Source organism: Podarcis erhardii (assembly GCF_964252035.2).
Source record: "Podarcis erhardii genome assembly, chromosome: 5".
Lineage (NCBI taxonomy): Eukaryota > Metazoa > Chordata > Lepidosauria > Squamata > Lacertidae > Podarcis > Podarcis erhardii.
Window position 1 is genome coordinate 96,493,529 of NC_138509.1, and position 130,286 is coordinate 96,623,814.

At 49.2% G+C, this 130,286-nt stretch overlaps 1 protein-coding gene across 1 annotated transcript; it reads left to right on the plus strand.

The window, feature by feature from the left end:
* The first annotated feature begins 461 nt into the window (after positions 1-461).
* On the plus strand, positions 462-99,993 carry LOC309342108 (solute carrier family 12 member 9-like). The gene is made up of 13 exons (XM_081862307.1): positions 462-680; positions 17,931-18,065; positions 18,897-19,034; positions 19,158-19,460; positions 20,282-20,389; positions 22,335-22,446; positions 34,449-34,606; positions 39,040-39,122; positions 56,707-56,831; positions 84,400-84,592; positions 93,893-94,067; positions 97,399-97,545; positions 98,691-99,993. Exons 1-13 carry the CDS (start codon positions 482-484, stop codon positions 99,494-99,496), a joined length of 2,682 nt encoding a protein of 893 aa, XP_081718433.1. The 5' UTR covers positions 462-481; the 3' UTR covers positions 99,497-99,993.
* Positions 99,994-130,286: the final 30,293 nt, after the last annotated feature.

Consider the following 130,286-nt stretch of genomic DNA (forward strand, 5'->3'; position numbering starts at 1 on the left):
TTGCACGGAGCAAAAGTCCCCATCATGCGCTTTTGCACGCGAGTAAGTCGACCCATCCAAAACTGAGCGCGGGGGGTTGTTGAACTCGATCCGGAGCAGAAACCCTCCGGCTCTCGCGGAACCCCTTACTCCCGAGTAGACCTGTGTGCGTGCATGCGTGCGTGCGTGCACGTGGAGGTGGCTCGGGCGGCGGCTTCCCTCTGCCTCCTCCGCGCTAGGCAAGCAGCTCCGCTTCCGTGGGAGACCCTTTACTCCCGAGTAAGCCGCTCCCCGCTCCCCTCCTGTCTTCCCCAGCAGAAGCAGCCCAGCCCGAGCTCGCTCCGGCCCGTCAAGGCAGGAGGCGGGGATCGGGGCGGCGCCGGGGGCGGCGCGTCGGGGCGGGCCGGTTTGCGCCCTGGAGGTGCCGGCGGCGGGGCTGGCTGCCGTAGTCCCGTCCCGTCGGGTCCCGCGCGCCACAGCGCCGTCGGAGCGAGCCGCGACCATGCCCCGGCCCGCGAGAGGCTCCGGCGGGCCGTCGGAGCGGAGCCCGCTGTTGAATTACCGGCTGTGCAGCAGCGTCTCGGTGGAAGCGGAGCCGTCCGCGGCCAGGGCCGCCGGGGCGCGCAAGCTGCCCACCTTCCTGGGCGTCGTCGTGCCCACGCTGCTCTCCATGTTCAGCGTGGTGCTTTTCCTGCGCCTCGGTGAGTGGGGCTTTCCCTGCGCGGCTGGAGGAATCTGGCTTAGGATTGTTATTAGCATTGCTACTTTTCTTATTTAGTTCGAAAACCGAGTTCAGCGCGCGGGGCGGAGACCGTAGCGCGTCTTAAGAAGCCGCCTGACCCGAAAAGCTCAGTTTGGAGGCGGCGGGGAAGCGCACGCACTTTGCCTATGCTCAGGAAACCTGGCTCTCAGAGCTGGAGAACCAGGGGAGGGAGCAGCCCTTTGGTTCAAGCCTCATCGTTGCCGCTGTAGGCGTTAGGTGAGCCAGGGATCTCCAGTGATGGGAGTCCAGTAATATCCTAGGCCACAGGATTCCCTGCTGCTGGTGAGAAGATGCCTTTGAGATGAAGGCTCTGTTGGCACCTACATAAACGTGGCCAATATTGTTTCACATCTGTTTTAAAGCTCAGTCTGTGCGGAGGTTGCCGCCTCTTCCCCTGAACTTGTTGTCCTTCCTGTTTAAGCCAGGTGCTCCCTGAGGCAATAACCCTATGTCCAGGTGAGGGCTTCTATAGATGTCTCTCGTAGTGTGTTATCCAAACATATCAAAATATGCCCCCTGTTCATAAAAAGCTAGCATCTCAGGGAGCAATGCTGACTAGAACCCTTCTCCCTGCCATCCTAGGTTTCTATGGGCAGGGGTTATCGTTTATGGATGGAGCTGCTTTTGGTCATGTTGCTTGCCTGCCAACAGCTCTGCTGTCTGGAGTGGAACAGATCAGAGCTGACTCCTGCAGTGAGAATTAAATCCTAGTGACTGTCTGCTGACTTCCTCTTGGCTTCAGGGCACCCTGCCCAACAGCACCTTATAATTAACCAAGTCTTATAAGTCCTCGTAAGGTCCTAACTCCTACACTGACCCAACACATCAGTGCCCTGCTATGGGGCCTTTTAACTAGCCTGGCAACTTATCCTACCAAATGCCAGCAAACCCTAAGGAAGTGGTTCTCAAACTTTTTTCTCTGGACCACACTTTCTCGATAAAGACTTCCTTGTGCCACCCTGAATTTTTCATTGATAAGAAACACATTGGATAACAACAACAACAACAACAAGAACAACAACAACAACAACAACAATTTATTTATACCCTGCCCATCTGACTGGGTTTCCCCAGCTACTCTGGGCGGCTCCCAACAGAATTAATGATAATAATACAGTAATAAAAAAGTGATAAGACATAAGACATAAAAAACTTCCCTAAACAGGGCTGCCTTCAGACGGTCTTCTAAAAGTCAGATAGTTGTTTATTTCCTTGACATCTGATGGGAAGGTGTTCCACAGGGCAGGCGCCACCACCGAGAAGGCCCTCTGCCTGGTTCCCTGTAACCTCACTTCTCGCAGGGAGGGAACTGCCAGAAGGCCCTCGGCGCTGGACCTCAGTGTCCGGGCTGAAGGATGGGGGTGGAGACGCTCCTTCAGGTATACTGGGCCGAAGCAACAACTTGTGGCAGTGTAAACGTAGAACACAACTATTTATAATATGATCGCAGGTAAATTAAGGGACGCGGGTGGCACTGTGGTCTATACCACAGAGCCTTTTGGGCTTGCTGATTGGAAAGTCGGCGGTTCGAATCCCTGCTACGGAGTGGCTCCCGTTGCTCTCTTCTGCCAACTTAGCAGTTTGAAAGCATGCCAGTGCAAGTAGATAAATAGGTACCGCTGTGGCGGGGAAGGTAAACGGCATTCCCATGCGCTCTGGCTCTTGTCACGGTGCTCCCTTGCGCCAGAAGTGGTTTAGTTATGCTGGCCACATGACCTGGAAAGCTGTCTGTGGACAAACACCAGCTCTTTTGGCTTGAAAGTGAGATGAGCTCTGCACTCCGTAGTCGCCTTTGACTGGACTTAACTGTCCAGGGGTCCTTTAACTTATGATCACAGGACATCCAGAAGGTATAAAACAATGCAGCTACGTAAGAGCATAAATCATTTCCAAAATATAATTGTAAACTTATGTACCTTAAGGATGCATACAAACTCAGTGAGAGGCATGAGCTTGCTTTTGCTGGCAACTCTCACCATCCCATCAACACAAAGAAGCCTTTCTCTTGTCTGGTTTTCCTCCGAATCACTTGATGTTCTTGCTCTCCTTCTGGAAAGATATCTACCCATATTTGGCAAATAAAAAAGATATTGTCATACTATAGTATACAACGCCACACTGAAATGTTTAAATGTTTATTTGATGGCCCTTGAATCTTCCCACCAATCTTCCCACCCTCTCCTGCCACACCCTCTGAGAACCACTGTCCTACAAGACCAGGGGTAGACAACCTAAGGCCCGGGGGCCGGATCCGGCCCAGTCGCCTTCTTAATCTGGCCCGCAAATGGTCTGGCAATCAGCATGTTTTTACATGAATAGAATGTGTCCTTTTATTTAAAATGCATCTCTGGGTTATTTGTGGGGCATAGGAATTCGTTCATTTTTTTCTCCAAAATATAGTCCAGCCCACCACATGGTCTGAGGGACGGTGGACTGGCCCATGGCTGAAAAGGGTTGCTGACCCCTGTACAAGACCCATATCCACTCTTTAAAGCCTGACTTGCACCCTCTAGTTTTACTCCCTAGAGCATTTTTTCTGATCTGGCGCCTGGAATACAGTGTCACTCCAGGGTTCCTGATCACCACATTTGACCCTCATACTATCTGCACTAGTGGTCTATGCCCCACAAAGACCCCTCTTTTGTTAATACTCTCACACTTTTAGCAGTTAACTTCTACCTTCCTCTTCCAAAACCCTTACAAACAACTGCAGCACCTCTGCTTTGGTCTCTCCTTTGGTCGCCGTACAATCCAAGGCTGCTGCCTCTTAAGAACTTGCCCCACTCATGCTATTGCAGTAATGGCTACCTAACCCCTTTCCAAATGCCCACCTCTGTTCTGGGCTAGAAATACTACTCATTGGCCTACCCACCTGTGGCAAATTTGAAGTGCCTGCAGGGAACCAGGCTGGGAAGATGGAGATGTTGTAGTCCAAAACATCTGGAGGGCACCAGGTTGGGGAGGGATGGACTTTGGGCCTTTACCCAGCAGCTTGAATTGGACTTGGGAGAGAATAGGCAGCCTGTCATTGGCATCCGTCTGTCTTGAGAGACAATGGAGTGTGCCTTTGGGGGGCAAAGTCAAACTGCTGCATAAGCAGCATTGAAGTTACCTCTCCGTGGTGCAAACCTGAGCTATGTGTCTGGAGATCCTGAGCTGCCCAGATGACAAGACCCCCCTCTCGGCCTCCCTGATGGGGTCCAAAGGAAAGCAGAGCAAGACATTTGGCACAAGCTTGGCTGCAGGAGTTGCCGGAGGGAGGCGTACAAGGAGCCATTCAACCATCTTAGGGACTGCATTCCAGATTTGTGTATGGTTTACTCCAGAGTTTTCCAAACTTTTTATGTTGGTAACACACTTTTTAGACATGCATCATTTCATGACACAGTAATTCTTTTATATATAGATCTAGATATAGATACACACCCACACACATATATATAATTTTTATTAGTTTTTTAACATCATTTTCAACAGTAATTAAACATGCTTTTAGATCTTATACAATTTTTTTACTTCCCTCAATCTCATCTGAAAATTTTCCAATCTAATCTCTTAGGATACATTTCTTACTTTCCCTATGACATTTAAATCTCATAACAGTTATCTCTATTCTTTTTCTACTTTGTAACGTTTCATAGATTTCTCCTTACAAAACTTGCAGTCCTACTAGTGTCATTTGTTGTTTACAATTGCTCTTCAAATAGTTCATCTACGTCTTCCAATCTTCTGTGAATCTCTGGTCCCACAGGTTTCGAATCCTTCCTGTCATTTTGTCCAATTCTGCATAATCCATTAATTTTTCTGCCATTCTTCTTTCGCACGACATAGTAATTCAGTTTTACTAGCAAACCGGAGGTTAAACTAACTCCTTTCCAGCCCCGGGAGGAACTCGGGGAGTGTTCACACAGCACAACCACACACTGCTGCTGACACAGTAACGTGGCACGACGTGCAGTTTGGATAGCTCTGATATACTCCTTAGCCTTTTCTTCTTCCAAAGATATCCCACAAGGCAGCAGACCTTTAAAGACCTTCACGGCCTAGGACCCTCATACCTACGGGACCGCCTCTCCTGGTATGCCCCACGGAGAGCCTCAAGGTCCATAAATAGCAACACCCTAGTGGTCCCGGGCCCTAAGGAAGTCAGATTAGCCTCAACCAGAGCCAGGGCCTTTTCAACACTGGCTCTGGCCTGGTGGAACGCTCTGTCTCAAGAGACCAGGGCCCTGCAGGATCTGATTTCTTTCCGCAGGGGCTGTAAGACAGAGTTGTTCTGCCTGGCCTTTGGCTTGGAATCAACTTGATCCCCTCCCCCTCTTTTCTTTTTCCTTCTGTGATGGAACTCCTATTTGGGGACTTCCCTGGCTTTTTTCTGGCCATGTAGGACCAGTCTGGATAGTTGGCCTTGGTGAAGACTTGATGTTTTTATTCCCCCCAAAAGTTTTTGATTTGAGTTTCCACTGAAAGGAGGCTGCATTTTAATGTTTTAATGTTGTATTTTAATCTTGTTTTTTAAGTTGTATTTCGGTCAATTGTTTTATATCGGGTGTTAGCTGCCCTGAGCCCGGTCTTGATTGGGGAGGGCGGGTTAGAAATAAAATTTATTATTATTATTATTAGCTATTTTTCCAGCATTGCAGGGGGTTCGACTAGATGTTCTTCGGGATCCCTTCCAACTCAACAATTCTATGATCCCCTCTTGCTGGGACCTGCTTCTTAAGTCCGCCTGAGCGGAAGCAAATGTCCCTGCTCCCCCCCCACAACACACACCTGATGTTCGATCGCAAAGTGCTTTCTCTCAGAAATGGTTGTGGCAGCTGGGAAAATGAAGGAAGCAAGCCTGTAAGTGCTGGCAGTAATAAGCCTTCGCTCTTCTTGGGCTTTGGGCCAGCCGGGGTCACTCCAGTCATTATATCCCCTTGCGTCTTGATTAATACCTTTCTGCAGCTGTAATGGAGCACTCAGGCTGCAACTTGGTGTTAATTAAGTGTGCAGGGGGGCCGTGCGAGAGGTGATGTGGTTTGTAAGTTCTGGGCTGGAACCACAACTGGATTAAGGCACCATCTCGTAGGCACACAAAAATCTGTTCAGTCCAGCATCTTGTGTCTCCAGTGGCCAGCCAGATGTTTTGGGAAGACCACAGCAACAGCCCTTCCTTGCTGAGTTTCCCCATGCAGCAGCTATTGAGAGATAAAGGTAAAGGGACCCCTGACCATTAGGTCCAGTCGTGACTGACTCTGGGGTTGCGGCGCTCATCTCGCTTTATTGGCCGAGGGAGCCGGCGTACAGCTTCCGGGTCATGTGGCCAGCATGAGTAAGCCGCTTCTGGCGAACCAGAGCAGCGCACGGAAACGCCGTTTACCTTCCCGCCGGAGGGGTACCTATTTATCTACTTGCCCTTTGACGTGCTTTCAAACTGCTAGGTTGGCAGGAGCTGGGACCGAGCAACGGGAGCTCACCCCGTCGCGGGGATTCGAACCACCGACCTTCTGATCAGCAAGTCCTAGGCTCTGTGGTTTAGACCACAGCACCACCCGTGACCCTTATTGAGAGATACCGTACATTGCCTCTATATGTGGAGGTTCCATTTAGCCAGCACGGCTAATGCCCTTTGGTGGATCTGGCCTCCATAGATCTCTCTCAAGCACGTCCAGTGTTGGAGGTCAGCATGGCTAGGATCCTGTTGACAGCCCCAGAAGAGACCCTGCCCCCCCCCCCCGGGTCTGCATCTGTCATTACTGGTGCATTCCTACATTGCATGCGGTTGGACTGGATTACCCTTCCAACTCTATGGGTGCAGTAGCGCCCCAAAAGTAATCCAGCGTCAAGAGCCCAACTCTGGAAATCAAACAGGGGGTGGGGGGCACTTGTAGAGAGAGAGTGTGTCTGGCATAGAACTGACCAACATACATCCCGCCACCTGGAGAAAGTGGAAGATTTCTCCCTCCAAACCCGAGCACCGAATTGCAGAAACGATTTCCAGAGGGTAGCCGTGTTAATCTGTTGGCAGCTGAAGCACAAGTCTTGTGGCTTCTTCAAAAGACTTTCTGGTTCGATTTGGCTGAGGCTCTCCTGGCCTTGGGGAGTCCTCTAAATTGGGAGGCACAAAGTTGCCGAAATGGTGGCAGTGAGGATATGTGTGTGTTTCAAAATGTATTTTCGATTATATGTCGAGTTCTTTGCACGCTCAGAGCAACGGAAGCATTGCAGCGGGGCTAGATCGAAATGGCTCTTGTTAAAATGTGTGTGTGTCTTCAAGAGTTCAAAACATTTGCGCCAAAGCATGAAGTCTGCACATCTGTGTGTCTGACGGGACTCTAAATCTAGATGCAGCAACCGTCAACAACAGTTAGCGCTTAAATCGGTTTGATGTTGTTTGCATGTTTCAAAAGATTTCAGATTTATTTCTGTTAAGTGAGATACAAATGATTGAAGCGTTGCTGGCCTCCCTCTCTCTTTTGAGGGACAGGCAGTATTTCGGGAGTCTCTTGCCATGTGCCCATCCTAGACGGCTACAGATGGAGTATCTGCTTTACTCAGCTCACATTTATTTTTTACGACAAATGGCCGCCCATGAGAAAGCAATCAGGCAGGCCTGCAAGAAATGGAAGCATCTCTTAGGAGGGAGAAAGGAAGACAGTTGGGTCACGTTTTTCCCTCCTTCACTAAGCGATCTCCCGTGTTCAGTCTTCAGCCTTTCTCTCCCCAGTGTGAGAATCTGCCTTATACTGAATCAGACTTTGTCCACCTACCACAGTATTGTCCACTCTGACTGGCAGCATCTCTCTGGGGGTTCAGGCAGGAGTCTCTCCCAGCCCTACCTGAGATACTGTGGATTGGGACCTTCTGCATGCAGAGCAGATGCTCCAGCTAGCCTCTGAAGAAGTGCTAGTGTAGGATTCAAAACAAGGCACATGGTTTTGAATTCATTTGAAATATAAGTCTGTTCGTAAGCTGCTCCATTGTTTGAAATGCAGGTTCTTTGTCCTGGAGGCAGACTGCCCTCATTTGGCTTGCCTGAGTAATCTGAACAGACTTCTTTGCAAATACCCACTTAGGCTTAGTCAGTAGGGTATGAGACTCTTAATCGCAGGGTCATGGGTTCAAGGCGCAAAAGATTCCTGCATTGCAGCGAGTTGGACTAGATGACCCTTGGGGTACCTTCCAATTCATCAGTTCTATGTTTCTAAGATTTTGACTCGTGACCTGTCTGATTTGTGTGGGGCAGACTGGGGATTTGAAGTTGTGGGTAATTGGTGGGGCAAAACTTTGGACTCAAAGCCTTTCAGTTCCCACAGATTGGGCTTGGTAGTTTTGCTCTTCATTGCATTTGGTTTAGAAGTATTCTGGCATTGAGATCTGGCTTCCTCCTCTTCATCGCTCATTGAAACGCTTCAATTCTGCTTTTTCAACACGCGGTTACTGCAGCCTCCGATATGCTCTACAGTTCTGTCGTCCCACCATGTGCGCATGCAGTCTTCAGTTTGGGATTGGGCACAGAATCTGGAGCATCGGCTTTCCCAAGCAAATCAAGTTTCTAGTCCATATGAAAAAGTCAGCTGTGGCAACCAGTTGTGATTTCAGTGTCTTCCACAGTTCTCTCCCCCCCCCCGCGCCCCACCCCACCCTATTGAAGTAGAAAGATTCTCTCTTGCCAAATGGTTGTTCTCAGCTGAGTTTTAAACCTTACAGCAACATTATGTTAATTATTATTCTAATTAAGCTTATTGTTTATTTAAAAACAACAACAACTGCTGTTTGAGGGAGTCGGGTGCAGGATCAGAAAGCAAAACAAACAGAATGCAAGGGAAAGAGCCTGAAGATAACAATTTTTTTGTGTGTGTGTGTGTGTGTGTTAATTGTGGTGAAGGTAAAATGGATTCTGTTCCAAGAAAAGCTCAATTTCCTGCACCACTTCCTATATCCCTTATACAAGTCCGCAAAAAGTTGTTCGTTTTGAATAATGTATCCCCACCCCAGTTTCCTGCATGTTCTAACAGGCTCAGACTGTCCTTTTTATGTATATATAAAAGACTGCAGTTCCATTGAATTTGGTGGGAATATACTTTGGGCAAGTGTCTATGGGACCGCAGCCTTAATCAAGGAGAAACTAATAGTAATAGGATACTGTAGAAATTAATCCGGGATCTGTGCAGCCTGATAGTATATGCCAGCCTTAACAAAGGCCAGGAAAGCAGTGCAGTTACACCCTGCGTTCCCTTGCAAACATTCTCAAATATTTAGATCTGAACCCCGTGGGGGAAAACCGGACACAGGGTTCTTTGAGAACTGTCCTGATCTTCCTTATGACTCAGGATCCGCTCATTATCCTGGGATCCTCTCTGTTTGCAGCGAGAGCCAGCTCTGAGCAGAGGGCAGAGTCCGAGCTGTGAATTTCCTCTCCCTAGCGAGGAACAAATTGGGCAGCTCGCTTTGCCAGGTCCATGTGATTTGTGGGGGGTGTGGGGGGCACACCCTCCACAGATTTGCTCAGGGCAGCTGGGGACAGTTTAAAGCTGTGTCTACAGCCCACGAGCTCCGCAAGGCTCAAATCCATTTTCTCTGCTCATCTTTTCTCGATCACTTTTAGCTTCCCCTAGAAGCAGCCTGGGGTCAACCAGGGTCATCCCTCTTGCAAAATCTGCCTGCAGAAACCTTTTCCTCCCTTGAGTTGCAAATAGCACTATCTCCAGTCTCCGTTGTGGGACAGAATATACAGCTTGGGGGCGAGGAAAGCCTTTCCTTGGAAGGGAGGCTGCCTTGGCCAGGGCCTGTGACACCTGTGGTGCCCTTGATTCAGGATTAATTAGAGCAAAGGCAATTTTCATGTGCATGGCCTTCAAGCAATAAATATTACTTTAAATAAAAGATCTGGGAAACAATGGGAGGTGTTGATACCTAGGGAGGGATAGCTGAGCTCTGGCATTTGTCATGTTCAAAACTGGAGCAGGGAAATCCCTTTTCATCCAAAGGGCCACATTCACACTTGTGGGGGCCGCATGCCAGTCAGGGGTGTGGCTAGAGGCAAAAGGGGTGGAGCCACAGGAGTGACTCTTTGCACAGCATAGGCTACATTCTGGCCATGGAGAAGTCAAGAGTTTTCTGCTTGTCTCTCCATTTTATCATCATCCTATGATAATCTCAGCGATAGGCCTGGTCTGTGGGATGTGGCACTTCAGAGTACCTTAAGGAAAAGTGTTCTTGCCTAGCTTGTTCCCTGCCATGCTAGATTTCTACCTGCAGGCGTTTTCTTTCCCTTTCTTTTTTGGAAAATGGGAGCCTTTGCAAAAAAACCATCTCCCACCTGTGGGCTGAAAAGGGTCGAATCCTTGTAAATCAAGAAAACCTTTAATAAAAAAAACAGAACAAAAAGAAAACTACCTCACTTGATTCCATCACATTGTTTGCATCAGGAGACATGAAGAAAGAGATTTGTTCCGCTGATAAACTAATTACCGTTTGGAGACTTAAGGCGGACTGGTGGCTTTTATTTTGTGCTAGTGATTTTGTGGGACACGGCAGAGACTTTTACATGGTCTAGGATGGGGAAACGGTCCCAGGCGTTTCGGTGCTTGCAGTGGAAATTCCAGTTGGTCCCCCCACCCCCCCACCCGCTAATAATTGGGAAGTTCCCTTCCACAAGCTCCTTTGAAATGAGTGGGTCTTGGTCAGCAGAACTTCCCTGTCAGGTGAGACACATGGAGGGGTCTCGCTAAACAGTCCGCTTTGCTGCTGTTACAGAAGACCCAAATCTCTTTCCCTCCCTTCTGGCAGCTTCCTCATGTTGCCTTATGACAGGGCTGCCTCGGTTCTCAAATAACTCTGTGATCTTATGAAAGTCCTCTTTCTTCTTCTTCTTCTTTTTGTAAAAAAACTAACAAACCAAAGAGAAATCGAAAGCGTGAAAATCCCAGGGTGGAGGCACTTTGGAATTCCCCCCACATAGCTCTGGAAGAAATGGCTTGATTTCTTTACCCGGCACTGACTGGCTTCCTTTCACTCTGCTGCTGAGGTTTTCTGGAAATCTCGGTTTGTCAGGGCAGGGTGGCTGATTAACAACCCCCTCCACAAACACACACAACACCCAGCCTGCAGTTGCAAGGGGAAAGTCACCACTTCCTGGTCTGCTTGTTTGCCCAATGCCAGCTGAGCCGGCAACGTGTGGAGGTTCACAACGTGCTTCCCCTTTGCAGTATTTCTGCACAGAATTGCTCTGGAAGCTTGTCAAAGGTGATGTGTGGTGCCTGAACAGGTTGGCTCTCCTGGTCAGCCCCGTGACCCTATAAACTCAGATATATGTGTTAATCACTTTGTTGTTGTTTAGTCGTTTAGTCGTGCCCGACTCTTTGTGACCCCCTGGACCAGAGCACGCCAGGCACTCCTGTCTTCCACTGCCTCCTGCAGTTTGGTCAAACTCATGTTCGTAGCTTCTATGACACTGTCCCACCATCTCATCCTCTGTCTCCTTGTGCCCTCCATCTTTCCCAACATCAGGGTCTTTTCCAGGGAGTTTTCTCTTCTCACGAGGTGGCCAAAGTCTTGGAGCCTCAGTTTCAGGATCTGTCCTTCCAGTGAGCACTCAGGGCTGATTTCCTTAAGAATGGAGAGCAGGGGGGGGGGGCGGGGGGTGCAGGTGGGCCTGGTGTAGAGAGGAACCGGTTTGGCACCCTCCCCGTGCCCCAGTTGGTGGCTCCCAAGGCAGCAGCACCCATGGCCAACCCTGTAGAGTTGGAGGGGACCTGTGGTGTCATCTAGTCCAACCCCCTGCAAATGCAGGCATCACAGAAGGAGAATTCGCAAAAGATGGTCATCCCACCCGTTTCAAAGGAACTTCCAAGGGAAAAACCTCTTGAAAGAAATTCATGTTTTTGAAGGAATGTGCTTTTTGACAAGGACGTTCTGCAACAGCGTGATGAAATTCGCCGTATTCCTGTTCTTTGCTGCACTGATTCTTGCAAAGTAGGCAAGGGCTCAGACATGTGTTATCGAGAGACTGATTAATGAGAAGGTCCATTCCAAAGTGTCCTCAATCCTCGCGAAGGCCCACCTGGGTTTGCACAAGCACATCTGCACGTGGTGCTGATGTCTCCTGCCCTTCAGGGTACCTGGCCACTGGATGTGGCTGAATGTGGCTGAATGGCTTGTGGCTGAATGGCTTGTGGTTCCTGGGCTTGTGGCTGAATGGCTTGTGGTTCCTGGGACTGCCGGTCACTGCCAGTGTGCCAACACTGACCGGACTGCAAAGAGGCCATTGTTGGCAGATGTCTCCTCAGCTCCCTGTTGACTCCAGCTTCTATGCTCAATAAACATGCACCTTTAATTTTTTTTAAAAAATGAACTTCCATGGAAACTCCACCATCTTCTGAGGTAGGTGGGCGGCCATCTGTCAGGGATGATTTTGCTGAGATTCTTGTATTGCAGAGGGCTGGACTAGATGAGCTCTAGATGACAACTGTTGTTGTTTAGTCGTTTAGTCGTGTCCGACTCTTCGTGACCCCCTGGACCAGAGCACGCCAGGCACTCCTGTCTTCCACTGCCTCCCACAGTTTGGTCAGACTCATGTTTGTAGCTTCGAGAACACTGTCCAACCATCTCGTCCTCCATCGTCCCCTTCTCTTTGTGCCCTCCATCTTTCCCAACATCAGGGTCTTTTCCAGGGAGTCTTCTCTTGTCATGAGGTGGCCAAAGTATTGGAGCCTCAGCTTCAGGACCTGTCCTTCCAGTGAGCACTCAGGGCTGATTTCCTTAAGAATGGATACGTTTGATCTTCTTGCAGTCCATGGGACTCTCTAGAGTCTCCTCCAGCACCAGAATTCAAAAGCATCCATTCTTCTGCGATCAGCCTTCTGGATGGTCCAGCTCTCACTTCCATACATCACTACTGGGAAAACCAGAGCTTTAACTATACGGACCTTTGTTGGCAAGGTGATGTCTCTGCTTTTTAAGACGCTGTCTAGGTTTGCCTTCGCCTTTCTCCCAAGGAGCAAGCGTCTTTTAATTTCGTGACTGCTGTCACCATCTGCAGTGATCATGGAGCCCAAGAAAGTAAAATCTCTCACTGCCTCCATTTCTTCCCCTTCTATTTGCCAGGAGGTGATGGGCCCAGTGGCCATGATCTTCGTTTTTTTAATCACTTAATGGCACCTTAAACCTAGGTTACAGTTGCCACAACAGAATGTCTAGGTGCCATCTTTTTTACAAGGACATTTATTATTACAGTCGTACCTTGGTTCTTGAACTTAAATCCATTCCAGGAGTCCGTTCAACTCCCGAAACCGTTCAAAAACCAAGGCGCGGCTTCCGATTGGCTGCAGGAGCTTCCTGCACTCAATTGGAAGCCATGTCAGACTTCCAAAAAGCATTCAAAAACCGGAACACTTACTTACTAGTTTTTGGTGTTCGGGAGTCAAAACGTCCAAATACCAAGGTTTTCACCTTCTCACCCCTTGCTTTTTCCTGTTAGACCTATTGCAGTCGTTAAGAGTCGTCAACAGGCTCATCGCAGCTATCTGCCAATCACCCATTCCCACCACCCTTCTGAGTAATACCCCTCCCCACCTTCTCACTATATAGAAAGGTCCGGTGACTTCTGTTTCAGTGTATCTGAAGAAGTGTGCATGCACACGAAAGCTCATACCTAGAACTAACTCAGTTGGTCTTTAAGGTGCTACTGGAAGGAATTTTTTTATTTTGTTTTGACCATGGCAGACCAACACGGCTACCTATCTGTAACAAATACCAAGGTGTTTGAGAACCAATGTACAACTGTATTATTATACTGAACTATGGCAATTAGATAAACAAATTGTCGCTGTACAGCAGGTAATAACTTGTGAGTGACTCCTATGGGGAAACCACTGCTGATAACAGGGTTTAATCCAGGAGCAAAAGACGTTTCCGTTCTTTTGGGTTTTCCTTTGTTTCTTTTTATTATGGGGTTTCCAAAATTGGCAAATTAATTTGCAGAGTTGTAAAATCTGCGTTTAAAACCAAAACCAAAACCAACCAACCCTCCTGAGTCTGCTTATTAAACATAACTTGTGGTTTCACCTCGAGTCTCTTGACCAATTCCCCCCCCCAAAAAAAAAATAAATTACAGGGTTTCCACAAGGTTTCCTCACGGTGGTTCTTTTGTGGTGGCAGGCACATTCCCCAAGGCTGAAAAGCAGCAATATTTCGTCAATCTGGAAAACCGGATTGTTGCAGCGCCCAGCTAGAGAAGTCCATTGCAGCTGTGGATGGCGATTGTGATGGTGTCATTGTCGTGGGTGCCTGTTGCAGGTCTTTTACAGCACATTCACACACACACCACTTGCTGCCCGCCCCGCGGTTCCCTCGGTTGCCAGATATATATGTCCTCAATTTAAAAATCAATTGGCTTGTTTTCGAATCAATACCTTGTTTTTGCTTTACAGCTCTGAGGCCTTAAGGGAACTCGGTGGAGTTTATAAATCTAAATAAGTCAGGCCTCGACGCTTTAGAGCTTAAACGGTTCCGTGGAGAAGGGCGGGAGTGTTCCAGAAAGAGCCGTGTGAAACCCCAGAGGCCGGGAGGCTCTGATACGGCGTGAAACGGACAGCAGTTTGACGCTGCTAGGGCTTGTCAGCTGGGATCCGCAAAGATCTGGGCTGGGTTCTCGAGCCAAAGGACAGTTCTGGCCTGGTTCTGGCAGCAGCATGGGTGTGGGTGGGCCAGGAGGGTTGTGCCAGGATCAGTGGACCCTCAGGTGGGCAGCATCCAGCTTGCCTTGGAGACCTTGGGCCAGTCACATACTCTAAGACAAGCCTACCTTAAAGGGATGTTGTTGGGGTGATAGGGTAGGTTTACCTGTGTTCGGTCCTTGGGGCCAGGTGGTTCAAACCAGGATTAGAAACTCAGATAGATAAGCTAATTGCCAAATTGCACCTTAAACCTAGGTTATGTTCACCACAGTTGAACGTCTAGGTGGTTGGTGTTGGGGTTTTGTTTTTGCATTATTTACCGTATTTTTTGCTCCATAAGACACACCTTTTCCCTCTTAAAATCTAAGGGGAAATGTCTGTGCGTCTTATGGAGCGAATGTGTGGTCCCTGGGGCTGGGGGGGGGGGGACCCGGGCTTCCCTCGCCAGCCCCGAGGCTGGCAGTGAGGGAAGCTCAGTTTTCCCTGCCGCCAGCCCCACAAGCTTCCAGAGGCTTCCGGAGGCTTTGGGATGCCTTCTGCTGAAGCCTCAACAGTGCAGCGGGAGTGCCCGCTGCGCTCCGGAGGCTTCGGGTTCCTTTCGCTCAAGTGTGGGTGCCCCTTCAGCTAAGGCGCAGCGGCGCCCCTTCAGCTAAGCAGGAGGAGAAATGGAAGGGGCTCCGTTTCTCCTGCCACTTCGCAGAAGGGGTGCTGCGCAGAGAGGGGGAGATTATTTTTTTTTGTTCTCCCCCTCTAAAACAAGGTGCGTCCTATGGTCGGGTGCATCCTATAGAGCGAAAAATACGGTATTTATTTGTTTCATTTCTATACTGCTTTATACTGCTTTACTATTTCTATACTGCTTTATATTTTAAAGAAAACATCTCAAAGCAGTTTAAAACTTCAAACAAAACCATCCAGAATAAAACAAATTCAGGCTTCAAGGAAAACATATCAGATTCTTCTTAAAGTGACACTTGGCTTTCCCCATATTTATTTATTTATTTACCTACTTCATTTATAGAGCTGCCCCATAACAGAAGGAAGGCAGTGTGGTTTAGTGGTGAGAGTGTTGGACCCGGACCTGGGAGATCAGGGTTCAAATCAGGGTTCAAAACTCAGTCAGGAATCTCACGGTGTGACCTTGGAGTCAGTCACAGCCTCTTAACCTCCCTTGCAGGGGATTAACTGAGGAGGGGGGAGAACCATGTACCCCTTGGAGAAAAAGGTGGAAGATTAATGCAGTAAATAAGGTCTTTGGCTCACCTGCTTAAGAAAGCTGGAAGGATATGGAGATGTCAGCTGCCAATCTGGCATCCAGAGATCTCCATGCGATCACAATTTGACCCGCGCCAATTGCAAAATGCGCCTGGTGCCTGGCTAACTTCTAACACTGGTGCAAACATTGGGGCGCTGCCCCACTGTGGAGGGGATAGGTTAGCTGTCACTGTTGCAGGGAGAATTGGACGGAGGTCTCGAGTCTTCCTTCGTTGCCGAGCTTTTGCCCTCTGGCACATTGCCACCTTCCCAGTTGGCTCGCTCCCTCTGGGCAGGGAACGTTGCCTCCTGGGTGCCTGACGCTTAGACAGATCCCTTGATTCACAGAGCTGTAAGGCACTGCAAGGTGATAAAATTCTCCAGGGCTTGGTTTTCTACACATTCTTCTGTGTCTCATCCATACACAACACAGACATCCCTGCATGGAATTCAGCAGCCAGATTGCTGATTGAGGCAAGGCAATCTGAGCGCCTGAGGCCAATCCTGGTGCAACTGTGTTGGTTGGCTGCCTCCTCCTCCTCCTCCTCCTCCTCCTCCTCCTCCTCCTCCTCCTCCTCCTCCTCTTCTTCTTCTTCTTCTTCTTCTTCTTCTTCTTCTTCTTCTTCTTCTAGCTGCCCTTCACCCTAAGATCCCAGGTGTATTTTTAAAAAAAATGTTTTTATTAAAGGATTTTCATGGTTAACAAGGCTGCCTACAAAACAAAATAAAAAAATTCCTTCCAGTAGCACCTTACGTATCTGAAGAAGTGTGCATGCACACGAAAGCTCATACCAAGAACTAACTTAGTTGGTCTTTAAGGTGCTACTGGAAGGAATTTTTTTATTTTGTTTTGACTATGGCAGACCAACACGGCTACTTATCTGTAACTGAAGGCTACATACGTCTCTGTTTTTTTTACACCCACCTTATTTTCACACTTGCAAGTTGTTTTACATTGTTTTTCATATTGTAACCCACCCTGAGACCTTAGGGTGGAGGGTGGCTAATGAATGAATGAATGAATGAATGAATAACAATAATAAAAAATAAATAATATTTAGCCCAGCCCTCGGTTTCCTGTTGCTGAACCCATTCCCAGTCTGCAAGATAACCTGACACCCCCAGATTACTAAATTTATGCAGTTCATAAAGCTGCATTGGGTCACTTCAGTGCCCTTTTAAATCTCTCCCCCCTTTCCCATGTCTCCCCCACTGTCGCCCCATTGCCTGCTTTAGATTGTCAGCTCCTAGGGAGCAGGGACCTGTTTCTGGGTGTGGATCTCTGTGGGGCAGCACCCACGCTTGGTGTGTTGACAATGAGGAGAATGCGGAAGAGGAATGCGAGGTTTGAACCTGCGGCTTCCCTTCCCGGCTACTGTGAAGATGACTCACGTTACTGTGTTGCAACAACTCGTGCATAAATTGGTCTAGTTGGCTAATTGGGAGTCTGCAGGTTACAAAGGAGCCATGTATTTAGCAAGTCACCGGGTCACCCAAGGTGATCGGGAGTTTAGGTACAACTATTTACTTTTAAAGGACAACTGAAGGCGGCCCTGTTTAGGGAAGTTTTTAATGTCTGTCGCTGTATTGTTTTTAATATTCGATTGGGAGCCGCCCAGAGTGGCTGGAGAAACCCAGCCAGATGGGTGGGGTATAAATAATAAAATATTATTATTATTATTATTATTATTATTAAACTTAATATTTTATGTAATTCTGTCATACTCCATTTTACCAAAGTTGTCCATTATTTTTGTCATTTTGTCATTTCCCCCCTTCCTCTATGACCCACATGGAAAGCAAGCTGGCTGGCAGAGGAGAGGCAGATCATTCCTTTGTCAGCCCCCTTGATAGAACTTTAAAACCCCGTTTTGCTTAGGGACTAGAAACCTGCATTCTCATCATGGCAGACTCTGAGCCCCTAAGCAGGCCAGTAACTTATGTGGACTTACTTATGAGGCTCTGATGAAGTATTTGCTTGTCAGGAGCCTGTAGATATCCTCAAGGGGCCTGGGATTGCTGCCCAAAACCAGAAAGGGGCTTGTGCCCCTTCTTCGCTGAAAGGGTAAAAACTTGCTTGGAGGGTAAGGGAACACGGGAAGGTTTTCTTTTTGGCTGGGTGGGTTAATGCCCTAGCACTCAGGTCCTTTCTTGGGGGCTCTTGTTCCAGAGCAGGAGTGGCCTAAAGAAACTCTGGGGGAAGGCGAGGAAAGTTGGGGCAACGTCCACCCTCCATATTTCCTCCTCTGTTTCTCTCTCCGTGCTGACAGGCTTTGTGGTGGGCCAGGCCGGGCTGTTCCAGTCGCTGGCCATGTTCGTCGTGGCCTATTTCATCATCGGGCTGACGGTTCTGTCGGTGTGTGCCATCTCCACCAATGGGGCCTTGGATGCGGGTGGTGCCTACTGTATCCTTCGCACGCAGACCCAGCGAGTGTCCGGTTGGCTTAGAGCATCTCCTAGCACCTCTACAGCCATTGCACCAGGGGCTGGGAACTGGATCCAACCAGTGGGGCAGTTTCTTCTCCTGCCCGCACCCCACAGGCAAGTGCCACAAGCAGGCAGGGCTGCCCAGTGCTACAACAACATCAGGAATCAAAGCCTGTGGGCCTTAGGATTCCTGCTTCACAGCAGGTTGGGCTAGATGACCCTCAGGGGGCCCTTCCCACTCAGCGATTCTAGGATTCATTGAAGGCTGGTCCATTTGAGCAAAGGGGGCACTGCCCCACCAACCTCAGTCTGCCCTTAGCCAGCCCCCGCCTGTCTGTCTTCCTATTTCCAACCCTTCCCGGGATTGGTGACGTCACTGCCACCATTGGCCTTTTGCCCCACCAATTTCTGCTTTACACACCCCTTTGCAGCTGTCTATGTCAGTGTTTCTCGAACTGGGATCTCCAGTTCTTGTTGGACTGCAACTCCCATCATCCCTGACCACTAGCTATGGATGATGGGAGCTGTAGACCAACAACAGCTGCAGACCCACATTTAAGAAGCGCTGGTCTGTGTGACGGATGCAGCAAACCTTAGTTTGGCCTTCTTTAGCTTGATGCCCTCCTGGACTACAACTCCCATCATGCTGATTAGGAGCTGATGGGAGTTGTAGTCCAAAATGCCTGGAGGGCATCTCCCTCCAAATGGCGTGTAGATGCTAGTGCCAGTACAGACCCTCCTCTTAGCTGCCTCTCGACGTCGCTGGGTCCCCTTGACTTCTATGTTGCTCCTTGACGCACTGGGCGCAGACATGATCAGCCGGGCGCTGGGGCCCGAATTCGGCGGCAGCATTGGCATCATGTTCTTCTTGGCCAACGTTTGTGCCAGTGCGCTCTACATCCTGGGGCTGGTGGAGGCGGTCGTGGATGACTTTGGAGCCCCGGCAGGTGAGTGGCATACGAATCTTCCCGGGAGATGCTGACCCCTGTCCGCACTGCAGGGTTTTCCTCTCTCTGCCTGCAAGGCAGCGAAGGTGCCCGCCCTGACCTCCTCTTTGCCTGTCCCCGCAGAGGGCGGCGTTGGCAGCGCCACCCAGGTCCTTCCTCGCGGCTACTGGTTCGACCTCCTCTACGGCACGGTCCTTCTCTTCCTCTGCCTGCTGGTCTGCCTCGTGGGCGCTGGCATCTACGCCAAGGCCACCTTCCTCATCTTCCTGATCGTCATGCTGGTGCTGGGCACCGTCTGCCTCAGTTTCTTCGTGGTGGCCCCCCGCAAGGTGAAACTGCCCCCGGGCATAGACGGCAACGGCACAGAGCAGGGCAACGCCTCCTTCACAGGCTTCAAGCACAGCACCCTCCAGGCCAACTTGTTTGGTGAGTTTCACCTCTGCACTTGAAAAGTATTATTTTGTGGGGGGCGGGGGGCGCAGAAGCTGTGACTCCAGAGGAGTGGGAAGAGAAACAGGAAGAGAGGGCCTTCTTTGTAGTGGCCCCTAAGCTGTGGAACTCCCTCCCCACAGAGACGTGCCTGACACCTTCATGGCACAGCTTGCAGAGGATGCTGAAGATGCACCTCTTTCCCCTGTATTTTGACCCTTGAAGGGGTCTGTTTTTAGGCTCCAGTATGTTGTTGTCATGGGGACGCGGGTGGCGCTGTGGGTTAAACCACAGAGCCTAGGGCTTGCTGATCAGAAGGTTGGCGGTTCGAATCCGCGTGACAGGGTGAGCTCCCGTTGCTCGGTCCCTGCTCCTGCCAACCTAGCAGTTCGAAAGCACGTCAAAGTGTAAGTAGATAAATAGGTACCACTCCAGCGGGAAGGTAAACGGTGTTTCCGTGCGCTGCTGTGGTTCGCCAGAAGCGGCTTAGTCATGCCAGCCAGCTGTACATCGGCTACAAAGCGAGATGAGCGCAGCAACCCCAAAGTTGTCTGCGACTGGACCTAACTGTTAGGGGTCCCTTTACCTTTACCTTTATGTTGTTGTCATAGAGCTGGAAGGGCCCCCCAAGGGTGCTCTAGTCCAACCCCCTGCAATGCCGGAACCTCAATCATACATGACATCCAAACCTCCAAGGAAGGAGAGCCCACCACTTCCCGAGGGAGTCCGTCCCACCATTGCTTTTTTTGTGATTTTCCCAAGGGAAAAAGCAGCGCACAAACTGTTTCAATAAATGCATTCTTCACTACCTCCCGCAGCCGACTACAGTGTGGATTACACAACGGGTCGCCTGATGAGTTTCAGCACCGTCTTTGCCGTCATGTTCAACGGCTGCACAGGAATCATGGCAGGTTCCAACATGTCAGGTGGGTGCAGACTTTTCATGCCCGTTTGCGGCAGGGCCAGAGTGCATGCTTTGAGAACAAAGGGGTCCAGGTTCGACTCCATGGCATCATCTCTAGATACAGCTAGGGGAGACCCTGCCTGCAATCCTGGAGACGCTGCCAGTCTGTGAAGGGAGTGCTAGATCTAGATGAACCCTCTGCCTAAAAAAGGGCAGAGTTGCAAAAGGCTCAGAAGATGGCAACCAAAATCCAAGGGGATGGAGCGACTCCCGTCCAAGGAAAGGTTGCAGCAATTTGGGGCTCATTGCTTTAGAGCAGGAGTAGTCAACCTTTAGGGATGCAGGTGGCACTGCGGGTTAAACCACAGAGCCTAGGGCTTGCCGATCAGAAGGTCAGCAGTTGGAATCCCCGCAACGGGGTGAGCTCCTGTTGCTCGGTCCCTGCTCCTGCCAACCTAGCAGTTTGAAAGCACATCAAAGTGCAAGTAGATAAGTCGGTACTGCTCCGGCGGGAAGGTAAACGGCGTTTCTGTGCTCTGCTCTGGTTCGCCAGAAGCGGCTTAGTCATGCTGGCCACATGACCTGGAAGCTGTACGCTGGCTCCCTCGGCCTGTAAAGCGAGATGAGCGCCGCAACCCCAGAGTCGGCAACGACTGGACCTAATGGTCAGGGGTCCCTTTACCTAGTCAACCTTTTTATACCTACTGCCCACTATAATGCATCTTTCTTGATGGTAAAATTTCCTTACCGCCCACCAATGCTCGATGGAAGGAGGATTCAGCTTGTGCTGTAGAATCCCCTCCTGCCCACCTAGAATCCTGAAATGCCCACTACTGGCTGGTAGGGACCAGATTGACAACCCCTGGGTTAGAGAAAAGCAAGTCAAAGGTGACATGATAGCAGGTCATAAAACCATGCATGTCACAGAGAAAGTGGAGAGAGGAACATTTTTCTCCTTTTCTTCTAAAATTAGAACTTGTGAACGTTGGAAGAGTCACGAATTCGTTCTTCATGCAGACCTTAGTTAAACTATTATTATTATTATTACTACTACTACTACAGTGGTACCTCTGAATGCAAATGGGATCCGTTCCGGAGCCCCGTTCACATCCTGAAGCGAACGCGACCCGCGTCTGTGCGGGTCACGATTTGCTGCTTCTGCACATGTGCGTGACATCATTTTGAGCACCTGCGCATGCGCGAGTGGCGTAACACATTCCATTACTTCTGGGTCGCTGCAGAGCGCAACCCAAAAACGCTCAACCTGAAGCAACTTTAACCCGAGGTATGACTGTATTTATTAAATTTAATTTGTGTTCCGCTCTTCATCCGTAGATCTGAGTGGTTCAGAAAAATACAAGATGAAAGCACAAAATACATCATAAGTTCCAGAACAAAACAAACCAATAAACCCCCTCTCCCCTCCTGTGGAACTCCCTCCCACAGGAAGCAGCGATGGTCACTAACCTGAACGGCTTTAAGAGAGGATTGGTCAAATTCTCAGAGGAGGAGAGGGTTGTTGTCAACTACTAGCCAGGATGGCTGTGGTCTGTCCATGCAGCTGAGGCATCAATGCTTCTGAATACCTGTTGCTGGAAATGGCAGGAGGGCAGAGGGTTCTTGCATATGTCTCCTGCCTGTGGGTTTCCCATAATAGACATCTGGTTGGCCACTGTGAGAACAGGATGCTGGACCAGATGGATGTTTTTATAAAATAAAATAAAAATTCCTTCCAGTAGCACCTTAGAGACCAACTAAGTTTGTTATTGGTATGAGCTTTCATGTGCATGCACACTTCTTCAGATGCACTGTTTTTATGTTCGTGGTCTGACAAGGTATAAGGCAGCTTCCTGGCCCCTGAAAGGAAAATGAACACTTTGTGAGTGGGATGCTCTGGCCTGGGAGATATGGAGGTTTTCTCCCCCTGTCCAGGATGGCCCTGATCCTGCCCTCCTTCCATTCCTCAGGGGATCTGAAGCGGCCGAGCTACTCCATCCCAAGAGGCACCATCACAGCTGTGATCTTCACCTACATTGTGTACAACCTGTTGGCTTTTCTGCTGAGCTGCACCTGTGACAGGTAGGCATTGTGACTGGCCACCAGGGGGAGCTCCTACCCCATAGCTCTTTACTCCCCCCCCCCTTTAAAACAACAGCAATAATGAGCAGACAAAGACTTCTGAAACCTGCCCTGTACTGGGGTTCAGTACAGGTGGCATCATCTCCTCATTTTATCCTTGCAGCTCTCTCCCTTGTTAAAGCGATTTTGGAATTATGCCCATTTCAAAGACAGAGAAACTGAGCTGAATTATCCTGGGTTTGTCTAAGGGGTTCCTGAGCTGAGCAGACCTCATAGTTTCAGGTTAGCCTAGAGACTTAATTTCTCCCCCTCCCCTACTGGGCATTTAAGAGGCTTTCAGGTCTAAAGCTTGGGACCAGCTTGTTCACAAAGGGGCATCATATGATACAGTCCTTCTTTGGACTTCAGTTTGTGTACATGTACATGTTCGCAGGTGGGAAGGAATTACAGTGGTACCTCACAAGACGAATGCCTCGTAAGACGAAAAACTCGCAAAACGAAAGGGTTTTTCGTTTTTTGAGTTGCTTCGCAAGACGAATTTCCCTATGGGCTTGCCTCGCAAGACGAAAACGTCTTGCAAGTTTGTTTCCTTTGTCTTGCAAGTTTGTTTCCTTTTTCTTAAAACCGTGCATTCACTTCGAGGAGCAACTCATAGCACGCGGTGTGGTAGCCTTTTTTGAGGTTTTTGAAGACTTTGGTGATTTTTGAAGCTTTTCCAAAGTCCGTGCTTCGCAAGACGAAAAACTCGCAAGACGAAGAAACTCGTGGAACGAATTAATTTCATCTTGCGAGGCACCACTGTATTATTAATTAGATTGATATACACCCCCCCCCCATCATAAGATCTCAGGGTGGTTCATAGAATAGAATGCCTCCCTGCAGCTAGAAAGGAAGAGTGTCAGGGACGAGGATTGCAGCTTTGCTTTCTCCCTTGATGTACTGCTGTGTGGCTCTCTCTATATGGAGAATGACCTGCAGCTCAGTGGTGGAGCATCTGCATGTAGGACTAGGGAAGAGTCATACCTGAAACCTTGGAGCCCAGCTGCCATATATGCGGGGGGGCGGGGGGAGAGAGAGTGTGAGCACATGGAACTAGGTGGTATCACGGTCTGGCTCAATGCAAGGTTTCTCCATAACCCCACAAGACATAACCGGCTGTACTTTTAAATAAATGAGGTATATTTCATTGTATCAAATTGTAGATTTCAACGGAAGTCTCATAAAGTTCAACAAAAAAAAGCAGGACACCCAGTGGATCAGTTCATTCTCTAGTCAGTTCATGCATAAGGTCCACACATGTATAAGTGTCTATTCCACCTGTCTGTTCATGTTGTTGTTGTGTAGTCGTTTAGTCGTGGCTGCCTCTTCGTGACCCCCTGGACCAGAGCACGCCAGGCACTCCTGTCTTCCACTGCCTCCCGCAGTTTAGTCAAACTCATGCCGGTAGCTTCGAGAACACTGTCCCACCATCTCGTCCTCTGTCGTCCCCTTCTCCTTGTGCCCTCCATCTTTCCCAACATCAGGGTCTTTTCCAGGGAGTCTTCTCTTCTCATGAGATGGCCAAAGTATTGGAGCCTCAGCTTCAGGATCTGTCCTTCCAGTGAGCACCCAGGGCTGATTTCCTTCAGAATGGATAGGTTTGATCTTCTTGCGGTCCATGGGACTCTCAAGAGTCTCCTCCAGCACCACTGTCTGTTCATAGAGTCCAATAATCCACACGAAGGGTTGTTACAGTTCCACAGAATCCTTTCACAGAGTCTCAGACAAGGATTTCCAGAATATTAGCCTTGTTTCGCCATCCTAGGCTTCATCAGTAGCACAGGCTCATAGTGGTTGCAAGCACTACTATGCTATAAGATCCACTATCCTGTAATATTACATATGACCCTGTACTACTGACGAACCCTAGGATGGCGAAACAAGGCTAATATTCCAGAAATCCACTGGGTCTTCTGCTTTTTTCGTTGAACTTTATTGGACTTCCGTTGAAATCTACAATTTGAAACAATGAATTATATCTCATTTATTTAAAAGTACAGCCGGTTACGTCTTGTGTGTTTATTGAGCATGTTTCACATAACCATAGGTTTGTTGTTGTTTCTCCATAAGGACATAAGAAGAACTTAGGAAAACTCACAAGCAGGACCTGAGCAGAACAGAACTCTTTCCACCTGCGATTCCTAGCAACAGGCGTTCACTGCAGGGAGCTAGGCATTAGGTCTAGAGGCCACTGATAGTCATGCGCTCCATAAATTTGTCTTCCTGTGTTTGTTTGTGGCGGGAATTTCATTTATTTTCCTGTGCTCTGTGGTCTAGGTCTTGCTGACTGATCTTGGGTGACTGGCAATGGGCAGGCTATGTTTATTTACCGTATTTTTCGCTCTATAAGACGCACCAGACCACAAGACGCGCCTAGTTTTTGGAGGAGGAAAACAAGAAAAAAAATATTCTGAATCTCAGAAGCCAGAACAGCAAAAGGGATCGCTGCGCAGCGAAAGCAGCAATCCCTCTTGCTGTTCTGGCTTCTGGGATAGCTGTGCAGCCTGCATTCGCTCCATAAGACGCACACACATTCCCCCTTACTTTTTAGGAGGGAAAAAGTGAGTCTTATAGAGCAAAAAATACGGTATTTATTAAATTTGTATACTGCCCTATACCCGTAGATCTCATAGAATCACAGTATTAAGAAAAAGAAAATGCATAATAAAAACAAAGGCAACCCAATAGTCTAACCCCCTTCCACAACACGTTTTAAAAGGGCATTGGATGCAAATCAGCCAAAGGCCTGGTTAAAGAGGAACGTTTTCGCCTGTCACCTAAAGGTGGATAATGAGGGCTCCAGACTCCACAAACGGGGAGCTACTGTAGAAAAGGCCCCGTTCTCATGTTGCCACCCTCCGGACCTCTTGTGGAGGAGATACACGAAGAAGGAGCTCAGAGGATGATTTCAGGATCCAAGTGGGTTCATATGGAGAGAGGCGGTCTTATACGGCTCAGTTGGTTGCAACAGGGAAAACTTCCTTTCCCTACCAGCTCTTTGACTTTCTGCGCACTTGACGCTGCCCGTTTTGCTTCGTGCATGAAGGCTTATTATCTGCCGTCTTCCTAATGCACACTTGTTTTTCCTCTGCGCCTCTTTGTGTGCAAAGATTATACATCCAGCCCGTCAGGAACGGATGTCCCAGGCTTCCTTGTCTTGTCACCTGGATTAGGCCCCCCCCCCTCCTTCTGAGATTTGTGCAGCCCAGTTGTACACAGGCAAAGAAACCCCAAGTAGGCTGGCAGGCGGCTGATTGTGGTAATCTGCCCTCTCCCCCTCCAAGGGCGTGGGAAGGCACTCAAACACAATTTCCTACCTGCTGGCAATTGCACCCACCCGTTCTCTTGTGGCTAACAGAAGCATAACATTAAGTGTGGCTAAGATTGCTCTGGCCTGCCCCTGCCACCAATTCTGAGAGATTTCAAGGCGGGTGATGCAGGTCAGGTGCGCATGGAAGACTCCAAATCAGAACTGACGTGGCAGAATGCCAGGCGCAGGAGGGAGCGAGAGCCACTAGATCAATTCGGCCTCTCTTTGCCCACTTCCCCTTCTCCCACCCTCCCCCAAGTGGCTGTCTAAGCACCCGGGAAATTTTCTGGATTTGGCAACCCATTGCAAGATAAGGGCACCTTGGTCTCTTGTCATGCATACTCTGGTCACAGGTTTAAGGCGTGGTTTTGTTTGTTGCTACCATTCCGGCTACCGATAGGGCAGATAAAAGAAAGCACTTCTTCACACAGCATGTGGAACTCACTGCCACATGAGGCAGCGACAACCACCAGCTTGGATGGCTTGAAAGGAGGATTAGACAAATCCGTGGAGGGGGATCAGGCTATTGCTGGCTACTAGCCACAAGGCTGGAGCCAGTAGCATTTCTGAGTACTAGTTGCTGGAAAGTTTAGGAGGTGACAGGGCTCCTGTGCACGGGTCTTCTGGATTTTGCACATGCATCTGGGTGGCCACTGAGTCCAGGAGCCTGGGCTCTCACAGCCTTTGCAGCTTTACAGCACCAGCTTTTAAAAACATTGCCCGTATAGCATGTTGAGAGCAGAGCACTTGGGCAGAGAGGCTCAGTGGGCTTGGCTACGGTTGCCTGTCGAATCTGTGGCCGAGACGAGATTTGAACTCTGGACTCCTCTTCATTTGCTTATTTCATAAAATGTGTGCACTGCTTGATTTCTTTAAAGCAGCCGAAAAGAGGTTTGCAAAAAACGAACGACAAAAATTTAAGACTTTCGAAAAGCTAAAATAACAATAGAAGGAAAACAGATTGGAACTTGCATCGACTTTCTAAACATTTGGGTAGGCTTGTCTAAACAAGGATGTTTTTAGCCGGTGCCAAAAAGCATACAGTGAAGGTATAGGGCGTTCCAAAGTTTAGGTGCTGCCACACTAAAAGAGTGAGTCTACAAATGCAGAAGGGGTATCTTCCATCTACAAATGCGGAAATGGCACCGGTAGCAATGCCATTGCACTGACCAAAGCAGCTGAGTGTACGTATATGGGGCCAGGCAATCTCGCAGGTCAACTGTTCCAAAAGGCTTTGTATCCTAATAACTTGGCCCAGTAGCAAATGGGAAACCAATGCAGATCTCTGAGCTACAGGTGCCATAATATGCTGACAAGGCCTCACTCCTGTCAGCAATTGTGCTGCAGCATCCAATATTATCTGATGCTTCCAGATCAAGCACAAGAGAAGTCCCACTTTGAGCGTGTTGCAGTCACCAAGCCACAAACCTCAGCTCACAGCTTGGCCAATGGGCCACCTCCCACCTGCCTTGCCATTATTTTTTCTGGCTCGCTTTCATGCGGGTCTGCAGTGCCCCCTAACACAATGACACCAGTGCTTTCCCCCCTGAAACTCCTGCAAAACCCAGGGGTAGCAGGGATCTGAACCTGAGCTTTGGCTGGAGACATGCCCAGGGAGGTGGGGCATGCCCCTTGGTGCATTTGCAAACGGTGTCGGATTTTCAGGTGGGGTGCATGTGTGCATGTGTGCCTGCCTTGTTCTCGGAGAGAGAGAGAGAGAGCGGCTTGTTAATTTTCTGCTCTGGAAAGTGCTGCCATAAATCGCGGCTGTGCCGGGGCAGCCGGCAGGAATTGGCTAGAATTATAGCTGTCATGTTCTAATACCTTAATGCATGGCCATTGCTCATAATGACAGGGGACAGGGCAGCTTGCGAGGCCCCCACACATGACATGCACCTGCCCCCCTCCCTCCCCGCCACTCATCCCTCCTCCACTCTGAGAGGTTTAATAGGCCTTACCGTCCCCTGTTCCTTCCCCCCACCCCCAACCGGCTGATCCTGATATCAAATCAACATGAGATTATTGGAAAGGCACGAAAATGAAATCTGGGGCCCCGTTCATCTCCTGTTGCTTTGTTAGGCATGCCCTGCTCTACCCCTGGGTGGGATTTATTTTGGGGAGGGGGTGGTAAGGGGGGTTGGCTGCTATGTGTGATTAGAAAGATGGGAGGGGTGGAGGCACGCCCCAAGAAAGGCGACAGCTCTCAACCAGACCATCCCGGCTAAAGGACGATTGTCGTGGGGCAGCCCTGATAGAGAAGGAAAAGCCAGAGGTTATGGTTGATATGTAGCTGTGCCTTTAAGGGCAGGTTATTCGTTTCATAGAATTATAGAACTGTCAAGATAGAAGGGACCACAAGGATCATCTAATCCAACCCTCTCCAATGCAGGAATCTTTTGCCCAACGTGGGCCTTGCACCCGTGACCCTGAGATCAAAAATTTCAGGCTCTGCCAATTGAGCTGTTTATTTATTTGCCCACGCAAATACCCACTGGGGTGGCTTTTAAAAGGTTGGAGAAATTCATGGAGAGGGCTACTGATGGCTACTAGCAGTTCGAAAACACACCAGTGCAAGTACAGTGGTGCCTCGCAAGACAAAAAGAATCCGTTCCACGAGTCTCTTCGTCTTGCGGTTTTTTCGTCTTGTGAAGCAAGCCCATTAGTGGCTTAGCGCTATTAGCGGCTTAGCAGATCAGCTGATAAGCGGCTTAGCGGATCAGCTGATAAGCGGCTTAGCGGATCAGCTGATAAGTGGCTTAGCGGATCAGCTGATAAGCGGCTTAGCGGCTTAGAAAAAGGGGGGGAGGGGAAAAAACCTGCAGGAACTCGCAAGACATTTTTGTCTTGCGAAGCAAGCCCATAGGAAATTTGTTTTGCGAAGCACCTCCAAAACGGAAAACCCTTTCGTCTAGCAGGTTTTCCGTCTTGCGAGGCATTCGTCTTGCAGGGCACCACTGTAGATAAATAGGTACCGCTGTGATGAGAAGGTATATGGCGTTTCCGTGCGCTCTGGTTTCCGTCACGGTGTTCCGTTGCGCCAGAAGTGGTTTAGTCCTGCTGGCCACATGACCCAGAAAGCTGTCTGTGGATAAACGCCGGCTCCCTCGGCCTGAAAACGAGATGAGTGCCACAACCCCATAGTCACCTTTGACTGGACTTAACTGTCCAGGGGTCCTTTACCTTTTACCTTTTACCTTACAACTATGATGGGGACGCTCTGCCTCTATAGTTGAAGGCAGCAATGCTTCTGAATGCCGGTTGCTGGAAGCCACACGAGGGGAGAGTTGCTCTTGTGGCCGGATCCTGCTTGCTGGTTTCCCACAGGCATCTGCTTGGCCACTGTGAGAACAGGGTGCTGGACTTGATGGGCAATTGGCCAGATCCAGCAGCCTCTTCCTGAGTTCTTATGACTGGTAGCATCTCTCCTGGGTCTCAGTGTTAGAATTCCTGCTCCATGATTGCAGTCATGGGATTGTTGTCTATCACATTATGGTGTATGTTTTCCTTCTACAGAGTGGGAAGTGACGGAGACAGGATGTTTGTGTTACTGTGTTCCATGAAGTGGGACTATTGTCCTTTGTCCTTTTTCTTTCTTGCTGTCTGATGCTAGAGAGAGAGGGAGCCATGTTGCAGTGCTCCGTGTGTGTTTATATGTAAATAAAGTAGATTAGCCAAAATGCTGAGTTGCTGACGTCTGTCACGCAAGATGCGCAAACTCTGCGGATCCCTAAGTGTGCCGGTGTCGGTTGGCATCAGTCGCTGTGATGTTTGGGCAGAAGAAAGCTTATGAAGCTCCCAAACGATCGACCGGGAGGGAGGGAACATGCCAGTCGGGCATGTGTCTCTGCCAGGGTCCTACTCGAGTGTAGGCTGAACTCCTGACACTCAGATGGGCAGCATTCTTCATTCTACCTGAAGATGTCATTGGGGATTGGACTTGGGGCATGCCAAACAGGTGCTCGGCCACTGAGCTGTGCTCCTTCCCTTAAGACTCCAGAGCCTGCTCTGCCCAGTTAGCAGTGCTTCCATCCCCACAGGAGCAGTGAGAGCATGAAGCATGCCAAACGCACCTGCCAAGCGACAGGTGTGTGCTCTGAACGCCACATCTAGTCCTTAATTGTACGGCAGTAACAACTGATAGTGGAACAGGCCAGAATAATAGAATCTTAGAGTTGGAAGCTCAACATCATGGTCTGAAGCTCAACATCAAAAAAACGAAGATCATGGCCACTGGGCCCATCACCTCCTGGCAAATAGAAGGGGAAGAAATGGAGGCAGTGAGAGATTTTGCTTTCTTGGGCTCCATGATCACTGCAGATGGTGACAGCAGTCACGAAATTAAAAAACGCTTGCTCCTTGGGAGAAAGGCGAAGGCAAACCTAGACAGCGTCTTAAAAAGCAGAGACATCACCTTGCCAACAAAGGTCCGTATAGTTAAAGCTCTGGTTTTCCCAGTAGTGATGTATGGAAGCGAGAGCTGGACCATAAAGAAGGCTGATCGCCGAAGAATGGATGCTTTTGAATTCTGGTGCTGGAGGAGACTCTAGAGAGTCCCATGGACTGCAAGAAGATCAAACGTATCCATTCTTAAGGAAATCAGCCCTGAGTGCTCACTGGAAGGACAGGTCCTGAAGCTGAGGCTCCAATACTTTGGCCACCTCATGACAAGAGAAGACTCCCTGGAAAAGACCCTGATGTTGGGAAAGATGGAGGGCACAAAGAGAAGGGGACGATGGAGGACGAGATGGTTGGACAGTGTTCTCGAAGCTACAAACATGAGTCTGACCAAACTGTGGGAGGCAGTGGAAGACAGGAGTGCCTGGCATGCTCTGGTCCAGGGGGTCACGAAGAGTCGGACACGACTAAACGACTAAACAACAACAGTTGTCATCTAGAGCTCATCTAGTCCAGCCCTCTGCAATACAAGAATCTCAGCAAAATCATCCCTGACAGATGGCCGCCCACCTACCTCAGAAGATGGTGGAGTTTCCATGGAAGTTCATTTTTTAAAAAAAAATTAAAGGTGCATGTTTATTGAGCATAGAAGCTGGAGTCAACAGGGAGCTGAGGAGACATCTGCCAACAATGGCCTCTTTGCAGTCCGGTCAGTGTTGGCACACTGGCAGTGACCGGCAGTCCCAGGAACCACAAGCCATTCTACAGGCACATCCAGTGGCCAGGTACCCTGAAGGGCAGGAGACATCAGCACCACGTGCAGATGTGCTTGTGCAAACCCAGGTGGGCCTTCGCGAGGATTGAGGACACTTTGGAATGGACCTTCTCATTAATCAGTCTCTCGATAACACATGTCTGAGCCCTTGCCTACTTTGCAAGAATCAGTGCAGCAAAGAACAGGAATACGGCGAATTTCATCACGCTGTTGCAGAACGTCCTTGTCAAAAAGCACATTCCTTCAAAAACATGAATTTCTTTCAAGAGGTTTTTCCCTTGGAAGTTCCTTTGAAACGGGTGGGATGACCATCTTTTGCGAATTCTCCTTCTGTGATGCCTGCATTTGCAGGGGGTTGGAGTAGATGACACCACAGGTCCCCTCCAACTCTACAGGGTTGGCCATGGGTGCTGCTGCCTTGGGAGCCACCAACTGGGGCACGGGGAGGGTGCCAAACCGGTTCCTCTCTACACCAGGCCCACCTGCACCCCCCCGCCCCCCCTCTGCTGCGCTTATTAGCAAAGCGATCAATTTGGGGGTAATTAGGTATTAATTGCCCAAAGACACTGGCGTTGATAGCCCGTGCTAATTTATCTCCCACCTGCTCACTGCCTCTTGTTAAAATCCAATTAAGGCCCGGCCATTTGTATAGTTTAATGCGTGAAGGAAAGTTCTGCCTTCCCTCTCCTTTTATTTCCGTTACTGAATTTTGGGCAAGCGGCTCCTCAAGTGCCGTCAGCCACGAGACTGACCAAGCGCCTTCGATCGGATCAATGGCTCGTTCAGGATAGATCATCCTTTGCCAACCACTGTCTCTTTTGGACTACAACTCCCATCAGCAGTCCTGGCTTGGGCTGATGGGAGTTGTAGTCTAAAGCATCTGGGGGGGAGGGCACCAGGTTGGCAAGACTCCTCATAGATGATGAGCTACTTGTTCCTGCAAATGACAGCGCAGCTCCAGGGTTTGAGGCACTCCCTAGATAGAACTGGTGAGCATGCCGTGTGGGAAGATTGTTAATCTGCGGAACTCCCTCCCACAGGAGGCGAGGCAACTTTAAAAGAAGAGGGCTATTGATGACTACTTGCCATGATATCTATGCTCTGCCTCCACAATTGGAGGCAATGATGCTTCTGAATGTCAGTCGCTGGAGACCCCAGGAGGGGAGAGTTGTTCTTGTGGTCAAATCCTGCTTGCTGCTTTCCCATTGGGTTATCGGGTTGGCCATTGTGAGAACAGGATGCTGTACTGGCTAGGCCATGGGCCTGATCCAGCAGCTTCTTCTTATGCTCTTATGGGTCCAAACATGCTGCCAAGGAGCTCAAGGTGGTGTACGTGGTCCTATCCTTCCCCAGGACCCACAACAGCCCTGTGAGGTAGGCTAGGCTGAGAGGCAGTAACCGGCCAAAGGTCACCCAGCGGGTGGGGTTTTGAACCCTGGTCTCCCAGGTCATAGCCCAACACTCAAACCACTATGCTGTGCTGCCTCTGTGTTCTTATGGGGGTCTGCCCAGGCCTTGACCATACAGAGCATGCTGGCTTACCAAACTGGTCATGCAGATGCCAGGCCATTTGAGTGTGCTTCTCAAACCAGCTTGATTAGCAGGAATTGACCTTCCAAATGTCTTCCTGCAAGGAGGGGAACGTGATTACAGTGGATGCTTGGGTTGCAAACGTGATCTGTGCGGGAGGCTTGTTCACAACCCCCAGCGCCGTGTCTGTGCATGTGTGGGTTGCGATTCAGCGCTTCTGCGCATGTGCAAAGTGTGATTTAACGCTTCTGCACATGCGCTACCGCCAAAACCGGAAGTAACCCGTTCCGGTACTTCCGGGTTTTGGTGTATCCATAACCCCCCCCCCCCAAAAAAAATGCAAACTGAAGCGGTTGTAACCTGAGGTATGACTGTATCTGCTCATGTCTGCAGGACAAGCTGCTCTTTTAAGGGCACGGCAGCAAATAAAATGGGGTCAGGGGTGCAGAGCAGATTCCTTTGGGTCTGCTTTTGATTTGGGCTATGTTCAAAACAGCCCGGTCCTCTGGGGGCTTCCCTGACCTCCTGCCGACTCTGCTCCAGGAGGGAATTATGCACAAGGGCCTCGCCAAGGTGGGAATTAGCTTGTCTCCTTGGGATATAGAATCATAGAATTGTAGAGTTGTAAAATCATAGAGTCCTGAAGGAGCGTCTCCACCCCCATCGTTCTACCTGGACACTGAGGTCCAGCTCCGAGAGCCTTCTGGTGGTTCCCTCGCTGTGAGAAGCCAAGTTACAGGGAACCAGGCAGAGGGCCTTCTCGGTAGTGGCACCCGCCCTGTGGAATGCCGTCCCACCAGATGTCAAAGAGAAGAACAACTACCAGACTTTTAGAAGACATCTGAAGGCAGCCCTGTTTAGGGAAGATTTTAATGTTTAATAGACCCCTGTATTTTAATACTTTGTTGGAAGCCGCCCGGGGTAGCTGGGGAGACCCAGCCAGATGGGCGGGGTATAAATAATAATAATAAAAAATAATAAATTATTATTATTATTATTATTATTATTATTATTATTATTATTTTGGAAGGAGCTACGCAGGTCATTAGCCCAACTCAACCCAATCGTTTGCCCAACATGGAGCTCAAACCCACAACCCTGATATTCAGAGTCTCATGCTCTGCTGACTGAGCTCTCCCAGCGGGATTGGAGGCTCTGGAGCATCACTGTAATGGACTGAAAGCAGAAGGCACTTCCCCCCTGCAAGTGTTCCTTAGGGGCTCATTTTGGAGCCTAATGGAGTAGGGAGGGGGCCAGGGTTCCTCACCCCAGGCGAAAGCAGAGGGGGTCATTTCGGATGCTCAGATGGAGAGGGACTGGCTGGAGTCTGGTTCAGCCAAGCTGTCTCCCTGAGAAGCACACAGGAGCCTCTCCCGAGCTCATGCCCAGATTGAGGATGGGGTTATCACTCTACAGCAAAATGTCCCTATGGCATCCTATGCTTATTAAATTGCTTATAGACTGTTTTTTCATTAAAAAAGCATAATAAAATCATAGATTTGTCGAGTTGGAAAGGGACCACAAGGGTCATCTAGCCCAACCTCTTACAATGCAGGAATCTTTTGCCCAACCTGAGACTCGAACCCACAACCCTGAATTTAAGAGTCTCACGCTCTGCCGACTGAGTCCTGCTGTATTCTGCCTTGGGCAGTTTGCAACAAAGAGACATGAACAGACACCAATTGACCAGTTGCCAGGGATTCTTTAGCTGTGATTCCTGAATGGCAGGGGGTTGAGCTAGATGACCCCACAGGTCCCCTACAATTCTATGAATTAACTGTTGTCAAAGGATGTATCCTTAAATGCCTGCTTGTTCCTGAATCCTGCTTGCGGGTTCCCCACAGGAATCTGCTTGGCGGCTGTGTGAACAGGGCGCTGGGCCAGATGGGCTGTGGGCCTGATCCATCTGGCTGCCGCTACCTTCTCCTGAGTTTCCACCTTCTCACCCCTCAGGCTCCTCCTGCAGCGGGACTACAGCTTCCTGAGGGACATCAACATCTGGCCTCCGTTCGTCATCCTTGGCGTCTACTGCTCGACTCTGTCGGCCGCTATGAGCAACCTGATCGGGGCCTCCCGAATCCTCTACGCGTTGGCCAAGGACGACCTCTTTGGTGAGTTGACCTTCTGCCTGCCTGGGCCTACTTCTTGCGTCAGGGATTCCTTAGCAATGTCTCTCCTTGGCAGGCAGGCATGGACCAACATAAGAACGTAAGTAGAGCCGTAAGTGGGAGTGGCCGCCGAGACCATATAACACTGATTCTGAAAGATCTTCATTGGCTCCCAATGCACCGAATTGTGGCTCCGAGCACAAGTCAAAGTGTTGGTGCCGACCTTGAAAGCCCTAAATGGCCTCGGTACTGTACACCTGAAGGAGCGTCTCCACCCCAGGCAGAGGGCCTTCTCGGTAGTGGTGCCTGCCCTGTGGAACGCCCTCCCGTCAGATGTCAAGGAAATAAGCAACTATTCTACTTTTAAAAGACAAAAGTTTTTAATGTTTGATGCTGTATTGGTTTTAATATTCGGTTCGAAGCCACCCAGAGCGGCTGGGGAAACCCAGTCAGATGGGCGGGGTATAAATAAATGATGATGATGATGATGATGATGATGATGATGATGATGTATCAGGCCAGTGACCCACGTAGTCCAGCAACCAGGATTTGAGCGTGAGAGCCTTCCTGTGGTTCCCAGCAGCTGCTAAACGGAAGCATTGCTGCCCTGAATTGTCAGGGCACAGGGCCAGTATACCAAGGCCACAGTCTGGGGCAGCGTCTCCCAGCTTCCCTGAATTTCTTATGGACTACAGTTCCCATCATCCACAGCCAGATGCAGGGCACCACGTTGGGGGAGGTTTACCTAGGGTACCAGCTTCTGATTGACTAAGTTTACTAAGCTTTTCCACACTGAGCTGATTTGATTGATTGATTATATTTCTACGCCGCACTTCATTCGCATGAACCTCAAAAGCGGCTCACAAACAGTAAATAACAACAACCGAACAGAACATCACAAATGCAACATAAATCGTATAGATTAATCAACAGATAATTAGTGAAACAATTACAAATCACCAGGGGCTCACAGCAAACGTTCAAAACATCAAAAGACAAAAGCATTGAAAGCACAAATACACAAAATGAAGAGCATGTCAGTAGATTGAAAAAAAAACGACAAAAAACAGCAATTCAACAAACGTAGAATAAATTTGATGTTGCAAAAGAAAACAAATCATTGTTTCAGTACATAAATACAAAGCAGAACAGGAATTAACCCGCCACCTTTGGTCTTTTAGTTGCCCTACACACACGTAGACACACTCCATGCCTTAATACTCTTTGGGGGCTGTTGCTGAACGCAGCTGATTCTGCAGTCTGGAAGATCCTTAGCTCTGCCTGGCAGTCCTCTGCGCCCTCTCCTCTGTCTCCTGCTTGGCTCTGTCTGCCTCTCTGCCTGGCTCTCCCCAGCGGTTCCCTTGTTCCAGCACTTGGCCGTCCTTTCGGAGTCCTCTGCCTCCCTGGCGGGCTGCGTGGGCAACCACCAGTCGTGGGCAACCCCTGCCTTTGCCCTCACCTGGCAGGGCCTGTTGATGGGGCTCTGCTTCTGGGCAGAGACGTAGGCCACCCTCAAAGACTGCTGCGGCAGGGCAGGGGATGTGGGAAGCCTTATACAGTGGTGCCTCGCAAGACGAAAATAATTCGTTCCGCGAGTCTCTTCGTCTTGCGGTTTTTTCGTCTTGCGAAGCACCCCTATTAGCGGCTTAGTGGATTAGCACTATTAGCGGCTTAGTGGCTTAGAAAAAGGGGGGGGGGAGGGAAAAAACTCGCAAGACTCGCAAGACGTTTTCATCTTGCGAAGCAAGCCCATAGGGAAATTCGTCTTGCGAAGTGCCTCGAAAAACGGAAAACCCTTTCGTCTAGCGGGTGTTTCGTCTTGCGAGGCATTCGTCTTGCGGGGCACCACTGTATATTGAATGTGGCTGTCGGTACGTCTGACTCAGTATTGTCCACCCTGGCTGGCAGAGGCCCTCCAGGATTTCCAGAGAAAACATGCTATTGGGAGACTCTGACAGGGCTGGATTAACCATTAAGCAAAATAAGCATGTGCTTTAGGGCATCAAAGGAAGGGGGAACCACATACATTTTCCATTGCTGGGTTTTTTTAACCTTAATGGTCTCAAATGGCTCAGCTGAGCATTCGTTTTCTCCCTTGAAGTATATTAAAAATCCCAACAGAACAACTATGCAACAAGGCAGGCTGGGTGCCTTATCTCTATCAAGTATAGAAGCAGATTCATTACGTAAGATGAGTTTTGAGGATCGGATCAAAGAGTTTGCAGTTAGAAAAAGAAGGAGATTTTTCTTTTCAAATACAAAGTCTACAAAAATAAACATTATTTTCCATCTTACTATAGGTTTAGTTTCATTTTGAAACATAAGATTTTATTTTACTGTTTATTGTTGTTTATATTTTGCATTAGATATATATGGGGCACCAACATCGTTTAAATGCTTAGGGCCTCTGAAGGTCTCTTTTGGCCCAGCAACAGCCCAATAAGCTCACTGGAAGAAGGGGCTGCTGCTTCCATTCTGCTGGGCTCCTTTGCTGGTCTTGCATTTCAGCAACCTTTACCCCACAGTCCAGCTCATACGCCAGCCTCCCCCAACCTGGTGCCCTGCAGGTGTTTCAGCCCCAGCCAGAACAGGGCGCACAGCGGTTGTCTTCATAAACAGAAGTGGCTGGTCTTCATCTCTCCCTCCCAACTGTGCCCGTGTGCTATTGTACAGTGGTGCCTCGCAAGACGAAAAGAATCCGTTCCGCGAGTCTCTTCGTCTAGCGGTTTTTTCGTCTTGCGAAGCAAGCCCATTGACGGCTTAGCGGATTAGCGGCTTTTAGCAGCTTTTAGCAGCTTTTAGCGGCTTATTGGCTTAGCGGATAAGCAGATAAGCGGCTTAGAAAAAGGGGGGGAAGGGGAAAAAAAACCGCAGGAACTCGCAAGACATTTTCGTCTTGTGAAGCAAGCCCATAGGAAATTCGTTTTGCGAAGCACCTCCAAAACGGAAAACCCTTTCGTCTAGCGGGTTTTCCGTCTTGCGAGGCGTTCGTCTTGCGGGGCACCACTGTATTGTAAAAGAAACAATCATGTTTGATTTAAGGGGAGCCTTCTTCCATTTGCAGATTGCCAGCATGTCCCCCTACCAGCTAAATCATGGGAAGGCAAACTTAAGGCCCGGGGGCTGGATCCTGCCCAATCGCCTTCTAAATCTGGCCCACAGACGGTCTGGGAATCAGCGTGTTTTTACATGGGTGGAATGTGTGCTTTTATTTAAAATGCATCTCTGGGTTATTTGTGGGGCCTGCCTGGTATTTTTACATGAGTTGAATGTGACTTTTATTTAAAATGCATTTCTGGGTTATTTGTGGGGCATAGGAATTTCTTCATATACAGTGGTTGCGAATGGGATCTGTTCCGGAGCCCCGTTCACAACCTGAACAGAACGCAACCCGCGTCTGTGCATGCGTGGGTTGTGATTCGCTGCTTCTGTGCATGCGTGTGACTCCATTTTGCGCATTTCCGTGTCTACGCAAGCAGCAAAACCCGGAGGTAACCCTTTCCGGTACTTCCGGGTCACCGCGGGACACAACCTGAAAAGACGCGTTCGCAACATGAGATATGACTGTATTTTTTTCAAAATATAGTCCGGCCCACCACATGGTCTGAGGGACGGTGGACCAGCCCCCTGCTGAAAAAGTTTGCTGACCCTATTCTAGATCAAGACATAAAGGGTGGCAAAGAGTTAATTTTCCGCCTACCTACCTATCTCTCGAACTAGGGACCCAGTCTGCATCTAGCAGCCCCCCTCCAATTGGTTTCACTTCTTGCTCTGCACTTAAAAGCACATAGCTTGGCCCTGATTAATCCAGGTGGGGTGTGTTTTAGTTGATTTCCCCCCAATCCATTAAGCCAGCCAATTAACTGATGGAACATTTCAGCCTCAGCGTTTAATTAACATATAGTAAAACGGGCGTCAACACTCTGCTGAGGACCTCTCCATTAGGGGCGGGCAGACGCCAGCCTTGTGGGATCTACTTTACCTTCTGCTGGAACCCCCAGAGGGAGCCAGGTGCAAATAGAAGTGGCTCAGGCAGGCAGGTGTATGTTTGGAATTAAGGAACAGGGTTCCTCTGAGCACATGCTCATCCCAGAGATCAGATATCAGTGCCCGAATCAACTTCATAAGGATGCATGCATTTTTTTAAAAAAGCTTCTCTTGTTCCCTGCTCCCAGTTACTATTATTTATCTAATTGCGAGTGGTTTTGCTATCGTTGCTAGCATTAGACAATTGGGAGTCAGAAACTATAGTGCAAATTACTGGAGATCTAGCAGCAGATTCTGATCTGCTTTCTGCGCACTGCTGCTCTAGGTGGTCACTTTCCCTGCTCTCTCTTGCTCTCTGTCTCTCTTTAATAAACACCGATTTTATAGAAGCCCTTGTTCTAATGTATTGTGCCGCCTCTCTCTTATCCGTTCCCCTTCTGGTAACGAAGGCAAAGTGCTGGGGCCGGCGAAGCGGACTTCCCATGATGGAAACCCCTGGATGGCTGTAATCTTCTCCTGGATTCTGGTACAGGTGAGTTGGATCCCAGTGCCCTGGTTTTGCTGCTCCTCCTCCTCCTCCCAATGCTGCTGTTTTAACCATGATGATTTCTGTTTGGTTTGTGTTCGTTCCATCGATCAGCCACCCAATAACAATGGCTCCCTGGGCGATGCGCAGAATAAAAGAGATTAAAAACCACCATCCAAATAAAACGGGGATCGATAGAGCAGCGGAACAAAAGCCAGCAGGAAGCATCTGCCAGGGATGCTTTCGCTGAGGTTCCTTCCTTTCAGCAGGTTGGACTAGATGACCCTCGGGGTCCCTCCCAACTTTACAATTCTATGGTTCTATGAAACAACCCCCAGCACTAGAATCAATGTTGCAAACCTGAGGTCTGGAGAATTAAAAGCATCACAGCAACCGTCAATTAATATAGAACGCCAATGTTCTCAAACAGGGAGGGTGGGGTCTGCCTTGCTGGCCCTTGAAGGTGGGCAACTTCAAGCCCAGGGTGGCAGCTGCAGAAGAGAGCAGACTGGATCTCAAAGGGAAATGTAGATTTGTCAATGGGGACTACAAAGGACCAAGAAGCCAGGAATGCAGAGACCAGGATATGGGCTCAGTCTCCTTTTTCCAGGCTAAACATACCCAGCTCCCTCAAACGCTCCTTGTAAGGCTCGGTTTCCAGACCCTTGATCATCTTGGTCGCCCTCCTCTGCACATGTTCCGGCTTGTCAACACCCTTCTGAAATTGTGGCACCCAGAACTGGACACAGTATTCCAGGTGTGGTGTGACCAAGGCAGAATAGATCAATAAAGTGGTACCTCTGGTTACGTACTTAATTCCTTCCGGAGGTCCGTTCTTAACCTGAAACTGTTCTTAACCTGAAGACCACTTTAGCTAATGGGGCCTCCTGCTGCTGCTGTGCCACTGCCACGCGATTTCTGTACTCATCCTGAAGCAAAGTTCTTAACCCGAGGTACTATTTCTGGGTTAGTGGAGTCTGTAACCTGAAGCGTCTGTAACCTGAAGCGTCTGTAACCCGAGGTACCACTGTAGCTCCCTTGATCTGGACACTATACTTCTGTTGATGCAGCCAAGAATAGCATTAGCTTTTCTGGTTGCTGTATCACACTGTGGACTCACGTTGAGCTTGTGGTCCACTAAGACCCCGAGATCCTTTCCACATGTACTATTCCAAACAGGAACAATTTGTAGTCATCCTCTCCGATTGCATGGAGCCCGGACAGCCCCGTGGTTTTCCCCAGAGCTGAGGGTGATGAAACAATCGTTGAGACGGCTAGAGCGCCGGTGGTGGAAAACTCATTCTGAATCAGACCGGACACGGGTTAGAGCTCAATGTCGAGCCTACCAAGTGGCAATGGCGACGGCGAAGAGGGCCTTCTTCACCGCCTCCATTGCATCTGCAGAAAACAGCAGCAGGAGACTTTTTCAGGTGGTTCGCAATCTATCAGAACCACCTGTACCACCGGGGCCTGGTAGGGACCCCAAGATCTCCTGCAATGCTTTTGCAAAGTTTTTTGCAGATAAAATCGCTCAGATTCAGAAGGAGGTAGACTCCACCGTGGGAGCAGGGCCAGGGCGGGAGAGTGCTAGAGTTCTGTCTGGTCCTGTTACATGGGATCAATTCCAATCTGTTACCTCCGAGGATGTGGACAGGCTGCTTGGACGAGTGAAACCGACCACCTGTCTCTTTGATCCTTGCCCATCCTGGCTGATAAAAGCGAGCCGGGAAGGGCTGGGCGATGGGATCTGCGGGGTGGTGAATGCTTCCCTCTGTGAGGGAGCCTTCCCAGACCCGCTGAAAGAGGCGGTCATTAAACCGCTTCTTAAAAAAACATCTTTAGACCCGGCCAATTTGGCCAACTATCGCCCAGTCTCAAATCTGCCATTCTTGGGCAAGGTGATTGAGCGGGTGGTTGCTGAACAACTCCAAGCACGCCTGGAGGAAACGGACCATTTGGATCCCTTCCAATCGGGATTCAGGCCTCACCATGGGACTGAAACTGCCTTGGTCGCGCTGGTTGATGATCTCCGGCGGGCTAGGGACAAAGGTGAGAGCTGTTTCCTAGTTCTGCTGGATCTCTCAGCGGCCTTTGACACCATCGACCATAACATCCTTCTGGACCGTCTAGAGGGGCTGGGAGCTGGGGGCACTGTTATACAGTGGTTCCGCTCCTTCCTCCTGGGCCGTGTCCAGAAGGTGGTGGTGGGGGATGAGTGTTCAGACCCCTGGGCTCTCACTTGTGGGGTGCCTCAGGGTTCTGTCCTCTCCCCCATGCTTTTTAATATCTATATGAAGCTGCTGGGAGAGATCATCAGGGGGTTTGGACTGGGTGTTCATCAGTATGCAGATGACACCCAGCTCTACCTCTCCTTTAAATCAGAACCAGTGAAGGCGGTGAAGGTCCTGTGTGAGTGTCTGGAGGCGGTTGGAGGTTGGATGGCGGCTAACAGATTGAGGTTGAATCCTGACAAGACAGAAGTACTGTTTTTGGGGGACAGGAGGCGGGCAGGTGTGGAGGATTCCCTGGTCCTGAATGGGGTAACTGTGCCCCTGAAGGACCAGGTGCGCAGCCTGGGAGTCATTTTGGACTCACAGCTGTCCATGGAGGCGCAGATTAACTCTGTGTCCAGGGCAGCTGTCTACCAGCTCCACCTGGTACGCAGGCTAAGACCCTACCTCCCCGCGGACTGTCTCGCCAGAGTGGTGCATGCTCTAGTTATCTCACGCTTGGACTACTGCAATGCGCTCTACGTGGGGCTACCTTTGAAGGTGACCCGGAAACTGCAATTAATCCAGAATGCGGCAGCTAGACTGGTGACTGGGAGTGGCCGCCGGGACCACATAACACCGGTTCTGAGAGATCTGCATTGGCTCCCAGTACGTTTCCGAGCACGATTCAAAGTGTTGGTGCTGACCTTTAAAGCCCTAAACGGCCTCGGTCCTGTATACCTGAAGGAGCGTCTCCACCCCCATCGTTCAGCCCGGACACTGAGATCCAGCGCCGAGGGCCTTCTGGCGGTTCCCTCATTGCGAGAAGTGAGGCTACAGGGAACCAGACAGAGGGCCTTCTCGGCAGTGGCGCCCGCCCTGTGGAACGCCCTCCCATCAGATGTCAAAGAGATAAAGAATTACCTGACGTTCAGAAGACATCTTAAGGCAGCCCTGTTCAGGGATGTTTTTAATATGTAATGCTGTATTGTTTTTAATACTGATTGGGAGCCGCCCAGAGTGGCTGGGGAAACTCAGCCAGATGGGCGGGGTATAAATAATAAATTATTATTATTATTATTATTATTTGTATCGAGAGACAATGGAGTGTGCCTCTCAGACTGAAGTCAAACCGCTGTGTTAGCAACGCCGCAGTGACCTCCCCAGGGCGCAAGCCTGGGCCGTGTGTATGGGGGTCCTGAGCTGCCCAGACAGAAAGACCCCACCCCCAGCCTCACCGATAGGGATCCAAAGGAACTCAGAGCAAAATATTTGGCACCAGCTTGGCGGCAGGAGTTGCCGGAAGGATGTGTACAAGATGCCACCCAACTGCCTTAGGGACTCCACTCTGGAAATGTGTAGAGTTTACTCCTGAGCCTTTTCTTCTCCCAAAGATATCCTGCAAAGCAGCGGATAACTTCTTTTTTTTTATATAATATTTATTAAAGTTTCAATGAGAAAAAAGTTGCAAAAATGGTAAAAAGAAAATACAAAAAAAATACAAATACCAAAAAAAATTAAAAACAGTTAAAAATAAATCCCTCTTTCTATATCTTACAGTTCATTTACTTATTTTCATGACTTCCTCACACCTCCCTTTTTTGTATTCCAGTTCAAATAGTTAGTTCAGCAAATCCATACCCTCTTTGTTTTCTCTTAGTTCTTTATCTTCACATATTATAACTTCGAATTTTCATCTAATATCAACCCATTTTTACATATTCCTATTTAACCTTATTGCTAAAACCGCTTCGTTTCATTCCAACATCATTTTAACTTTCAATAATTTTACAATGTTTCTGTAAATAATCTTCCAGTCTTCTTCCACCAACTCTCCTCCCTGGTCTCGGATTCTGCCAGTCATTTCCAAAGCAGCGGGTAACTTCTAAGGGCATTGGCCTGATCCAGGCGGGAGGGCTTGCCTTATGATCTTACGTTGAAGTTCGTTGATTCCTGCCAATCATTTCTCATTACGGTTCAGATGGTGACGGTGTCCTTTCCTGTAAAATAATGCTTAGGTTTTCCTCCTTATCGGCATCTGTTTTATGTTGTCATTAGCTGCCTTTGGGGGGCACTTTGTTCAAAAGGCTGGTTAGGATTCTTTTTCTAAATGTGCAGATGAATAAATGCATTAGATGGGCAAGACGGGAGATGCGGATCCGAGCAAATGTGTAGCTGAGGGAGGGCAAAGAGCGTGTCTGGTATCCCTGGAGCCGCAGGCAAGGCTGGCCTAGGACTGGCATACTGGGGTGATGCATTCATTGGGAACAGGCCTCAGCTCTAAGATGCAGGAAGAAGAATGCTGCTGGAGAATGTGCAGAGTGCATGTCCTCCGTTGCTGCATAAAACCAGTGTGCACTCAAACGCAACTGAGGTTTAGGCAGCTGGGCTTGCTGTTAAGAGCAGTTTGAGTCCCAGAACCTTTTCTCGTTTGGATCTGAACCCCAGCAAAGAAGCAAGTCTTGAAGGAGAGGCAAAGAAACTATGCTGATGAACAAGAGTGTGCTGAGGAGGCTTCCCCGTGCCTCAAGGTGTGACAGGAGGCAGGGGGAGCATTCAGCATGAGGGCTAGAAACTTCGGAAGCTGTTGCAACAAATAGCAGTAGGGGCAGGGTGGGAGCTGCTAAGATACCCCTGGGGGGTGGGAAGGAAATGAATCCCTTTCCCATCAAGGCCTCCTACAAAATGGACAGTCCCCTCTCAGATTGGAACTGTGGCTGGGTTGGGGAGAGGTAACACTGCGTGAAATAGGCTTTCTGTGAAGGGAGAAGCAGATTTCAGGGCAAATGTTACCAGATAGTGAATCCAAGTCTCAGCGATGTTGTGGTTTGGTTAGGCAGAGAGGGCAGTAACCTGGGGAAATATGGAAGCCGAGTTGGGGGAGATGTGTACTGGCTGGTTCTGAGCCGTAGAACCATAGAACTGTAGTTCTGGAAGGGACCCCAGGTATCTTATGCCCAACGTGGTTCTCAAACCCACAATCCTGGGATTAAAGAGTCTCATGCTCTACTGACTGAGCCATCCTTTCAGTCAGCTGAACCAGGACCCACAGAGGAACATAGGAAGCAGCCTCTTATCCCAAACCAAGCTCAGGACTGTCTATGCTGACTGTCAGCAGGTCTCCAGGGGTCTTGGCCCGGGGCATTCTCAGACCTTCCTGGCAATGCCAGTGGAGATCTGAACCTGGGACCTTCTGCGTGCAAGCCAGATGTGTTACTGCTGAGCTACGCCTCTTCTCCAAGTCTCGCCTCGTAGGTCCAGATCCTGGCCACGACAGAGGGCACCAGCTTGGGGGAGGCTGCTGTAGGCCCTATGCCACCTCTGCCCCAGAATGTGGCAAGCTTTGGGCAGCTCTTGCAGGCCTGGGGGAGAAGCTGGGAGGGGTGGGAGGGAGGGGGCTTGGCCATGGAGGGGGTGCAGAAGGAGGCAATGAAGCGAGTTGGCGCACACCGGACATGAGATCCCTATCAGGGCTCTGTCGGAATTGTCCCAGGTGCATTAAACAATTGGTCCGACGCCGCATGCAAACCTATCAAAGCGAGATGCCCCCTCTCCGCCTCCGAGAGAAGGATTGCAGCGAGCCCCCCCCCCCCGAGATTCCCATCAGCTTAATCTGCCGGAGCTGCCGTCTATCTCCCCCCCCCCGGCTCCCTCGGCCGTACAGGCGTGCGCTGCTCCGCCAAATTGGACAAATACATGTAATGCAAAAAAAATTGCCCCATTAGCCGGAAAAGAACATTGCGGTGCACTCACAAAAGGGGAGGGAGCCATTAGGTGCTTCAAGCCCAATTGAAGTCACCATGGATCAGATTCAATGGCTGGCGACAGATGCGGCGTCGCTCGCTGTGCAAAAGACTTGAGGGTTTGGGGGGGGCCCGGAGAGGCAGCGCTTGCTACATGGTGGAGCTTGAACGGTGCTTGGATTTCTTCGAGCTGGAGAACAGCAGTGACCGTCAACTCAGAAGTCTGCAAGCTTCTTAGGCCCAGGTCCCATTTTTTGAAACCAGAACGTACGTTTTGGTGCCCTGTTTCTTAATCTTTCCCCCACATGTTTGGTGCTGTTCCTGCACCCTACCTGGGATCAGTGGCACAGCACAACATTGGTTGATTCCAGGTAGGGGAGCTTCCCACAGAGGAGGCCATTTTGGGCACCTGAGAACCAGGTTCTTGTTTCCTGCATGCCCGTAATTGGGTGGGAGAGCAAGGACACTGTCTTGTCATAGAATCATGGAATTGGAAGGTTCCCAAGGGTCATTGTAATGGTTCTAGGGGGTTGCTCGTGCATAAGTTGGCGCCACACCTGGCTGGGTTACCTGGATGAACCCTTTCTGTCCGGACAGCTACCCATCCGTGGCTGTCTCAGTCGCTGGCAGAATCCGTCAGTGGGCGTTTCTTGAACTTCTTCCAGCAAAGAAGTTCTTTGACGCCCAGTCTCCTCCTACTCTCCCTGCGCGGAAGTCTTCTGCGCAGGGAGGGTGTGGGCAGCGGAGGACCTGTGCTCTCCCCGCTGGTCTCCGGCGAGGAGTCCTGGAGCCTTCTCTCCGATTCCCCCATCTGCCCCCCTTCTCCACTGGTGCTATGCTGATTTCCTTCCCCAGCGGATGGGCTGCCTCTCTCCCTACTGGGACCCTCTCCGGCATCTCTCTGGAACCTTCCCTCCACCTCTGGCTCCGATGGCAGTTCCCTGACATCCATCTAATCCAACCCCCTGCAATGTAGGAATCTCAACTTAAGCATCCATGGCAGATCGCCATCCATCTCTGCTTAAAAACCTCCAAGGAAGGAGAGTCCACCATCTCCCGAGGGAGACCGTTCCTCTGTCAAACAGCTCTAACCACCAGAAGGTTAAAACAAAACAAATTCCTTCCAGTAGCACCTTAAAGACCAACTAAGTCAGTTCTTGGTATGAGCTTTCGTGTGCATGCACACTTCTTCAGATACACTGAAACAGAAGTTTCCAGACCCTTCTATATAGTGAGAAGGTGGGGAGGGGTATTACTCAGAAGGGTGGTGGGAATGGGTGATTGGCAGATAGCTGTGATGAGCCTGTTGACGACTCTTAACGACTGCAATAGGTCTTACAGGAAAAAGCAAGGGGTGAAAAGGTGAAAAATGGCTTTGTCATGTATAATGAGATAAGAATCCAAGGTCTTTGTTCAGACCAGGTTTCTCCATGGTTTTGAGTTTGGTGATAAGTTGTAATTCAGCAGCTTCTCTTTCCAGTCTATTTCTGAAATTCCTTTGTAGTAAAACAGCTACTTTGAGATCTTGTATAGAATGTCCTGGGAGATTGAAATGTTCTCCTACTGGTTTCTCTGTCTTGTGATTCCTGATGTCCGATTTATGTCCGTTTATTCTTTGGCGTAAGGTCTGGCCTGTTTGTCCAATATAGAGAGCTGAAGGACACTGTTGGCATTTTATGGCATACACAATGTTAGACGATGAGCAATTAAATAGTCCCGAGATGGTATGTGTGATGTTGTTGGGGCCAGTAATGGTGTTGTCCGGGTGTATGTGGCAGCAAAGTTGGCATCTGGGTTTATTGCAGGCTCTGGTGCCAGTGTCCGTGTTAGGTCTGGTTGTAGTATTATTGTGGGTTAGGAGTTGTTTAAGACTGGGTGGCTGTCTGTAGGCAATGAAAGGTCTTCCTCCCAGAGCTTGAGAAAGAGAACTGTCATTGTCCAGGAGAGGTTGTAGATCTCTGATGATGCGTTGTACTGTTTTAACTTGGGAGCTGTATGTGATGACTAGAGGTGTTCTGTTATTTTCTTTTTTGGGTCTGTCTTGCAGCAAGTTCTCTCTGGGTATCAGTCTGGCTCTGTTGATCTGTTGTCTAACTTCATCTGTTGGGTATTTTAGTTCTAAAAAGGTTTGCTGTAGATCTCTTAGGTGAGAGTCTCTGTAGAATTGGAACAGATGCGGCTGTAACGTAGTGCCTGGCTATATACAATGGACTGTTTGGGATGGTAGCTAGAGGCATGTAGATATGTTTGTCGGTCAGTTGGTTTACGGTATAAGGTGGTGTCTATGTGCCCATCCTGTATTTTTATAGTAGTGACCAAAAAATATATTTCTTGCATAGATTGATTCATTGTTAGGTTGATTGTGGGGTGAAAATCATTTAATTTCTGGTGGAAGGTGTCCAGGGTCTGTTGACCATGTGTCCAGATGATAAAAATATCGTCAATGTATCGCAGGTACAAGAGAGGTTTGAGTGGGTAGGAGTTTAGGAAACGTTGTTCTAAATCTGCCATGAAGATGTTGGCATACTGTGGGGCCATGCGGGTGCCCATTGCTGTGCTAATAGACTGGAAAGAGAAGCTGCTGAATTATAGACTGGAATAATAATATTGAATAATAATATTGAATAATAGACTGGAATAATAATAGACTGGAATAATAATATTGAATAATAGACTGGAAAGAGAAGCTGCTGAATTACAACTTATCACCAAACTCAAAACCATGGAGAAACCTGGTCTGAACAAAGACCTTGGATTCTTATCTCATTATACATGACAAAGCCATTTTTCACCTTTTCACCCCTTGCTTTTTCCTGTAAGACCTATTGCAGTCGTTAAGAGTCGTCAACAGGCTCATCACAGCTATCTGCCAATCACCCATTCCCACCACCCTTCTGAGTAATACCCCTCCCCACCTTCTCACTATATAGAAGGGTCTGGAAACTTCTGTTTCAGTGTATCTGAAGAAGTGTGCATGCACACGAAAGCTCATACCAAGAACTGACTTAGTTGGTCTTTAAGGTGCTACTGGAAGGAATTTGTTTTGTTTTGACTATGGCAGACCAACACGGCTACCTATCTGTCACCAGAAGGTTATTCCTGTTGTTTAGTCGGAATCTCCTTTCTTGTCACATGAATCTGTTGGTTTGGGTCTGGAGTGGAAAGCAAGCTTGCTCTACCCTCCGTAGGACAACCCTTGAGATATTTGAAGATGGCTCTCATATCTCCTCTCAGTCTCCTATTTCCCAGGCTAAACATACCCAACTCCTTCAACCGTTCCTCATCAGGCTTGGTTTCCAGACCCTTGATCATCTTGGTCGCCCTCCTCTGCACACCTTCCAGCTTGTCAACATCCTTCTTAAATGAAGGTGCCCAGAACTGGACACAGGATTCCAGCTTGGTTCTGAGCAAGGCAGAAGCGAGTGGGACTCCATGAATTTGCCCAGTCCTTTTTTTAAAGCCATCCTAGTTGGTCGCTAGCACTGCTTCCTCCGTTGTGAGCAAGTTCCGTAGTTCAACTGTGCATTTCCTCAATCCTCTTTCCTCATAACCATGCATAATTTTATAAACTCCTATAACAACAACAGCAACAACAATAATTTATTATTTATACCCCACCCATCTGGCTGGGTTTCCCCACCCACTCTGGGCAGCTTCCAAAAGAATATTAAAATACAATAACCTATTAAACATTAAAAGCTTCCCTGAACAGGGCTGCCTTCAGATGTCTTCTAAAAGTCTGGTAGTTGTTTTTCTCTTTGACATCTGGTGGGTTGGTGTTCCACAGGGCGGGTGCCACCACCGAGAAGGCCCTCTGCCTGGTTCCCTGTAACTTGGCTTCTTGCAGTGAGGGAGCCGCCAGAAGGCCGTTGGAGCTGGACCTCAGTGTCAGGGCAGAACGATGGGGGTGGAGACGCTCCTTCAGATATACTGGACCGAGGCCATTTAGGGCTTTATAGGTCAGCACTTTGAATTGTGCTCGGAATTTGTTTGCCTTTTCTCTAAACTAAGTCCCAAATGCTGCAACCTTTCCTCACTGGGGGTGCCTCTCCGTCCCCTTGATCATTCCAGCTGCCCGTTCCTGGACCTTTTCCAGCACTTTCTACTTTGTTGTATGAAAGCGTTTATATGCTCTGTTTCAGTCCTAAAAAGCTGAACAAACTTGCATGAAAACACAAAAAGACCATGCAATTAAAAAGACAATAAAACTGAAAACAGTTTAAAAAAACCCACCACCAACATAATCAGCTAGGAGAGAAGAAAAACAACTGGGTGATATATATACATGTATTTTAAAAAGGTATGAACAAAAGCTTTAAAAGAGAGCGAGCTGACAGCCAACCCTATCTTGGGAGGGAACACCACAATATATTGGTTTATTCATCGTTGCTGTTATGATTAGCAGTTTTTATGTCACGCTCCAATGAGCTGAGGGTGACAGCCATTGTCTCCCACAATAACCCTGCGAGGTAGGTTAGGCAGAAAGGGGAGAGGGCAACTGGCTCAAGATCATCATGGGAGTCTGTTTTTGGCCTTCCAAGCGTTTTGGACTACAACTTCCATCATTCCCTGCTACCCAAGACCCTTTTCCCTGGAGAAGCCAGGGAGTTGATGTAGGATCTTTAGTGCCAGGACTGAAGAGGGGAGGTGTAAATTGTCATGCCCAATCAAGCCAAACAGCTGGGATGGCTCAGTTGGTAGAGCACAAAGCTCTTAATCTCAGGGCTGTGGGTTCAAGTCCCGGGTTGGGCAAGAAGATTCCTGCCTTGCAGGGGGTTGGACTAGATGACCCTCAGGTCATCTTTTCAATTTCAGGAAAGAGAGAATCTGCTATCTCTTAACTGTCAGAATATTCTCCCTAATGTTTACTCAGAATTTCCCTTCTTTGTCATTTGAATCTTTTGGTTCAGGTCCTCCAGAGCTGCAGAAAACAAGCTTTCTCTGCCTTCCATGTGACAGGTCTTCTGATATCCTATCACCTCTCAGGGGTCAGCAAACTTTTTCAGCAGGGGGCTGGTCCACTGTCCCTCAGACCTTGTGGGGGGCCGGACTATTTATTGAAAAATATATATGAAGGGATTCCTATGCCCCACAAATAACCCAGAGATGCATTTAAAATAAAAAGACACATTCTACTCATGTAAAAACACACTGATTCCCGGACCGTCTGCAGGCCGGATTTAGAAGGCAATTGGGCCGTATCCAGCCCCTGGGCCCTTGAGCTAGTTCTTTGGCCTGATCCAGCATCCAGGTTTTTTTTAAGCCCCCCCCCCCCAGCTTGAAAAAAGACTGTTTCTATTTGGCCTTTCTTGGAGCTGTGATACCACAGCCTTGATCTCTTCGAGGTCCCCCTAGCAGGCAGTGATAGTGTCCCTGGCCTAGCCTTGTCCGGACCTCCCCTTCCCCTTTGGTCCCCCTCCCCCTGCAGTCACACGGTGCCCCCCCCCACTCAGGGCAGGGGCACGCTACCTATCAGCAGTGGCTCTTTTACCTTGATGAGCAGCTAAATGAATTATAAATCAAAGGCAAGTGCCAGGGGAGGGGGCCGGGAGGGGGAGGCTGCATTACAGCGGCCAGGCACGATCTCCACTCGGTGCACACTATTAACTCGCAACCAGCTGAAAATCCCCAATTGCTTAGATGGTCTGCATAATCTCAGCCTCTTCCCTGGCTCCCCCCCCCCAAGCAATGATGGCAGGTCGGCTGCACTCCTTGCCAGCGGGAGGGGGGCTGCGGGGGTCCAGGGCAGCAGGGAGGGGGCCACCTCTTAGTGGGGAGGGCACATGCGCAATCCCTGGCACCCCCCTGTTGAAAGCATCTTGTCTAGCAAGGCTGGGGAGAGGCTTTTAGGGATGAGAACGGATTTGCTAGGACTTGGGAGCTGCCTGATGCAGTCAGACCTCTGTCCTAGCCAGCTCAGTGCTGCCTACACTGACTGGCAGTGGCTTTCCAGGGTTTTAGAGCAAAGGACGTTCCCAGACACTGCCAGGAATTGACCCTAGGATTCTCCACCGCTGATATTACAGCTGTTTCTCTTAGCACTGAGTCCAACTCAAAATATCCTGGCAGGAGCTCCCTGGGACCTTTCTGAGTGGTTGCCGTCTGAGATCCTGTTGTGGGCTGGTAAACGGAGCGCTTTCTAGCTGGTATCCTGTTGGAGGGGAAGGTCTCCTTTAGCAGCTCGTGCAGCCAAGCTGGTGCCAAACACATTGCTCTGCTTTCCTTCAGACCACATCAGCGAGGCAAGAGGGAAAAAGCAAACTGTGCTGGTTCTGTGGGTTACCCGAGAGGCAAGGTCCAAGTCCAGTCCGTAGTAGGTGGAGGCAGTCCGTAGTAGCTGAAGCTGGGTGCAGGGCAGGGAGCCAGGTAAAGTCAGGAACAGGCATGCAATCAGGGAGCCAGGGTGGGTCAGGAGCTCTGCCAGAAAAGCAGGACAGGGTTCAGACAGGAACGAGCAACCAACAACATTGCTCCCGCAACTTGGGACTGGGGCGGGCCGGCTTTTATCTGCCCCGAGGCATAGGACGGCCCCGATCCTCTGGTGACTCGCCTCTCCTGGCCAGGAGGTGAGCACTCCTCCTGTGGGAACTTAGTTCCCTCCGCCTCTCTGCCCTCAGTCTCTGCAGCTCAGGAGAGGCTGGAGGGTTACCAGACCCAGAGGCAACCTCAGCTTCCCCTGATGGGGCTGAGAGTGGAGCACCTGCAGGCAGTGGGTCCTCCATCACCTCAGGAGCCAGAGCAGGCTCAGCTGATGCCTGCACCTGAGGACCCAGCACAGGTGAGGACCCTTCAGGCTCAGCTGGTTCTGGAGGCGGGGAATCCTGTGCAGGCTGGGATCCCTCAGGTTCAGCATCCGAGTCTGAATCCCAGGCCATCACACTAACCCAGGCACTGATTGTTAATATGAAAGAGTAGTTCACATAATCAGTGGCTGTAATGGAAGCAGTTTGGGAACATGAGGAAATGAGCTCCACTTTCCCCATATATTTTTTTAGTCAAGTAACCTTTATTGGCATCACATAGTACAAACAGAATAAATAGGCCAGTGCGATCTCATCGTCATTTCAACAGTACAGTCATTTGCCAAAGGGAAGAAGAGGTGAGCAATCTGTTTCATCTCTCTGGGTTTCCAGCAAGGGCAGGATCCTGCAGCATACTTCGGTGACAAAAAAATCAAATAGAGGAACTTAGCTACTGTCTTGGTGAGCTCCTGGTCTCTCCCCTGTAATAAGAAGCACCTAACCTCCGTCTCTGGTTTCCATGTTGGAATAGATAGATGTTCTGGAAATTGTTGGCAGAGATCATCATACCTTTTACATTTAAGGGCCGTGTGAGCTAGAGTTTCCACCAGGTGGGCATTGCATGGGCAGATCCTATCTCCTTCTGCCATACCCGCAAACCTACCCCACTTTCCCCATATTTCCCACTGCTGCAGCCTGCTGGAATGGCTGATGCCAGTCAAGGGAGAGGAGTCTGATGGGAGCTCCTCCTTGTTGCTCTCTCTAGGGGAATCTGTTGCCTTGTGGCGCTGCCTGATTCCCTCCACCGGTGCCCTGCCTGTTTATTTGCAAAGCGATCAGATACATTGCACAAAGGCGCCTTCAACCTCAAGTGCTTGCTCATCCAACCCCCCCCCCCCCCGCCATTGTTCTGTTCCGGGAACTTTTTCCTGCTCACAGATGTAGTGAGCAATATCGCAGCCAGTTACCAAGGTGTTCTCTCTCTCTCTGTGTGTGTCCCAGCATCCTGATGTTCCAGCAGCCTCCTCTAGTATGACTAAGGGTACATTTGCACTGCCAGCTCACTCTGCCTCTTTCCTCCTTGAGCTCTGCTGGAAGGGCTTTTGTCCTCTCCACCCCCCCCCCCATAGGGCACTCTGCTCTTCACCAGCTGTAGCTCAGTGCTAAATCGCTGCTGGAAGATCCTGCGGTAGTTTTCCTGATGCACCCCCCAGGACTGTTTAAAAGAGGCTCTGTGAACGGCCCTCCTGAGCGGAGCTGCTTTGGACCACAGCGTTGGGGGGGGGCGGGGAGTCAAATCCACATTCCCATATCCTGCATAGAGGGCTGTCTGATTCCAAGCCAGGCACCTGGTCCATTTTGCTTAGTGTTGTCTACACTGACTTGCAGTGACCTCTGCCAGACATACCGTATTTTTCGCTCTATAGGACGCACCCGACCATAGGACGCACCTTGTTTTAGAGGGGGAGAACAAGAAAAAAAAATCTACCCCTCTCTGCTCAGCGCCCCTTCAGCGAAGTGGCAGGAGAAACGGAGCCCCTTCCATTTCTTCTCCCGCTTGGCTGAAGGGGCGCTGCGCAGCTCTCCCTCTCTGCTGAAGCCAGGAGAGTCTTGCTCTCCCGGCTTCAGCAAAAGGAACCCGAAGCCTCCGGAGCGCAGCGGGAGCTCCCACTGCGCTCCGAAGGCTTCAGGCAGCTATCCCTGAAGCCTGGAGAGCAAGAGGGCTCGGTGCGCACCGACCCCTCTCGCTCTCAAGGCTTCAGCGAAAGCAACGCGAAGCCTCCGGAGCGTGGTGGGAGCGCTCCCTCTGCACTTCGGAGGCTTCGCGTCACTATTGCTGAAGCCAAGGAGCCTGCATTCGCTCCATAAGACGCACACACATTTCCCCTTGATTTTTGGAGGGGGGAAAGTGTGTCTTATAGAGTGAAAAATACGGTACATGTATATGTGTCACGGACTGGTTGAATGCAGAGGAATGCTGGGAGGAACTAGCTGGGGAACCCCCCCAAGGGAAGAAGACTCAGAGCCTGGGGATTGGTGGTGGGATGACACTGAGTGGTCACAGGGAGAGGATGGAGAAGATTGGGGGGAGGAGGTGGTGGTGTCGGAAGCTGAAGAGATAACAGGGTTTAGTGAGCAGGAAGAGGCTGCAGCAGAGAGAAGCTCAGAATCACAGGCAGAAGCTGAAGCGGGGGAGGAGAGAGGGTGGCAACACGAGAACAGGGCCTTCTCTGCAGTGGCTTCTCGTCTGTGGAATGCTCTCCCCAGGGAAGTTCGCCTGGTGCCTTCATTATACACCTTTAGGCGCCAGGCAAAAGCGTTCTTCTTTAACCAGGCATTTGGTTGATCCGATTTACAACCCATGCCCTTTTAAAATGTGTTTTTTTTTGGGGGGGGATATTGGGCTGCTGTTTTTATTTTGATTAGGTATGTTGTGGTTTTATATCTTGATTTTATTCTGTGAATCGCCCTGAGACCCCCGGGTATAGGGCAATGTATAAATAATAATAATAATAATAATAATAATAATAATAATAATAATAATAATCCATAGTCTGTAGTGGAGCTAGCACCTGCAGAGGTCATGAGGGTGCCTGGACCAAGCAGAGGAATGAAGCAAAATGCGTGTTTAAATGTGAATTTTCATGCAGATAATGGGTTTTTAAAAATAATGGTGTTAAAAAAAATTAATGCCAAAAGTAAGGGCAGAAAGGACCTGTTTAGAATTGGGATCCACACGGACACACCTCTTCGTTATTGGAAGAAAGGCAAGGGGTAAAAGAAATGCTATGAAATATTTTGTGCGGCTGTTTGTAGAGTGACTGTTTGTAGAGTGGGATTCAGGCCTCATCATGGGACTGAAACTGCCTTGGTCGCACTGGTTGATGATCTCCGGCGGGCTAGGGACAAAGGTGAGAGCTGTTTCCTAGTTCTGCTGGATCTCTCAGCGGCGTTTGATACCATCGACCATGACATCCTTCTGGACCGTCTTGAGGGGCTGGGAGCTGGGGGCACTGTCATACAGTGGTTCCGCTCCTTCCTCCTGGGCCGTGTTCAGAAAGTGGTGGTGGGGGATGAGTGTTCAGACCCCTGGCTGCTCACTTGTGGGGTGCCTCAGGGTTCTGTCCTCTCCCCCATGCTTTTCAACATCTACATGCAGCCGCTGGGAGGGATCATCAGGAGGTTTGGGCTGGGTGTTCATCAGTATGCAGATGATACCCAGCTCTACCTCTCTTTTAAATCAGAACCAGTGAAGGCGGTGAAGGTCCTGTGTGAGTGTCTGGAAGTGGTTGGAGGATGGATGGCGGCTAACAGATTGAGGTTGAATCCTGACAAGACAGAAGTACTGTTTTTGGGGGACAGGAGGCGGGCAGGTGTGGAGGATTCCCTGGTCCTGAATGGGGTAACTGTGCCCCTGAAGGACCAGGTGCGCAGCCTGGGAGTCATTTTGGACTCACAGCTGTCCATGGAGGCACAGGTCAAATCTGTATCCAGGGCAGCTGTTTACCAGCTCCATCTGGTACGTAGGCTGAGACCCTATCTGCCTGCGGACTGTCTCGCCAGAGTGGTACATGCTCTGGTTATCTCCCGCTTGGACTACTGCAATGCGCTCTACGTGGGGCTACCTTTGAAGGTGACCCGGAAACTACAACTAATACAGAATGCGGCAGCTAGACTGGTGACTGGGAGCGGCCGCCGAGACCATATAACACCGGTCTTGAAAGACCTACATTGGCTCCCAGTACGTTTCCGAGCACAATTCAAAGTGTTGGTGCTGACCTTTAAAGCCCTAAATGGCCTCGGTCCAGTATATCTGAAGGAGCGTCTCCTCCCCCATCGTTCTGCCCGGACACTGAGGTCCAGCTCCAAGGGCCTTCTGGCGGTTCCCTCACTGCGAGAGGCCAAGTTGCAGGGAACCAGGCAGAGGGCCTTCTCGGTGGTGGCGCCCGCCCTGTGGAATGCCCTCCCATCGGATGTCAAGGCGATGGACAACTACCTGACATTCAGAAGACATCTGAAGGCAGCCCTGTTCAGGGAAGTTTTAAATATGTGACATTTTAGTGTATTTTTTTATCTCTGTTGGAAGCCGCCCAGAGTGGCTGGGGAAACCCAGCCAGATGGGCGGGGTACAAATAATAAATTATTATTATTATTATTATTATGACTTGATGGGAGGGAGAGGGTCTGCATGAAGGTTTTGGCTGCTGAATTATTTCCCAAGTAAGCTGCTTTTGTGTCCAGTGTCTTAATTATTGAATCATTCCTGCAATGCAGGAATCTCAGCTAGATCATACATGACCGATGGCCATCCAACGTCTACTTAAAAACCTCCAAGGAAGGAGAGGGAGTCTGTTCCAGTGTCAAACAGCTTTTACCGTCCGAACGTTCCTCCTAATGTTCCTTCCATAATAATAATTATTACAGCATACTCCCGCAAAACAGTGGCTCCCAAACTTTTCTGAGCCAACTACCCCCTCGATTCCACAAACTCAGCGCCCCCTTCCCTATAAAAATAGCAGAATAGCAGCCTGCATGACCCACTAAGGAAGATAATAACCCAATAAAACAGTAGCAATTAATTGCACATTCATTCAGAATCCAATTAAAACTGTTTAGTTTAATTAATTCAACAAAATGGATGAACTTGATTCAGAGTCTAATAACCATTTGCAACTCCCTGCAACCCCCTTGCCCCCCCCCCCGAAATCCCACCCCGCCCAGGGGGAAAATACCACCCAATTTGGAAGCCACTTCTGCAAACCATTATTGAACCTGGTGTATATAAAGATTTTAAGTAAGCAAAGTCCCCCATCACCTGTATTCTACCTGCGCTGTTGGAGTCTTCAGTCTTCCGTCGCCTGTCTCTCACCGCCTCTCTGTTCTCCATCCCTTGCAGCTGGTTCTCTTCTCTGGCAAGCTGAACACCATTGCCGCTGTGGTCACCATCTTCTTCCTGCTGGTCTATGCCACCGTGGATTTGGCCTGCCTCGCACTCGAATGGGCGTCTGCCCCAAACTTCAGGTATGTGGGGCTCTTGCGTGTAGGAGTTGGGGGTTGCGCCGGGATCATATTACACCTGTCCTGAAAGGCCTGCATTGGCTCCCGGTCCATTTCTGAGCACAATTCAAAATGTTGGTGCTGACCTTTAAAGCCCTAAACAGCTTTGGCCCAGTACAGTGGTACCTCGGGTTAAGAACTTAATTCATTCTGGAGGTCCGTTCTTAACCTGACACTGTTCTTAACCTGAGGTACCACTTTAGCTAATGGGGCCTCCCGCTGCTGCCGCTGCGCAATTTCTATTCTCATCCTGAAGCAAAGTTCTTAACCCAAGATATTGTTTCTGGGTTAGCAGAGTCTGTAACCTGAAGTGTCTGTAACCTGAAGCATCTGTAACCCAAGGTACCACTGTGTACCTGAAAGAGCGTCTCCACCCCAATCGTTCAGCCCAGACAATGAGGTCCAGTGCCAAGGGCCAACTGGTGGTTCCCTCACTGAGAGAAGTCAGGTTACAGGGAACCAGGCAGAGGGCCTTCTCGGTAGTGGCACCTTCTCTGTGGAATGCCCTCCCATCAGATGTCAAACAGATAAACAACAATTTGACTTTTAGAAGACCTCTGGAAGTAGCCCTGTACAGGGAAACTTTAATGTTTTATTATGTTTTTATATATGTTGGAAGCCTCCCAGAGTGGCTAGGGTAACCCAGTCAGATGGGCAGGGTACAAATAATAAATTATTACTATATTATTACATTCACCTTGTGTGAAAACCAACCATGAGCCCCGTAGGCTGAGGGCGAGTGAGAATCTGCTGGACAAGTCTGTGAAGTGTGAGGACTAGCTGCTTGAGTCGGGGTGGGGAGCTTCTTTCAGCCTGGGCGTCGTGCTTCCTTCTGGGCATTTTTTTTTGGGGGGGGGATGTCACATGATGTCACATGTTGGTGGTGGGGACAGCAGATGTAAATTTTACCTAGTTTCTGCACAAGCACTCACCTCACTGTCCTCTACCTGGCAAGGACTGTCAACATTCAAGGGGGAGTGTGAAGCAGAGGTATTTAGGGGTGCGTCCAAGGGAGTGTCCCGAGGGCCAGGTAGAGGCTCATCGAGGGCCACGTTCAGACCCTAAGCCTGAGATTCGCCATAGTTGCTTCATAGAGCAACAGTTTCGAGAAAGGTATTTGGAGGAAAGAGAGGAGGATGTATAGAAAATCCTGCCCCTCCTTTCTCAGCTCACGGGCTCTCCCAGCAGCCTACAAATCAATGCAGAGACGTACCATAGCAATCGTGTGCAAACGTTAAACACAGTCGTAAAACCAAACATATGCACTAGCCAATAAAATAACTGGAGTTCTAAACAGAATTACCATTGTTTGCTTGTGCAAAAAGCCTTCTTAAACCAGGAGGTTTGTCTTGGAGGTGTGTCGTTTTGCTGGGCACTAGAGAGATCTGGGAGGGACACAGGTGGCACTGTGTGTTAAACTACAGAGCCTAGGACTTGCCGATCTGAAGGTCAGCGGTTCAAATCCCGTAATGAGGTGAGCTCCCATTGCTCGGTCCCTGCTCCTGCCAACCTAGCAGTTCGAAAGCACGTCAAAGTGCAAGTAGATAAATAGGTACCACTCTGGTGGGAAGGTAAACGACGTTTCTGTACGCTGCTCTGGTTCGCCAGAAGCGGCTTAGTCATGCTGGCCACATGACCCGGAAGCTGTATGCCGGCTCCCTTGGCCAATAAAGCGAGATGAGCGCTGCAACCCCAGAGTCGGTCACGACTGGACCTAATGGTCAGGGGTCCCTTTACCTTTACCTAGAGAGATCTGGGAAGTTCTATGGCACATGCAGTCAGTTCATATGGGAAGGGCACCCCTTTTGGAAAACAGCACCATGGTGCAAAGGCTCTGTTGCTTCTTCTGACGGTTGCCAGCTTTCTGGGGTCAAAGAGAGCCTTGTCCCAGAATCCTTATGCAGCTCTTTTCCAGGATAAACACCAACAGTTCCTTCAACGGTTCCTCATCTGGCTTAGTTTCCAGCCACTCTATCATCTTGGTCCCCCTCCTCTGCACACTTTCCAGCTTCTCAACATCCTCCTTAAATTGTGGTGCCCAGAACACCTCTCAGCCTCCTCTTTGACTCTCCATACGGCTTCTTCCCCTGCTCCTGTAACTCTGCCTTCCCCTTGACCCCCACCCTTCATATGGGTCTTCCGTGCAGGTAAAATACATGCTTTGGAGGACCCCTGGCATTTGATTGTTGCAAGGTGAGTGTGCCTGCCTGGGGCTGTCTGCAGTATTGCTGGCGGGGTTGGAGGGGCATGGGTAGATGGATCGGGAGGAGGTACTTCCCCCCACCCCCACCCCGACTTTCTCTCCCTCTCCTTGCTTGCAGAAAAGCCAGTCCACCCGCTGGTGAGCAGCTCAGGGAAATCACCTCCCCCCCCCCACTTCCCTCCCTCCAGTGGTCCCTCCTCTCTCTCTCTCTTTCTCTCGTAGGGCCTGGTGATCAATTTCTCCCCCTAGCTAATCCCATCAAGCCGAGCACATCGCCCGTGTAATAAGCATTTATGATCCTGTTTAAAAAGCTTTTGCCCTTGAGCAAATACCGTTTTTAGCCAAGAAGGGGGAAAGGGAAGGATTGCCGGGAGGGGGGGGTCGGGGACTGGGGGGCGAGAGAAAGAGAGAAAGCAGAGAACCCAGACTGCATTCTGCTCTTTGCAGTGAATTTATGGTACTTGTCCTCTTCGCTTCTCGGGGCCGAGTGCCAGCCGTTTTTATGGAGCACAGTTTACATTAGTGGTAATTAAACGAAGGGGAGCAGGAGACAGTGGGGAGTGGCGTGGAGCAGTATTCCTGGAACAGCGTCCCTCTTCCTTTCCTTTTCTTAGCTGGGATTTACTCAGCTGCAGCCCTGCGTGCAGGCGAGAGCTTGCATTGTTTATTTGTGATTAATTTCCTGCATTGAAGCAGCGTTGGACTAGCTGACCCTCGAGGTCCCTCCCAACTCCGCAGCTCTGTTTATTGAATCTATCTCTCACCTTTCCTCCACGATGCTGAGGGTGTTTTGTACATGGTTATCCTCATTTAATCCCCACAACAACCCCATGAGCTGGGTTAGGTTAAGAGGCAGGGACCAGCCCAAGGTCACGCTGTGTTGTTCATGGCCCGAGTGGGGATTTGAACCCTGGTCTCTCACATCCTCGTCCGACAGTCTTAACCACTACACCACACTGGGAAAACCAAGATGAGTTATGTTTTGAAGGATTCAAAGTGCCTTGAAACAAATTTGATGCAAAGGTGTTTTGCTTGTTTCCGGTGTGAACTTTGCAAAGTGGTTCCTGCAGGTTTTTCCCAGAAAGTTCCAGTTTGAAGTGGGGGTAAACACCAACTGTGGAAGGTGCCTATTGGCCAGCATCAGTGCCGCCAGCAACCCAACTCCTTCCTTGGAGGAGAATTATTATTATTATTATTATTATTATTATTATTATTATTATTATTATTACAACTGTTCCTGTGATTATTTCCTCACAAAGTGTGCTGTTTAAAATAGCAATGTGGAGACCTGGAAGCATGAAGGAAAAGATTGAGGACTGTACCTTCGTTGGTATGTGTTCGTTTGTGTAAATGTTAGAAAAGTTGCAATGGTGGAATCATGAGAGAAGGACCTTCTGGGACCACAGTTAACGTGCTGAGTGTGTAGGAGTCTGGGTGTTAAAAATGCTGGGTGCTGAACCTCTTGCAATGCAAGAATCTCAACTAAAGCATCCATGACCGATGCTTCAACCTTGCTTACAAAGAAAGGAGAGTCCACCACCTTCCGAGGGAGTCTGTTCCACTCTTGAGCAGCTTTTGCCATCAGAAAGTTATTTCTGCGGGTGGTGCTGTGGAGGGGAAGCGGGTGGTGCTGTGGGTTAAACCACAGAGCCTAGGACTTGCTGATCAGAAGGTTGGCGGGTTCGAATCCCCGCGATGGGGTGATCTCCTGTTGCTCAGTCCCTGCTCCTGCCAACCTAGCAGTTCGAAAGCACCTCAAAGTGCAAGTAGATAAATAGGTACCGCTCTGGTGGGAAGGTAAACGGCATTTCCGTGTGCTGCTCTGGTTCACCAGAAGCGGCTTAGTCATGCTGGCCACATGACCTGGAAGCTGTACACCGGCTCCCTTGGCCAATAAAGTGAGATGAGCGCCGCAACCCCAGAGTCGGCCATGACTGGACCTAATGGTCAGGGGCCCCTTTACCTTTACCTTATGATTCTACAGGAGGGATGCAGGTGGCATTGTGGTCTAAACCACTGAGCCTCTTGGCTTGCCAGTCGGAAGGTCGGCGGTTCGAATCCCCGCAACGGGGTGAGCTCCTGTTGCTCAGTCCCTTCTCCTGCCCACCTAGCACTTCGAAAGCACATCAAAGTGCAAGTAGATAAATAGGTACCGCTCCGGCAGGAAGGTAAACGGTGTTTCCGTGCGCTGCTCTGGTTTCGCCAGAAGCGGCTTAGTCCTGCTGGCCATATGACCCGGAAGCTGTACGCCGGCTCCCTCGGCCAATAAAGCGAGATGAGCGCTGCAACCCCAGAGTCAGCCACGACTGGACCTAATGGTCAGGGGTCCCTTTACTAGTCGGAATATCCTTTCTTCTCATTTGAATCTGTTGGTTTGGCTCCCAGCCTCCGGAGCAGGAGAAAACAAGCTTGCTTTGTCTTCCACGTGACAACCCTTGAGATATTTGAAGAATATAGTAACCTAACAAGCTGTTGGGCCCGTAGTCCATGTAGCTCAGTACTGTCAACACTGACCGGCAGTGCCTGTGGGTTGGACTAGATGACCCTTCGCGTCCCTTCAACTTCTATGATTCTGTGATTTCAGGATTTCGACCTGGGTCTCTCCTGGAACTGCCCAGGGATACCAAGGGTTGAAAATGTAACCTTTTGTGTGAACTGTGGCCCTTTCCTCAAGCTACAGTCCCTGGGTTATTCTCATTGAGGGTGAAGCATTCATTGTTCAGAGGGCCCTTGCGCCCATGCGCAGACTCTCTGTCTCTCCCGCCCGCCCCCTTGCTTTTTTATGGTAGCCAATAACCATCAGAGGGCAGTGAGGGTCACACACTGAAATTAACTGCTGTCAAGAGCATAAATTAGGCAGGACCCTTTTCTCTCCTGTTCCTGAGTTTTCTCTCTCCTTCTCTGGGATCTGGGAGACGGAAGTTTGTGGGGTAACAGAAAGTGGGTGCTCAATGGGTGCCTCATTTGGCTGGAGACCGGCCTGGGCCAACCCAGGTCATTTTGCTCCTGGGGCAAAGGGCAGCATGGCAACCCCTGCAAGCCCATCTCCATAAGGCTGCTAGACTGGCAATTGAATCTGATCGCATCGTCAACAATGGGGCAGCACCCACTGTGCACCCAAGGCCAGGGCGGGGGACACACACAGTTCTGCTGTCTAACCCCACACTCCTGCTTTCCACCTCCCAGCATCTGCCACCCAAGGCAGACGCCTCCCTCTCCCCAACGGTAGGGCCGTTAGACCTGACTTAGCAGGGAAATTTTTTCCCAGGCAATGGAAACGGCGAAGTCGCCCGGCCATTATTAATAATTAATTTCTGCATGCGCCCATAATTATTTAAACTCAAAAGACGTGCATGCATCCTAGTCGGCGTTAACACCTCTCCATTTCAGAAAGACGTGGGCTTTTAAGTTTAATGGATAAGTTTTTATTATCTCTGTAAAGCGTCTGAATTGATTGTAATATCTGGATCAGATGCTAGTAAGCCTCCTGGACAATTTCAGTAAAACTCACATGGTGTTCTTTCTTTCTTTCTTTCTTTCTTTCTTTCTTTCTTTCTTTTAGAAGTGGGGGAGGGTTTGAAATCTGGGTGGGTGAGATTGTCTGTTTTATTTAGAAGATCACTGCCTTTCCAGTTCTAAAAATGGAACCACCTGAGGCAGCTAAAAGCATAGAGTAAAACAAAACAACAAAAAAAACCCACCCACACACAATCTAAAACAAATTTAAAATGAAGCAACAGATAGATGAACAAAAAAAGAAAAAAAGAAAAATCTAAACAGGAAGCAAAGCAGGTTAAATCAACCAAAAGACGGGCGGAAAGAGCTTGCTGAAAATTTATTTTGTGTGGCCGCGAGGTACTATCTAAGGAAGAGTCGGTGGAATCTCCCAGGGCAGGGAGTTCCAAAGTTCCAAATTGGGGTCACAGACCAGGGGTGCTGACAGATGAGGATACCAGAAAGACAAGAGTGAAGGCCGGGGGGGGGGAGATATGGAGGGGGTGTAGTCATCTGAGAAATGAGGCACAGGGAACAGTGGGTGGAGAAATATGGGGCAGAGGGGGGTAGAGAGATAGGGCATGGAAGGGTACTTTTTCCTGTGTGACAGAGGTGGGGTTGCAGAGATGGGGGCATGCAAGAAGACCTCCAGTGGTTTGGAACTGCTTCTGAAAGTCTGGCACGGGCTCTGCGTGAGCATGTGCAGAGCACTGTTGCCTCTCTGTTGTACATTTCTATCCACACTTTTTCTCCAAGCAGCACAAAGTGGTGTATGTGCCTCTCCTTCTCATCATTTAGCCCCCAATAACCCTGTGAGGTGGGGACGCAGGTGGCGCTGTGGGTTAAACAATAGAGCCTAGGACTTGCTGATCAGAAGGTTGGCGGTTCGAATCCCCGCAACGGGGTGAGCTCCCATTGCTCGGTCCCTGCTCCTGCCAATCTAGCAGTTCGAAAGCACGTCAGAGTGCAAGTGGATAAATAGGTACCGCTCCAGTGGGAAGGTAAACAGCGTTTCTGTGTGCTGCTCTGGTTCGCCAGAAGTGGCTTAGTCCTGCTGGCCACATGACCCGGAAGCTGTACGCCGGCTCCCTCAGCCAATAAAGCGAGATGAGCGCCGCAACCCCAAAGTCGGTCACGACTGGACCTAATGGGCAGGGGTCCCTTTACCTTTACCTTAACCCTGTGAGGTAGGCCAGGCTGAGGGAGGCCGTGGCCGGCGCAAGGTCACCTAGTGAGCTTCTTCGTGGCCAAGTGGGGATTCTAACTCTGCTCTCCCAGGTCCTAGTCCCCCCCCCTCAATATACAATTTCAAGGCTGCAAGAGAAGGGGGTCTCTGGGGCAGCATCTTAAAAAACACACAACCCGCACCCTTTTTCCTTTGCCCCCCCTTTTTCCTGCCATGGCTTCCTTCCTCTCTCCCCCACCTTAAAATGCCACTTCCCCATCCTCCCCTCCCCTCCCTCTCCGCACAGCCGCCGAGGTCTCCAGCACACATGAAATAAAAAGGGATTTTAATTACCTTTCAGCAAAAACAACAATTAGAGAAAATCACAGCTTGTGGGCTCCCCGCCCCCGGCTGGCTAATCGCGCTCCAGCGCTGAGCGCTGAGTAGACGGGGGGGGGGGAGAGCAGGAGGCCACCCCTCCATGCGCGCGCGCACACACACACACATTTCATAAGCTGGTCTGTTACCCACAGACAGGCCCTTTTAGCTGCCTAATCGATTGCGCACACCCACACGTGTTGTTCCAGGTTATTAGCTTCACAGCCCAGGCCTGGAGCAAAATCAGGGTGAGTTCCCTGCAACAATCCTATCATATTATTATTATTATTATTATTATTATTATTATTATTATTATTATTATTGAATAACAAAATGCAGTGTGTGTGTGGCAGGGAGTATTATTTACTTTGTGGCACAGCAAAGCCAAGCGTGCCCAGAGACCACCTGGTTTTTGCCCCCCAAACCCCCAAATGTACAATGGTTCACGGAGATAGCAGGATGTCATGACCGATGGTTGCTAGCTAGATAACCTGTTGAGTTTTCCAGCTGGGAGGCAAAGTTCTTTATCTGTGAGCGTGTCATCTATTTGGTTTACATGCCAATCTTTATCCAAAGATACCGTATCTTCGGGTGCCAGGCAAAAACATTCCTTTCTAACCAGCCCTTAGCTATCAGTGCCCTTTTTTTCTGTGGGTGAGATTTTTCAAACGTTCTTGTTCTTCGCTTAAAATACTGTAAGCCGCTTTGAGTTGCAAAAAAGCAACTAATAAATTTAATAAACAACCGCAGTCAAGGCAGGTTTTGCTCTTGACTCCCACGCTCTCCCCAGCCTACTGTAGCTCGGTTGTAGAGCAGCTGCTTTGCACGGACAGGGTCCTGGGTTCAATTTCCGACATCTGAGACCTTGCAGTGCCGCTGGTGCTCAGTGTTGACAACACCCAGCTTGATAGATGGACCAAACTCTGGCCCCGTTCACTCCATCAAAGTGAGGGGGGGCATCCGCTTCTGTGCAAGGAAGTCAGTGGATGTGCTTTGGGGCAGGCCCCCTTGTTGTGGGACTAATCCTGCTCCTCAGTGGGCTTGCCTGGTTTGCAGCCCCCTCCCCTTCCCTCTGCATGGCTCTATCCTGCAGGGGTTTCTTCCTTGGCGTGTGACAGGATGCTGGGCACTCGCCGTTGTCTATCCATAGGGAGGAACTGGCACGAAGCCCAGCATGACGGCATCTTGCAGGGTTTCCTGGAGAGGCTGGAAGCATCTTACCACACAGCGATCTCTGTGCTGCCCCTCCCTTCAGCGTCCCACCCAAGGAGTTCCCTTCCTTGGTGTCAACACAGGAAGCTGACTTATACTGAGTCAGACCATCAGGCTCCCTCTAACTCAGTCTGCACGGACTGGCAGCAGCTCTCCAGGGTCTTCAGAGAATCACAGAGTAGTAGAGTTGGAAGGGACCCCTGGGGTCATCTAGTCCAACCCGGCTGCAGTGCAAGAATTCTCAACTCAAGCATCCATGACAGGTGTCCACCCAACCTCTGCTTAAAAACCTCCATGGAAGGAGAGCCCACCATCTCCCAGGGCTGAGCTGCTCTTACTGTCAGAAAGTTCTTCCTGTTGTTTAATTGGATTCTTCTTTCCCGTAACTTGAAGTCGTTGGTTCAGGTCCTCCCCTTTGGAACAGAAGAAAACAAGCTTGCTCAGCCTTCCATCTGACAGCCCTTGAGATGTTTAAAGATGGCCATCAGATCTCTCAGTCCTCCTTTTCCAGGCTAAACATACCCAGCTCCTTCAACCGTTCCTCATCAGGCTTAGCTTCTTCGGCAAGGGACATTCGCAGCCCTGTCTGAAGATGCCGCAGTGTGAACTTAGAACCTTCTACATCAGAAGGTTGGCGGTTCGAATCCCCGTTAATGAGTGAGCTCCTGTTGCTCAGTCCCTGCTCCTGCCAACCTAGCAGTTCAAAAGCACGTCAAATGCAAGTAGATAAATGGGTACTGCTCTGGTGGGAAGGTAAACGGTGTTTCCGTGCGCTGCTCTGGTTTGCCAGAAGTGGCTTAGTCCTGCTGGCCACATGACCCGGAAGCTGTACGCTGTCTCTTGGCCAATAAAGCTAGATGAGCGCCGCAACCCTAGAGTCGGCCATGACTGGACCTAATGGTCAGGGGTCCCTTAACCTTTACCTTACATGCAGAGCAATTGTTCTGCCGCTGAGCTACAGCCCTTCCCCACCGGACTCCCTCACCCTACCCAGGTTGGGGAAAGCGGAAGGAAGACTTTGGACCAGTTGAGGCAGCACTGCGGAATGAGCACACATTCCTTTCTTTGTCACTGTAGTGAATGGGAGGCATTGATTTTTCTTAACTTCCATATGTATTGATTTAGTTTTCTTTGTTGCGTTCATATCCCAGCTTTTCCTCCAAGGAGCTCAAGGTAGCGTTCATGGTTCTTCCCCTCCCCATTTAATCCCCACAACAACAACCTTGTGAGGTAGATGATGCTGAGAGACAGCAACGGGCCCAAAGTTTGCAGTGGAAACTAAACTGGTCTTTCATTCTGCATCATCTAGCCAGCTCCTAAGAAAGCAGCAAGAAACTCAAACACACTGGGTTTTCGACTCTCCAGATTTGTGGGGGGCAATCCTGAGATTCGCTTCTGCTTCCATGGTGGGGTTTTCCCCCTGCATGTGCTCTTTGCTTACAGCTTGCTGTTTGTCGGGCTTTTGCAGGTGGGCGGAGAGGAGCAAGGAAATAAATAAATGCATTTAGGGGGTGCGGCACTTAGGGGAATCTCCCTGAATGCAAGTTTCTGCAAACTCCCCCCCCCATCCACTGCCCCCAGAATGTGGGGCCGGAGGGAGCCCAATTCATGTTGCCAAGGAAGCCTGGAACCATTTTCCCAGCTGGATACATTAGTGCTTAGAACCACAGTTTGGCGGATTGGGGGGGTTGAGAGAGAGAGAGAGAGAGAGATTTGCTGCCTGAGATAGTAATTGTCGCTGTTCGGCCCAGCTAATGGCTGTTATGATTAAGTTCTATTATGGAGCCCGCGCTCAGGAGCGGGTGGGTGGTGATGGGGTGTTGTTTTTTTTGTCGGGGAGCGCAGCGGGGAAAGGAGGGGATTGACAGCTTTTCAGATGGAGAGACGGAGCGTGCTGCTCCTTGGCCGCACTGTCCCGCCCCCCCACCCCAAAAGGATCTTAATAGCAGCCCACGTAATAACCCAGGAGTGGTAACTGAGAGTGCACATTGCTTTGCAAGAGCAGGCGGGAGGGAGTTGGATGAGAGGCTTCACCCTCCCCCCCTCCCCTCCGCAAAGGACACTTTCTCATCTATTCCTGGGTTCGTTCTGCAGGCAGGCCCCAGCTGCGTGCCACCCCCTTTCTCTTCCTCCAGCCCCCGCCTTTTGCTGCTATCTGGGGAGCCGACCTTCGCCTCGCTGGCTTCCAAGCCTCTGTTGATGCGATTGTTGATGCGACCCCATGCACCCATTGTTGTGGTGTAATGAGGCTGGCAGCAGCCCAGCAACCTGTGGCACCTGAAAGGTGTGCACATCTCTGGTGGGGTAAGCTCTCGGCTGTTGCAAACGTGGTTCCCCCATGTCATATTGCCACCCACTCCCCTACATGCAAAGACACCTCCAGGTCATGCAGCGGTGGAAACAGCCTCGTGTTACAGTAAATGAAGCACCCATGCATAAGTGGGGGAGACCCTTTCCCCGCCACAACCTGTCTATGAGCATGTTGCTCTGTCCCTGGGGGACACTCGACTCTCGAGCCTTTAGTGGTCCTTGAACTGGCACACAGCTGACCTGATGAATGTGAGGCAAGGGCTTGGCTTGGGTGCTACCTGTCCACTCTGGCCAAAGGAGGGAGGTCAACCAAACCAGCTGCCAAGACCTCTTCATATGAATTAGCTACAGCTGATCGTGCGTCCTGCCTGACCCCTGACAAGCTGGAAGGTGTGCAGAGGAGGGCAACCAAGATGATCAAGGGTTTGGAAACCAAGCCTGATGAGGAACGGTTGAAGGAGTTAGGTGTGTTTAGCCCATGGTTAGGCAAACTAATGCCTGGGGGCTGGATCTGGTCCAATCGCCTTCTAAATCCGGTCCGGGAATCAGCATGTTTTTACATGAGTAAAACGTGTCCTTTTATTTAAAATGCATCTCTGGGTTATTTGTGGGGCCTGCCTGGTGTTTTTACATGAGTGGAATGTGTGCTTTTATTTAAAATGCATCTCTGGGTTATTTGTGGGGCATAGGAATTCGTTCATTCCCCCCCCCCCAAAAAAGATAGTCTGTCCCCCCACAAGGTCTGAGGGACAGTGGACCGGCCCCCTGCTGAAAAAGTTTGCTGACCCCTGGTTTAGCCTGAAGAACAGAAGACATAAAGATAATAGCATGCCTACCTTTGGATATCCGAAGGGCCATCACATGGAAAGTGGAACAAGCTTGTTTGCTCCCGCTCTGGATTGCAGGATCCAAGCTGATGGATTCAAATGACAAGAAAGAAAGGATATTCCAACTTAACATCGGTGTTTTTTTTGTTTTGTTTTTTTTACTGTTTTAGCTTTTGTAAATCACTTTGTGATTGTTGGTTTTTAACAATCAAGCAGCGTATAGATTTTATGAAATAAACGAACAAGTTTGTTTTTTCCCTACTCGAGAGGCTAGGATCCGAACCAATGGACTCTAGTTACAAGGAAGGAGATTCTGACTAAACATCAGGAAGAACTTTCTGACAGTAGGATTTGTTAGACAGTGAGATGGACTCCCATGGAAAGTGCTGGACTCTCCGTCACTGGAGTTTTTTAAGCAGAGGTTAGATGGCCAGTTGTCAGGGATCCTTGAGCTGAGATTCCTTGGACCAGATGGCCTCAGTGTCCCTTCTATCTCTACAGTTCTAGGATTCTAAGTTGACAGCCATCCCTGCCTCCCATTGGAGCAAGTTTCGTAGTTTAGCCAGTTCACTTGGCCTGCCCTGGAGTCCTGAGAAGGAACTACTTTGTGCTGGAGAGAGGGCGCTCTGCACATGCTCCAGACACACACTTTTTGACCTGCTCGCTCGCAGGTGAAGTGAAGTCGAGTTCCAGGTAAAGTGCAATGTCTAGCTTCTGGAACAGATTCTGGGGCTCAGCCTTTTCGCTTGTGTGCTCAGTCATTCCTGCTGAAAAAAAGAGCTGGCACAACCTTTGCTGCGAGTTTGCATTGTGTTCCCACTCATCATGAATGTTCCATTAAGGGACATTCTGGTCTGCGTGCCTGCATATGCTGTAAGAGGAAGAACAGGGTCGTACAGAATTGCCAGCAGCAGCAGCATTTAAAAGGCAGGTCGCCTTCACCAAGATAACTACCTGAGCAGTCGGATGTCAATATCCTCCTTTGTGTGTTTCTGTTGTTCAAATCTCAGAAGCACAGAGAGGGAATTGGTGGAAGCTGCAAGGAATTCAGAGACTTGGAACAAAAGGGACGAGGAGAGGCAAAGAGGAAACGTGTCTTCCTTTGCTTTGGGCCAGGCCTCCCCCGGACGCATTTGCAGCAGCCCCGCACCCGTGGCTCGCCCTCCTTGCTGATATCTCTTGGCACTTTCTGATTCACGATGGCCTCTGCCTGCCTGTATATTGGCAACATGGCGGATAATGAATTGTTTACGACCAGTAGTTCTGTTTTTCAATGAGCTGAAACGTGTCGGATAATAAGTTGTTTATAAGCCGTAAATCTCGGCCACCATAAACCCAAAGCACATCACTTAATGGTGGATTGCAAGCTCTGGTCCCCTTCCGCAGCCAGCCTGGAGCCCAGCCGCCTCATTGGGTGGCGAGTCGATGGGAAGTGGGACGCTCTTCCCCATTGGACGGCGCTGGGATGATAAAAGCTGCGAGGCTCAGTCCCGTTGGACGGGGGAATTGGGGATGAGTTGTGAGGTCCATCCCCATTGGTTAGCAGATTGATGATGAGCTGTGAGCCGGTGTCCCGTTGGGTAATGAATTACTTGGAGACATATTTGCTCAGGAGAAGTAAATCTGTTTGGTACATTGTTGCCGAGTTGTGATTATATTGTAGCCGCGCTCTGTAAATCACAAAGAAGGGCCTTGATATACGGCAACCAAGCCCGGCTGCAGAAGGAGGCAGCGCTGTGTGTCTCTACAGCCGCACCAGCAGGCTGGGTCTTGGATGCATTGAAGGAAGCCGAGCAGCCAGCAGCTCCCATCTTATTCTGGTCTTGCATTGCCACCAACCCATGGGGTTGGTTGTGCCTTGACTGCATGCCAATATACAGCCAATCCAACTCGTGCTGGCAAAAACATGGCGGCAGGAATGGTAATGGGTAACATATTGAATGGTGGTGTTTAGACCTGGCTCTGAAACCTCTGATATCTGCACCCAGATTATAATCTGGAAGCCAAGCCTTGAGGAGGAATGGTTGTGAGAGTTGGGTATGTTGAGCCTGGGGAAGAGGAGACCGAGAGATGGCATGATAGCCATCTTCAAGTATCAGGAGGGCTGTCCCATGGAGGATGGAGCGAGCTTGTTTTCCTCTGCTCTGGAGGGTAGGCCCCAAACCAATGGATTCAAATGACAAGGAAGGAGATTCGACAGCGTTTGGCAGTGGAACAGACTCCCTCGGAAGGTGGTGGACTCTCTCCTTCATTGGAGGTTTTTAAGCAAAGGTTGCACAGCCACCTGTCAGTGATTCTTCAGTTGAGATTTGTGTATCTCAGGGGGTTGAAACAGATGACCCTCAGGGTCCCTTCCAACTCTGTTATTCTAAGGCAAGCTTGATTCTGTGACGAGAAAATTCAGATGTAATTTTAGCATCCCTTATTCTTCTTCTACCAGCTACGGGGAAGATTTAAGGTGTGGAATGCTGAAGAACGAATTGCAACTTCCTGTGGCTTTTGCAATTGCCAGCATTTATTTAAAGTCTAGAAACTTGCCTGTTGTCTTTTTGAAAAAAATGAAAGTTTAAGATTTGCAGAATGGTCGCCATGATTCAGAATGGAGTGCGGAACCAGTTAGGCACTCATCCCTGGTGGTAGGCAGTTGCGTCTTGCCAATACATAGAATCATAGAATCATAGAGTTGGAAGAGACCACAAGGGCCATCGAGTCCAACCCCCTGCCAAGCAGGAAACACCATCAGAGCACTCCTGACATATGGTTGTCAAGCCTCTGCTCAAAGACCTCCAAAGAAGGAGACTCCACCACACTCCTTGGCAGCAAATTCCACTGTCAAACAGCTCTTACTGTCAGGAAGTTCTTCCTAATGTTTAGGTGGAATCTTTTTTCTTGTAGTTTGGATCCATTGCTCCGTGTCCGCTTCTCTGGAGCAGCAGAAAACAACCTTTCTCCCTCCTCTATGTGACATCCTTTTATATATTTGAACATGGCTATCATATCACCCCTTAACCTCCTCTTCTCCAGGCTAAACATGCCCAGCTCCCTTAGCCGTTCTTCATAAGGCATCGTTTCCAGGCCTTTGACCATTTTGGTTGCCCTCCTCTGGACACGTTCCAGTTTGTCAGTGTCCTCCTTGAACTGTGGTGCCCAGAACTGGACACAGTACTCCAGGTGAGGTCTGACCAGAGCAGAATACAGTGGCACTATTACTTCCCTTGATCTAGATGCTATACTCCTATTGATGCAGCCCAGAATTGCATTGGCTTTTTTAGCTGCCGTGTCACACTGTTGGCTCATGTCAAGTTTGTGGTCAACCAAGACTCCTAGATCCTTTTCACATGTACCACTCTCAAGCCAGGTGTCACCCATCTTGTATTTGTGCCTCTCATTGTATTTGTGCCAACAAGGCATCGTCTGTGTGTTTGCTGGACCACAACTCCCATCACCCCTGACCATTGGCCTTGCTGGCTGAGGCTGATGGTAGTTGTAGTCTGTTACATCTGGAGGGCACCATATTGGCCTCATTGAGCCAGCAGCAGGGTGGTTGTTCCTGATGGCAGGCAAGGAAATGCAAAATTCTCTGCAGAAGAAGAGTTGAGATTATCTGTGAGCAACTCACAATTGAGTGCAAGGAAGAGTGAAAAACCAAGGGATTTCTGTAGGCAGTTGTTGTTTCAGGATGACAACCCTGAGTCAACAAACTTCAAAAAGGCTTCCCAGATCACCTAAACTAGTGCTTAATAGTGATGCGCTGCCTCATTGTGTCCAGGCTGGGGAAAGGAAAACGGATTTTGTAATGCACACATTTTATCAATTTAGGGACTTGCACAGAGCTAGAAAAGTTTCAGGAAAGAGCAGCTAAAATGATTGGCATCTAGAACTTCTTAGTTTGGAAAACAAGTAGAGGGCGTGGCAGAGGCACATAAAAGAATGCCCAGTGTGGAGAAAGTGGGTAAAAAAAAAGCTTTTCTTCCTCTCCCACAATAATAGATCCCAGGGCCATCCAGTGAAACCAAGAACAAACAAAAGGAGCCACTTTCCCCCACAGCTGTGGGATTTTCTCACACCAGATTTAGTGATTGGCACCAATTTTGGGTGGCTTTTAAAAAAGAGTCGAGTGAATTCTTGAAGGATAAGGCTTCCAGTCATGATGGCTTCATAGAATTGTAGAGTTGGAGGGGTCCACAAGGGTCATCTAGTCCAACCCCTTGCAATGCAGGAATGTCAACTAAAGCATCCATGACAGATGGCCATCCAGCCTCTGCTTAAAAACCTCCAAGGAAGAAGAGTCCCAAGGGAGACTATTCCACTGTCGAACAGCTCTTACTGACAGAAAGTTCTTCCTGCTCTTTAGTTGGAATCTCCTTTCTTGTAACTTGAAGGCCATTGGTTCAAGTTCCTACCCTCCAGAGCAGGAGAAAACCGGCTTGCTCCCTCTTCCATGAGACGGTCCTTGAGATATTTGAAGATGGCTCTCATATCTCCTCTCAGTCTCCTCTTTTCCAGGCTAAACATACCCAGCTCCTTCAACCGTTCCTCATCAGGCTTAGTTTCTAGACCCTTGACCCTCCTCTGTGACCTACAGTAGCAGAGGCAGGATACTTCTGAATACCAGGATACCTTTGAATGCCAGTTGCTGCGAATCAGAAGCAGGAGAATGTTGTAATCAGGTCCTGCTGCCCCGAGGCATCTAGCTGGCCTTTGTGAGAAGAGGATGCTGAACTGGGGGGCCAGTCTAGAGTCTATAGCAGCCGATGCCAAGCTGTGTGTTGGTTTGTCTTTAAGATGCTGTTGGATGTTTGCAGAGTCCTGCTCCTGCCGCCTGTTCAGGGTCGGGGCTGCTGGCCAGAGAAAGCACCAGAGCCAGCCCTCCTCTGAAGTTAACAAGGGAACTGCGCGTGGAGGCTGTTCAGCACCTTGGACAGCGGATTTAAAGCTTGGCTTAGGAGAGCTGGAGTCCTCTCCAGCCCTTAAGCTATTGATCCAAGCCTAGATAGCTGTCCTGGCCATAGCTGTCAACGTTTCCCTTTTTTAAAGGGAGTTTCCCTTATTCTGAATAGGATTCCTCACAAGAAAAGGGAAAAGTTGACAGCTATGGTCCTGGCTCAATCACCAGGTGCACTCTTAAGGCCGGGATGATGGGAGCTGGACTCTTAGAAATAGGAATGTTGAACGATTCAGAGAAGATTTGAAAAAGGACTTCTTCATGCAGCTTGCAGTTAAACTGTGGAACTCACTCCCGCAAGAGGCTCCGATGGCCACTAAGCTGAATAGCTTTAAAAGAGAATTTGACGAATTCTCGGCTATCAATGGCTACCAGCCGCGGTGCCTCTGCCTCTGCAGTTGCAGGCAGTGATGTTTCTGAATACCAGTTGCTGGAAACGTCAGGAGGGGAAAGGGCTCTTGGTCTCAGATCCAGCTTGCAGGTTTGCCCTGGACCTCTGGCTCGCCAAGGTGAGAATTGCATGTTGGACTAGGTGGGTCCCCCCCTGGCCCGACGCATCAGCCGGGTCCCTCCTTGTGTTTCTATGCAAGCAGCGCTTCTCAGAAATCCTCTCTGGATAAGGCAAAGCAAGTTTGGAGTTGCCTGATTGGGCTTTGCCTCAAGGGGAAGACACATTAATGGAATCAAATACCTCTGTGAAGACAGGGCAAGACAGCTAAAATTGGGAATTGAGCTTTTGATAAGGCATTTAAATAGAGTTCGCTTCCAGGAGAATAGAGGGGTTTGGTCTGTAAATGATCCGAGAAGCTGTTAACAGACTCCTTTCTCTCGGTGCTTCTCTCGCTCTTCATGTTTGTGCTGCTAAGGTAGCACTAGGGACTCTTTTGCAGCAAGGTGTGTAATTTTAGGAGGGGAAACTTAATTTTTGCACATTTCTTCAGTGATGGGGTCTTAAAAAATATGTTTTTGGGTGTGAGGAATTCAGATCTGCTGTTACTTTTGTGATTAGACATTTAGCTTGGTAAGTCTACATTTAATGAAGAAGCACCTAAAATGCTCTTGGAAAACCAAATAATTATAATTTTAACTTCAGAAAATGTTAGGTAATGCTAAATACTACTACTACTACTACCACCACTACTAAATAATAATAATAATAATAATAATAATAATAATAATAATAATAATAATAATATATAACTGCAAGTACTTGGCAATCATTTTACACACATTATACTTGCCAAGTAAAACTAAATTACATTAATTTAACCAAAATATCCTTTGAATCCCCAAATCATGTTCACGTCATGTTTGGATGCCCAAGTCATCTAGTGGGCATTTTTGGGGTATATGTGGGGTATATGGGGAGATGGTTGTCAAACCTAGACCTGGACAGTGTGTGCTTCTGACTGGAGCAGCTGCTTTTTGCTGGAGGAAGCTGGAAACAACATTGGTTGCTCTGTGGAGAATCAAAGAATTGCAAAGTTGGAAGGGACCCCAAAGAGCCATCTAGTCTAGCCCCCTGCAGTTCAGGAATCACAGCTGAAGGTTCCCTGACAGAAGGCCACCCAAACTCTGCTTAGAAACTCCCAAGGAAGTCCCTTCCGCTCTTGAACAGCTCTTAACCACCAGAATGTTCTTGCTAATGTTTAGTCAGAATCTCCTTTCTTGTATTTTGAATCCATCGGTTTGGGTCCTACGCTCCGGAGCAGCAGAAAACAAGCTTGCTCCATCTTCCATGGGACAGCCCTTCAGATAAGGCTCTAAGGCAGCCTTTCTCAACCTGTGAGTCCCCAGACGTTTGTTGAACTACAACTCCCATCACCCCTAGCTAGCAAGGCCAGAGCTCAGGGATGATGGGGTTGTAGTCCAACAACATCTGGGGACCCACAGGTTGAGAACCAATGCTCTAAGGCCACCATCTCCTGGGGATGATTGCAGGCTTAGCCAACGCGGAGCCTTGTTGCTGTCTGTCCTACACTGCCGGGTCCGCTGCTGACACACCCTTTCCACCTCAGGAGTGAGCCTGAAGCTGCACCATCCATGGCACCACAGACCCCTGAGGCTCCTCGTTTGAGCTTCTGAATTTCTGTGGTGCTGTTGCACCTGTGCCAACGGTTCTCGATCCGGAGGTGTTGCTTGGTGCATAGCTAAACTATGGAACTCCCCAGTGTAGGCAGCTTCAAAGAGGGATTAGACCAGGGGTCGGCAAAGATTTTTAGCCACGGGTCAGTCCACCGTCCCTCAGACCTTGTGGCGGGCCGGAGAAGCGGTACCGGGGGGGCGGGAGCTGGAAGAAGAGGTGAGGGGGGCAAGCAGTCCTCCCCACCCCCAGCCTCTGCACTTACCTTCCCAGGGGCTGCCACTTCCACCACCACTGCTGCTTCTTGTGGGTAGGCAGACCGAGCTCATCCACTCCACTCTCTGGCTCACAGGAGCCCCAGGGTGGCGGAGGGAAGATGAGCAGCACGAAAGGGCTGGCTCCGGAGAGGGGCTGCGTAAAATGGCGCTCAGCTAGCTCAGCCCAGCCCCCTTCCTCCTCTGGGCAGGGCGGGGAGAAGCCGGGAGGAGGGAGGGAGGAGGCGCCACCACGGTGTGTGTGGGGGGGAGGGGGAAATGGAATGGCGCAAGGGGGGGGAATGGCGCAGCCCGAATGAAGAGAATCCCCACACCAATCCACAGAAAGTCCACAGGCCGGATCCTGAAGGCAGTTGGGCCTGATCCAGCCCACGGGCCCTAGTTTGCCGACCCTGGATTAGACAAATTCATGGGGGGGGGGGAGAATAAAGGCTATTTGCGGCCTTGATGGCTGTATGTTAGGTTCAGGATCAGAGGAACCATGGCTCAGAAGACCAGTTAACTGGGAATTGCAACTGGGAGAGCTGGTTTTGAACTCGTGTCTTGCTTCTGGCATCTGGCTGTCCCCTGTGGGGAAACAGGGCAGTTGATTAGATGGGACCCCTTGGACCTGATCCAGCTACAGGCTCTGCTTAGCTTCTGGGTAAGTGAAAGAGAGGCTTTTAAACAAGAATCGTTAGTAGCATCTGCCCAGTATACTTCTTTTTTGGGATTTGCATTAAGGGGGCAGGGGCAAGACGCAGGGAGTCCTTTTAAGCATCTTGTGTGAAAACAGCCTCCAAAGCAGAAGAGTGAGAGCCTTGAGTGCCCTTGTCTGTGCATTCCCCCCTCAGCCACCAAGACAGGGCTCTCCAAGCGCTGATTTCTAAGAGGATGCTAATTGATAATTACCCAGTTTGCAAGCCCTTGTGACTAGCAGGAGCTGAAGGGCTCGGAACTGGTGTTTTCACAGTGTTTGAAGAGGAGGAAGAGGGGGGGGGGTCAAAAGGAATCCGGACAAAAGGAATCCTGGCTACAAATCCAAGTGAATGGGATAACTGGCCAGGCCTCTTAGGGTTCACTGGCGGTGGGGATTAAATTCTGCACCCCGGCAATCTGGATTCTGTGTCAAGAAAGGCTGTGGTTTGGTTCAGGTTGTGTAACAGATACGTTTGCATTTGTGTGCAAAGTTTTTTTTCCTGTTTGTGTATCTCTCTCTGTGTTATTATATTTCATTAAGTTTATTGTGGCTTTCTTTCTCATGGGTGAGCATTTGGGTATGCAGGGGGCTGAAGCCCCGCTCCCCCTTCACCGGCAAATCTTTCTCAGTCCCTCTCTGTGGTTCACCAAGCAATTTGTGTGCAGATTCCAGCTTTTCAAGAATGAGGACGAGAGAGAGAGAGAGAGAGAGAGAGAGAGAGAGAGAGAGAGAGAGTTGAGATTCTTGTGGCAGCTGAAACCTGTATCCCTTAGCATATCTCTCAGTGCTGCAGATTCAGTTATACCTGCAGCCCTGAATACAACTTCGTTACAGGGGTATTGAGGCCCCTTTGTTATTGAGACCCAGAGAGGAAGATGATGGGGATGTTGGGAATTTCCATTCCACCTTTAGTTGCAGACATGGAACTGTTGCATGTCACATGTCTGTTTACATACCAGCACAGCTTGCTGGGAACTTCCGTTTGTGTATAGCTTTTGTTTTTCACTGTCTCTCTGAAGAGAAGAAAGGGAGATGACATGTTTTCTTTGTCTTGATTTATGCTTAATAAATCTTTAGCTGTTAGCATGTTTCCACAAGCCTCACGCCTGTTCTGTTTGCGCAGTATGCTCTGCTAATATAGCCTGCTCAGGCTTTCGAAGTCTGAGTCGCTGATTTACGTCGCACCAGAGATCGGGGGATCGTCACGGCTGGAAGGGCATGATCCAGCTGGGGGCTAGCCAGCTGGCATCTCAACCCCCAAAGGATGCTGACAGGGGATGCCCGGAAAAATGGACCCCACCTCCCATAGGCCAGAGGTCACCAGGACCCTGGAGCAAAGACAAGGACATGTTGAGTTCAAATGGAAGCTGTGGGTGTAGCCTCTATTTTGCAAATGCCAGTGCCAGAGTAGGCTATACTGAATGGAGTATAGAAATAGGGACTGCAAGAGCCATCTAGTCCACCCCCCCCCTGCAATGCAGGAATCTTTTTGCCCAATGTGGGACTCGAACCCACTACCCTGAGATTTAAAATATTGTGCTCTGCCGACTGTAGTGTTCTTGTTCCATATAAGACAGCTTCCTAGGTTCACATTTAACAGGTGAAACCACCACCCTGGCAATCCATTCAGTGTAGGGATGTGGAAACTTTTGCCCTCCCAATTGGACTCCAACTCCCACCAGCCCCTTCCATGTCACGGAAGATGGGAGTTGTAGTCCAGCAATACCTGGAGGGCAATGGGGTCTCTATCCCTGATTAAACTGGAATGCAGATCTTGCATGGGCCCCCTAAAGATGGCAGGTTATGAGCCGTTAAAGGGGGTATTTGAGTTTTAGGGTGTTCCCCAAGAGTGGCTTTGGGGCAGCCAGGTTTTCCCACCCAGCTGTGCCACATTTTATCCCACCTCTCCTCCGACTTTGGCCAAAAGCCGAATTGCCTGCTTTGGCCTCCCTAATTCTGTGGCACCACATTAACCAGCCATCCGCTTTCCCCCCTCATCACGCCTGTGTGACATTCATCCTTGCAGACAGCTCTTTAGCTCTCGCTAAGTGGGGCCTCATCCTGCCCAGGGCCTGAGCCCTTCCAAAAAGGAGTAATTGAATGGAGACCTTTCTTCCTCTCCATCCCCCAGCCTGCTTCTCTCAGTAAGTGATGTGGACTCAGCACCACGCTGCGTGGAGCCCTTTCCAGCATTGGTTAGTTCTGAAAAGCCAGAGAATATGGAGAGGAACACATCTCCCCACAATTATCAGCACTGGTGACTGGCAGCTCCCTGCTGCTGAGGGTTGATGTGCTTTGCATTCTCTGAGGTACAAGTCGTAGAGGGTGGGGAAAAATCTTTCATTCTCTCAGCCTCCTCCGCCCGCCTTTTAAACATGCTCATTTAGCATCTTGTTCCTCCAGCTCCCCTTCTTTAAAGTAAACAAGAGCTTGCGTTACTTTTTCAATCCTCCTGAGCACGTACAGAGTTTTCCTCCAGCACTGACCAGCTATATGTCTGGTTACCGCAAACAGACAGATAAAGGCCAACCTCTCTCTCCATCTGCATGTGTTTTAACACCTCCCTTGACACAGTCCAAAATTTATTTTGAAATCCCCTGGGGAAAGTCCACATGTGATGGCTCCTGCCGCATCGTGGTATGACTTCAGAAACTGTTGAGGTCTGATAATTCTCAGAGAACAGATGAGGTCCCTGCACACTGGAGGCAGGGAGCCGCTGAAGCATGGCCCATCACATAGAATAATAGAACTGCAGAGTTGGAGGTCAGACTATCCTCCCCCAGGGCCAGGGCCTTTTCAGTGATGGCTCTGACCTGGTGGAATGCTCTGTCCCATGAGACTAGGGCCCTTCAGGATTTAACCTCCTTCCATCAGGTCTGTAAAACAGAGCTATTCTGCCTGGCCTTTAATTTGAATTCAGCCTGATCTTTTATTTCCCTTCCTTCCCTCCCCCTCCCCTTTTATGAAGATTACCCGCTCTGAGACCCCACAGCTAATTCTCCCCTGGCCTCCTCGCTGGCCCAAGTAAGACCAACTCAGCCAGCTAGCCCTGGGGATTATCTAATGCTTATTTCCCCTAAATGGATTTTTGAATTTTATTGTTATTCATGTTTATATACTGTATTTTATGCTGCTTTTATTATTAAGGGTTTTAAATTTGTTGTTAGCCGCCCTGAGCCCAGTTTTTGAACTGGGAAGGGTGGGGTATAAATAAAATTATTATTATTATTATTATTATTATTATTATTATTATTATTAATCCTCTGGATGTAGGAATCTCAACTAAAGCATCCATTACTGATTGGCCATCCAACCTCTGCTTAAAAACCTCTGAGGAAGGAGAGTCTACAGTCTCCCGAGGGAGATTGTTCCACTGTCAGGCAGGGTGCCAGAGAGTTTCCCCCTGATGTTTAGTTGGAATCTCCTTTATTGTAACTTGAAGCCATTGGCTTGGGTCCAAATATGTGTACGCCAGGCAGAATACCGTAGATTCCGGTGTATTAGGTGACTGGGTGTATAAGGCGACCTCCCAAATTGGCAGCTGCCAATTTGGGGGGTCGACTTATACGCCCAGTCTTATACACCCAGTCTCTGCCCAGTGAACCCATACCTGGCGTATAAGACGACCCCCAACTTTTTAGAGGATTTTCCGGGGTTAAAAAGTCGTCTTATACACCGGAATCTACGGTACAGTGGTGCATCGCAAGACAAAATTAATTCGTTCCGCGAGTCTCTTCGTCTTGCGGATTTTTCGTCTTGCGAAGCACGGCCATTAGCGGCTTAGCGGATTAGTGCTATTAGCGGCTTAGCGGCTTAGAAAAAGAAAAAAAAAGAGGAAAAAAACTCGCAAGAACTCGCAAGACGTTTTCGTCTTGTGAAGCAAGCCCATAGGGAAATTCGTCTTGCGAAGCACCTCGAAAATGGAAAACTCTTTCGTCTAGCGAGTTTTTCGTCTTGCGAGGCATTCGTCTTGCCGGGCACCACTGTATATGCAGAAATGCATATACAGTGGTACCTCGAGTTACATACGCTTCAGGTTACAGACTCCGCTAACCCAGAAACAGTACCTCGGGTTAAGAACTTTGCTTCAGGATGAGAACAGAAATGGTGCTCCAGCGGTGCGGCAGCAGCCGGAGGCCCCATTAGCTAAAGTGGTACCTCAGGTTAAGAACAGTTTCAGGTTAAGAACAGACCTCCGGAACGAATTAAGTACATAACCAGATAATACCACTGTATTTGAAAGAGGATTCAACAAATTCATGGAGAAAGAGGGCTATTGATGCCTAATGTCCCTTCCGCAGCTGGGGCCAGCAATGCTTTTGCATCCACGTTGCTGTGAAAACCGCAGGAGAGAGGGCTCTTGCGCTCGGATCCTGCTTGCTTGTGTCCCATGTGCATCTGGTTGGCCACTGAGAGCAGGATGCTGGTCTAGAAGGGACAGTGGCCTCATCCAGCAGCCTCTTCCTGTGTTCTTAAGTAGCTGGGATGGTGGGAGGTGTAGTCAAAAACACCTTCGAGAGCACCAAGGTTGGCAAAAAGCCTGCCCAATGTGGGCTGAGGCCCCTTGGCCAAAGTCGCAGACGTTGTGCATGTGTGGCTTTGGGAGCTGAGCATGGCTCCCTTCCCCTCCATTTAACCTCTCTGGTCCTTACTGGGGCTGCAGCATCCCGCGGGGGGGGGGGGGGTTAAACTCTGTGCGCTTCGCAGAGGCTCTAATGCATACTGCGGCTCTCTGCCAGGGCCCAGGAGAGACCCGCGTTTTATACACATCGATTACACACTTAACCACCATTTGCGTTTTTAGCCCTCACCTTTTCTTCCCCTCTGAGCAGCAGCAAAAGAGGTGCATCTCCCTTCTCTGCGTCTCCCCCCTCCCCCTCCCCATCTCTCTCTCTTACACACACAAGTAAATACACACAGCCTTTGTGCATTTTTTTATTTTTGTGGGTCCGGCTACGCAAGAGTGGCAGAGGGCAATTAGCATTCCGAGGCTCTTTTTAAATCTCCCTAAGCAATATAGATAAGACAGCGGGTTAGATGAGAACAATTTAATTAAGCCGTAGAAAAGAGGCCCTTTGCTGGCGCCCTCGGTTCATGCGCTCTGCCAACCGCGCCAACCTTCCAGTGCGGGACTGACTTGGTGCCACACAGAGCACACCCTGCCTGCTGCCCCCTCCGCTCTGTGCAGGATTGATAGCCCCCTTTGGCTTCTTCTTCCCTCTCCCACCCCCAAAAAAGCTGGAATTAAAAACCAAAACTGGGATTAAAAACAACCAAACACTTTTTCTTCCTGTATCTGGCCAGTGCCAGGAAAACCTACAACTCTCTTGAGGTGTGGCAGCCATCAGCTGTCCTCATTACTCAGTGAGATTTGAGGCTACCTGTCCCAGAGGGGAGATAAACAAGCAGATTTTAGGGACTAGGTGCTGCCTTTTTTAAAAAAAAAATCTCATTTTTTGTTGTTTAAAAATTGTGTTTACATCCTGTGCTTTTGCTACAGAGCAATGGCTTCGGTTCGACTGCATTATTATTATTCCAACAGGTCTGCAAGGAACGTTAGGCCATGATGGGCAATGAAATATCCCACTCAGCTTCATGGCTGAGCAGGGATTTGAACCCAGGTCTCTCTGGCCCGGAATTTTTAACTACTCAAGAAGATGTAACTCTTTAATGCATGCGGATCAATAGGAATCGCTCGCGTTTTTAGTGCCTTTATAATGAATGATACGTGCTAAGATCCCGTGGGGAGGTGGGGAATCCTATCGGAGCAGCTGCGTGATTAAAATATAAATTGCAATGATGTGTGCGGTATTTTTTGTTGTTTCAGTACTTCAAGTCAATTGGGTGTTGCTTGGCATTTGGTTTTAAAATTTATTGCAGCCCCTTCGAACAGGGCAGGTTCAGTGTGTAGGTACAGAAACAGTCAGCTTTTAAAAGTTTTTGCTTAGCAAATCTTGTCAGCCCAAGAATCCTGCATCTAACAAAGACCAACTCTGAAGGAGTCCTTTTTTCCAGATAAATAGTCATCCAGCCATCATCCAGCCACAGGGCATGCTGGCTTCCATGTATGTCAAGAGATATCACTTTCCTCCCCCCTTTCTGATACAGGCACTGGACCTTTAAAAAAAAAGCCCTTGATAGGCAGAAATTCAATAGGAGAATCTTGCAGTGATGGGGGAAGGTTTCTCCTGTTGCATTTCTGATGTCTTGCAGGGGTTGAGGGGTCTGCGTTTCAGCTGACAGAGGTTGAGGAATCTCAGCTTGGCTCCTTTCCTGAAACTAACTGATTTCAGTAGTTTTCTCCTTGCAGGTGTCATTAGATAATAAAAAAGCGTGTGTTTTACTCTGTAATGGCTTCTCGGCTGAATCAGACCTCTAGCCCAGCTTTCTGCTTCCAATAAGGTCAGCCAAATACGTCTGGCAGATAACTGGGGCAGCCTGCTTACAACTCATGTTTAAACTTAGATGCTGTTTTTTTCCAACCGTCTGCTCAAAAGCATTCTCACACTTCTTTCCCTCCCCCCCAAAAAAAATCCTTATCTGTGCCTGCTACAGTTGTGTGACAGGCAGAAATTCACCAGGTGTAGTGTTTCCTGTCACTGCATCCTCATCCAGGAGTTAGCCACGCCATCTGAATTTCTGCCCATATTTTCATGTTGAAAATACCATGCATCCTGTGTGTTTGCCTGCATGCATGTGATACTGCTGCAAATTGCATGCAGAAGCAGCTCTGTGCAGGAAATTTCATGCATGTACAATTTGCCATGCTTAAACCTTGGAATCCACGAAGCAGTCTAGGGAAAGTGATCTGAGAGCCCTTCTACTTACTCGAGCATTTTGCGGCTGGAGATGAGTGCGTTGGACTCTCTCTAATGGATCCCTCGGGGTGTAAGCAATTGTGTTACATATTCATTGTCTTTAAATGTTGCTAACCAGCCGTGAGCCTTCTGGGACAGGGCAGGTTACAACCCAAATAAGATGGATTTCCTGCAACTCCGGCTCCGGTTGCATCCGAGGGTGGCCTCAGGGGCTAATGTGGAGTAACTGATGGAGTGGCAACCTGCAAGGTCCTCACACTGCTTTGTAGAATGGCACACCCCCTAACGGAGGGGAGAGAATCCTGTGGACTCCTGAGGCATTGCTGTACTCCCAACTCCTGGATAGCTCAGTTGGTTAGAGCAACCTGCTGATACTGCCAAGGTTGCAGGTTCAATCCTCGTATGGCAAAGCTGAATATTCCTGCATTGTAGGGGGTTGGACTCTACAATTCTGTGATTCTGTGATTCTAACTCCCAACTTCAACATCCAGAGGGCTGCAGGTTCCCAAGCTATCAGGAGTCAGCCAGCAGTAAATCACACCATGCAAACTGCAATTGACTCTTTATTAGCAAGAACATGATCTTGGCAGAGTGTCGGGCCTAATGAGCACAGCAGCTCATCCCTGGTAGGTCTTGCCCCCACGAAGCAGTTGCTGAGACTGAAGGTCCCCACATCCCCATAGTTGCCTAAGCCCCACTCCCCTCCAGGGTTTCTCCCAAGCAATCTGAGACTGTGCCAGTCTCCCCTCTGTGCTTTTCATGTCTCTCCTGGTTCTGGGATACCAGGGGGAAGGGAAGCTTGTTCCAGCAGGAGGGGGAGATACCTGGGACTCTTCACCAGCCAGACTCATCTTTGCCTCTTAGCCTCTCCTGCTTCAGCTGCTGCCTCTGATTCTGAACTTCTCTCTGCCACGGACTCTCCCAGCTCACTAAGCCCTGTTGCCTCTTCAGCTTCCGACACCACCTCCTCCCAGTCTTCTCCCTCTGTCCACCCACCAATCCCTGGACTCTTAGCCTTCTTCCCTCGGGGCTTCCCCTGCTGGTTCCTCCCACAATTCCTCTGCGTCTAACCGGTCCGCGACACCACAGGAAGCTAAGTGGATCTGCCCCTCCCAAGCTGACTGCTGTGCTCCTTCCCGCAGGCCCACCTTCCGGTACTTCACCTGGCACACCTGTGTGCTGGGCATCGCCGGCTGCTTCGTCATGGTCTTCCTCATCAGCCCCATCTACGCCTCAGCCAGCGTGGCCTTCATGGTGGTTCTCCTTGTGGCCCTCCATTACCTCTCCCCCAGCAGCAGCTGGGGCTACATCAGCCAGGCTCTCATCTTCCACCAGGTAAGCACGGGGTGGACCCCCAAAACCAGCTCTCTACCACGGTCGGCAGCAAGCAAGACTTTCTCCTTTCTGGTGCGAAATGTTTTAATCAGTGTTTTCTGGCGCTTTCGTTTGTCGGTTGCTCCTCCTGTGGGAGAACGGGCGAGGAAGAAACACGGCGAGCAATCTCTTTTCCTTGCACACATAAACACCTGGAGCTGCGTTGACTAGTTTAGAGACAAGAGTTCTCCCTCTGGCAGCGTTCAGCCCTCTCGTAAATCAGGCAGGGTGGGAGGAGGAAGAGGAAGAAGAAGACCCTTTTCCAGGGATTTCAAGGCAGGGGCTGTGAGCCTCATGCTCTGGCCACCCAAGGAAATTGCAGAACGCTCGAAAAGTATACATTTTCTGCAAAAGAGGCAAAAAAAGTTTTGATTCCTGAGTATGCTAAAGCTATTCAATATTAGAAGCGATGTGGAAGGCAGCAATATTTTTTTTTTTGTTTATTATGGGTTTATGGGCATTTATTTTATTTATTAAATTTGTAGACCACCCTTCATCTGACGATCACAGGGTGGTTCACCAAAATAATAATAATAATAATAATAATAATAATAATAATAATAATACAACAAGAACCCAGCAAGCAGGACCCAAGAGCCCTCTCCCCAACCCACTGCAGCTTCCAGCAACTGGTAGCTCGTTTGCAAAACGCAGGACCAGGTGGTCCTCCCCGCCCCATACAGATTAATTTACCTGGTTGTCCTAATAATGTTTCGAACTCGCCTCCACCCCTTCCGCAAGGGAGCTGCACACTCTTATCCTTTCAGACAGGCGGTTCGTCCTTCCAGCTGGCGCCGTTCCCCCCGTGCTCTGCCCTTCCCTGGGATTCATTCCCAGACCCAGCAAGTTGGGCCCGTTGCCCAGCCCTTGCCTTTTAATTTTTGTGTCATAAAACCAACACTTAACAGGCAAAAAACCCTGTTAGCACGTAATGGAATATTCTTATTACCCAGCTGCTGTCTTGCTGGCCTGCCTTAACGAAACTCAGGCCCTCAGCCAAGCCTGGTGAGTGGGTTTGGTTGTGTTTTAGCAGGTTCCGAGCACCTAAAACCCACAACGTTAGTACAGAAGGTCCAGACCTTCCAATTTGCAAAGTCGATCCATTTATTTATTGTGAGGTTTCCCAAAATTGGGACTCCAGCTGTTTTTGGACTGCAGTTCCCATCATCCCTGATCACTGGTTCTGCTTGCTAGGGATGATGGGAGTTGTAGTCCAACAACTGCTAGAGCCCCAAGTTTCGGAAAACCTGTTTATTGCGTTTGCGTCCACCTTCCCTCTCAAGGAGCTCAAGGTGACATACGTAGTTCCCCTCATTTTACCCTCACAACAACCTGTGAGGTAGGTTAGGCCAAAAATGAGTGACTGGCACCCAAGGTCACATAGTGAGCTTCATGGCTGAGTCAGGATTTGAACCCTGGTCTCCCAGGTCCTAGTCCAACACTCTAATTACTACTAAAAACACTGTTTCTAGCTTCCCGCCGACCCACCTCAAATGCTTGCATCTGAAGTGTTTGCTTGGATGCTAAGAAAGCGCTTATGTGGGGCTGCAGTATGTTGGAAGAGCTTCAGATACATTATTTCAGTACAACAGCCCTGTATGGTAGGCCAGTGGTGGTGTCCCCCGTGTTGCAGATGGTGGAGCTGTGGTTGAGAGCCAGTGAATTCATGGCCAGCGCCAGATCTGGAGACTTGACCTAACTTCCTTGTAGCTTCGCTCTCACGAATCGCTGGCTTGACCTGGAGTGTGTTCTGGTTACTTCCTCCCTTTCAAGGAGCAAAGTAGGTCCTGACACTTCATTCCAGCGGGCGTGCAGCCCCTCTGCGTTTCCTGTTTTCTGCTCGGCCCTTTCCTGCTCCCAGGGCTAAACAAAAGAAGAAGAGTTTGGATTTGATATCCCGCTTTATCACTACCCGAAGGCGTCTCAAAGCGGCCAACATTCTCCTTTCCCTTCCTCCCCCACAACCAACACTCTGTGAGGTGAGTGGGGCTGAGAGACTTCAGAGAAGTGTGACTGGCCCAAGGTCACCCAGCAGCTGCATGTGGAGGAGCGGGGAAGCGAACCCGGTTCACCAGATTATGAGTCCACCGCTCTTAACCACTACACCACACTGGCTCTCCAGCTCAACAAGAACTTCTGCAGGCATCTGAGCTGCGCTGCTGCCTCCTGATACCCACATTTGGCTGAAATGCATCCACTTCTGGGGTACAGCACCCCCAACACCACTAATCCATGCTGAGCAGGCCTTACCAGGAAACAAGGGCGATCTCTGGCAAGCAGTTTGGGGCAGTGTTCAAAATCCCCCAGGTGCCAGGCTCGTTTTGCTACTGGCACGGGCCCATTCGTGACTGTGTGGAGATTTGCGGGCACCAGGTTGGCGACTGACATCTCCCTCGAGCTAGCTGAGTCACACACAGCCCTCCATCATGACATCAAGGAAAATAAGTGCAGGGCTGAGTACAGATACATTTGACTGTGCCACAGCCTTTCCCCAATTTAAAAACCTCTGCTGTAGTCCGCAGTTAACACCATGTCCATTTCCACTATGAGTTTCTGCTTCTTGGATACTGGGACAAGTGAATTGTTGTAAGAGCAATGTTGCTGAGATCATGGAATTGTAGAATTGCAGCATTGGAAGGGGACCCAGGGGTCATCTAGTCCAGCCCCCCAGGTGAATAGACATTTAAGGTGCTGTTTGGTGCCTAGCTTATATACCTGAGTTTCTAACACCTGTTTGGGGACACCAGTGTGGAGGGCAGAGGAATCTGGCCACAGCCCTGCGACATTTGCAGGCAGGGAAATGTCAGTGTGTTAGCTGGGGCTGCCAACAATGCCTCTGCAGACATCCGTCTGGCTTTGAGATGTCTTGGCAGATCGATGGGAGAAAGGAGGGCCCCGTGCAGGTGGATAAAAGCAGGCGTCAAAAACGCCACCTTCCTCTTCTCCTTACTCCCTCTTCTCCCAGCTCCCCAACCTTTCATTCCTGGCCCTGGCACACAGAGACTTTGGCAGGGAGCCAACACCACAGATTGTGTGCGGAAGGTGGGGGGGGGAGGCGCGGGAGGGAAGGAATGATCTCCTCCTCTGCGGTGCGTCTGGGGTAATAACATTTACTCACCAGGGTGATGTTACCCCGTCGGACGCTGATCAAATGCACTTGTCCCCGGTAGTGAAGACAAATGCCGGCAGCTGAGGAGGTAAATGCATTAGCTTGCCCTGAGCTCTGACTTGTCTGACTGACATGTTTGCTCGGTTGCGTGCACACACGCACACGCACACACACACACACAGCGAGGAAGGAAGCTAGCGGCTGGAGCAGATGATGAAGGAAGAGAAAGCGAGGGCTGTTTTTTCTCGGCCAAGAAGACGCTTTTATCATGGACAGTTCGAAGACCAAGGCTGGGGCAGACATCCCATCAGACATAACGTTTAATTTGTATACAGTGGTACCTCGGGTTACAGGCGCTTCAGGTTACATACGCTTCAGGTTACAGACTCCGCTAACCCAGAAATAGTACCTCGGGTTAAGAACTTTGCTTCAGGATGAGAACAGAAATCATGCGGTGGCGGCAGTGGGAGGCCCCATTAGCTAAAGTGGTACCTCAGGTTAAGAACATTTTTAGGTTAAGAACGGACCTCCAGAACGAATTAAGTTCTTAACCCGAGGTACCTCTGTACCGCCTTTCTATATTACTCTGCACAATGCCATTTGCAAGCTGAAGAAACAACAAAAAAGGCAGCAACAATCGCACACATAATAATGAATCTGATCCAGTACAAAGAAAAGTCACAATAACCTTAAAATATATCAAATGAAGCAATATTTAACAATCTATTAGAATATAACAATAAACAGTAAAATTAAATATCGGCAAATAATAGTTAAACAGTTGACACTTAAGAATTGCAATGAAGAATTACTAAACAATGATCAATAAAAATAACAGGAAGTCCCAACACATAAAATACCACACTTATGTCTAATCCATCCAACTTGATGGCCCTCACTGGCTCCTGTGGGAGGGAGTTCCACAGTTTAAATACACGCTGTAGGAGTTTTCTGCTGAAATGCAGGTCATTGGCACTCTTCAGATACGTGCATTTAAAAAGGGGAAACTTGTTCTCTGAGCACCCAGAGAGCAAGACTGTGTCAGTATTTTCATCCCTCCCATTGCAAAGATCAGCAGATCATTTTGTTTTACTTTCTGCCTGTGAAAAAGGAGGGGGCGGAAACTACTCTTCCAGACTTCCATCCCTAGTACTGTGCGGATTATCTTTGATCTGTCTGGAGACAAGATGGCAGTATGAGAGAGCTGACTCTCCCGTACACGTTCGTTACGTTCTTTTATTTGCTTAATCAGTAGAAATAAATTAGGTATGCAACGAAACCTCTGCAGCTTTGCTTCTGTTACTCTGCTGCTTTGGAGGGGCTCACAGTAGCAAATTGCAGCGGGACCTATTCCTTGGGAATGCTGTTCCTGCGTTCCTGGGATCAGAAAGTCGGAGAAGGGTGGCGACTACAAGCGCCCATGCAGGCGCTGAAGACATGGGCTGTATATGGGTGTACGGTCAGGCTGGCTCTTAATAAAATAAGAAGACGGTTCTGGATCAGGCCAGCGACCCATCTAGTCCAGCACCCTTTTCTATCAGTGACCCCCAAGATCCAACTTTGGGAACCCCCCCAGGCAGGACCTGATTGCAGCCCTGCGCTCCCTGCTTGGGGTTCTCAGCAACCGCCATTCAGAAACCCATTGCCTCCAACTGTGGAGGCAGAACATAGCCATCATGCCTGGTAGACCCTGGTAGCCTGAACATCCTCTATGCATTTCTCTAATCTTCTTTTAAAGCCACCCAAGTCAAGTAGCCATCACTGCCTCCGCTGGGAGCAAGTTCCATAGATCTAACTGCGCCCTGTGCAATGACATTGGATGAGTTGGCTGCCGCTTTGTTAACAGTATCTTACAGACTGCAGTTGCTTTACTGATAATTTGTTAATCTACATGATTTTTTGCTGCATTTGTAATGTTCTACTATGGTCTCCCTTGGGAGGTGGTGGACTCTCCTTCCTTCCAGGTGTGTGTGTGCGTGTATTTCTTAGTTTTAACATACCATTTTCAACAATTATAAAACATACTTTTATATCTTATACAATTCTTTTGACTTCCATCAATCACATCTGAAAATTTTCCAGTCTTTTCCACTTAATTTACATTTCTTAATTTCACTATTACATTTAAGTATCATAACAAATGTCTCTCTTCTTTATCTTCTTTGCAATATTTCATATATTCCTCCTTACAAGACCTCTTGTAGTCTCACTAGCGTAATTTGTTGATTACAGTTGCTCTTCAAATAGTTCGTATATTTCTGCGATTCTTCTGTGAATCTCTGGTCCCGCAGGTTTCGAATCTTTCCTGTCATCTTGACCAATTCCGCGTAGTCCATTAATTTCGTCTGCCATTCTTCTTTCATCGGTATTTCTTTCTTCCATTTATGGGCCAACAATGCTCTTGCCGCTGTTGTTGCATTAAAAAACAGTTTAATGTCCTGTCTATTAATGTCCTCCTTCCTTGCAGGTTTCTAAGCCGAGGTTGGATGACCATTTGTCATGGATGTTTTCGCTGAGATTTCTGCATTGCAGAGGGTGGGACTAGATGACCCTGGGGGGGGGAGGGCTCCCTTCCAGCTCTCTGATTCCACAGTTCTATGTTCCAGCATGTTATTCATTGTTTGTAATCCCCTTTGGGATACATTTGAATGAAAAGCATTATTATTATTAGTGATTCTCATTTGATCAGAATTAACGCTCGGGAAGTAGGTGATCGGGATGCGGGTGGTGCTGTGGGTTAAACCACAGAGCCTAGGGCTTGCCGATCAGAAGGTCGGTGGTTCGAATCCCCCTGATGGTATGAGCTCCCATTGCTCAGTCCCTGCTCCTGCCAACCTAGCAGTTTGAAAGCACATCAAAGTGCAAGTAGATAAATAGGTACCACTCCGGCGGGAAAGTAAACGGCGTTTCTGTGTGCTGCTCTGGTTTCGCCAGAAGTGGTTTAGTCATGCTGGCCACATGACCTGGAAAAACTGTCTGCGGACAAACGCCGGCTCCGTCGGACAGTAGAGCGAGATGAGCGCCACAAACCCCAGAGTCATTCGTGACTGGACTTAACTGTCAGGGTTCCTTTACCTTTACCTTTAAGGAGGTGATCAGGAAGCATCCTCTGATAGTGCTCGCTTCGGCAGCACATATACTAAAATTGGAACGATACAGAGAAGATTAGCAGGAAGCATCCATTGGTTGCTACAGGCCTCAGCCCCCAACCCTTCGCCCTTTTCCACGAAACTAACATCCCGGATGCCCGGTTGGCGCCAGAGCTCGCTAAGGCTTCTCGCAGGGCCTGCCCACTCATCCCACCAGCCTCGGAGCCAAGACGCCTCCGTTGACTGGGAGCAGAGGGAGCCCCGAGCGCCACCCGCTTGTGAAGGCGGAACCGCCAGCATATGGCGCTGTCAGCGTCTGCCCCCCCCCATTATCCCCTCAGCGCAGCGTGGGCGGTGGGGCGCTGAGGCGGAACCTTCCTCCTGCCAATCTGGGGTGCTGACAGGCAGGTGCCGCATTCCCCTCACACTCCCCATCTGGCTCTCCTGCTTCAAGCCTGGCTGGTTGTGGCAGGAGTGCACACCTCCTTCCCCAGGGGCGGGAAGAGGTGGTGTCAGCCGGAGACGGGACGCTGCTCCTCTCGGAGGGCAAGCTTTGGTCTCAAAATGAATTTCTTAAAAAGCAAATCCCGTGGCGCCTCAGGAAAAGCACTTGTTTTCAAGGAAATGTGGGAGAGTTTTGAGGGGAACCTCGCAAGGTTGCGTTTCCAGACGTATGCGCCTCATGTTCAGTAAAATCCTGTGTGGTGTTTGCCGGATATTCGCTTACAAGGGTGACTCAAATAAGACTAACTGGATTTTGCACATCACTTTGATATGACGGATACGGGCGACCGTTTCGTCACACTTTCAGGCACACATTTTACCACACAACCACACCCGACCTGTGGCGAAATCCTCCGTAATATTGACAGGATGCTACCCATGAGGATAATCTCTAAGTTGTTTGGCCTCCTACCACCCCATCACCTTGTGTCGTATTGTAGAACGTATTCTCCTCAGCTTGGAGACCTGTCCTTTTCTATATTATGCACAAAGCACTGTGCACATTGATGGCGCTCTGCTATTATTCTTCCTCTCTGCATCAGCCAGTGAGGAGCACCAAATCCACATGGGCCCAAGGAAGCTGCGGCTAAACTGCCTCCGTGCTTAGCTGTAGAAACAGGGGGCTTTGAGGAGGGGGCTCCCTTCACCGCCACCTCAGATGCTTTGGCATCTGTCTGCCTTTTAAAACACACACACACTAACCACAAATTTTCATTAGTTTTCATACAAATACAAAAATCATTAAAAACGTATCCAGCAGTACAGCTAATGGTATTTGTTTCATCCGTTGTCTCTAGACATAGACTTACACATTCAACATTCAAACACGTTGCTTAACATAACCTCTCCGCTGAGAATATCGAGCATTTGGTATAAGATCTTGATATTGGTCGTTAACATATTTAAAGAAGGGGGTCTGTGTTTCTATTCGTTATGCCTTTAATTGCCCTCCTGTGTCTGGTGAGACAGCCAGACATTGCCTTATCCCAGATATTTTCCCATACGTTCAGGGGTGCATCAGTCTGGTTCTTCCATTGCTGAGCTAATCATGCTGTGGTCAGTGAGAAACCTACTACAGTGGTACCTCGGGTTAAGAACTTAATTCGTTCTGGAGGTCTGTTCTTAACCTGAAACTGTTCTTAACCTGAGGTACCACTTTAGCTAATGGGGCCTCCTGCTGCCACCGCCACACGATTTCTGTTCTCATCCTGAAGCAAAGTTCTTAACCCGAGGTACTATTTCTGGGTTAGGGAGTCTGTAACCTGAAGCGTCTGTAACCTGAAGCGCCTGTAACCCGAGGTACCACTGTAGTTCACTGTAGGTAGAGCCTATGTCCAAAGATATAGCCTCTTGGGGCGAAGTCAAACTGCTGCATTAGCAGCACCAACGCGACCTCCACAGGGCGCTAGCCTGGGCAGTGTGTCTGGAGATCCTGGGCAGCCCAGACGACAAGACTCTTGGCCTCCCTGATGGGGTCCAAAGGAAAGCAGAGTAAGACATTGGGCACCAGCTTGGCTGCAGGAGTTGCCAGAAGGAGGCGTCCAAGGCACCATCCTGCTGTCTTGGGGACTCCATTCCGGATTTGTGTAGGGTTTACTCCTTAGCCTTTTCTTCTCCTGAAGATGTCCCGCAAGGCAGCTGAGTTTCAGGATCAAAGTTTTCCTTCTCCTAGATCAGGCATAGGCAAACTCAGCTCTCCAGATGTTTTGGGACTACAACTCCCATCATCCCTGACCACTGGTCCTGTTAGCTAGGGATGATGGGAGTTGTAGTCCCAAAACAGCTGGAGGGCCGAGTTTGCCTATGCCTGTCCTAGATGGGCTACGAGCCCCATCTGCTCCTCACCTCCCTCTACAGCAGGCTTCCTCAACCTCGGCCCTCCAGATGTTTTGAGACTACAATTCCCACCATCCCTGACCACTGGTCCTTCTAGCTAGGAATCATGGGAGTTGTAGGCCAAAAGCATCTGGGGGGCCGGGGTTGAGGAAGCCTGCTCTACAGCATGTGAAAAACTGCCTTCTTGACCCTTCGACCCTCTTTTGGTCTCGTCCGTTTAATCTGCCAGAGCCTGTCTTCACATGCAGGAGAAGCCCCTAACTCCCCAAGGATTTGAGACCCATTGGTTGCCCTCACCTCAGCACATGTTATTCTCTGCATATTATAAAATTGTAAAGATCCTTAACTGATCTATCTATATATTACTAATAAAAAGTTTGTGAATGCTTATTCAAAACCTGCCAAGAAGTCCAGTTCATTTTGTTGTTTCTTTAAGTACTTTGTAAAATGTTCCCATTCTTCTTTAAAGTCACAGTTGTCCTTATCACGTAGTTTGTGTGTCAATTTTGCCAATTCCGCATAGTCCACCAGTTCCTCTTGCCACCGTTCTTTAGTCGGGGTTTCCTCGTTCTTCCATCCTTGTGCTGTTAAGACTCTTGCCGCCGTTGTTGCGTACATGAAGATGTTTTTCAGTTTCCTTGGCAGCTCTTTTTCTACAATCCCAAACAAAAATGCTTCAGGCTTTTTTTACAAATGTTTAATTCTCTCTCCCCCCCCCCCCAGGTCCGCAAGTATCTGCTGATGTTGGACATCCGCAAGGAGCACGTCAAGTTCTGGCGGCCACAGGTGCTGCTGATGGTACGGAACCCGCGGACGTCCCTGCAGCTCATCAGCTTCATCAACGACCTCAAAAAGAGCGGCTTGTATGTGCTTGGCCACGTGGAGCTGGATGACTTGGGTAAGGGGGCAGCGGGAGGCCAGCCGGGTGACCCCCCCCAAGTCCTCTGGAGAGATGCAACCGTGTGCCCCAGAGAGAAGGCCCATAGGAAGCTGCCTTGGACTGAGTTGTACCACCCACCCACCTAGCTTGGAGGCGAGGGAGAATCCACAGGGTAGAGGTTTGTGAAATCATGTGTGGCCTGGATAAAGTGGATGGATAAAACTTGCGGATGTCCACTGAAGCTGAATGTTGGAAGAATCAGGACAGATGAAATACTTATTCACGCTGCACATAGTTGAACTATGGAACTCCTTCCCGCAAGCAGCAATGATGGCCCCTGGCCTAGATGGCTTTGAAAGAGGATTGGTCAAATTCAGGGAGGAGGAGAGGGCTATGGATAGCTCCTAGCCAGGATGACCATGGTCTGCCTCCATGGTCAGAGGTGCCAATGCATCTGAATACCACAGGAGAAGAGTGGGGTCTTGGGTTTGGATCCTGCTTGGAGATTTCCTATTGGGGCTTCAGGTTGGCCACTGTCAGAACAGGATGCTGGACTAAAAGGGCCATTGGCCTGATCCAGCAGGCTCTTCCTATGTTCTTAAGCCTATTATTATTATTATTATTATTATTATTATTATTATTATTTATTATTATTATTATTTATACCCTGCCCATCTGGCTGAGTTTCCCCAGCCACTCTGGGCAGCTTTCAACAGAGTATTAAAATACAGTAATGCATCAAACATTAAAAGATTCCCTAAACACGGCTGCCTTCAGATGTCTTCTAAAAGTCTGGTAGTTGTTGTTCTCTTTGACATCTGGTGAGAGGGTGTTCCACAGGGTGGGTGCTACCACCGAGAAGGCCCTCTGCCAGGGAGGGAACTGCCAGAAGGCCCTCGGAGCTGGACCTCAGTGTCCGGGCTGAACAATGGGGGTGGAGACGCTCCTTCAGGTCTACTGGACCGAGGCCGTTCAATGGATGGCTCAGCAGATTTTCCTGCCAAGTGCATGGCTGTCATTTCCTGGGTGGGGTGAGGAGGCAGGGAGGCCAGTGCCCTACAAAAACATAAGCAGGAGTGCCAGTTTTGGCTCTATCAGTTTGCACCAATTTGCACCGCTCCAGTGTCCTTGCCAGCTCACCTGTCCCCTTCCAGTTAAGCTGGAGCGGAAGTTCTGTCCCACCAGGTGAGCAGCCTCTGGTTGAGAAGTTTGAGTCTCCCAGAGTGCAAGTTTGCTGCAAGAGTTGATGTCTCAGCTCGGCCTTTTTGTTTACTCTCCGTCGTGAGCACGTGCCCCTTCCGGTGAACACGTGTTCACCAGCGCAGCGCCCCTCACGCTGCACGGATGCTCCAGCCAAAAGCATTCGCAAGCGCACTGGGTCTGTGTGCCGCCTGCCCAGGCTCCCGCTTCTACCTGCCTGCTGTCCTTTGTACTGCAAATTGATTTCTCAGCTGCTTTTGTGAAGGCCGCAAATGGGGCCCCTCCCAGAGCTGTTCTGGTTTCCATGGTGACTAATGGATTTTTTCCCCCCTCCCGCTGAAAAGAGGGGAAAGTAGAAAGAGGAAGGTGGTTAATTTCATTTTTCAACCACACCTAGAAAGAGAGAGAGAGAGAGAGAGAGAGAGAGAGAGAGAGAGAGAGAGAGAGAGAGAGAGATCAGACCAGAATTATAGGGCAAATCTGAGAGATAAAGTACGGCAGCTTAGTTGGGGTGGATCAATGAGAAAGGATTCCTGGGTCTTTGGGTGGATAAGAGGTGAACTTGGTGCCAAGTGTGAAGACCCTCTGTGAATGCGCTTGTGAGCTCTAAGCACTGTCAGAAGCTGCTTCTTCCACCCACATTGGGGAACTTTGTGGCAGAGGGAGAAACGAACCGTTCTTGGGTTTGGCGAGGCGCAAGTCCATCGTCACAACACACACGTGACACAGAATTCTCTGAAACGGTGAATTTTAAAGAGAGCCATGTGGAGAGAGCTTTCCATTATCTTTTAGGGCATATAAATAGTGGATTGCAGAGTCGTGAACGATATCTCATCTTAAGTGCGGAATATGTAGGTTTACACTTAAAGTACAGTGGCATTGTAACTTCATTCCCCCGAATCAGAGGCATGCAGTAAAAGAAGCCAAGAATGCGAACTGCAGCTTTTGGGACCTTTGTAGCTGAGGTGTTATGGAGTGTTCCTGGACATCCCAATCGCTCATGCGCTTTGGGAAGCGTCAGCACATGAGGCCTAGGGGCAGATAGGGCTGTGCTTTGTTGGCGAGAAGGGGCATAGCAGGGAAGGAAGAAGGCAGCATGATACCAATGTGTTATCGGTCAGCAGTCAGGTTGTGCGAATGTTGCCGTCTGGCAAACACGAGTGGTAGTGTGTGTCCGCAACAGTACTTCACATGAATCATAGGAGCCAACTTCTAGGGGCCATGGGGGCTTCAACCCCCACAATAAAATATTTGAGGGGGCCGGGCCCCCACAAAGTTGATGGGCATTCCCATTCAAATGGTGTGTATGCATTGCATCATATGATTGATTATGCGGGGCGGGGCTTACCTGGCCCCCCGCAATATTTTATTCAAGTTGGCACCCCTGGTGTTACTGGGATGGCTCAGTCTGTAGAGCTTGAGACTCTTCATCTCAAGGTTCTGGGTTCAAGCCCCAATGTAGGGCGAATGATTCGCGCATGGCAGGGGGTTGGACTATATGATCCTTGTGCTCTTTTGCATAATAATAATAATAATAATAATAATAATAATAATAATAATATACCGCCCTTCATCAAAAGATCTCAAGCCAGTTCGCAAGATGATTCTATGAAATTGGGAACTCTGTGAGTGATGGGGAATGGGTACCAGTAAAGTGTTGGAGAAACTATAGCCATGGATATGTGTGTGTGTTAGCATAGGGTAACTGGCGACCCAGAAGATGCTGGACCAGCCTTTCTCAACCTGTGGGTCCCCAGATGTTGTTGATCTACAACTCCCATCACCCCTAGCTAGCAAGGCCAGAGCTCAGGGATGATGGGAGTTGTAGTCCAACAACATCTGGGGGCCCACAGGTTGAGAACTGCTGTGCTGGACTCTCCGGTGTCGTTATCCCTGACCACTGCCATTCTGGCTGGGGCTGATTTGGTTGAGAGAGTCCAACAACAGATTGAATTTTGATGCCTTCTGCAGCTGTCTCTTAAAGTTGTTTGCCCCTGTTGATAGACTTATAGGGAGGTCCCTCTACACGCAGGTCCCCTCCATATGTGTGAATGTGTCCCTGCTTATCCAAGGGTCTCCTCCCACTGTGGGCTTTGCTCTGGAGGTCCAACGCAACGCCGGCCGGCTGACCCTCTCCTTTCTCTCTTAGACTCCCTGCCTTCTGACCCCTTGCCGCACCAGTCTGACTCGTGGCTGCAGCTTGTGGACAGGCTGAACATCAAGGCCTTCGTCAACCTGACCCTTTCGGACTCCATCAGACATGGCACCCAGCAGCTGCTCTTCATCTCTGGCTTGGGTGAGTATCCCTTTTTGTTTGGGCCAGAGAACTGGGCAGCTGAGGAGGAATTAGGTGCAGGCCGTCTCAGAACTGATTTTTGTGGCAGACTGTGTGGGAATAAATGCTGCAAATAAATACATTTTGGGAAGGGGGTTACTGTTTTGTTTTTTGTTATGAATTTTGTGTTTTTATCTTGTATTTTTATGCTACAAACCGCCGTAAGATCTAAGGATGAAGGGCGGTATACAAATTTAATAAATGGTACACATGAGACCCAGGCATGTTTTCTGATGGTGGGGAAGGTGTACTTTGCTGCCTGGAAGGTGCTTTGACGTCCCAACTTCAGGTCTTCAAAGCGCCTGGAGAAATCACCTGGCTGCCATGGTAACCTCAGCTGATGGACAGGCAAGCCACCCCTCTTGCAAATTTGGTCCACGAAACCAATCCAGATCTGGACCACAGAGTTCAAAAGGTTCCCCGCCCCGCAATATGGATTTAGTTGAACCAAACGCCTAAGCTGCCTCTGTTCCTAAACCCCACAAGGCTGACCAATGAAATACAGCAATATTTCTTCATTTTTGTGGCTGCGTCAAATATAATTGTAGGACGGAACTGGCCACCAATCCATTTTCATTCCTTTGTTTTGGGGAGGTAGGGGTTGTGAGGGCAACTTTTACCGCCAACCACCTACCTCCAATCTTGACCTTGTTTGTTGCTGCAGCTCAGCCCCTCCTCCTTGATTTGATTGGGCTCAGCCGGTAGAGCATGGGACTCTTGACTGTGGATTTTGAGTCCCAGCTTGGATGAAATATTCCTCCATTGCAGCAGGGGGTTGGACTAGATGACCCTCAGGGTCCCTTCCAACTCTACAATTCTAAGACTCTGTGATTCTACTTTCATTCCGCTTTCCAGCAACAGAAGTTTCGTTCAAAGCAGCTCATGACAGACACAATAGCATTATGAAAGAAACAGAACAACGTAGATGCTGCAAAGCAAAGATTCCCAAACCTGGGTCTCCGGCTGTTTTCGGATTACAGTTCCCATCATCCCTGACCACTGGTCCTGCTAGCTAGGGGCCGTGGGAGTTGTAGCCCAAGAACAGCTAGCGACCCGAGTTTGGGAAACCCAACTAATATTCCCTTGCCTCTCTCTCCCTCTCCCAGGAGGCATGAGGCCCAACACCATCGCTCTGGGCTTCTACGACGACACGACCTCGGAGGACCACCTCTCCCAGCACCCGGCCTTCAGCAGCGGGGAAGAGGCGGCCTGGCAGAACTTCCCTCCGCCGTGGACGTCGGGGACGCAGAAGTGCCTCTCTCCCCGGGAGTACGTGGCCATCATCGCAGACGCCCTGAAGATGCAGCGCAACGTGCTGCTGGCGCGCTCCTTCGAGGAGCTTAAGCCGCCGCAGGAGCTGGGGTGGCGGGCCCAGCCCCTCATCGACGTCTGGCCCATCAACCTGCTGCGGCCCGACAGCGCCCACTACGTGAACACCTGCAGCCTCTTCCTGCTGCAGATGGCCTGCGTCCTGGCCATGGCCCGTGCTTGGCGCCGCGCCCGCCTGCGCCTCTTCCTCTGCATGGAGAGCGGCGCCCGCCCCCGGGGCCAGGAGGACAAGCTGCGCCAGCTCCTGAAGGACCTGCGCATCCAGGCAGACATTCACACGGTGCTGTGGGACAGCGCAGTGGCCCTCCACTGGCACCGCCAGCAGGAGATGGCCCGCGACACCGACGCCTTCGGCATCCCCGGAAACGTGGCACAAGTGACGGACGAGTACCTGAGCGCCGTCAACCAGCTCATCCTCCAGCAGAGCTCCGCCCCCACCGTCCGCTTCCTCTACTTGCCCCGCCCCCCAGCGGACACCAGCCTGTACGGCAGGTACTTGGAGCAGCTAGAGGTGCTCACTCGAGGGCTGGGCCCTACGCTGCTGGTGCACGGGGTCAGCGCTGTCACCAGCACGGAGCTCTAGGTTGGGTGCTGTGCGAGGTCTGCCCGAGCCGTGGCTGGCTGGCTTGCTGATGCCCCGTGACGGTCAAGGGTTGGGGAGTGGCAGGGCACCAGAGCAGTGTGGTGTGTCAAGAAGTGAGGGTGGGCAGCAGGTTATACTGGGGCAACTCTCTGGGCCCTGCTGGACTGGCCGCGGGCAGCCTCAGCTTCCTCTTTCACGAAAGACTGGGCCCATTTGGAGGACTCCTGGGCGCGGGAACCACGAGACCCACTTCTGGGGCCCAGCAAAGCCGTCCAGGCCAAGAGGAGACTGTTACGTCCTGCAGGGATGTCCCGTCAACACTGGTCCTTTGGAAGGCTCTGTGAGCTCACGCAGAGGGGGACCCGAGCGAGTCCAGAGCAGTACCAAGCTAGCACTTTGCCAAGTGGCCTTGGAAAAACTCTGCAGCAGCCCCGGTGCCTTTGATACGTGTAGAAACAGGAGCAAAAATAAAGATGGTCCTGAAGAATCTGAGCAGGCTGGTGTGGTGGCGTTTGGGGCGTTGATGGCAAGGAGCTTAGGGCAGTTGTCACAGGAGTGTGCTGGTCAGTAATCATTGGAAGTAAATCTCTCTTACGAAAACACGAGCTCCACAGACTTGGTTGAGTTTCAGGCCTAATGAGCAGAACAGCTTGTTCCTGGTGGTCTTACTCCATGAATATCAGCTGCTGAGACTGAAAGCCCCCACCTCCACATCCATCTAAGTCCCCTCCTCTCCCAAGCAATCAGAGACTGCACCTGCTTGCAGACAACCTCTGCTCCGCCTGTTTCAGCCCATTTCTGGTTCTGGGAGGTGGGAAGGGAGCTTGTCACAGCAGCAGGAGGAGACACCCGGGACTCTCCAGCAGCCAGACTCATCTCTGCCACAGCCTCTCCTAACTCACTCAGCCCTGTTACCTCTTCTGCTTCTGACACCTTCTCTTCCCAGTCTTCTCCCTCTGACTACTCATCATCCCACCACCACTGCCCCGGCCTCTGAGCCTTCTTCCCTTTGGGGTTTCCCAAATGGTTCCTTCCACCATTCCTCTGCCCCCAACCAGTCCATGACAGTGGCGGTGGTCTGAATGGCTGATTCGTTGTGGCAGTGTCAGGCTCCCTCCACACACCCCGGAAGGATGGAGAGCATTACAAGGGGGAACACTATTATGCTGATCAGGTTATAGCTCCACTTTCATGTGAAATTTTGGATGCAAAAAGCAGCAGCTGATCCGTTTGAACAACAATGTGAATGGAAAAGATAATCATTTCTGAATTTCCAATCCAATTGTCCTCTCCTCCCTCCTTGGGCCCTAGAGGTGTTCTAGTGGGTCTACTGTGGAACCAAAATTACTTCTGTCCTCAGACCGAAGACAGAAGTAATAGTCTTAAAAGTGGTTGCAGTGAGCTAGTAACACAGGAAGCTGCCTCCAACTTTGACTTTAAACCTGCAAAAAACACCACTACTGGAAAAACAGTTGCAAAACTCCTCTTGGGTTTGGGATAAGCAACAGGATGTTGGTTACCTCACAGGTGCTAGCCAGTAGCTTACCCACCATAGCCATCCTTCGCCCCACCACACACACATATACACACAAACTTGCAGAAACCATTTGTTCCCACCGCTCCCAACAGGACAAAAGAAAATGTCTGTGTCTTCAGAGCAGTGAAGGAGTGCCCAGACCACCTCGGCCCGTGCATGAAATGTTACTTCTGTCCCCACCTTTTGCTTCTGCCTCCGCCTTCATTGGTCCTTTGTGCAGATTTCTTTCCAGATATCCACAACGGCCGGCAAAATCTGGTTCTCTGGAAGAAACATGAAAATCCGACCTTGACACTGGCAGTAGCTTTTCCTCCACTCACCCTTTCACTTGGGGGACAGGGAGTGTTTTATCATTTACTACATTTATATCCTACCCTTTCCTTCTGAGAGCTCAAGGTGTGCCAAACATGTCGCCTCTTTCTCCCAGTTGTATCCTCACAACAACCCTGCAAGGGAGGTTAGGCAGAGAGTGACTGATGGGGTAACCCATGGCTGAGGGGGGATTCGAATCCTGGTTTCCCAGGTCATCTGCCTGATGCTCTGACCACTGCACCACACTGTCCCTAGTGACTGGAACCCAGGACTCTGCGTCTCAGCACAGCACGGCTATCACACTTCCCTTTCTGTGCCCTCCCTGTTGCCTTTCCACAGGCCCTAACTGCACCGGTTGAACGGCTGCTTGCCAACCTACCCCTGTGAACCGCCACCTTACATCCGGTGCCAGGCAGCTCGCGTGGGCACAGAGCAGCCTTTTCCCAAACTTCTGCCCTGCAGATGGCATCTCTCGACACGCTGACACATTCAAATTGCTGCCATATCTGTGGCGCCTGGCGTCTCAAGCAGTGCTGCCCACGTAGCCATGTCTTTTTCTCCTTCGCTGGCCAGGCAGGGGCGAGAGGGGAAATCTGCCAGGAATCAATTACTGGTGTCATTGCTGCCTGCTAACACCGGCTCCCCCTGGGCTTCTCCTCCCTTCATCAGGCTTGTCACTTCTCCTGACAGGCTGCCGCTGTCGCCGTCGCCCCTGCGCTTCCCCCTCCGCTGCTCAGTTCTCAAGGAGACACGCGGTGGGAAAGCCCCACAGGGCTGCGGACTCTGTAATGAGTACAGGGAACGGAGGGGCTGACCCGAAGGGGTGGAGGACGTGAGGGCAGGAGAAGTTTTTGGATAGCCGATGTGCTAATCGGAACCCAATCCATGGTCCCTGTGGAGCCAAACAGGAGCACCTGAGCCCAGGAGGGGTGGAATTGCAGAACTGGAGAATTGTATTGTTGTAAGAATTGGAGAATTGTATTGTTGGTGCTGGAGGAGACTCTTGAGAGTCCCCTGGACTGCAAGAAGATTAAACCTCTCCATTCTGAAGGAAATCAGCCCTGAGTGCTCACTGGAAGGACAGATCCTGAAGCTGAGGCTCCAAGACTTTGGCCACCTCAGGAGAAGAGAAGACTCCCTGGAAAAGACCCTGATGTTGGGAAAGATGGAGGGCACAAGAAGAAGGGGACGACAGAGGACGAGATGGTTGGACAGTGTTCTTGAAGCTACCAGCATGAGTTTGACCAAACTGCGGGAGGCAGTGGAAGACAGGAGTGCCTGGCGTGCTCTGGTCCAGGGGGTCACGAAGAGTTGGACACGACTAAAGGACTAAACAGCAACAACAATTGTAAGGGATCCCGAAGGGTCCTCTAGACTAACTAAACTACAAGAAAAAAGATTCCACCTAAACATTAGGAAGAACTTCCTGACAGTAAGAGCTGTTTGACAGTGGAATTTGCTGCCAAGGAGTGTGGTGGAGTCTCCTTCTTTGGAGGTCTTTAAGCAGAGGCTTGACAACCATATGTCAGGAGTGCTCTGATGGTGTTTCCTGCTTGGCAGGGGGTTGGACTCGATGGCCCTTGTGGTCTCTTCCAACTCTATGATTCTATGATTCTAACCCCGTATAGTGCAGGAATCTCGCTAAAGCATCCTTGACAGGTGGCTACCCAACCTGTGCTTAAAAACCTCCAAGAAATGAGAGCTCACCACCCTGCTGTCTGAAAGCTATTCCTAATGTTTAGTCGGAATCTTGTTTCTCATCATTTGACTCCCATCGGTTTGGGTCCTACCTTCCGGAGCAGGAGAGAGTGAGCTTGCTCCATCTTCCCTGTGACAGCTCTTCAGGTATTTGAAGGCAGCTGTCATATCACCTGCCAGCCTCCTCTTTCCCAGGCTAAACATACCCAGCTCCTTCAAGCACTCCTCAAAAGACTCTGTAGTCTGTGCTTGCACTACTCTGCACAAGTTCTGATTGATCAATATCCTTCTTAAATTGTGGCCCCCAGAACTGGACATAGTATTCCAGACGTGGTCTGACCAAGGCAGAATAGAGTGGTACTTTTACTTCCCTTGATCCGGACACTAGACTTCTCTTGATGCAGCCTAGAATAGCATCCACCTTTTTTGCTGCTACATCACACTGTTGGCTCTTGTTCACCCTCCTCTGCGCACCTTCCAGCTTGTCAATACCCTTCTTAACCTTTGGTTCCCAGAACTGGACACAGGACAGCAGGTGGGGTCTACCCACGGCAGAATAGAGTGGTACAGTCATACCTCATGTTACATCCACTTCATGTTACGTTCTTTCAGGTTACGTCCTGCAGCAACCCGGAAGTACCTGAAAGGGTTCCTTCTGGGTTTTGCCGCATGCGCAGAAGCACAAAATGATGTCACACGCATGTGCAGAAGCGGCGAATCGCAACCCCTGCATGCGCAGACACGCTGCCGCAGGTTGCACTCTTTTCATGTTGCGAACAGGCCTCCAGAACGGATGCTGTTCACAATCAGAGGTACCACTGTACTCAGTTGGTAGAACATGAGGCACTTAATCTCAAGGTCGTGGGTTTGAGCCCCACGTTGGGCAAAAGATTCCTGCCTTGCAGGGGGTTGGACTAGATGACCCCTGGGGTCCCTTCCAACTCTACAGTTCCGTGATTCTAAGGATCCACACATTATGCTGCATCACTGCTTCCAACTGTGGAGGCAGAACATAGCCATCATAGTAGCCATCAATAGCCCTCTCCTCCATGAATTTGTCTACTCTTTTAAAGCCATCCAAGATGGTGGCCATTACTGTGGGAGGGAGTTCCATAGTCTGACTGCATGAAGAAGCAATTCCTTTTCCCCCACATTCTCCCTGCTCTGGTACACTAATTTTGTAAGTTGCTGAAGAGAACCTCCTTGAGAAATGGGATGCATAAATAAAAGAGAACTCCTGTGCAGAAGCTATTGTAGAAGAAGTTTGCCACTGTATAATGACACAATTCCAGTTTCCCTGCCTACAGTATTCAGTCTTTGAATGTGCGTTGCTGTGTTATGCTGCAGTGCAGGCCCAGTAAGACACTGCAACGGCTACATACCTGCCTGGTCTGCTGCCCTTACTAAGCCTCGTGCTAAGCTGATACGTGGCCTTTCACCCACCACCTTGGAAAGCAAGCCTAATTTTTTTCCTACCAAGAGGAAACACAAAGTAAAGTGAAATAGCAACAACAACTCTTGATATATTACATTGACCTTCTGTGACCTTCTGTGACCTTCTTGACTTTAAGAAAGCCGACTTCATAAAACTTAGGGAAGTGCTGGGTGAGATCCCATGGACAGTAATACTAAAAGGAAAGGGAGTTCATGATGGCTGGGAGTTTGTTAAGAGGGAGATAGTAAAAGCACAACTTCAGGCAATACCAATGAGACGGAAACATGGAAGGTGCCTAAAGAAGCCAGGGTGGCTATCTAAAGAACTTTTAACTGAGTTAAGATTAAAAAAGGATGTGTACAAAAAATGGAAAAGGGGGGAAACCACCAAAGAGGAATTCAAACAAATAGCACGTGTAGACACAAAGTCAGAAAAGCTAAAGCACAGAATGAACTCAGGCTTGCTAGAGAGGTTAAAAGCAACAAAAAAGGCTTTTATGGGTATGTTCGTAGCAAAAGGAAGAACAAAGAAACAGTGGGGTCACTCAGAGGAGAAGATGGTGAAATGCAAACAGGGGACACAGAAAGGGCTGAACTCCTCAATGCCTTCTTTGCCTCAGTCTTCTCCGATAAAGAAAACAATGCCCGACCTGAAGAATTTGGAGCAAATGATTCAGCAGAGGAAACACAGCCCAGAATAACTAAGGAGATAGTACAAGAATACTTGGCTAGTTTAGATGTATTCAAGTCTCCAGGGCCAGATGAACTGCATCCAAGAGTATTAAAAGAACTGGCAGATGTGATCTCAGAACCACTGGCAGTCATCTTTGAGAATTCCTGGAGAACAGGCGAAGTCCCGGCAGACTGGAGGAGGGCAAATGTTGTCCCTATTTTCAAAAAGGGGAAAAGAGAGGACCCAAATAATTACCGCCCAGTCAGTCTGACATCAATACCAGGGAAGATTCTGGAGCAGATCATTAAGCAAACAGTCTGTGAGCACCTAGAAAGGAATACTGTGATCACCAATAGTCAGCATGGATTTCTGAAAAATAAGTCATGTCAGACTAACCTGATCTCGTTTTTTGACAAAATTACAAGCCTGGTACTGGTAGATGAAGGGAACGCAGTGGATGTAGTCTACCTTGATTTCAGCAAGGCATTTGACAAGGTGCCCCATGATATTCTTGTAAAGAAGCTGGTAAAATGCGGACTTGACTATGCTACCACTCAGTGGATTTGTAACTGGCTGACTGACCGAATCCAAAGGGTGCTCATCAATGGTTCCTCTTCATCCTGGAGAAGAGTGACTAGTGGGGTGCCACAGGGTTCTGTCTTGGGCCCGGTCTTATTCAACATCTTTATCAACGACTTGGATGATGGATTCAAGGGCATCCTGATCAAATTTGCAGATGACACCAAACTGGGAGGGGTGGCTAACACCCCAGAGGACAGGATCACACTTCAAAACGACCTTGACAGATTAGAGAACTGGGCCAAAACAAACAAGATGAATTTTAACAGGGAGAAATGTAAAGTATTGCACTTGGGCAAAAAAAATGAGAGGCACAAATACAAGATGGGTGACACCTGGCTTGAGAGCAGTACATGTGAAAAGGATCTAGGAGTCTTGGTTGACCACAAACTTGACATGAGCCAACAGTGTGACGCGGCAGCTAAAAAAGCCAATGCAATTCTGGGCTGCATCAATAGGAGTATAGCATCTAGATCAAGGGAAGTAATAGTGCCACTGTATTCTGCTCTGGTCAGACCTCACCTGGAGTACTGTGTCCAGTTCTGGGCACCACAGTTCAAGGAGGACACTGACAAACTGGAACGTGTCCAGAGGAGGGCAACCAAAATGGTCAAAGGCCTGGAAACGATGCCTTATGAGGAACGGCTAAGGGAGCTGGGCATGTTTAGCCTGGAGAAGAGGAGGTTAAGGGGTGATATGATAGCCATGTTCAAATATATAAAAGGATGTCACAGAGAGGAGGGAGAGAGGTTGTTTTCTGCTGCTCCAGAGAAGCGGACACGGAGCAATGGTTCCAAACTACAAGAAAGAAGATTCCACCTAAACATTAGGAAGAACTTCCTGACAGTAAGAGCTGTTTGACAGTGGAATTTGCTGCCAAGGAGTGTGGTGGAGTCTCCTTCTTTGGAGGTCTTTAAGCAGAGGCTTGACAACCATATGTCAGGAGTGCTCTGATGGTGTTTCCTGCTTGGCAGGGGGTTGGACTCGATGGCCCTTGTGGTCTCTTCCAACTCTAGGATTCTATGATTCTATGATTCTATGACCTCTCTCTCTCATATCCAGCTCGCGGCCAGGGACAAACCTCCTCCTCGCTGCATCCTGGCTCCACTCCTCCGTTCAAGGGGCTGCTCCATTCCTGCCACCCTCTCCAGGTGTCCTGACAGGCTGGCAGCCAAGGAGCCCTCTTCTCCAGAGGACATGCAGCTGGCAGTGCTATCGGAATCGGGTGGAAGCGCTGAACGGCCCTGTCATTTAAGCTGGCAATTTCCTCCTCCGATAGGCATCGGAGTGACACTATTCATTTTCCTATTGAGCGCGGCTCTATTGATTACGGGGAGGGGAGGAAGCGGCTGGCAGGACGGCAGATAAATGTATTAGCTGCTGCCTGCCACGCCGGACGGGCCTTTCACACTCCACAATGATGGATGGCTTCCTATTAGCCCTGGAGCAGGTGGGAGAGTGGCACGGCTTGGGCTGGGGTGGCGACGCCAACGGACCAGGGGCCTGTGGCCGCAGAGACACAGAGAGGCGTGCAGGGTCTGAGCAGGAAGGGACCTGCTCCGTGTGACCAAGTAGGCTGGCACCTCCTGCTTGCCCTGTTGGCACCAGCAGAAAAAAGGTGGCCGGCTTCCCTGCAGCAAATTGCAGGGTGTTTACTTGGAAATTGTGAGTAATAGCTCGGCTCAGCAATACAGCAGACACCTTCAAAAGCAGCAGAAAGTGCTTCTTTTCCTCCTGGAGAAGTGCAGGGTGGTGCCAACACACACACACATACACACACACAAGAATGGAAGGATGCCCACCAGCTTGGCTGTGTTGCACCTTCTCATCACAGCCCACAGTGGCTGAATGGGTGCAGTTCAAGGAGGGAGAAGAGAAGGGGGCAAATACTTAAGATTCAGCCTTTCACACTTGAGAGGGTGTTTCCAGGACCCACCCACCATTTTCCTGCAGTGTATCTTTGGGAGAAGGTTAGCCGAAGGTGTGAACCCTGTACAAATTCGGATTGGTGGTTGGCTGGCGCCTTGTACACCTCCTTCCGGCGACTCCTGCAGCCAAGCTGGTGCCAAATATATTGCCTTGCTTTCTTTTGGAGACGCACTCCATTGTCTCTTGAGATGGACAGGTGCCAGCAAATTTGCTTTAAAGGGACCCCTGACCATTAGGTCCAGTTGCGGACGACTCTGGGGTTGCGGCGCTCATCTCGCTTTATTGGCTGAGGGAACTGGTGTATAGCTTCCGGGTCATGTGGCCAGCATGACTAAGCTGCTTCTGGCGAACCAGAGCAGCGCACGGAAACGCCGTTTACCTTCCCGCTGGAGCGGTACCTATTTATCTACTTGCACTTTGACATACTTTTGAACTGCTAGCAGCAGGGACCGAGCAACGGGAGCTCACCCCATCACAGGGATTTGAACCGCCGACCTTCAGATCGGCAAGTCCTAGGCTCTGTGGTTTAACCCACAGCACCACCTGCGTCCCTCAAAATTTGCTTTAGCTGTGTTTAATACTGCATTTTAAACTGTGGTAACCCACCCTGGCTCCTGCTGGTGAAGGGCAGGTTAATTAATTTATTATTATTATTATTATTATTATTATTATTATTATTAATAATAATAATAATACCCCGCCCATCTGGCTGAGTTTCCCCAGCCACTCTGGGCAGCTTCCAATGGAGTGTTAAAAGCAATATAGCATTAAATATTAAAAACTAAACAGGGCTGCCTTCAGATGTCTTCTGAAAGTCAGATAGTTGTTTATTTCCTTGACATCAGATGTTAGGGCGTTCCAGGGCGGGCGCCACTACCGAGAAGGCCCTCTGCGTGGTTCCCTGTAACCCCACTTCTCACAGGGAGGGAACCACCAAAAGGCCCTTGGAGCTGGACTTCAGTGTCTGGGCTGAACGATGGGGGTGGAGAAGCTCCTTCAGGTATAGAGGACCGAGGTCATTCTGTATTATTATTGTATTATATGATCCCATCGGGTTCTTTTGCTGCGGCTCTTGCACTGCAGGGGTTGAACAAGATGACCTTTGGGTTCCCTCCAACTCTACAACCTATGATAATAATACGATATCAGCAGTACTGACTCCCATCATTCTCCTGCTTTCCCGATCTTGGACAGCCATCTCTCTGTGGGTCTGCATCACTGTCCAGCAACCAGGGAGAAATTCTTAGGCTGTCTCTCTGGAAGAAAACCCCTGGAAGGTTCCTTTTTGTGGAGGCACATCCTTCCACCCCCAGACATGCTCTTTAACATCTGGAAGCCATTTTGAAAAGCTGGAGGCTCCCAGCCACCTTCCCTTAATCACTTAGAAGTTGGAAATCAGTGTCGGCCATTACGGCATTTCTCTCCCCAGCCCAGCACCACCAACTATAAAGGTAAAGGGACCCCTGACCATTAGGTTCAGTCATGACCAACTCTAGGGTTGCGGTGCTCATCTCGCTTTACTGGACGAGGGAGCCAGCGTACAGCTTCTGGGTCATGTGGCCAGCCTGACTAAGCCGCTTCTGGTGAACCAGAGCAGCGCACGGAAACACCATTTACCTTCCCGCCGGAGCGGTATCTATTTATCTACTTGCACTTTGAGGTGCTTTTGAACTGCTAGGTTGGCAGGAGAAGGGACGGAACAACAGGAGCTCACCCCTTCACGGGGATTCGAACCGCCAACCTTCTGATTGGCAAGTCCTAGGCTCTGTGGTTTAACCCACAGCGCCACCCATGTCCCTGCACCACCAACTAGAGTGGCTCTATGAAGAGAGATCTCCTTGACTGGAAGGGCGACCTCGTCCAAGTCCAATTTAAAGACCAAGAGCGCCGGCCAGAAGATTGAGCAGCCACACGAGTCAACTGCCTCCCGTCTCCCCTGCTCTGCCGAGATGCGTTGCCTTTCTATTTAAACTACAGTGATTATTTTGAAATTTGCTCAAGCAAAACACAAATTAGCTGATGCAAATGTGATGCAAATCCGTGCCCTCTTTTTGGGGGGCGGGTGGAGATGCATTTCCTTTTTTGGGGGGCGTTGATGCATAAGTGGGCACCACTTCAATCCATGCGCACACACTTCCTGTCAATTTCTGGGATGGCACCCTGTCCTCCCTCCCTCCCTCCCTGCCCTGAGCTGGCACCCAGAGCAGAACTTGCCAGCCCTGCCAGCGTGGGTGGCGTTTCTGCCAGGGTGCGGGCGGTTAATTTTATTTACAAACAGGCGGGTAGGCTGGCGCAGGGCAGACGAGTAATCAGGACTGAGGGTCCATAATGTTAATTATCGCAACGTAATTAAAAGCACATAAAAAGCCTCACACTTCATTAAATTAACTTCCCAGCCTCGGCGCAACCACAGGAGGTTGCCGTTTTAACCCGTGACGCTCCTCAACAGAGCAGAAGGAGCCGAGAGCCGAACATCCCTGCCTTCAAACCTTGAGACACGGTGGAGGCTGGTCCGCGGTGCAGTCTGTCTTCAGCCAGCACCTGCCTGCCTCACTATAGAATCATATAAGTTGGAAGGAAACCCCAGGGTCATCTACTCCAACCCCTCTGCAATGCAGGAATCTCAGCTGAAGCATCCACGACAGATGGCCGTCCGACCTCTGCTTAAAAACCTCCAAGGTAGGAGAGTCCACCACCTTCCGAGGGAGAACGTTCCACTGCCGAACAGCTCTTACCGTCAGAAAGCTCTTCCTGATAATTAGTTGGAATCTCCTATCTTGCCACTTGAATCCATTGGTATAGGTCCTATCCTCTGGAGCAGGAGAAAACAAGCTTGCTCCATTTTCCACGTCACATACCTTGAGATATTTGAAGATGGCTCTCCGATCTCCTCTCAATCTCCTCTTTTCCAGGATAAACATACCCAGTTCCTTCAACCGTTCCTCATCAGGCTTGGTTTCCAGTCCCTTGATAATCTTGGCCGCCCTCCTCTGCACATGTTCCAATTTGTCAATATCCTTCTTAAATTGCGGCTCCCAGAATTGGACACAGTTTTCCCGGTGTGGTCTGACCGAGGCAGAATAGAGCGGTACTTTTACTTCCCTTGATCTGGACAGTATATAGTGGTACCTCGGGTTAAGAACTTAATTCATTCTGGAGGTCCGTTCTTAAGCTGAAACTGTTCTTAACCTGAAGCACCACTTTAGCTAATGGGGCCTCCCGCTGCCGCTGTGCCGCCGGCACGCAATTTCTGTTCTCATCCTGAAGCAAAGTTCTTAACCCGAGGTACTATTTCTGGGTTAGCAGAGTCTGTAACCTGAAGCGTCTGTAACCCGAGGTACCACTGTACACCTCTTGATGCAGCCTAGAGAATAGCATTCACCTTTTTTTGCTTCTGCATCACAGTGTGGACTCAAGTTGAGCTTGTGGTCCCCTAAGACCGCTAGAGCCTTACTTGCAAGCACTCCAGGGGATGGCCCTGGCTGTCAATGTCCTCCTTAGTCTCACTGTTGCCCTTGCAGAACTCAGCAGGATCGGGGCAAAACTAGGAAGTATCCATTCCACCTGTGACTGGCTCTGGCGCCCCCTAAAGTGAGCCTTTCTTGTCTTGGGCACCAGCCACGCCTGATGGGTAGTGACCTCACACACTCCTCCCAGCTACCCTGATTTTCTCTTGCCTGGTTCTGGTTAATTAAATGTCCCCATTTTGTCCCTAGCTCTTCCTCCCCTCGCCCCACCCCACCCCAGACCTCCCCACACTGGAAGATTGTAGCAGTGGGGTTACCTTTAAGGCTGAATTTGCTAAAGTTGCTATTTCTCCAATCACATCTCTTAGAAGTTAAATCTCTGTGGGGAAGCAGATTAATCTTGACTTTGGCAATCAAGCATATAAATGCATGTACCTGGACGCAAATGCCAAGTCGTTGCCATGCCGCACGGCGCTCGGCACCCCCCCCCCGAGGTTTCCTGCCCCCTCCCCAGTTGCCTCCCCAGAGAGTAAACATCGCTGAATACGCTCGAATTGCAGCTCTCCTGTAATAAGTGTGACCAGATCCATTGTGAGATTATAGACGTTCTATTAAGCATCCTTATGTTTCAAGAACGGAAATGGTTATGGTCAGTTATTACTAACACGCTTGCATTACAGGCGAGTGGCAAGACAGGCTGTTGCATTTGGAGAATAAATGAATACAAAGCAGCCAGACAAGAGTCTTCAGCAGCTTGTCTAATGGTAGGAAGGGAGAAGCTTAGGCTGCAGGTTTTGTAGTGGAGGGAAATGGGAGCACTAGAAGTACATAAAGGTGTCCCTATTTTGGTGTCTTATGGAAGTGAGGGCTGGACCATAAAGAAGGCTGATCGCCAAAGAATTGATGCTTTTGAATTATGGTGCTGGAGGAGACTCTTGAGAGTCCCATGGACTGCAAGAAGATCAAACCTCTCCATTCTGAAGGAAATCAGCCCTGAGTGCTCACTGGAAGGACTGATCGTGAAGCTGAGGCTCCAATACTTTGGCTACCTCATGAGAAGAGAAGACTCCCTGGAAAAGACCCTGATGTTGGGAAAGATGGAGGGCACAAGGAGAAGGGGACGACAGAGGATGAGATGGTGGGACAGTGTTCTTGAAGGTACCAGCATGAGTTTGACCAAATTGTGGGAGGCAGTGGAAGACAGGAGTGCCTGGCGTGCTCTGGTCCAGGGGGTCACGAAGAGGCGGACACAAGAGTCCCAAAAGTTTCAAGTGTCAACACTGCAGAGACTGGTGCTGCAACAGTGGGTTTTGGGGGGGGGGCCAAGCACAGACATGCACACATACATACAACAGGGGAGTGGAGGAGAAACAAGAGGACAACCACGGAGAAGACTGCAACCGTCTGACAATCACACAGTATGGATTCTCCATAAAATGTGAAGGGATAAAGGACGCCAATACCAGAGGAGATAGAGGGGATTCTCAGGGGGTCCACTCACCTTGAAGATCACGCTTCGAGTTCCCATCCTGCATCTTCAGTCCTAGCATGATGATAATCCTACAAGTCTCCAGCCAAATATAACCGCATCGTATCCAGATTTAATTGATGCCCTGGTGGTAATAGTGACACGGCTGTTATGCCCGTGTTAATTTTCCTGCTCAGATTTATGTTCGTTTCTGTAATGTATGTTGATTGATACTTTAGCATTTTTAAAGGTTGATTATTTTATTGTTTGCATTTTATGGTGTGTGCACTTTGAGGGCCCTCGGGGGGGGGGGACCAGCCTTAAAACAGAAATGCAAATAAATTTAAAGAGGTGTGTGCTTTACTACCAGGCAGGGAGCAGAACGATCTGCTCCTAAAGAGAGGCGGTGGACCTCAGCCATGACACCCTTTCCCAACCTGGTGCACTCCAAATGTTTTAGACTACAATTCCCATTAGCCTCGTGGTCCAAAAAAAATCTGGAGGGCACCAGGTTGGGAAAGGCCGAGCAACTGCCTTTGTTCATGTAAAATGTCTTTGAAATGCTGCTTCTTCCTAAAAGCGGCTGTTTGATGTAGACAATTGGACTCGTTTTACGCAGGAATTATGCGACGGTAAGAGAGAGCTTTAAGAAAACCACTCACGGTTTGGCAAAGGACTGGGAGGCAATTTATTTTCCAGCTCTGAGTTGGGAGTGAGTGGCTGACACAGGAGAGAAGAGGTCTTGAGAAGAGAGGCGGAAACCTCTGTGTCTGACTGTGACCTTTGACCTTTCCCAATTCATGGGAGCTCACTGTGCTTTACTTATCTTAAAGGATATTTTATCCTGTTCAGTTCCCAGAGCAGCTTACAAATCACAAGAATGAGAAGAACGGTCCCTGTCCTCTGGTTTACAATCTAATATGGCACAACACAAAAGGAAAGCGGGTTGAGAGGGAGGAGGAAACACACAAACTCAGGTTTGGGTTCTTGGCGAAAAATACTCCCCGCTTCCTCTTTCTCAGGTACACCTGCGTGACATCAACCTCCAGCCAGAGAAAAAGAAGTTGGGGAGCTAACCTGAGCTTCACAAATGACTTCTTCCTTCCATGGAGAGACATTTCCTTCACAGGAGCCGGGAAATTAACCATCATGCCAGAGCTAAGAAGATAACAATCGCTGGCTATTCTGCTTGTTTCGTCACCCCTCTGCCGTCCAAACCTCAGGCTTGCAATCCAGAATCGCATGGCTATAAGGGACCCTTCAGGGGACAGCCAGACCACCCCACCAAAATGCACAACATTATTTAGATTAAATACGATTAACAGCTGGGATGGGGGACGGGAATCAATGGCTGGTTGGTGGTACCCAAAGCCACTGGTCTCTTAGCTGCATGGATGGAGCAGGCCTGCATCCCTCCTCTTCCCTCCTCTATTGCAAGCTGATGTTCTTACGTGCATAAACATACGCACACACTACACACAGGGTGCTAGTCCAACACGGAGATTAGGCTAGAACTCTTCTCCTTGACATTCTGAATTTCTGTGTTAAGGGATTGGGGGAGGGGGCAGAGCAGCACTGGATCGTGTGAGTCCTAGCCCCTTCCCTGACTTGCTAGATTTCTACATGAAGGGATTTGGGAAGTGAGGGTACAAAAGCAGCGTTCAGTCACGTGAGTTCCACTCTGCCGTCTCAGGTGCTGCAGCAAAGACTACCTCTGTGAAAGTCTGGTTGTAATTTCTAGGGACTATTCCTTCTGTTTTTTTGTTTACCGGGAGGGGCTGGGCTTGGATCTTGCAGTAAAATAAGCACTGACTTCTGCGACTGTTGCTCAGCCTCTCTTGTTAGGGCTCCTCCCTCCTGGTTTCTTTGCCACAAAGCAGATATAGTGTATACAGTGGTACCTCGGGTGAAGTACTTAATTCGTTCCGGAGGTCCGTTCTTAACCTGAAACTGTTCTTAACCTGAGGCACCACTTTAGCTAATGGGGCCTCCTGCTGCTGCCGCAGCACGTTTCTGTCCTCATCCTGAAGCAAAATTCTTAACCCGAGGTACTATTTCTGGGTTAGAGGAGTCTGTAACCTAAAACATATGTAACCTGAAGTGTATGTAACCCGAGGTACCACTGTATATGGTGCTCGGCCTTTGTTGAGCATTTGTTCTGATATGTTTGCAGGGAGGTTATATGATGGCGAGCATTCACCCTGTGTCCATCCTGATTACCTTGCACTCCTTGTTGCTGTTGTTGTTTTTAATTTTTTTTATAAGCTTTTACAATATACAAAATAAAAACAAATTTAAGTCACAATCATTCTCTTATTTCAAGGGTAGTGCATTCCTTGTTTTAGACAGCTTCCCGTTTGTCATTTGGTCAGCCCACACTTTTCACAGTACATTTCCCCGTTGCTCCCCTAACTGCAAAAACTCTGTTGTTGTCATTTTTAGGTAGCCAAGTGTTTTATGCCACGTTATTTGCGCAAACTTAAATCTTCGGTGTGTGGTTGCATCCCTCCTGCAAAATACTGGTGGTCTGTGGGCAGCCTTAGTGTCGCCAAAAGGCCTACATTCTCACAGAATTTTAGAATCTTAGAATTGGAAGGGTATACTAGGGGTCATCTAGCCCAACCCCCTGCAATGCAGGAATCTCAACTACTTCATCCAACCTCTGTTTAAATACCTCCAATAAAGGAAAGCCCATCACCTCCCAAGGAAGTATGTTCCACTGCCAAACAAACAGCTCTTACCGCCAGAAAGTTCTTCCTGATAGTCAGTTGGAATCTCCTTTCTTATCACTTGTTTGGGTCTGGAGTAGACAGCAAGCTTCCTCCCTCTTCCACATCACAGACCTTGAGATATTTGAAGGTGGGCTCTCCTATCTCCTTTCAGTCTCCCCTTTTCCAGGCTAAACATACCCAGCTCTTTCAACCATTCCTCATCAGGTTTGGTTTCCAGGCTCTTGAACATCTTGGTCGCCCTCCTCTGCACATGTTCCAATTTGTCAATATCCTTCTTAAATGTTCTAGTTACAGGTAGGTAGCTGCGTTGGTCTGTCGTTGTCGAAACAAAATAAAATTCCTTCCAGTAGCACCTTAGAGAACAACTAAGTTTGTTCTTGGTGTGAGCTTTCGTGTATCTGAAGAAGTGTGCATGCACACAAAAGCTCATACCAAGAACAAACTTAGTTTATCTCTAAGGTGCTACTGGAATTTTGTTTCTTCTTAAATGTTGGCACCCAGAATTGGACACTAGGCTTCTATTGAGTTTGGACACTAGGCTTCTATTGAGGCAACCTGGAATTGCATGAAATGTTGGAAAATAGGGGCTGAGGTTGGGGGGGGGGTGGAGCCAGGAGCTGTGCCTTGCCTTTCTCTGGACGCTTCCCTCACAGAGTTAACAGGGACATTTTGGGGACGTTTTAGCCTCCCTGCGGTCCCTTCATCTCTCCATCTGTTCCCTTCTTCTCTGCTGCCAACGGCCTCCCTGGTGACAGCTGGGAGGCAGCCCTGTTTGGTGCCACCTTGCCTGACCTTGGTGCCCATAACAGGTGGGCTGCTAGCTCTCTCTTGCCCCTCAGCAGCTGTCCGTGTGAGGTGGTCCTTCTGCTGTTCTTCCTGGGGACCAGGACCCCCGCTGGCACCGGCAGCAATCTCTACAGGGAGAGAGGGGCGGAAACGTCAGCCGCTGAGCAGTCAGGCTACCATTTGAGGGCTCAAATGCCAGGACAGGCTCGTAGGAACCACCTCTGGGCCCATCCTGGTGCAGCAAGGCCTTCTGCGCTACCCCAAATCCAGAGTCACAGTTGCTACCTGACCTTCAAGGAGTCTGCCTTGCGAGGTGTTTCTTAGTGAGAAGCAGGTTTATTCATTTTACCTGCATGTTTAAAATATTCCTGTGCCGTCTCCTTTCAGGACAGAAGCTGCCCTGAGGAAACATACATCAAAATAAAACATAAAAACCTAAATTCGGATTCGGGGGGGGGGGAGGTCCCCTGACTACAGTCATTCAGAAACAGGAGCTTAAAACATTTCACAACTCTGCCACACACTTGTACGAAACTCGTTTGCACAGTTTAAGAGAAGGCCGTTTTAAAAACAGCAGCGACAAACTCATCAACACTCGGAAACATAGTTCAGTGGCAGTTTGAGATAAACAGTGTTTCTGAGGCCATTGAAAAGATGGGTCTGATGGAGCACAACATATGCACACTCAGAAGGGAATTCTACAGAGTTGGGGCCACCAAACAAAAGATCCTGCATGTAGCACCACATTCAAGTTACCGTATTTTTCGCTCCATAAGACGCACCTTTTCCCTCATAAAAAGTAAGGGGAAATGTGTGTGCGTCTTATGGAGCAAATGCAGGCGGGAAAAGCCCCCAAGAGCCGCACAAACGCTGCATGCGGCTCGTAAAAGGGAGCGCTGAGCAGAGCCTGGGATGCATACAGGCTCTGCTCAGCGCTCACTTTAAAAATATTGCATTCCCCTTCTAAAAACTAGGTGCGACTTATGGTCAGGTGCGTCTTATGGAGCGAAAAATACGGTACATAAGGAGTGCTTTAAGAACTGTTCTACAAGTTATAGGTAACAGTGCAAAGTTATCAGCACCGACAGTAAGCAGGAAATTGCACTTTAAAAATGCTTCTTCAGATTTTTGTTAGGAGGCTCCCTGCATATAGGAAGACTAGCACACCAGGGAGAGATGTTGGCAGGGCTGGCTCAAGACATTTTGGCACCTGAGGCGAAGCACAAAATAGTGCCCCCGCTCCTCGCAAGAGAAGAAGGGGTGAATGGAGATCTGCATTGGGGTCTGCCGTCCCTGTGGTTCCTGCCGCCTGAGGCAGTTGCCTCTCTGCCTCTTGGGAAGCCGGCACTGCATGGATCCCCTTTTGGATGTGCCAGTTTCCTGCCTGCCTGCCTTCCTTCCTTTCCCCTCCCTGCCTTCTCCTCCTCTGCCCACCGCCTCCCTATCAACATCCGAATCCTCACTGATCCCATTAAAATAACTGTCCCCGTCCAGCATCTGCAGCACTTAAGGACTTGGCTGGCAGAAGGCTCTGGCTTTTTCTTCGCTCATAATTCCCGGGGTCACCTTGCTGAATGGCACAGCACATGCCTGCTCTCCCACCCGCCAGCCAAAGGACCCGAGCCATAGCCACTGCCAAGAGGGCCGGATTATTCTTAGCTGGCTGCCAAGAACATCGGGACACGGCGATCTCGGAGCGTGTGTGCTGGTGGGAGTGATCAGTTCCACACCTAGAACTGATGCTGCCGCTGCCTCCGTTGGGTCTGCAGACTTGGAAGCAGGCAGGGTTGCTCAGAAGCTGAGCTCCTGCTCTTTTGAACAGGCTCACACCGGGGAGAAACTCCTGATTTGCTAGACTCGGGCAAGGGGTCTAAGTACTTATCAGGTGCTGAAAGGATGTAGGATAGGCTCTGGGGAAATTCAACAGCTGAAGGCTTCTTTCTGGCCTGGAGATTCAGCCACAGGGATAGATAGAGCTGCCCATTTCAATTCTCCCAGTTGCTAAACTTTCCAAATTTTCAGTTTGCTTCCCCATATTTCTGCAGCAATTTGCACTGATAATAATAATAATAAATCATGAAAATCCATCAGCATTTTAGTGCATAAAAAGGGACCCCTGACTGTTAAGTCCAGTCATGGACGATTCTGGAGTTACGGTGCTCATCTCGCTTTACTGGCCAAGGGAGCCGGCGTTTGTCCGCAAACAGCTTCTGGGTCATGTGGCCAGCATTTCTAAGCCGCTTCTGGCAAAACCAGAGCAGCACACGGAAACACCGTTTACCTTCCCGCCGGAGTGGTACCTATTTATCTGCTTGCACTTTGATGTGCTTTCGAACTGCTAGGTTGGCAGGAGCAGGGACCAAGCAATGGGAGCTCACCCCGTTGCGGGGATTCGAACTGCCAACCTTCTGATCAGCAAGCCTTAGGCTCTGTGGTTTAGACCACAGTGCCACCCGCGTCCCGTTATTTTAGTGCATAGTTTGCCTAATAAACACATGTTTGTGTGCAATTTTGTGGAAGCAGGATGCTAGAATAGATGGGCCTGATCCAAGAGTTAGACTCGTTTCATGTTCCTACATAAGACCCAGAGGAAGCTGTCATGGAGCTACTTTATACAGCTGTTGCAAACCTGCCCAACAACAGCTGGAATAGCAGAGGTCCCCAAAAGCAGAGTAAGGTAAAAGGAAACACACAGTTCAAAAGGTCTTAAGATGCATTGCCAATTCTAGGTTCTGCCTTTAAAAGTGTCATAGAGAATGCATGAAGTCTGCAGAGGCACCAGGACTGGATTGCTAAACAGTTCCAAGGGGGTAGAGAAAGGTTTTTCTCCCTCATATATAACACTAGAATTTGTGGACATGCAGTGAAGTTGAACACAGGAAGATTGAGCTAAGAAGCCTGCTCTATCTTCCCGTCATCACGCAGGGTCCATTGGAGGATTTGTAGTGCCATGTTACAATTCTGGAATTTGGGGTTGATAAGGGGGAAAACGAGCCTGGCAGTTGCATGGGGTGGGGAGGGGACGTTTTAGGGGGTCAATTTCTGGGTGGCTGGTGAGCAGATGGAGAAAGTGGAGAGAGAAAAGTTTCTCCCCAGCAATCATAACACCGCAACTTGTGGACATCGATGAAGCTGAATGCTGGAAGATTCAGATAAAAGAATAGTACATCTTCGTGCAGCGCATAAACTATGGAACTCCCTCCCACTGGAGACAGTGATGACCACCAGTTGGATGGCTTTAAGAGAGGAAAAGACAAATTCATGGAGGAGGAGACAGCTATTAATGGCTACTAGCCAGATAGCAATGCTTCCGAATAGCAGCTGCAAGAAACCACAAGAGGGGAGAGGGCTCCTGTGCTCAGTTCCTGCGTGCTGGTTTCCCGCAGACAAGTGGTTGGCCACTGTGAGAACAGGATGCTGGACCAGATGAGTCACTGGCTTAAGTTCTTCTGCCTCTGCCTTCTTTCCAAAAGCCTGTGGAAAGGGAATCATACAAGCAACATTGCAGGGCTGTTGTGAAACTGAAGCAGGCATTGCGTCATAGAACTGTAGAGTCAGAAGGGACCACAAGGGTCATCCAGCCCAACCCCCTGCAATGCAGGAATCTTTTGCCCAACGTGGGGCTTGCACCAATGACTCTGAGATAGAGAGTCTCATTCTCTTCCGACTGAGCTAGGGACTCCAAAATACGGTGCACATCAGAATCGCTGCAGATATGATCAAATAATAATGGCAATTTGTGTTGATGGGCAAGTGATGGGAACGAAACGGGAGGGCTGGCTGACTGGCCGCCGGAGTGATGGCTCGGGGCATTTTCTCGTGGCAGCAAAGAAGATCCAACCCCCCCTAGTTCCAGGGAGCCAGGAGACAATAGCCGGCGCTTGGCTATTTCTTGGAAATTTCACAGCATTCATTTTGGAGCAAATAAAAGCTGTCATTGCTGGAGAAATGATACCAATCGGGCCCTGAAAAGGCAGCAAATTACACACCCGAAAATGCACTGCTAGGGAGAGAGAGAGAGGGAGAAGGGAAAAAATGCATATTAAAAATACAAAGAGGCACTTTGCCATCAGCCGTGCTTCCCCTGACGATCTCCAATAACCACACTTTACATAATGCTGCCTCTCCACCTCAGATTAATTTTGCAGAGAGAGAGAGAGAGAGAGAGAGAGAGAGAGAGAGAGAGAGAGAGAGAGAGAGATTAGTATATGAGATGGCTCTCAGAGCAAGGAGGGGCCAGGGAAAGACCCCTTCCTCACACGCCCCCCCCCAGCACTGTCCCCTGAGACCCCCTTCTGGAACTAAAGCTCCCTCCCTCCCGAGAGACTTCGCATCTCATCAACCTGTAATGTTGATGGCTCAATTTGCAGCATCCTGTTGCTTAGCAAGGATAATGTCAAAGAGGGGCCTTTGTAGCCAGGCCTGCCTCTCAATGGGAGGGCAGGGCAGACAGGAGCCAGCCAGCCAGCAGTAAATCACACTGTGCAAGTTGGAGTTAACCTTTTATTAGCAAGAACAGGAGCTGCACAGGAGTGTCAGGCCCAATGAGCACAGCAACTCTTCTCCGGCGGGTCTTGAATCAGCTGGGGAGAGTGAAGTTCCTTGCCTCTCTTCGTTGTTGCTGTTTAGTCGTTTAGTCGTGTCCGTCTCTTCGTGACCCCATGGACCAGAGCACGCCAGGCACTCATGTTGGTAGTTTCAATAACACTGTCCAACCATCTCATCCTCTGTCGTCCCCTTCTCCTTGTGCCCTCCATCTTCCCAACATCAGGGTCTTTTCCAGGGAGTCTTCTCTTCTCATGAGGTGGCCAAAGTCTTGGAGCCTCAGCTTCAGGATCTGTCCTTCCAGTGAGCACTCAGAGCTGATTTCCTTCAGAATGGAGAGGTTGGATCTTCTTGCAGTCCATGGGACTCTCAAGAGTCTCCTCCAGCACCATAATTCAAAAGCATCAATTCTTTGGGAATCAGCCTTCTTTATGGTCCAGCTCTCACTTCACTATTGGGAAAACCATAGCTTTTACTCTACAGCTGCCTAAGTCCCCTCTTCATGTGGACTTTTCCCAAGCAACAAGAGATTGCAGCTACATACAACTAACCTCTCCTCTGCACTTTTTATGCCTCTTCTGGTCCTGGCAGACAAGTGGGGAGGGGAGCTTGTCGCAGCAGGAGGGGGAGACACTCGTGCCTCTTCACAACCCTGACCCATCTCTGCCTCTTGGTCTTCCTCCTCTCTTGCTTCTGCTTCTGCTTCTGAGCTTCTCTCTGCCACAGCCTCTTCCTGCTCACTAAACCCTGTTGCCTCTTCAGCTTCTGACACCTCCTCTCAATCTTCTCCCTCTGTCCACTCATCGTCATCCAGTCCCCAGCTTCTGAGCCTTCTTCTCTTCAGGGTTCCCCAACTGGTTCCTCCCAACATTTGTCTAGTTTCAGACCAGCTGAACACAGGAAGTAATAGTTCTGCTCTATTCTGCCTTGGTTAGACTACACCTGGAATACATTCCTACCTGGAAATATTGAGGGTTGAATCTGGAACCTTCTGCATGCAAAGCAAGATGAGCTTTGGCCCTTCCAAAAAGGGGGAATCTGTAATTCTGAGAACTTGACTTTCCATTTTCTAAACACAAGCCCTGGGCTCCTAAGCAGCGACACCCAAAAAGAGATGACACCTGTATGCCACTTTAGACATTCCTTTCCATCCCACCTGCTCTACTTTATGGTCGCCGGGCCAAAGGATGCTCTGATATTGTCGAAAGATGGTTGCCGCCTTGCTCACATCCCAGTTGCGGCTGCCATGGCAACCCACAGCAGCTTGGAATTTAGGCTTCCCAAACTGGCAATGCTTAGGCTGGTTACTCCTCCCAGGCTGAGGTGTGAAGGGAGGCCTGGAGCCTGCCAGAAACAGTTTGGCTCTTCTGAAACAGCTTCTGCAAGGAGGGCAAAGCCCCAGCCAGGCCGGCCCTAGAGCTGTTGGTGTCCTCCCCAAGCTGTTCCTATCCGCTAGGAGCTGTGCATTTATGCCACAGGCCCTCCGAACTGAGACACCTCTTGAACATCAGGTGCTTGACGAAGGGGGTTGGACTAGATGATGCTCAGGGTCCCTTCCAACTCTGCAAAACTATGATTCTCTTTCAGCAGGCATTTTAAGCATGTTGTTTTATGCCTGCCTGTGTATTGAACCCATGTTTTTATGTGTTGCTGCTGTTGCCTGTCTGTTTTCGATTCTGTATTATTCTGACTGACAAGAGTCTTTTATTGATTGTTCTGTGATCCGCTCTGTGCCCATCTATGGCGTAAAGCAGGGTGATGAATGTTGGAAATTAATAAACAAAGTGATATCAGTGGCTGCAAGAACCTCACGCCTGCTAGCCCAAGCCCTTTGGAGCAAACTTTAGCTCAACTGGCTTACATGCCAAAAGCTCTGGGTTCAAAACATTGTTATACAATGTTTTTTTCTAAACAATGTTTAGAGAAAATAAGGACAAGACAAGAATTTGTGTTGTTTGTTTTTCTGTTTGTGTTGATTATTTGTGTTATAAAATGATTTTTTTAAAAATGGGGGGGGGACAAAAGCTCTGGGTTCAATCTCAATTTGCAAAGATCTCAGTCAGCAGCTAAGAGGCATTTCTGGGGAGAATTTTCCATGGGGCTGTGTGACTGACATTGGGTGAGTTGTGTTTCCCCCAGAAAGGATAAGATCGCAGCTTGGGGGTTCTCCTGGGGTAAGTGCCTCTGGGGTGGGGTGTTATTGACTCGCTGTGCCCCAACCCAGAGAAAGTGGACCTCTCAACAGATATTCATAATAATAACAACTGGGAGGTATTATTTTTGTTTGTTATTATGGTATGTATTTTTGTGCTTTTCTGTTGTAAACCTCCCTATGGTCTTCGGATGAAGGGCGGCATAGGAATTTAACAAATAATAAAGTAATAATAAATTCCCAGGTTGCACCTGGGCTAGACAACTGTAACATGCTCTTCGTGGGCCTGCCTTTGAAGATTGTTTGAATGCTTCAGAACACCAGTTTTGTCCTCTTTGTTTACTAACTATATTATCTATTTCATACAGTTCAATACACTGCTTGATCATGCAAAAAGCCTTAAAGCGGATAACAAAAAAATATAAAGAAATAACATGATCAATGAGAAAAATCAACAACAATAATTTAAGACGGTCAAGAAGTAAAAATAATAATAGATTAAAAACAGATTGAAACTTGCATCAGCTTGCTAACCATTTGGGTAAGCTTGGCTAAACCAAAGACTGTTTTTAGCAGACACTGAAGAGAGTACTGTGAAGACCCCTGTCTGATGTGTAGGTGCTGCTACACTAAAATATCAAGTTCTTACAAACATGGAGCAGGTATTATATGGCAGCTGTAATGGCCTCAGTTCCCACAATCAAAGTGGTCAAGTGGGTGTATCTGGGTTAAGGTGATCTCATAGGTCCTGCCTCCACCAATTGCCAATGTGCTTCTGGGTCCAGTTTGAAGTGCTGGTGATTATCTTTATTTTATTTTTCATACATGTAATTTTTATTACATTTTCTAATTTACATTTCAAAATATTCGTTTAAACTGCCTTAAATCAATGCCTTCCCTTCTTCTCTTTCCATGGTTCATTTTGCATGCCATACATCCCTGCATATTTTACATGAACTAAAACCATTCAGTAAACCATTGTTACATCCATCAAAACTTATTTACACTGTTGAATCTATCTTAATGTACCAGCATTTTTAAATAAACACAAATTTCACCCATATATTCAGTAAACATTTCCCAGTCTTCTTTAAACGTACATTCTTCTTGTTCTCTTATTCTATATGTTAAGTCTGCAAGTTGCCCGTATTCCTGTTAGAATTCAGGCTCGGTCAGAGGTATGTGCCTATCTGTCGAGGCACCGGCTGAATTCCTTTGACCTCCCTCCGGCGACTCCCGGCAGGAAAAACACACGAGGTCCGTTCCGGTGATTTTCCTCAGGCTGTGAGAAAAACACACCAACTGCTTCTCCTCCTTCTCCTCCTCCCTGCATATCCCCAGGGAGGGGAATCAGACTCAGACAGAAATGTATCTACATTGCTTTTATTCCTGTCTTTAGCAGTCATACAGTAAAAGATGTCTGCTCTCTTCAACAAACAGAGAGAAACTCCAAACTCCACCCATGTACATCCTGTACAGGTCATATGACACACACACTGAGCTAACATCCGGTGCTCAGTACAGAATGGACTGCCCCTTTGTTCCCATGGCAACAGTCACAGACTTCCTGTTTGGCTTTCCAGCCACAAGCAGCTGACTGAGCTGCTAGAGCCATTGCTTGCTGCTGCATTGCTGCTTTAGAATAACAATTCCATCAGTTTAAGTTGACATTCTTCTTTGGTTGGGACCTCGCTCATTTTCCATTTTGGGGCTAACAAAACACAGGCTGCAGTAGTAGCATATATACAAATAGCCTTTTTTTTGATACCTGGGAATTTCCCTCTGAATTATCCTCAACAAAAAGGACTCTGTTTTTTTTCCCCAGAAAGGTACTTTTAAACATTTTTTTTTCAATTCATTATATATCGTTTCCCAATATTCTTTTACCCTTTTACAAGTCCACCACATAGGATAAAATGTACCCTCAACCTCATTACATCTCCCGCACTTGTATAATTCAGACTTATACGTTTTAGCAAGTCTACTCGGAGTTAAAGACCATCTATAAATCATTTTCAGGTAATTCTCCTTCAAAGAATAACATGCAGTGAATTTCAATGAAGTGCTGGCGATTAAAGCCCTAAACAGTTTGGAAGCAGAACCACCAGCCCTGTATGAACCTCGTCTGGGTCCTAAGATCACTTGTCTCACCTGGTTCCCTGCCTGGCTCCTTTTAAATAGGTCTTCGAAACTTGGATATTCCAGCCCTGCTATAATTGATGTTGGCCTACATACTGCAGTTTTGTTGTTGCTGGTATTTTTACCTCAATTTGTATTGAAAAGTGATTTTAGTTTGCAGCAAATGCGTTCGTACCGGAGAGAGATGCTTTTAAAAGCATCAAACAGCGCTTCAGACAAGTTTGCTTGCTGGATCCCAGAAGGATGCATTTGAACACTGGAACCGTATGTTTATTTCAGTGACTAACAAAACAAGAGTTTTTCTCAGGGCAGCGCTGTCATACCTGGGCATCTTCTAAGTAAGGTGCTGTACCAAAAACAACAACAACTCCTCCTGCATGTTTTCCATACCATTCTCTATTAATTAATGAGAAAAGAAGATGAATGTAGGAAGATCTGGGATGCATTAAAGGAATTATGTCTTTACACAGTGCATAGTTAATCTTTGGAACTCCATCCCACAGGAGGAGGCAATGATGAACCCCAGATTGGATGGCTTTAAATTCACAGAGGAGAGGGCTATTGATGGCTAACTCTGCTCTGCTTCCATAGCTGGAGGTGTGGCGTTTGCCCGTTCGTTTAAATAATGTCTGTACAGGGGGAGAGAAAGAGTTAATAGGTAGACCAATAGAAAAGCCAGAGGCGGAGCCTACCTGTTTATAAAAGGGCTTAGCCTGAGGTTTGGGTTGGTTGGTTTGAGTTGGTTGGTTGGGAAAGGCAGTTGGCAGGCAGTTGGAAACAGAGAGACAGTTAGTGCAGTTGGTTCTTGTGTGAGGGGAGGTTAGAGACAGGATAAAATAAGACTAAGAAGGTAAAGAGTAACAACGTTTGTGTTAAGTTGTGGGTTAAACATACCAGACAACACAGCAATTCTTCAGACAGCTCTTGTTTATTCACAGGCCAGAACAGAACTGGGCTGAAGGGTTCGGCCAACTTGCTTATATAGATCCAGTTACAGATAGGTAGCCGTGTTGGTCTGCCATAGTCAAAACAAAACAAATTCCTTCCAGTAGCACCTTAAAGACCAACTAAGTCAGTTCTTGGTATGAGCTTTTGTGTGCATGATACACTGTGTATCTGAAGAAGTGTGCATGCACACGAAAGCTCATACCAAGAACTGACTTAGTTGGTCTTTAAGGTGCTACTGGAAGGAATTTGCTTTGTTTTGCTTATATAGAGCTCAACTGCAAAGCAACAGTAACAACTTTCTGTAACTATCCAATCACTGAACGTCACTTTCAATTCCTTATTTGCATATGTGGACCTGAGTGAAAACTATCTACAGTATCCCCCTGCTGGCCCAGGGTGAGAACTTCAGTACATAACAGTTTGGAATGCAGTTAAAGTTTATTTGTGTTTGGAATAAACTACACTCTTCTTTGTTAACTTAAGAACCTGACTGAGACGAAGTGATTTACAGGGGAGGACCTGGTTGGTGGCAGCGGATTAGTGGTGTACGGGTCAATAGTCCGTGAGATGAAAGGGGGCTCCGTACGAATGCCACAGAAGGCAGCAATGCTTCTGAATGCCAGTGGCTGGAAGCCACAGGAGATGAGAGCTGCTCAGATCCTGCTTACGGATTTCCCACAGCCATCTGGTTGTCTGCTGTCAAAACTGGATAGTGACCTAGATGGACCATTGGCCTGATCCAGCAGACTCTTCTTGTGTTCTTAAGAAATCAAAGAGGAGAGAGAACCTTTTGTGTAATTGTCGCAGGTGGGTCTCAGTGTTTGTGAGGTGGCCAAGGGCAGCTTGGGGCTAGTCTTCCTTTCTTTCATTCCACCAATCATTCCACCGGTAGCCTGAAATCTTCTGCCTCCCCAGGTGCCCCTGCTTCAGCTGAAGCCTGTGGCCCCCAGAAGGTTATTTGGAAAACAATGTGGCCCTCCACCCATCACCCATGGGAAAATGTGGTGCAATCTCTTAGAGTAATCAAAGGGAAATTTAACACATGGCATGATCAAAGTCTGTAATTGGGTCAGAACAAGTTATTTGTTGTTTACTGTTGTAACAATCGTTTTCTCAAAATTTATACTCTGTACCATGAAAATAAAGAAAAACAGTATTTATTTATTTATTTATTTATTTATTTATTTATTTATTTATTAGATTCCCCCATCCCTAGTTTAATGGAAACCAAAAACCGCATACCTTGCAAGAATAAGGTGACCTCAAAAACCCACTGAAACTTTAAAGGAATTCCAAAGTGTCAGAAAATGACACAAAAATGAAAGTCTCTTCTGTAGGGGCAGCGGATAGATTTCAGCACAGTACTGATCTTCTACGATAATATATATATATCTCAGTCACACAGAGTAGTGAGTTCAACATCATGCCAAGTCATGGTTTAGGAAGCTTAACGATGGTTTGGGGCAATAAGCGAATTGACAAACCATAGTGGCGGTGGCTGTTCCGCACTAAATATAGATGGAGAAATAAAACAGGCAGGCGTCTGTAAACCATGGCTTGCTTGTCTGCCTACACATCTGGAAACCTGTGGTTTGGGCTGGGTAATCTATGGCTAAGTCAGAGGACGCTTTGATTGCATGGTATCCGAATTCAGCCGGTAGTTTGCAGTTTGCAGGTGGCTCGAGTGGAGAGAGGAAGAATAGCAACTGCCGGGTGTTCCACTCGCAGTCTAAGTGGTTATTGTAATAATAATAATAATAATGCCAAATGATCTCTCCACAGCATACAAAAATTAGGAAAGCAAAGCAAATCTGCAAAGGTCTGCTTGGCAGAAATGAGTGTGTTTGTCTAAGAGAGCCATCTTTCCATGCGCAAGGCAGGAATGCATGAATTGTTCCATGTGCACAAGCTGTGTGACTGTTACAGGCATATTGGGACTGGTAGGGAAGAAGTCAGAGCCAAGGTCAGGCTGAGCCACCCCATTGCAAGTAAGAAGACAGACAGGTGGGGCTGAGGGCAAATCGAGATTGACGGGGCAGCACCCTTCGAGCACACTCCCCAATCTCCGAGCAGCGAGTGACTCCAGGGGGCTCCTGCATTTACCCAGGGTTCAATTTCCTTGGAATGGAAGTCAGTGGAGATGGTGGTGTCTTTGGGAAATGCGATTTGATTTATGGATATGTGCAAGCTGAGCTTAGGATGGAGGGGCTCACAGCACTGACACACCAACAGATCTTGCCTGCCCGGGAGGTTCCCAGAGAGATCCCCCAGACACAGTTTGGGGTTGTCGTTGACTGGCTGGGCGCAGAAGAATGGTGGGAGGAAGCAGCTGAGGAGAGGCCAAGAGGCAGAGATGAGTCGGGCTGCTGAAGAATCACTGTTGTCTCCTTTTCCTGCTGCGATAAGCCATAGCTGTCAACTTACAGATTTGAGCCTCCCTCCTCCCTGGCCGGCAGGGAGGGAGGGAGAGGAGCTGCTTCCTTTGAAATTTAAGGAACATCATTTAAGGGACATTTAAGGGACATCCATCAATAAGGGACAGCAGCGGGGCATGGCGCTGGAATAAGGGACTGTCCCTTCAAATAAGGGACACTTGACAGCTATGGATAAGCTCCCCTCCCCCCTGGTCTCCCAGAACCAGAAGAGGCATGAAAAGGGCGGAGGAGAGGTTGGCTTCACACAGGTTCAGTCTTCGATTGCTTGGGGAAAGCCCTGGGCAGGAGGGCCTTCTCAGTGATGGCTCCGACCTGGTGGAATGCTCTGTCCCATGAGACAGGATTTATTTTCCTTCCGCAGGGCCTGTAAGACAGAGCTACTCTGCCTGGCTTTCAATTTGAACTTAGCCTGATCTTTAGTCCCCTTCCTTCCCTCCCCTTTTTATGAAGATTACCCGCTCTGGGATCCCACAGCTAATTCTCCCCTGGTCTTCTCGTTGGCCCAAATAGGACTAATTTAGCCAGCTAGCCCTGGTGATCATCTAAAGTTTATTGAATGGATTTTCCCCCTAAATCGATTTTTGAATTCTGAATTTATTGCTATTCATGTTTTATACTGTATTTTATGCTGTTTTTTGTTGCATCAATTAAGTGTTTTAAATTTGTTGTTAGCCGCCCTGAGCCCAGTTTTCTGAACCAGGAAGGGTGGAGTATAAATTTTAAAAAGTATTATTATTATTATTATTTATATGCCGCTCATCTGACTGGGTTGCTCCAGCCACTCTGGGCAGCTTCCAACAAATTATAAAACTACAGTAAAACATCAAACATCTAATACTCCCCTTCCGATGTTCAGGACTACAACTCCCTGGCAGGGGCTGATGGGAATTGTAGTCCCAAACTTCTGGAGGTTTCAGGATAGGCAAGGGCTAGTCTAGGATTGCAGAGACAGTGAAGAAAAGGTGGTATGGTGGTTCTGAAATGACACAGGAAAACAAGTGCTTAAGGGGGTGGGTGTTGCCCCATCATGTTTTCTGAGCTCCCCCCTCCCCCTAAAATCCCCACCACCACCACCACCACCACCAGTGATAGTTTAACTGAGACTGAAGGCTGAGGAAGACCCCATCTTCCAGTGGCCCAGAATAATTACCAGCGGTGGAAAACAGTGTTTGGTTTGATTTGATGTTGTTAATTTGCTTAGCTTGCGCAACATTTGACTTCAATTAGTCCACTTTTGAACAAACTAATCAGCCTACTTAAGCTAATTGAAGTCGAAGATAAATGAAGCAGAAGCGAGTGGAGAACAAGGTGAATCTCCGACTGAGGGCTTGAATAAACAAAGTAAAACAAAAATAAAGGGCTAGACTCCAAATGCATGCTGTAGCACAGTGTTTCCCAACCTTGGGTCTCCATCTGTTTTTGGACTACAACTCCCAACATCCCTAGATATCAAGACCAGTGGTCAGGGATGATGGGAAATGTAGTCCAAAAACAGCTGGAGACCCAAGGTTGGGAAACACTGCTGTAGCAGACGGAAGAAATCATTTGAAGCGGCAGGGAATCCGATCTGTTAAGGTTACAGTGCTCTACCTGGGAGTAGGACTCATTCAGCTGGGGCTGGACTTGAGGGGAGAGGACCAATATGGGATGGGGAGGCTGATAAACTCTCATGCTCATCACCACATCCAAGTTTGCATGTGGTGTGCATAATACACAGCCTCCAACTTTCCTCAAATGAAATTAGGAACATTTCTCCCCACTCAACTGAATGGCAGCCAATTTGGCGATTTTCATAAAGAAATAACTAAAAAACTCTCTTTTTTTTGGTTGAGATTCGCAGATAAAGCTTCGGCCAAAACTACTCTTTGAAAACGGCAACCCTAATCAAATCAGAAGCTGGAATGGCTTTTGCAATTCCAGAACTGTCCCTGGGGAATCAGGACATTTGGGGGGTTT

Bases quoted from the DNA above. Each gene is read 5' to 3' on its own strand.
- LOC309342108 (XM_081862307.1), top strand. From the start codon at position 482: ATGCCCCGGCCCGCGAGAGGCTCCGGCGGGCCGTCGGAGCGGAGCCCG. The intron at 681-17,930 runs GTGAGTGGGGCT...CCGTGCTGACAG, and splicing joins GGTGCTTTTCCTGCGCCTCG to GCTTTGTGGTGGGCCAGGCC. The intron at 19,461-20,281 runs GTGAGTTTCACC...TACCTCCCGCAG, and splicing joins CCTCCAGGCCAACTTGTTTG to CCGACTACAGTGTGGATTAC.